At 52.0% G+C, this 134,024-nt stretch overlaps 47 protein-coding genes across 47 annotated transcripts; 18 read left to right on the forward strand and 29 right to left on the reverse strand.

The window, feature by feature from the left end:
- Positions 1-11,157: 11,157 nt before the first annotated feature.
- Positions 11,158-11,477, forward strand: CLAFUR5_01245 (Diphthamide biosynthesis protein 3; the record flags this gene model as incomplete). Its single annotated transcript, XM_047900393.1, has 2 exons — positions 11,158-11,193; positions 11,247-11,477. The coding sequence occupies 2 exons, from the start codon at positions 11,158-11,160 to the stop codon at positions 11,475-11,477; spliced, it is 267 nt and encodes an 88-aa protein (XP_047757046.1).
- A 569-nt stretch (positions 11,478-12,046) lies between these two features.
- CLAFUR5_01246 (Frataxin, mitochondrial) lies at positions 12,047-12,905 on the reverse strand (the record flags this gene model as incomplete). Its single annotated transcript, XM_047900394.1, has 3 exons — positions 12,047-12,328; positions 12,391-12,779; positions 12,839-12,905. 3 exons carry the CDS (start codon positions 12,903-12,905, stop codon positions 12,047-12,049), a joined length of 738 nt encoding a protein of 245 aa, XP_047757045.1.
- Positions 12,906-13,152: 247 nt separating this feature from the next.
- Positions 13,153-14,781, reverse strand: CLAFUR5_01247 (Quinate permease; the record flags this gene model as incomplete). Its single annotated transcript, XM_047900395.1, has 1 exon — positions 13,153-14,781. One exon carries the CDS (start codon positions 14,779-14,781, stop codon positions 13,153-13,155), a length of 1,629 nt encoding a protein of 542 aa, XP_047757044.1.
- A 1,248-nt stretch (positions 14,782-16,029) lies between these two features.
- On the reverse strand, positions 16,030-17,167 carry CLAFUR5_01248 (uncharacterized protein; the record flags this gene model as incomplete). The annotated part of the gene is made up of 2 exons (XM_047900396.1): positions 16,030-16,385; positions 16,444-17,167. 2 exons carry the CDS (start codon positions 17,165-17,167, stop codon positions 16,030-16,032), a joined length of 1,080 nt encoding a protein of 359 aa, XP_047757053.1.
- A 1,038-nt stretch (positions 17,168-18,205) lies between these two features.
- Positions 18,206-20,902, forward strand: CLAFUR5_01249 (uncharacterized protein; the record flags this gene model as incomplete). Its single annotated transcript, XM_047900397.1, has 3 exons — positions 18,206-19,528; positions 19,582-20,704; positions 20,757-20,902. The coding sequence occupies 3 exons, from the start codon at positions 18,206-18,208 to the stop codon at positions 20,900-20,902; spliced, it is 2,592 nt and encodes an 863-aa protein (XP_047757052.1).
- Positions 20,903-21,159: 257 nt separating this feature from the next.
- CLAFUR5_01250 (uncharacterized protein) lies at positions 21,160-21,579 on the reverse strand (the record flags this gene model as incomplete). The annotated part of the gene is made up of 1 exon (XM_047900398.1): positions 21,160-21,579. The coding sequence occupies one exon, from the start codon at positions 21,577-21,579 to the stop codon at positions 21,160-21,162; it is 420 nt and encodes a 139-aa protein (XP_047755894.1).
- Positions 21,580-23,046: 1,467 nt separating this feature from the next.
- On the forward strand, positions 23,047-27,976 carry CLAFUR5_01251 (AP-1 complex subunit gamma-1; the record flags this gene model as incomplete). The annotated part of the gene is made up of 11 exons (XM_047900399.1): positions 23,047-23,118; positions 23,166-23,492; positions 23,547-23,584; positions 23,652-23,789; positions 23,848-23,889; positions 23,944-24,091; positions 24,148-24,346; positions 24,405-24,640; positions 25,341-25,456; positions 25,513-27,826; positions 27,878-27,976. 11 exons carry the CDS (start codon positions 23,047-23,049, stop codon positions 27,974-27,976), a joined length of 3,729 nt encoding a protein of 1,242 aa, XP_047755895.1.
- A 169-nt stretch (positions 27,977-28,145) lies between these two features.
- On the reverse strand, positions 28,146-28,949 carry CLAFUR5_01252 (tRNA 2'-phosphotransferase 1; the record flags this gene model as incomplete). The annotated part of the gene is made up of 1 exon (XM_047900400.1): positions 28,146-28,949. The coding sequence occupies one exon, from the start codon at positions 28,947-28,949 to the stop codon at positions 28,146-28,148; it is 804 nt and encodes a 267-aa protein (XP_047755896.1).
- A 418-nt stretch (positions 28,950-29,367) lies between these two features.
- Positions 29,368-30,039, reverse strand: CLAFUR5_01253 (uncharacterized protein; the record flags this gene model as incomplete). The annotated part of the gene is made up of 2 exons (XM_047900401.1): positions 29,368-29,726; positions 29,781-30,039. 2 exons carry the CDS (start codon positions 30,037-30,039, stop codon positions 29,368-29,370), a joined length of 618 nt encoding a protein of 205 aa, XP_047755897.1.
- Positions 30,040-30,768: 729 nt separating this feature from the next.
- Positions 30,769-33,396, reverse strand: CLAFUR5_01254 (uncharacterized protein; the record flags this gene model as incomplete). The annotated part of the gene is made up of 1 exon (XM_047900402.1): positions 30,769-33,396. The coding sequence occupies one exon, from the start codon at positions 33,394-33,396 to the stop codon at positions 30,769-30,771; it is 2,628 nt and encodes an 875-aa protein (XP_047755898.1).
- Positions 33,397-35,402: 2,006 nt separating this feature from the next.
- CLAFUR5_01255 (Alpha N-terminal protein methyltransferase 1) lies at positions 35,403-36,176 on the reverse strand (the record flags this gene model as incomplete). Its single annotated transcript, XM_047900403.1, has 1 exon — positions 35,403-36,176. The coding sequence occupies one exon, from the start codon at positions 36,174-36,176 to the stop codon at positions 35,403-35,405; it is 774 nt and encodes a 257-aa protein (XP_047755899.1).
- Positions 36,177-36,474: 298 nt separating this feature from the next.
- On the forward strand, positions 36,475-38,713 carry CLAFUR5_01256 (Putative sterigmatocystin biosynthesis monooxygenase stcW; the record flags this gene model as incomplete). The annotated part of the gene is made up of 6 exons (XM_047900404.1): positions 36,475-36,567; positions 36,622-36,720; positions 36,773-37,137; positions 37,245-37,565; positions 37,690-38,542; positions 38,600-38,713. The coding sequence occupies 6 exons, from the start codon at positions 36,475-36,477 to the stop codon at positions 38,711-38,713; spliced, it is 1,845 nt and encodes a 614-aa protein (XP_047755900.1).
- A 237-nt stretch (positions 38,714-38,950) lies between these two features.
- CLAFUR5_01257 (MICOS complex subunit MIC60) lies at positions 38,951-41,090 on the reverse strand (the record flags this gene model as incomplete). Its single annotated transcript, XM_047900405.1, has 3 exons — positions 38,951-38,995; positions 39,052-40,908; positions 40,980-41,090. 3 exons carry the CDS (start codon positions 41,088-41,090, stop codon positions 38,951-38,953), a joined length of 2,013 nt encoding a protein of 670 aa, XP_047755901.1.
- Positions 41,091-41,536: 446 nt separating this feature from the next.
- Positions 41,537-43,362, forward strand: CLAFUR5_01258 (putative polyamine oxidase 4; the record flags this gene model as incomplete). The annotated part of the gene is made up of 4 exons (XM_047900406.1): positions 41,537-41,751; positions 41,815-42,150; positions 42,231-42,570; positions 42,637-43,362. The coding sequence occupies 4 exons, from the start codon at positions 41,537-41,539 to the stop codon at positions 43,360-43,362; spliced, it is 1,617 nt and encodes a 538-aa protein (XP_047755902.1).
- A 35-nt stretch (positions 43,363-43,397) lies between these two features.
- On the reverse strand, positions 43,398-44,661 carry CLAFUR5_01259 (ER-derived vesicles protein 41; the record flags this gene model as incomplete). The annotated part of the gene is made up of 2 exons (XM_047900407.1): positions 43,398-43,945; positions 44,001-44,661. 2 exons carry the CDS (start codon positions 44,659-44,661, stop codon positions 43,398-43,400), a joined length of 1,209 nt encoding a protein of 402 aa, XP_047755903.1.
- A 395-nt stretch (positions 44,662-45,056) lies between these two features.
- Positions 45,057-46,532, reverse strand: CLAFUR5_01260 (uncharacterized protein; the record flags this gene model as incomplete). The annotated part of the gene is made up of 1 exon (XM_047900408.1): positions 45,057-46,532. The coding sequence occupies one exon, from the start codon at positions 46,530-46,532 to the stop codon at positions 45,057-45,059; it is 1,476 nt and encodes a 491-aa protein (XP_047756966.1).
- A 1,425-nt stretch (positions 46,533-47,957) lies between these two features.
- CLAFUR5_01261 (Rho-GTPase-activating protein 5) lies at positions 47,958-50,803 on the reverse strand (the record flags this gene model as incomplete). The annotated part of the gene is made up of 3 exons (XM_047900409.1): positions 47,958-50,248; positions 50,302-50,454; positions 50,650-50,803. 3 exons carry the CDS (start codon positions 50,801-50,803, stop codon positions 47,958-47,960), a joined length of 2,598 nt encoding a protein of 865 aa, XP_047756965.1.
- Positions 50,804-51,657: 854 nt separating this feature from the next.
- CLAFUR5_01262 (Mitochondrial import inner membrane translocase subunit tim9) lies at positions 51,658-52,063 on the forward strand (the record flags this gene model as incomplete). Its single annotated transcript, XM_047900410.1, has 3 exons — positions 51,658-51,674; positions 51,742-51,811; positions 51,866-52,063. 3 exons carry the CDS (start codon positions 51,658-51,660, stop codon positions 52,061-52,063), a joined length of 285 nt encoding a protein of 94 aa, XP_047756968.1.
- A 161-nt stretch (positions 52,064-52,224) lies between these two features.
- Positions 52,225-53,143, reverse strand: CLAFUR5_01263 (Translin-1; the record flags this gene model as incomplete). The annotated part of the gene is made up of 5 exons (XM_047900411.1): positions 52,225-52,523; positions 52,576-52,806; positions 52,859-52,912; positions 52,964-53,000; positions 53,054-53,143. The coding sequence occupies 5 exons, from the start codon at positions 53,141-53,143 to the stop codon at positions 52,225-52,227; spliced, it is 711 nt and encodes a 236-aa protein (XP_047756967.1).
- A 974-nt stretch (positions 53,144-54,117) lies between these two features.
- Positions 54,118-54,902, reverse strand: CLAFUR5_01264 (Glycosylphosphatidylinositol anchor biosynthesis protein 11; the record flags this gene model as incomplete). The annotated part of the gene is made up of 2 exons (XM_047900412.1): positions 54,118-54,519; positions 54,579-54,902. 2 exons carry the CDS (start codon positions 54,900-54,902, stop codon positions 54,118-54,120), a joined length of 726 nt encoding a protein of 241 aa, XP_047756970.1.
- A 287-nt stretch (positions 54,903-55,189) lies between these two features.
- CLAFUR5_01265 (Metapyrocatechase 2) lies at positions 55,190-56,470 on the forward strand (the record flags this gene model as incomplete). Its single annotated transcript, XM_047900413.1, has 2 exons — positions 55,190-56,257; positions 56,315-56,470. The coding sequence occupies 2 exons, from the start codon at positions 55,190-55,192 to the stop codon at positions 56,468-56,470; spliced, it is 1,224 nt and encodes a 407-aa protein (XP_047756969.1).
- A 200-nt stretch (positions 56,471-56,670) lies between these two features.
- On the reverse strand, positions 56,671-57,909 carry CLAFUR5_01266 (uncharacterized protein; the record flags this gene model as incomplete). The annotated part of the gene is made up of 2 exons (XM_047900414.1): positions 56,671-57,473; positions 57,528-57,909. 2 exons carry the CDS (start codon positions 57,907-57,909, stop codon positions 56,671-56,673), a joined length of 1,185 nt encoding a protein of 394 aa, XP_047756972.1.
- A 478-nt stretch (positions 57,910-58,387) lies between these two features.
- Positions 58,388-59,139, forward strand: CLAFUR5_01267 (Peroxiredoxin-like 2C; the record flags this gene model as incomplete). The annotated part of the gene is made up of 2 exons (XM_047900415.1): positions 58,388-58,913; positions 59,030-59,139. The coding sequence occupies 2 exons, from the start codon at positions 58,388-58,390 to the stop codon at positions 59,137-59,139; spliced, it is 636 nt and encodes a 211-aa protein (XP_047756971.1).
- Positions 59,140-59,509: 370 nt separating this feature from the next.
- Positions 59,510-60,851, reverse strand: CLAFUR5_01268 (Actin-related protein 2; the record flags this gene model as incomplete). Its single annotated transcript, XM_047900416.1, has 4 exons — positions 59,510-60,466; positions 60,526-60,672; positions 60,735-60,781; positions 60,833-60,851. The coding sequence occupies 4 exons, from the start codon at positions 60,849-60,851 to the stop codon at positions 59,510-59,512; spliced, it is 1,170 nt and encodes a 389-aa protein (XP_047756964.1).
- Positions 60,852-61,684: 833 nt separating this feature from the next.
- On the reverse strand, positions 61,685-63,048 carry CLAFUR5_01269 (Secreted beta-glucosidase sun1; the record flags this gene model as incomplete). Its single annotated transcript, XM_047900417.1, has 2 exons — positions 61,685-61,735; positions 61,789-63,048. The coding sequence occupies 2 exons, from the start codon at positions 63,046-63,048 to the stop codon at positions 61,685-61,687; spliced, it is 1,311 nt and encodes a 436-aa protein (XP_047756963.1).
- A 4,310-nt stretch (positions 63,049-67,358) lies between these two features.
- Positions 67,359-68,711, forward strand: CLAFUR5_01270 (uncharacterized protein; the record flags this gene model as incomplete). Its single annotated transcript, XM_047900418.1, has 1 exon — positions 67,359-68,711. The coding sequence occupies one exon, from the start codon at positions 67,359-67,361 to the stop codon at positions 68,709-68,711; it is 1,353 nt and encodes a 450-aa protein (XP_047755834.1).
- A 367-nt stretch (positions 68,712-69,078) lies between these two features.
- Positions 69,079-71,061, reverse strand: CLAFUR5_01271 (Putative cryptochrome DASH, mitochondrial; the record flags this gene model as incomplete). Its single annotated transcript, XM_047900419.1, has 3 exons — positions 69,079-69,906; positions 69,956-70,130; positions 70,205-71,061. The coding sequence occupies 3 exons, from the start codon at positions 71,059-71,061 to the stop codon at positions 69,079-69,081; spliced, it is 1,860 nt and encodes a 619-aa protein (XP_047755835.1).
- Positions 71,062-73,057: 1,996 nt separating this feature from the next.
- CLAFUR5_01272 (Aurofusarin biosynthesis cluster protein S) lies at positions 73,058-74,552 on the reverse strand (the record flags this gene model as incomplete). The annotated part of the gene is made up of 2 exons (XM_047900420.1): positions 73,058-73,586; positions 73,651-74,552. The coding sequence occupies 2 exons, from the start codon at positions 74,550-74,552 to the stop codon at positions 73,058-73,060; spliced, it is 1,431 nt and encodes a 476-aa protein (XP_047755832.1).
- A 450-nt stretch (positions 74,553-75,002) lies between these two features.
- On the forward strand, positions 75,003-75,410 carry CLAFUR5_01273 (uncharacterized protein; the record flags this gene model as incomplete). The annotated part of the gene is made up of 1 exon (XM_047900421.1): positions 75,003-75,410. The coding sequence occupies one exon, from the start codon at positions 75,003-75,005 to the stop codon at positions 75,408-75,410; it is 408 nt and encodes a 135-aa protein (XP_047755833.1).
- Positions 75,411-76,142: 732 nt separating this feature from the next.
- CLAFUR5_01274 (DNA replication complex GINS protein PSF1) lies at positions 76,143-76,820 on the reverse strand (the record flags this gene model as incomplete). The annotated part of the gene is made up of 1 exon (XM_047900422.1): positions 76,143-76,820. One exon carries the CDS (start codon positions 76,818-76,820, stop codon positions 76,143-76,145), a length of 678 nt encoding a protein of 225 aa, XP_047755838.1.
- A 300-nt stretch (positions 76,821-77,120) lies between these two features.
- Positions 77,121-79,403, forward strand: CLAFUR5_01275 (DNA polymerase lambda; the record flags this gene model as incomplete). The annotated part of the gene is made up of 3 exons (XM_047900423.1): positions 77,121-78,796; positions 78,868-79,133; positions 79,198-79,403. 3 exons carry the CDS (start codon positions 77,121-77,123, stop codon positions 79,401-79,403), a joined length of 2,148 nt encoding a protein of 715 aa, XP_047755839.1.
- Positions 79,404-79,708: 305 nt separating this feature from the next.
- Positions 79,709-80,019, forward strand: CLAFUR5_01276 (DNA-directed RNA polymerases II, IV and V subunit 12; the record flags this gene model as incomplete). Its single annotated transcript, XM_047900424.1, has 2 exons — positions 79,709-79,938; positions 79,995-80,019. The coding sequence occupies 2 exons, from the start codon at positions 79,709-79,711 to the stop codon at positions 80,017-80,019; spliced, it is 255 nt and encodes an 84-aa protein (XP_047755836.1).
- A 522-nt stretch (positions 80,020-80,541) lies between these two features.
- Positions 80,542-82,705, reverse strand: CLAFUR5_01277 (Serine/threonine-protein kinase cot-1; the record flags this gene model as incomplete). Its single annotated transcript, XM_047900425.1, has 5 exons — positions 80,542-80,842; positions 80,892-81,371; positions 81,421-81,677; positions 81,728-81,971; positions 82,020-82,705. 5 exons carry the CDS (start codon positions 82,703-82,705, stop codon positions 80,542-80,544), a joined length of 1,968 nt encoding a protein of 655 aa, XP_047755837.1.
- A 24-nt stretch (positions 82,706-82,729) lies between these two features.
- CLAFUR5_01278 (uncharacterized protein) lies at positions 82,730-83,226 on the reverse strand (the record flags this gene model as incomplete). Its single annotated transcript, XM_047900426.1, has 2 exons — positions 82,730-82,904; positions 83,129-83,226. 2 exons carry the CDS (start codon positions 83,224-83,226, stop codon positions 82,730-82,732), a joined length of 273 nt encoding a protein of 90 aa, XP_047755830.1.
- A 3,458-nt stretch (positions 83,227-86,684) lies between these two features.
- On the forward strand, positions 86,685-87,466 carry CLAFUR5_01279 (uncharacterized protein; the record flags this gene model as incomplete). The annotated part of the gene is made up of 3 exons (XM_047900427.1): positions 86,685-86,742; positions 86,791-86,856; positions 86,904-87,466. 3 exons carry the CDS (start codon positions 86,685-86,687, stop codon positions 87,464-87,466), a joined length of 687 nt encoding a protein of 228 aa, XP_047755831.1.
- A 588-nt stretch (positions 87,467-88,054) lies between these two features.
- CLAFUR5_01280 (4-hydroxy-2-oxo-heptane-1,7-dioate aldolase) lies at positions 88,055-88,955 on the reverse strand (the record flags this gene model as incomplete). The annotated part of the gene is made up of 3 exons (XM_047900428.1): positions 88,055-88,506; positions 88,556-88,838; positions 88,890-88,955. The coding sequence occupies 3 exons, from the start codon at positions 88,953-88,955 to the stop codon at positions 88,055-88,057; spliced, it is 801 nt and encodes a 266-aa protein (XP_047756528.1).
- Positions 88,956-89,186: 231 nt separating this feature from the next.
- On the reverse strand, positions 89,187-89,589 carry CLAFUR5_01281 (Glutaredoxin-like protein C5orf63; the record flags this gene model as incomplete). Its single annotated transcript, XM_047900429.1, has 2 exons — positions 89,187-89,315; positions 89,368-89,589. 2 exons carry the CDS (start codon positions 89,587-89,589, stop codon positions 89,187-89,189), a joined length of 351 nt encoding a protein of 116 aa, XP_047756527.1.
- A 182-nt stretch (positions 89,590-89,771) lies between these two features.
- CLAFUR5_01282 (Cysteine and histidine-rich domain-containing protein) lies at positions 89,772-90,851 on the forward strand (the record flags this gene model as incomplete). The annotated part of the gene is made up of 3 exons (XM_047900430.1): positions 89,772-89,848; positions 89,907-89,935; positions 89,995-90,851. The coding sequence occupies 3 exons, from the start codon at positions 89,772-89,774 to the stop codon at positions 90,849-90,851; spliced, it is 963 nt and encodes a 320-aa protein (XP_047756526.1).
- A 5,398-nt stretch (positions 90,852-96,249) lies between these two features.
- Positions 96,250-98,263, forward strand: CLAFUR5_01283 (Alcohol oxidase; the record flags this gene model as incomplete). The annotated part of the gene is made up of 6 exons (XM_047900431.1): positions 96,250-96,316; positions 96,366-96,459; positions 96,508-96,764; positions 96,813-97,788; positions 97,819-98,020; positions 98,072-98,263. 6 exons carry the CDS (start codon positions 96,250-96,252, stop codon positions 98,261-98,263), a joined length of 1,788 nt encoding a protein of 595 aa, XP_047756525.1.
- Positions 98,264-101,439: 3,176 nt separating this feature from the next.
- CLAFUR5_01284 (uncharacterized protein) lies at positions 101,440-103,520 on the forward strand (the record flags this gene model as incomplete). The annotated part of the gene is made up of 2 exons (XM_047900432.1): positions 101,440-102,275; positions 102,326-103,520. The coding sequence occupies 2 exons, from the start codon at positions 101,440-101,442 to the stop codon at positions 103,518-103,520; spliced, it is 2,031 nt and encodes a 676-aa protein (XP_047756532.1).
- Positions 103,521-104,346: 826 nt separating this feature from the next.
- Positions 104,347-106,147, reverse strand: CLAFUR5_01285 (uncharacterized protein; the record flags this gene model as incomplete). Its single annotated transcript, XM_047900433.1, has 3 exons — positions 104,347-104,377; positions 104,749-104,813; positions 105,077-106,147. The coding sequence occupies 3 exons, from the start codon at positions 106,145-106,147 to the stop codon at positions 104,347-104,349; spliced, it is 1,167 nt and encodes a 388-aa protein (XP_047756531.1).
- Positions 106,148-106,715: 568 nt separating this feature from the next.
- Positions 106,716-108,169, reverse strand: CLAFUR5_01286 (Zinc finger CCCH domain-containing protein; the record flags this gene model as incomplete). Its single annotated transcript, XM_047900434.1, has 3 exons — positions 106,716-107,281; positions 107,326-107,607; positions 107,659-108,169. 3 exons carry the CDS (start codon positions 108,167-108,169, stop codon positions 106,716-106,718), a joined length of 1,359 nt encoding a protein of 452 aa, XP_047756530.1.
- Positions 108,170-108,601: 432 nt separating this feature from the next.
- Positions 108,602-109,305, forward strand: CLAFUR5_01287 (uncharacterized protein; the record flags this gene model as incomplete). Its single annotated transcript, XM_047900435.1, has 3 exons — positions 108,602-108,720; positions 108,820-109,033; positions 109,105-109,305. The coding sequence occupies 3 exons, from the start codon at positions 108,602-108,604 to the stop codon at positions 109,303-109,305; spliced, it is 534 nt and encodes a 177-aa protein (XP_047756529.1).
- A 134-nt stretch (positions 109,306-109,439) lies between these two features.
- Positions 109,440-110,693, reverse strand: CLAFUR5_01288 (N-acetylglucosamine-6-phosphate deacetylase; the record flags this gene model as incomplete). Its single annotated transcript, XM_047900436.1, has 2 exons — positions 109,440-110,297; positions 110,361-110,693. 2 exons carry the CDS (start codon positions 110,691-110,693, stop codon positions 109,440-109,442), a joined length of 1,191 nt encoding a protein of 396 aa, XP_047756520.1.
- Positions 110,694-111,155: 462 nt separating this feature from the next.
- On the forward strand, positions 111,156-114,682 carry CLAFUR5_01289 (Actin cytoskeleton-regulatory complex protein sla1; the record flags this gene model as incomplete). The annotated part of the gene is made up of 2 exons (XM_047900437.1): positions 111,156-114,603; positions 114,657-114,682. The coding sequence occupies 2 exons, from the start codon at positions 111,156-111,158 to the stop codon at positions 114,680-114,682; spliced, it is 3,474 nt and encodes a 1,157-aa protein (XP_047756519.1).
- A 617-nt stretch (positions 114,683-115,299) lies between these two features.
- CLAFUR5_01290 (Casein kinase II subunit beta-1) lies at positions 115,300-116,622 on the reverse strand (the record flags this gene model as incomplete). The annotated part of the gene is made up of 1 exon (XM_047900438.1): positions 115,300-116,622. One exon carries the CDS (start codon positions 116,620-116,622, stop codon positions 115,300-115,302), a length of 1,323 nt encoding a protein of 440 aa, XP_047755414.1.
- Positions 116,623-117,612: 990 nt separating this feature from the next.
- CLAFUR5_01291 (uncharacterized protein) lies at positions 117,613-120,085 on the reverse strand (the record flags this gene model as incomplete). Its single annotated transcript, XM_047900439.1, has 3 exons — positions 117,613-118,827; positions 118,879-119,842; positions 119,901-120,085. 3 exons carry the CDS (start codon positions 120,083-120,085, stop codon positions 117,613-117,615), a joined length of 2,364 nt encoding a protein of 787 aa, XP_047755415.1.
- Positions 120,086-134,024: the final 13,939 nt, after the last annotated feature.

Consider the following 134,024-nt stretch of genomic DNA (forward strand, 5'->3'; position numbering starts at 1 on the left):
GAAGTAGTAAACCGCTACCGAAGTATTCCTCTAGACTATAAGGTAGGTAATTAGGTGTATCTTAGTACTAAGAACATCCGTACGACTCGACTATCTAAGAAGCTAGACAGGAGATATGCCGGCCCTTACTAGATTACGGAAGTCATACCGGCTAGACTCTCTTATCGACTAAAACTATTAGACGCTCTAGTAGGACTTAATAACTACTTCTATACCTTACTACTATAACGAGCCGACCACCCCGATTTCCTACTACTTAAAGGGTAGTATCTAGCGCCGCTACTACCGATAACTATCGAACCTAATACTACTAAGGCTAATATAGTAGCCGATATAGTAGTAGTACCTACGTATATATACGAGGTAGAAAAGATCCTTAATATATATACCCGTAAGCGGGTAGGCAAGGTGAAGAAAGGGTATAAGCGTAAGGTAGATATATAGATAGATAGATTTGTCATTCCCCTGTTCTAGGACCCTATCCGGCCTATATAGGTATATATCTATTGTTATATACAAAGGGAAACCCGAATAGGTGAGAACCCTTCCCGCCCCCGACTACTCCTTATCTAGTTTAGCTTTCCCTCTGAACGTACGTAGTCTATGTCACTACCCCGTTAGCCCCCGCTCCTAGCTAGTCTCGTCGCGCTACGTCGTGTCCTCTCTTCCTACACTGCTCCTACTAGGCGGTACTATTCTAGCCAGCCCTTCTCTAGTATCTAGTTCGTAATACGCCGTAGGTCCTTAGCGTTGTTAAGAAGTGCCCTAATCGTCCGGTTCCTCGCCTTTGCTATCTACTCCCCCCTTCCTAGCGACCACCTCGGACAGACGAGGAGTGCGTGCCGTACGTTCTAGGAGCGATAGCCGTAGGGGTAGCTAGTATTCGTGTATCCTAGAACCTTCCTCTATAATAGGTACCCCTAGAGGCCGATGTGTTCGCTTCGTAGTTAGGTTGCTATACTACTCTATACCCTCGTAAGGCGGTAGTAGATGAGCTTCGGGGGGTACTTAACCGCGGATTTTGTAGCTGACTATTCCTTAGGTTATCCCGCTAGCTAAGGGCATCCACTATGCCCTACAACCTAGTTGTTCCACCTCTCTTTCTATAGTTGCTCTATAAACGATTTCTTACCTTCCTATTATATTACTAGCTGTTCGTCCCTTACCCGGTAGTTCGGCTCGTTTCCGGGTCGAATGCCCCTATACGCTAGTACTAATTCGCGGGCCCTTACGACTACACTAGCGATGACCTTCTATACTAGGTACTGTGCCGACTTGCCTAAGTAGGAGGTCCGTAGTCCCTAGATATATAGGTCGATCGGCGGTATAGCGGTCTCGTACTTAAGCATCCTCGTCAGTATCGACTTATATACCCCGGTGACCTTCCTTAGGCATTGGTTTTAGATCTTCGCTAGCGGCGCGACGAGTCCCTTCGATAGGCAGGCCCTCTCGCCTAAGGACTACACTTAGCTGCTATAGGTAAGGACTAGCCGTATAATAGCCGTATATAGAAGTCGTGACTACCGGAAGTCCGCCCCCTATATAGACGTAGTGAGCCTCTGGTATGATGCTATATTCTATTTAGCTTTCCGTAATATTGCCTATACGTACTTCCTCTACCGTAGCGCCGGGTCCACCTATAGTCCGAGGATCCTAAGCTGATTTGCCGGATTAGTCGTATGCCCCTATATCTAGATAGAAGCTTGTATATTATAGAACCGTGGCCGGCGCGTAAAGTATATTAGATTGTACTTTTCTAGGGCAAACCGAGCCCCGTGCCTCCTAGCCTAGTCCTCGTAGATCTTGTGCTTCTCTTCTAGTAGCCTATAGTTCTCCTTAGTCGAGGAAGACTACGCTAGGATGTTTATGTCGTCTACGAAGCCGCTCGTAGCGGTATTCTAGGATTCTAGGGCTGGGAGCAGCGTCGCTATAAAGAAGAGGAACAGAATAGGTACTAGCGTTAAGCCTTACGGGATTCTAGTATAGACTGCTTAAAATGGGCTTCTATACTAGCCGACTAGGATCGACGTACTACGGTTTTAGAGGTAGGACCGTACGAAGTTGACAAGCTACTTAGGGAGTCCCTTCGACCTTAGGATATAGAGTAGCCGCGGGTATAACACCTAGTCGAAGGCTCCCGATATATCTAGGCTAAGTAAGGAAGCCACCTTGTCCCTATTCTTATACTAGATAGCCTTTACCTAAGAGGTGATAAGTTCTATTGCGGATAGCGTCGATCGCTATAGGCGCGTACCTATCTAGGTGTCCGGGAGTAGGGAGTATTCCTCTACCGCCTCGGAGAGTCTCGTTACAACTAGCTTCTTAAGCGCCTTCCTAAGAGTGTTAAGGAGCGTAATTAGGCGGTACGACTTCACCTACGTATAGTCTTCCTTCTGCGGCTTACGTAGGACCACTATCGTCGATTGTTTAAAAGCTATCGGGTGGTACCCGGTCTATAGGCAGGCGTTAAAGATCGCTATAACTACTAGGGCTAGTTGATCTCTACACTTCTTTAGTAGCTCGTTTAGGATCCTATCCGGCCCCGGGGCTTTCTTCGCCGGCAACTTCCTTAGTATAGCGGCAACTTCTCCCTCGGACACCTCCTATTAGACCGTAATACTAGGGGCTAGGGGAGTAGAGCTGTTTATATCGCTTAGATCAGCCTCGACTAGGGGCGGGAAGAACTTGCTAGCTAGTAGACGCGCCTTAGCCTCGGGGTCGCTAACCGGGCTACTAGGCGATTGTAGCGCTAGGATAGAGAAGGAGGGGCCCTATATAGGGTCCTGTCGGGCCCATTTCGCTAGCTTCTATATCCTCTCTAGCTTGCCGGCGATTTCTTCTACTATAGCCCTCTAGCCGACTGCTTTCTCCCTTCGTATTATAGCTTTCTTCTGTTAGTATGCCTCCCTATATACGTTCTAGGCCTCCTCGCTATAGCTACTCGTCTATACCCGGCGGGCTCTCCTTGCTTCTCTTACTACCGTAGTGCACTCCGGCATCTAGTATAGTTTAGACTATATCGTTAGTTAGGCAAGCGGAACGTAAAGTGAGGTCGCTTTTCTTATTTCGTCTATTAACCCCTAGACTGCTTCGTCTATCTCGTCTTTACTGTTGTATTACTACTACGCGATCTAGACTAGCCTCTTAGAGTCATTGAGGTACGCCTAGATGTTGGCCTAGTAGGCCTTTCCCTAGTTTAGCTTAGGGATTCTCGCTAGTATACGTTGTATCTATATCGCAATAGAGGTCCTGACTAGTATATAGTCTGACGACGCCTCGAGTTTATGTTCGATCCTATAGTAGGTTACCGTATAGTAGTAGCTATCTAAGATCTAGGAGAGGTCGATCGTGCCTTAGAGTCCCCCTCTCTTCTAGGTGCCTAGGTCCTTCGGGGTATTAAGGGCAATTACGTTACTCGCTATCAAGTCGAGTACTTCGTCGGCTATAGGGTGCGGCTGTATAAGGCTTTCCTAGGAAGGGTAGTGTATATTGAAGTCTCCTACTACGATGTGGCACCCTTGTCTCTTAAGCGCACTGTCTAGGTGTCTATAGACCCCTAGGTCGCGGCTAGACCTCGAGGCTAGCGGTTGTATATATAGGTTGTATATCTAGGTGCTACCTACGTAGAGGGAGGTAATATCACCCCCGCCTTCTTCGTCTACGTAGTACACTACCTCCTAGTCGGATTCTAGTATGTCCTTGCTAATATAGAAGCACGTACGGGGTCTACCGTCGCCTCGTAGGCATGTCGTATAGCCTAGTGACTTGTAGGTCGTTAGTCTCTTATAGTACGGGTTAATCTATAGCTCCTAGATTGTAAGGACGTAGTAGACGCGCGGGTCCGCCTCGTGTAGGAAATGGTTCTAGACTATATCCTTGCTATAGTTGACGTTATACTAGATAATGCTAAGCGTATCGAGGCTAGTTATCGGCATCGACAATCATTTCCTCTATATCGTCCTATGTCCTACTGCCCTATACGTCCTAGTCTACGCCTATCGACTATGTACTAAAGGGGAGCCGGGCCTAGTTAGATTCCCTCGCCGTAGCTAGCAGAGCACGTGGCCTCCCGTACGCCCTAGGTTACGTATCCTTTATATCGTTCTCGGCCCTAGGGCGCTTATGCCCGACCGCCGCTAGTTAGTTCCGGTATAGGCTAGCCTTACGGTCGCCGTAGAATCTTAGGGCGACGGTTCTGTTTGTGATTGCCTTGTTTTTCGCTAGTTTCCGCTATAGGCATTCCGTACTATACGATAGGTAGTGCCCCGGACAGTTCGCGTACCGTCTCGTAGTCGATATATAGTCCCTAGATATATAGTCTCCTATATAGTTCGAGTAGGCCTACTTATTTATGTACGTATAGGTTTGGTGTCTATACTGTTAGCATTTGAAGTATTAGAGGACACGAAAGGATAAGGAGTGCTTTTCTACTATCTTGAGGCTATATTGCTAGACTAGGCCTTATTCTATCGCTAGATCCGCCGCTTTCGCGTCTTATAGCTATACTATTAGCGCCGAGGCCTTCTTACCTTCTAGCCATTTCCTATAGAGCCAAGTCGCCTTCTAGATTAGAGAGTTAAGAGTGACCGGGTTGTCCTCTTAGAGAGCGCGTAGGTGACCCTAGTTAGTTAGGTCAAACTCCTTAGGTATGTCGTAGACTAGGATCGTGAATTGTTTCGTTAAGACCTTCGCTAATACCGCAACCTTAGATGCCTACTATAGCTATGCCTCTAGGTACCTCCTAGTAGTAGCAGAGCTAGTATAGATCTATAGAGTACTATTAGACTGTTAGTTCACTACGACTACCCCTAGTTAGTTAATTCGTTAGGCGAGCTCCTTGTTCGATAGCTTCGCAACTTCGGCCTAGTCTTCCTTTGCTATAATGCGGATCGTAACTATATCGTACGTTAGGCGGGGGCCTAGTATCGATACCGCGACCGATACCTAGCTATAGGGGTATTGATTCCGGGTGGCCTTACTAATCGCCTAGGACGTCGTCCTCATTTCTTGTTGCCCTCGGTAATACGACAGTACAAGCGCCGTGCGTAGCTAAGTGATCATTACCTATAGAGACCGGTAAGGGAGCTGATCGTTAGTTTCTATACTTTTTGTATCCTCTATAAGTTGCTACTAGTTGTCTTAGGGGGGCTTCGCCTATAGGGCCGTAGGCGCCGTTAGTGCCGTAGCCTAGGCTACTATTGCCTAGGAGTTGCCTAATGTAGCTAGGCACCTCCGCGGCGTTTGGAGCTAAAGAAACAGGGTGAAGAGAGCTTCAAGCTGTCCAGATTGAATAAGGTAGAACTCCCTTAGTCCTAGGGGTAGTGGCCTGCTTTGTATATCGTTAGAATGGCCTTGATAAGAGCTTTCGAATGTGTCTTGTTTTGGCGCAGAGATCGATGAGCGTTTTTTCTAAAGGTAGATATATAGTATAAGGTAAAATAGGCTAGATATTAGAACGAGGAGGATAGTAAGACCTAGTAATCTATAGAGGATATACTTTAATATATAGCCGCCGCTATTATAGACTTTTAGTATAACTGGCCGGAGTTGTCTACGCCTATAGGCTTCGTAGCTCTATCTAACTAGTCCCTACTAGCTACTAAGGTGCTCGGGCTTAATACGATTAGGGTTATTCCAAAAGACACCGTTACGAATAAGTCGCCTCGAGCCTTACCTCTAATAGAATCTACTCCGTATATATTCGATACTCGAGTAGAGCCTATAGAGCCTATAATAATACCTAACTTTAGTTATAAGGATTATACGCGAGTACTAGCCGAAGATAGACGTAGGTCTAAGGCAAGCTAGCTAACTAGGCAACATATTTCTCGAAGGAAGCCGGTCGAGGATAGTCTTAATAGAGCGAATGCGATGTTATCGGATGACGATAGGGCACTAGAGGATGATTAGGCGTTCGCGCGATTATAGAGCTCGATAGGTAAGTAGCCTTATAAGGTAGATAACGCTTAGAGGACTAAGGCGTGTTTTAGGAGGGGGGATACTATTACGGGCAGCCCGCGACCCCCTACTATAGCTACGTCGGCCCGGCTAAACCGCGGACCTTCCGTATCGGGTTAGCGCGGCTTAGCTTTACTTTATAACTTTGCCGCGCCTCGCGCTCCTCTTTCGTAGCTTCGTAGAATAATAACTATCTCGTTCGGACCCTATAGCACGCGCGCCCTTATAGTATATTTACGTATAAACTTCTAATTAAGAAAGAGAGAGATAGAGATAGAATCTATAAGGCCGCGAGCCTTTCTATATTATATTATTACGGGTAATACTATATAAGGGTATATAGCTAGTTATTATTTATCTAGTATATATACCAATATCTTAAGCTCCTTACTATAGTCCGTCTCTTATATTCTATATCTCTTAATCTTATACTCTTTCTATCTTAGAAAGTTTAGTTACTAACCGCTAACTACTACGCTTAGGTAGCGGTCGTACTATTTCCCTATTACTATAGGTCGGTAGTAAGGGAGCTAAGGTTCGGGTTAGCGTTCGCGTTATTTCGTAGATGTAGAGGGCGGTAGTCGCCGTCGTAACTATATATCGGGTATTCGGGGCTTATTAATACGTACTATTAAATAGGTACGGGTAGATAGTAGCGGAGTAAAGTAAGAGATCAATCTTCAACTGACTAATAGCACGAGTATATAGCAATATATTAGGAACTAACATATTGATTGTGTTAGATGTCTATCTAAGCTAAAGGGGAGAGAAGGTATCTCCCTACAAGCTGAGTTATCGTAGATACCTTAGGCTACTAGATCACTTCCTTATTATTGACTCCCTTTAAGATACTATATCTTAACACGTACGAGCCTATACGGTAGCGATAGTACTTACCCTACTTCTTAAGGTCCTTACGCTACTTACGGTTTAATAAAGGTAGGTTCTATAAGTAAACCGGTAGGTCCTCCTTCTTCTTTGTACCTACGTATTATAGTAGTTACTCGACGATTATAGCGGTCGTACTAGTAGCTACGGCGCCTACGGTATTACTACCGCCCTATACGCCGTTATTGTTCGAATTAGGGTTACTACGTAGGCGCTCCTTCTATAGATATAGTCGGTCGGTCTCGTAGAAGCTCTTATCTAATACCGTATATCCCTTAATAATATCCTATATGTCGTATAAGCGTCTATCTACTTCCCTATTGCCGAAAGTCTTAATAAAGTACTTACGGTTTAGGCGGTTACGAAATAGTATTAGCTTAGTCTCGTCGGTCTACTCTATCTAAGTACGTAGCTTCGAGTAGTAAGCGTAGAAGGTAATAAAGGTCTCGCCCTACTCCTACTTATAGGTAGCGATGTTAACTATAGCCTTAGTTCCTTTGTTACGGGTACCGTACTAGCGCGTTATCTAATCTAGTAGTTCTTTACTAGTCTTAAACTCGTTAAATAATTGTTGTCTAGATACGGGGATCCTCGGCTTAATACTTCTCTAAGGGTCACTCTATGTCTATCTATATATAAAACATACGCCGTCTACCTCGGAGCGGAAAGTAGTTATAGTTAGCTTAAGAAGTACGCTACTATACTGACTATTGAAGTTAGGGTCGTTATCGTTCTTAAAGTACTTCGGGTTAGGTACGCCCTTACTAACCTCGATACCGCGTATTAGAGTACGGTTAATAGTAAATAGGCGTTCTAAAAGTTCGGTTAGGGGAGTCTATATACGGGTATTACGCGCTCGAGAGTCGCGACCGTTATTATTATTAGGTTATAGACGGTTTCTATTACGTCCTCGGTCGTTATTACTATTACTATTATCATTATTGTTACTACCGCCTCCGCCGCCGCCGCCTCTACTAGTAGCTTTACGATACTTACGTATTAGCTACTCGAGTAAAGTCTCGCGTAGAGGTAAATAGGAGGGTCGGCGACTAGAGCGGCCCCTACCTCTATTCTATATAGTGTCTTTAGTAGCTTAGAGTCGAGTCTTTAGATCGTTAACCTCCTTCTATAGAGCCTAGTTCTTAGCTTCGGTATCCTATACCTTCTTCTTCTCCTTTTCGTAAATCTCGCTAAATTACTTATATAGGTTATTAGCCTCCCTATACTTCTTCTCTACCTCTTATAACTTTACTAGGTTATAATCTTTCTTACTCTTTAGGTCTACGGCTATCTTCTATATTATAGCCTCCTCGCTTCGTAGTATCTTGTAGATACGGTTATACTCGGTATATAGCGTAGTATACTAGGTGTTCTAGAGGTTATTAGCTCGCTCTATTATATCGAGCTGTCTACCTTTAGTAATCGCTATGTTTACTACCTATAGTACGAAGTTATAGGTAGTCTTTGGGTACTAGGATACGAGGGTCGTAAGTTTGTCTAGTATAACATTCTAGTATTTGGATACGAGAATGTGCTCTACCTCGTCGAGTGATAGGTATACCTCGTCTAGGTCGCCGCCTAGGTTCTCTTCGAGCTTAAACTCGAACAGTTCTATAAAGTTAATCTTACTACCTTCTTCTCGCTCGAAGGCCTTCTAGTAAGCTTTATTAATCTCTTATTATAGCGCGATACCGGTGTTTACTATAACCCGCCGGTTATCGTCCTATATCTAACTCTAAGGAAAAGAGGAGAGGTCGGGGAAAAGAGGTATACGCTACTTACCTTTACCCTTAGGCTTTAGTAGCGGTAGTATACCGCCGTTCGTCTATAAAGTTATGTTATCTAGGTTCGGGGGAGGCGTAATGATACCTATTTCCTAACTGTCTACGAGCGCGCGACTACCTACTAATAATATCGCCGCGTTACGTTCTCTAGGTATTTACGCGCTATACGCCTTACCGTATTCTATGTTCTAAAACGACTCTACGCGTTCTTCGAGTTCTATAATTCTATCTATTCCTATTATTACGCGTCCCTTACCTAGATCCGCGATCTAGGTAGGGTAGTAGAATAAACTATAAGGGCGCGCGTACTATAGAGTCCGAATAAGAGAGTTGTTATTCTACGAAGCTACGAAAGAGGAGCGCGAGGCGCGGCGAAGTTATAAAGTAAAGCTAAGCCGCGCTAACCCGATACGGAAGGTCCGCGGTTCAGCCGGGCCGACGTAGCTATAGTAAGGGGTCGCGGGCTACCCGTAATACCGACAACAAAGTTATTAAACACTACTAAGTATACTATAGATAATCGGCTATATAACTCTTCTATAGTTATATAGTCCTCTACTTTCTCCTTCTACTCTACAAATCCTAGTTCATCCTTATAATTAGGTATATTAGCTAAGAATATAGGAATCTTCCTCGAGTTAATCGGGTTATAGGTACTACCGTTACTACGCTAGATAGCGGCGTTAACTAAGACTACCGTAGTGTCGTTATTATTATCGCTAGCTACGGTAGAGGTAGCCTTCTTAGTCTTCGTTATATCTATCTTAATACTAGAGTCCTCGCCGTTAAGTAGCTTCTCGAGGGCGGACTTCTACCTCGTAGGAGGTAGTAGAGGTGTCGGTTCCTTAGGCTTTAGCTAAGCGATACGGTTATCGCGCTCCTTTAGCTAGGCTTATAGATCTGTAATAAACGCGGCGGGACGCTTACCGAAGCTCTACTTAGTAGCTAACTTAGTCTAGGTCGCTTCGAGTTTACTAGCTAGATCTATATTACGACTACGTAAGTTCTTAATCTTAGCGGCCGCCTTCTTACCTAACTTCTTTAGGTAGGTAATCTTAGCCGCTAAGTCCTTATCGTCCCTAAGCTCGTTAAGTATTACTTAGAGTAATACTAACTTATCCTTATACCAATTAGCCTTAGCCTATAGCCGACTCTTCTAAATAGTTAATACCTCCCGTACCTCCTTAAGACCGAGGTAGGCGAGACGGTATTTGTCTAGGATATCTAGCTAGGCTTCTAGGTTCTTAGTAACTAAGTAAGAAAGCTCCTCGGCTATAGTAATCTAGAACTCGGTAGAGTTATACCGTAGCCTATATTCTACCTCTTTGCCCTTCTAGGTAAAGTTAATCGGTATCGTATAGCGGTAGCTAAGATATTCCTCCTTCCGCGTACGTATACCCTATTATAAGGTCTTATCCTCTCTACCTATACGGAGTCAAGTTTCCTTCTTAGACTAACGTCGGTTATACTTATCACGTAGTAGCTCTTAGTGCTTCTAGCGCCGACATTCTTCCTCTTACTAACGAGCCTACTTAGTGTCTCCGCGATCCTAAGTCTCGTTCTATATCTCTTACGCTATATTACGTAGTCGTTCTATACCTACGGTATCGTCGAAATCCGGATCCTACTACGACTCGTCTTCTACCTCTTACTACGCTACGCTAAGTATACCGTTCTACTTTTGTCGGGCTTCTCGGAGGAACGACTTCGTAAGAGGGTTTAGGTTAAGTCTTAGGATAAAGGATAATTCGTCTAGTCTAATAGTCGTATTAGTACCTACGGCTATTCGAGTCTCGGTCGTACGCGGTCGTAGCGGCGATACGTAGTCTATGATCGTACGGCTCGGCGATCTGAGGGCGGTAGAACTTAATAACACGGATAAGGCGTAAGATAGGGCGTAAACGTATTAATACCTTAGAATCGAATAAGTTCTATAAAGAAGAGAAGATAAGAAAGTCGCGAAGCCGCGATAAAGTAAACGTCGAGGTCAGGGTCTAGGGTCCGGGCGCGCTAGCGCACTAGGTCACGTGACACTAAGTGTAGCCTTACGAGGTAAACCGTAATACTTTACCTCCTTATAACCGGCGCCTCTATAGAAGTCTTCTCTATAACGTATACTTTAGAATTAAGGTACGTAATATATACTTCTTTATCTATCTATTGCGTTCTTCGAGTATATAAGCTATAGATAGGCTTATAAGATAGTTATATAGTATCGGTTTTTATCTAACTTATATAGTTTTATATATTACGTACTATCTTAGGAGTAGTATATATCGAGATATTCTATCGTAAGCAATCTTTAGAGGGGGCTTTAATTAAACATTATAGCAGCTAACTAGCTCTAACTAGCCTGAGGCGGATTTTATTTAGCGAGTGCACGTCAAGGGTCAAGATTGATTAGTGCACGTCATGGGGAAGACTTCTACCCCAGATCTCACGAACTCTGATAATTCTTGTCCAGATTCGAACGCCTAGTTGTCCTGCACAGAACTGCATTCGACTCTCAGATACCTTATGTGACAAAATGGCAGACAATATCTACGATGAGATCGAGATTGAGGTGTGTAGTGCTGCATAGCCTATACCCCGTCAGAGCGACTGACTCGCAGCCAGGACATGACCTACGACGAGACGCTCCAGACGTACCACTACCCATGTCCATGCGGCGATCGCTTCGAGATCAACATCGAAGACTTGCGCGACGGCGAGGAGATTGCAGTGTGTCCCAGTTGTAGTCTTCAGATCAGGGTTATCTTTGACGTCGACGATCTGCCCAAGCCTGATGGCGACGCTGCTGCACAGCAGACTCCGGCCCAGCCCCAGCAAGTGGTTGCCGCATCTTGAAGAGCAGGTGGAGAGGTGGCGAGGACACAAAAAGCGACAGAATAAGCAGGATTGACCCGCAGACAGAGCTCCGGCGGTCACAGCAGAGAGCGCGAGCTGCAAGAGCGGAGGTGTCAGTTTCGGCATCAAGAGTGCTGAATAAGGCCTCGCAAGACTACTACACTGTGGGCAGCCTGATAGCGAAGAGGCTGAGCTGCGGCGTAAGATGCATGCGGCAGAAGAGAGTCTCGTTGAGGGCAAGTGATGAAGCATATCGCCACGCCATGACGGCGACAGATGCTTGCAAGGCCTTCGTGCAGCAGAGGGCAAGGCACGGAGAGAAGTGAGAGGAAGACATAGGCCTGGCATCATGAGAAAGGGACTGACAGAACAACGATTGCGAGACTTGTAGCGCGGTTCCGTAAACTTGCCTGCATAAAGTCTCGAGCCTGCCAGCGACTCTGCAATGCATGCACCATTATGCAATAGCCTTAATCTCTGTCGACTCATGCCTCATGCCTCGTGCCTCATGGCAGAGTATCTGCCGCGTCATCTGCGACCTCATAATCAGCCTGTACACACACATCGTATTACTCCACAGGGTCCGTACTCTGTTTGAGTTCTTCCTCATGGTGATCCGGAAGAATGCCTAGTTCCTTGCTGAGGAGATGAGAGAACTTGGTGCCATCGCGCAGATATACCCATTCGCCGCTACCTCCACCCTCTTTCTGGTGCATACTCTCGCCAGTCAGGACCCAGTCGAAGCGCTTCGGTCCAGACAAGGGCGATGATAGCCAGATCTGCTTGTTGGGCGGCTGCTTGTTGATGATGTATGTGCCGTTCGGTGGGAATGTGATCGATAGCACTCCAGCCTACCCGATTGTCAGTCGCGATGCCCGCACACTAAGTACGCCATTGTAGCTCCTGGACATACACTGTATTCCACCTCTACATCGTCCCTTCCCTCCTGAATTTGCTCCGCCTTTTCATGCACAGAGCCCACAAACGCATCGGCGTGCTCATGGTATTCCTCCTCGCTGAGTTCGGTGGGTTCTGTCGGTCGTGGTGTTTCCGGCTTCTCAACTTTCGGTGGCTCTGGCTCCTCTGCATCTGGCATCAAGCCAGCACGGGTGATCGGGCTTGTAGAAAGGCAGCGCGATTGAGAGACCCGCATGGTCGCTATTGAGCCGTATCGAAAGGCAGGCTGATGTTGTTGACGCCGAGCATGGCGAGCAAGCGATGAGGAGACCTTCCTTGTTGCTTGCCGCATCACGTTGCGTGCTGCTGAGGTCGCCGGTGCTGACATGGTCGATTGGAGATGAGCTGTATAGTCCGGTTTCAGTTCAGTTGTTTATCCTGGAACACATGGCAGTGAAACACACAGCTCTGAAGCTGGAGCTGGACGTCCGCTTCCCCACACAATACTGGTGCTACGCTGAACTTCAGCATATATATACCTCGAACTGACAGGAAAGTGAAATAAAACATTGGTGCTCGGGATCGTCAAAACCATACTTCCTACTTCAACAGTATGCTTACCTCGTGGCATACCACCCGTGTTACAAGTGTTGCCAGATGAAATACTACTAGTCACGTGCCTCGAACTCGAAGGCGAAATGGTTCGCATCGCATCGGCGAACTCTACCTCGTTTCCTGTCCTACCTCGCTACTGTATAGCACGGTACATGTCGATTGATCACGCTCTCTGCTCTACCTCCCTAACATTCTCAATCGTCTCCATCTTCTCCTTCATTTCGCCCTGCTCAACAGCACCTCCTATGCCGACAGTGAGGTCCTTGCCCTTGCGGCCGATCAGGTACCACGGCAGCTCGAATACTGCATCCACGGACTCAAGGCTCTTTCCGCTGAGCTCTGGCAAAAAGAACCATGCCCAAACACCGCCGATCAGAGTCACGCATGAAAAGAACATCATGGTCCCTCCCGTGGTCATACCAATGAACATCTCGGGCACGGCCTTGCTATTGCCATACTGATTCACATAATGGATCGTCATCGCAATCGAGCCACCAATCGCACGTAGCCGTAGAGGATATATCTCGGAGTTGATCAGATACTGTATGCTGTTCCAACCCATAGCCCATCCAAAGCCACTCAGGTAGATCATGACGATGGCTCCAGTAGCGGCGCTCTTCTCGCTCGACGTTTGTGATCCAGGATCGTCTACTCCAGTATCGATAAGCAGGAAAATCGCCATGTACAACATTGCGAGAAACTGAAGGGTGATGCCAGTCATCAACGATCGTTTTCGGCCCACGAAGTCGATGAGGAAGAGGGCGCAGATCAGCGCAGATACGAACTTGACCACGCCGAAGATAGCTGTAGCGAATAACTTTTCGTTCTGGCCGCTCTGTCCAACCATGGCGAAGTATTCGGGAGCGTATATGGTGATGCTGTTCGCTCCGCTCCATTGACCCAGTAGCTGCGACATGACGGACAGCATGAGACGGTATCGGTTTGCCGGCGCCATAACGAGCTCCTTCAGCACACCTGTCCATTGTGCACCCAACGTAGCTTCGCGTTCCCTCTCAAGCTGATCGGTAATATCGAGAAGCTCAGACTGGACATACCAGTGTTCTACTGGTAAGTTGCGGAGTTGCGACAAGTTATTTGCTGCCTGCTCTTGCTTGCCAACCTTGCACAGCCAGCGGGGGCTCTCGATGGCGAAGAAGCTCGTCGCTGCGATGATGAAGGCGAAGTAAACATGCAGCAAATTGGGAACAACCCACTGCAGCTGCGATGAGTTCGAGATGTGAATGCTGCTGCCCCAGCTTGCGAAGTACCCGAGCAAGATAGACAGATAGACCGAGCCTGAGAACATGCAAACGCAGAGGCCACGGGTGAACTTTGGAGCGATCTCCGCCAGGTACGAGGGTGCCACGACTGTTGTTTGTCCTATCCCGAGACCCATGATGAAGCGACCCGCGTATACCATACCAATGCTGCCATTCGAAGCTGCCGCGAGGAAGATGGCAACTCCAAGGATCCATACCACGCAAAGCTGTCTGGTCGCCCACAGTCTTCCTATTTTGTCCGTTATGAAGAAGGCAAAGAGTGCTCCTCCGATCGAACCCAGCTGTACCATGGAAGTAATGTTCGAGAGGAGATCTGCTTGTTCGGTCTCGCTTTTGGATGGATCCTTCAAGCCAAACAGTGCAATGAAGCTTTTCTGCGAGGCGGTTGTTCCGATCAGGCCTTCATCCAGACCTCTAGCGGCGCCCATAAGACCGAAGACGAAGACGCCATACCAGAGTCGCCAGTTCAAAATCTCAGGCGGCGCCTCGCTATCCTGTCGCCGAAAGAACATCTTTGCTGTGCCGCTGAAGCTTGGTAGAGGTACCAAAAGCTTGTGTAGTCAGAGTCCAAGACAGGTGAGATCAAGAGTTGCTGAGGAGAAGTCGGAGCTGCTTGGGAGCGCGGCATGCGTCTCAAGTATGCCTCGAAGCTCGAGAGCTACATGTCGGGGGACAACATCCTTTACGCGAAGAGGTGCCGGGAACACCTGCTACACTCCACTACTCCCGTTGCACATGTTGCATTGATACCCCGTTGTGGAGCGCGAGTATGTACGAGGGACTGTCTCAATGCTACCGCCAAGGCTGCCAAGAGCAGCTATTTACGGCCACGGCAGTGAAAACATCACTTGAATGGTAAGCTGCGAGCAGGGCGGGGAGCAGTACAGCGGTGGTATCGTGTCTGTGACCCAATCAGAACAAAGGCCATGAGGTTCTTGGTCACGCGTCTCACAAAGAGCTGAGAGCCGTTAATTGCCATGCCGACGGCGCTGAAGCGCGGGAATCGTGTTTCGCCACGAGAGAAGAGAGCCGGTGAGCGCGGATGTCTAGATCAGGCATTGCGTTTAGACGATATGGTCGGCATCCTGCGAACGTACAGTCCTGGGCATAGTTTTTACAACCCCTGTTCTTCCATCTTTCCTCATTAGGAAGGATGTATCCACTGCTTGGCGTAGCTCACCACCTGGTGTGTCCTCCATTGTTGGCTATTACTGCCTCGCAGCGTTCTCGCATACTCTTGCATATACGTTGTATGTCCTTAGGTGTGAGCTTGGCCCATTCTTGATAGTGAGATTGAAGGTAGCAACACCTTCTGAGATGGACATGGATAGCCGGAAGTGGTTAGCATAAATACAGGGGTTGTAAAAACTATGCCCAGGACGGTAGTGGTCAAAGCCACGTGAAGAGCGGGGCATCAGCCGCGCTGCATTGGCTGTGCCATGGGGAACCATGCAAATATGGTGAGAGCAACTGCTGAGCGAAGCTTGGCGGAAGACTAAGGTGCTTGAGCAGGCTTGTTGGGGCGGTGGTTAAAGGTCCGGTGGACATCCGCCTGCGTCCGGCCCTGGTCTGGCCCGAGAGGGGCGAGAACTGCTGTTCTGCAGAAAGTTGTGCCAGAAACATGCAGCGTTTGTATCGACAGTACCCATGGAGATTGGTTCCGAAGATATGTGCTCTGCTCGAGAAGATCTGGCGATGTCAAAAACTTGCCGTACCTATTCAGACCGTCCTGCGAGCATCGTGCTTGAGCAACTGTGCACTCATTTCCGAGATCTGATATGAATGTGCTCCGAGCCTACGTTATCAGCTTCTGCGTTGAGTGCCTCGACTTCTGCCGAATGGTACGGTATGCCGGATTGTCGTCGGCTCTCCTCCGTTAGCTGCTCTATCTCACCAGGAAAATAAATGCGGTCCACGCCAGCCATCTTATCAGAGTCCTGGACCCGCCTGTAAAGATGGTCCATCCGCTCACGAAAATCGTCCAGAGACATGAAGAGGTCGGGCTTGATTGCTATCAAGAAATGTCCAACATCGGCAGGCTTGCTGGGATCGTATGGATTTGTGACGTGGCCTGCGAATGCGCTGCCAGACAAGACTCCCGAGAAGACGTCCATCACTGCTCAGTATCACAGAGTCAGCGGACAAGATCGCATGCCCAAGACCACGCAACTTACTGATTGCAAGCGCTGAGCCTTTGGGCCCACCCATCGGTAACATCACCCCTTCCAAGGCTGCTGCCGGATCGTCAGTTTGGCGACCTTCAGCGTCGAGCGCCCAGTCTTTCGGTATCTTCTCGCCGCGTCGCTTGGCTTTGTATATCTTGCCACGGGCAGCTACCGAAGGCGCCATGTCCAGTATGAATGGCTTTTCTTCGCCTCCAGGCGCACCGCAAGCAATCGGGCTAACACCCATCAATTTGCTCTTACCGCCCCACACAGGTAGCGCGGGAGAGCTGTTCGTAAACACGAGGCTCATCATGCCCGCATCGATGGCTTGCTGGACGATCCAAGCCGACATCCCAAAATGGTTGCTGTGTTTGATACTCACCATCCCAATCCCGTAGATCTTGGCCATTTCGGTAGCTTTGTCCATACCAAGATGCGCCGCCACGAAGCCGAAGGAGTTGTGTGCATCCACTTGCGCTACCACAGGCGTTATTTCGCTCAGAGTCGGTTGGGCCTTCGCATCAAGTACACCTTGCCTGATCCGCGCCATGTAAGATGGTATGCGATTGACACCGTGGGTGTCGACACCTCTCAGATCGGCGGCGACCAAGCATTTTGCTACAATAGCTGCGTTCTCGGCTGGAACGCCGTTGCCCTTCAGTACACCTTCTGCGAAGGACTGGACGTCAGCTGGTGCCACGTAGATGTGCTGGCTTTCTGCTTCGTCTGTCATGCCGGCTTGTGGCAACGTGTTCGCTGTTGCTAAGAGTGACGTGTCGTTTATATGCTTATAGCAGATTGGGATTGAGTTTTGCGAGCGACGCTAGTCCGTGTCGTCTAAGGTGGGAGGTCACTGTCGTGGCAGAATGTGAGTAGTCGCTGTGAAAGACTTATATACCAAATGCAGTGGTACTTCCGGTCACTGGCCAGGCGACTGTGCTGTTGCATGGCAGCCGCGTCGTTGTCGCTCCGGTGGGTAATGGGTAATTGAAGGCAGCGATCTCGGACCGGGCACTGCACTGCACTGCAGCAAGGACAGCGCGTATCTACCTAGTCTCGTCAGAACGCAAAATAGCTAGCCGTAGAAGTAATACGGCAGCGCTCGAGTATGCGTCCCTTGGATGTAGCGATCCCATTCCAGGATGTCGGTCGGTCAGTCAGTCAGCAACACTTGTCCAAAACAACAGCGCCTCATCTGAGCTGTGCATCAGGTGGCCAGCCCGCCAACAAGGTCGAAGGTGCGTCGGGCTGCAGATGCTCCACGTGCGGACTTGTCTGGTCCTGTTGAGGGGCAAGTTGTTGAAGAGGGTGTGTGTTGTGCTTGGTGTGGCTAAGTCGGAGTCTCGCGCGAGTTTCTGAGCAGTGCTCCGCGCAATGACCAGGTACATGTAGTTCTAGGTTCTCGGGCCACCAATGGCGACACAACGCTTCTCCCTCTTGCCCAGCTCGACCAGAGCTATCGATAGCGCATTTTTGCCGGTACAATCGCCAACTCGAAATCGTGGCCTCGCTGGCTCCAGACACGCGCAACCCACGCTGGGCCCCATCGTCATGGCACAATACATGTAGCCGTGCGAAGACCACGAGGCGCTACACCGGTCCTTCTGCCACACCCCCCTCGCCAGGCCTCGAACTCGCCCTCCTCCCACCGCCCGCGCTTGCCCTCGCGCAAAACAGCCCCGGTCCTCGTGACCGCCTGCGAGAACTTGGACCTGCCTCCCAGGACGCACTCCGGCGCAGGCGCAAGCTCTGCGACCTCGTCGAGCGCGACATGAAGTTCTCCCACAGCATCCAGTTCAATGCCGTGCCGGACTGGTCGTCCAACTACATCTCGTACTCGAACCTCAAGAAGCTCATCTACCAGCTTGAGAAGCAGATCAACCAGCAGAATGGAAAGCCTGCCTCGAGCAGCCAGGACCCCGAAGCCTCCCCACTGCTCGTCACAAGCTCTGTCGACGATTGGGACAAGGTTTTCTCGAGAAAACTCGATGATGAGCTGGAGAAGATCTGCACTTTCTACCAGCTAAAGGAACTCGAGATCTTTGGCGAAGTCGATGCTCTGCTGCGCGACGTTGAAGAGTTCGAGGCCGAGCATGCAGCAGGTGAGGATGGGGAAGATGGTGCGCGACGGCAGAGTGTCTGGGCCAGAGCCAGGCAGCAGAGCATATTCCGCACCTTCACCCAGCCCAAGAGGAGGAAGAGCTCTACGACCGGCAGCGGCAGCAGAAGGCCGAATCTAGAGGAAGAAGACGAGAGCGAGGATGAGGATAACGAACAGACCGCGCTCACCAAGAGCCAGTCAACGCTGGAGAGACGGCCTACTGGTCGTGGCAAAGACTCAACGGTAGGCGATCGCGCAGACGGCTTCGATCTCAATGCAGACTATCGACGGCGGCCTAGCACCGCGTTCAATGATTTTGGCGATGATGCCCTACAAGCACTTTATGACGAAGGCATTACATTGAAGAAGCGCATCACGAACCTCTATGTTAGCATCTGCGAGCTACGATCTTTCATCCAACTTAACGAGACCGGCTTCAGCAAAGTTCTCAAGAAGTACGACAAGATCTTGGACCGTAATCTCAAGCGTCCATACATTGATGCGAATGTAAAGCCAGCATATCCTTTCCAGTCGAGTACAATGGAACGGCTAGCAGAACATCTTCTGAAGGTAGAGGAATCATACGCAAGTATCGTCACCAAGGGCGATGTAGACGCTGCACGACAGGAGCTTCGATTGCACCTACGAGAGCATGTGGTCTGGGAGCGGAACACTGTCTGGCGAGAAATGATCGGCATCGAGCGCAAAGCTCAAGCTGCGAACTTGGGAATCAGAAACACTATGCTTGGTCAAGATAACGACCCCACAAAGGCACGACTGCAGGGAGACCATGAGGACGGCGCCCTTAAGGAAGTCAATCTGCCAATTGGCAATTACAGATGCCCGAAGTTCTTGATCAGCGGGACATTCTGGGTTCTGGTTGCGATAGTCGCTATATTCGCCGTACTGCTTGCAGTCCCAATCATGGAAAGGCCAGAGCAGCAGAACTGTTTAGCTTTGGTCATATTCGTCAGTCTACTGTGGGCCACAGAGGTACGCACGGGGGCCGAAGCACTAAAAGGTCGATCACTGCTAACTGTCAACAGGCCATACCCTTGTTCGTGACCTCGCTCCTGGTGCCTTTCCTCTGCGTCGTGCTGCAAGTCGTGCGCGAGGACAACAAGCCTCATCGTCGCCTTACAAGTAAAGAAGCTGCTGGTTATGTCTTTGCCTCAATGTGGACCCCGGTGATCATGCTTCTTCTTGGTGGCTTCACGATCGCTGCTGCCCTGAGCAAGTACAACATTGCGAAAATGATGGCAACTTTTGTGCTGTCTAAGGCTGGCACGAAACCACGAACCGTTTTACTCACTAGCATGGGTGTCGCGACCTTCGCCAGTATGTGGATCAGTAACGTTGCCGCACCCGTGTTGTGCTTCAGCATCATCCAGCCAATTCTGCGAAATCTGCCGTCAGACAGCGACATGTCCAAGGCGCTATTGCTCGGCATAGCATTGGCATCAAACATCGGCGGAGCGGCTTCACCGATCGCGTCGCCGCAGAACCTCATTGCGTTGGAGAACATGGAGCCTCAGCCCGGATGGGGGACATGGTTCTTCATTGCGCTACCGGTGTGCATCATCAGCATTCTTATGATCTGGGTACTGCTACTGGTGACCTTCAGACCAGGCCGCAACACTACGATCGTACCCATCAGACCTATGAAGGACAAGTTCACCGGCATTCAGTGGTTCATATCAGTAGTCACGCTCGTTACTATTGTGCTGTGGTGTGTCAGCCATGAGCTGGAGGGCACATTCGGGGACATGGGAGTTGTTGCCATCATTCCGATCGTCCTCTTCTTTGGCACTGGAATTCTGACCAAAGAAGATTTCAACAACTTCCTATGGACGATTATCATTCTCGCGGCTGGTGGACTAGCACTTGGCAAGGCTGTCAACAGCTCCGGACTGCTCCGGACTATCGCGATAGCCATCACGAGCGAGGTCTCGAGCCTGTCGTTGTATGGTGTCACCTGCGCTTTCGCTGCGCTGATCGCAGTTGTTGCAACGTTCATCAGTCATACCGTGGCCGCCCTGATCATCCTACCGCTGGTCCGTGAGGTCGGAGCAGGTATGGCTGAGCCGCATCCTAACCTTCTTGTCATGGCTTCCGTGCTGATGGCTTCCGCTGCGATGGGCTTGCCGACTAGCGGCTTCCCCAACATGAGTAAGTTCAATAGTCTTGATTTTTGTGATTGTCCGTACTAATATGATCACAGCTGCTATCATGATGGAAGATCCACAGACGGGCCAGAGATACTTGCAAGTCTGGCACTTCTTGACGAGAGGTGTCCCTGCCAGCATCATGTCGTATGGAGTTATCATAAGCGTTGGATACGGACTAATGGTCGCGGTGGGGTTTTGACGGCAGTAGCATTCTAGAGGATAGAGCTTCACGCAGCATATCAACGCCCGGTGCATGTGTGACCTCGAAATGCCTTCCCATCTGCGGCTCCCGTCCAACATGTCCCGACGGCGCCGAAATGTCGTTCCTGCAGGACGAGCAACGTGCTGACCATGGACCCAATGGCGGTGCACAGGCGTAGCGCTTTCTCCCTGACCTGGCACCCTCCTCCACTTCATGACTGCATAATGAGGCCACCATCGCATTGTGCAAGGCGTTCATCCTGTCTCCTCCGGGTCCTCCTCGCCATACATGTTCTCTTCCCGCTCTTCCATATCTTTGCTCGATTTGCCCCTCGCACTCTCGGCCACCTTGTCTTCGTCCATCTTCTGCGTCAGGTAAACGTTCACTTCGTCTTGCAACTTTGTGGTGTTGGCACGAAGCGCAGCCAGGTAAGCGGTTTTCTGCTGCTCTACATTCGCGCCATCTTCAGGCAGATGCGGCAGTTCTGAAGAGAAGCTCTGGGTCGCGTGCGGCGACTTGTAGTGCGCAACGAGGGACGAAGGGCTCATGGTCTGCTGCGATTGTGCGTTGTGGTCAAGGTGCGGTGGTGAGCGTGATGCAACAACATTGAAGTCTGCAGGCAACAAGTGGAGCCGAAGTTTCGCCTGAGCACCTGAGGTGGTGGCCTGCTGCATTTCCTGGGTGCTCGCTCGCTCCTTTTCCCGCGAGTCACCCTTCGTACAGTCCTCGCATCATGATTCATGAGAGAGCAGAGCAGCAGTCAATGACACGACCTGCCGGGTGTAGAGCGCGATGCCGCCGGATGGAGATGCCTTGAAGGTGCACTACTTGCTGCTCGTCGTGTCCCGCATCAGCGATGTTGAAGAAGTTGCTCTGAACGGCAGGAATATCGGGTGATCGCTGACTGACGCCTTGCTGCCTTGCTGCCCTTGGTTCTACAGGCCGAGCACCTAATACCAGGTTATGCCTCTGGAACGACGCCTTCCGCAGAGTCCGACAACCGCGCTGATCGTTGCAATAGCGTCAGCTTACCACTGCAAGTGAAGTGCCAGCTCTGTCAGGCTTCAACCTGCGAGCTCCGTGCAAGACCATGCACAGGTCCTGGTCCTAGCAGATCGTGGGTTGAGCGTGCTGCGTTGCTGACGGAGGTCACCAGGCCAATGATACCACAAGACAATGCTGTTGGCACAGCACCAACGAGGGAGTCGGTGCCCACTAAATCAGCAATGCATCACGCTTCAGACAACATTTAAAGATCTTGGGCTGCGTACTCTTCAGGTGACGACTGCTTATTCAACATCCACAAATGCAGTCCTGCCCGCAACATCGACTCTAACACCTCGCTTTACCCACACATTTGCATCATGTTCGTCGCTCCCGCCGTGATACCTTACGACCAGCAAGCATACTGGACAGAGCGACAGGGAGGCCAACATGCCTACCGCAAGTTGAGCGGGTCAGTATAGCCAATACGCTCCAAGGTGTAGCGAGGACTGCCACTGACTGGTTATAGTAAACCATTGTCTTCGACAGCGAGAACACTCTCGAAGTCAGCCAGCTCCAAGTCATCGATGAAGTCGACTGGTAGCAGAAGATCAATATTCAGCGGTCTCTCGCGAGTGTTCAGCCGACGTAACAGCTACGACAGCATCCGTCCTTCAACAGGCTGAGCATGCTCCCTGGGTACTTCTCCGACAGCAGAGAAGGGCCTACGTCCCACGGCGCGTTGCACACTAACCCTGGAGAAGAAGCCCTCCTTTGGCAATCCTTCAGCTTGGACTTGAGGAGTGCGGGAAGACTGTGCGGCACAGGCGCGGCTCGTGACAATCACCTAGTTCTGATTATGGACATCACTATGCACTGATATATCGGCACATCATGAATTGCTTGCCTTCTGCATTCTTGTAGCCCCACAGACACATTCCAGCTAATTGTATCCCGCACTTCTCGGCACTATGAACCAAGGTATCGGACTGAAGGGCACCATCGAAGCAACGTGCCGGCACATTTCGTCGCTCGAGGGATGGTGACATTCCTGTCATGCCGTCTGCCCGGCAAAGCACGAAGATAAGGTTTGTCACATCGCGGGCACTTTCTCAGACGTAGACCTACGACCTTCTACGTCTCTATCCGCCAACACGATGCGGATCTCATTGAGTTTTTGCAGCGTGTTCTTCCTGTTGCCAGCCGCCCTCGCGGAAAGCTTCAGATGCGTGAGTGGCCCGATACCTCGATCGTAATGTTCTCTGACATGGAACAGCCTGATGTGGACGGCAGCACGGTGACCGACGACGGTGGTGTGCAATGGATGATCGGCTGTTACGACGACACACAACCACCCAGCTCCTTCAATTATATAATAGTGGAAAACGGCTGGAACGGATGTTTTGCTGCGTGCCGGGCGGACTCGAACTGTGCAGCCTTCACATTTCGTGGAGAACAGCTCGGTGTCAATGGAGCAGGTAGAGGATACTGCTATTTCAAATCTACCAACCGTGCTGCCACCGCCTTCTTCCAGGGTAGGGGAAATGACTTCGTGGGTGCTGTGAAGTTGCAGTACTTGGGGGGCTCACCCGGCACAAGACCGGTAAGTTGACCTGTTCTTATTGTCAACGCACAGTATGGCTGACGTCTTACTAAGTACCTCGACGCCAAATTCCCCAACCCTTCTCAATTCCAGTAGGTCCAGGTCCATACACGAGCCCAAGACAGCAATTTGTTATGGGAACGCTGAGCCTGGGCGCAGATGTCCACGCGACAGTGGCCAAGTCGTGACTGATACATTCGGCACGCAATATGTCATAAGTTGCGGACAAGACACTCTACAAAACAGTGCACAGGCACCCGAAGCGCAGAACAGTTTCCATGAGTGCTTCTACTATTGGTAAGACGCTTCTCGGTCCCCAGTCGAGACACATTGCTTGATACTGATCTGACAACAGCTCGTGGACCTACCCAGGCTGTCTTGCCTTTACCTACTTGGGGTGAGTGTCATACGTGCCGTGTTGACGTAGCATCAACTGAATTCTAGACAACAGTGGCAACAATGGAGTGGGAGCTGGGAACTGTTACCTTAAAACTGCCCTTGCAGCAAACCAATTTTCCGGGGGTGGAAGATCGAATCTCGTTGGCGCTATTCTGTTGTCCAACTACAGAGGCCCTGCAATCACGTACCGTGCCACGACAGTGAGTCGACACCTGTTCAATCTTACAAACAAACCAGTGCCTGACTTGGGAACTAGACTACCACGACAGCTCCTTCTCTTCTTGTTCGGTACGCCTATGCTCAAGCCGTGAACACCATATACTTCACGTCAGTGCAGTGGGTGACGCAGACGGTCATCACAAGCTACCCAGTCACCGCAACTTCAATCACCACTCGATATCAGACCTACACTTCCAGCATCACCGTCACTGCCACCACCGTGACCACTCTTCCGGGTAAGCCTTTCTTGCAAAGTCACATAACATCTCTGATAGCGATCACTGACCATTACAGATGTCACGACTACCCTGCAGCTGACTACGATCATCCCCACGACTGTCGTTACCACGATTGTCTACACGAGCATCATCAGCCAGACTACAACGTTGCAACTCACCACCGTGGTTCCTACCACCGTCGTCACCACGAGATTCAGTACACTTACGCAGACGACCACAATCTCAAATACGGTGACTACCACCATCGTTCCGGTGGTGACGGTCACGCCAACAGTGCTGTGGGCTCAAACGGTGACCGTGACACCTACGTTCGGTTAGGCAGAGAAGCAGGGTGGCAGATCACGGGCGGAAATAGTAGCGGAGCCGATGGCGAGGAACTCGAAGTCTTGCTGTTACTGAGTATCATCATTGGAAGTGCCTTGCGAGCGGGAACAAGGAACGGTTGAAGGTCGGGTTGTCGCTGTGGATAGAACATGGTCAAATCTAGATCAGTGGGAGACTGGAACTCGACCTCTCATCATGTGTCCATTGAGCGCCTCGTGAGCATTCATTTCAATTAATTTCGTGTCATGGTGTAGGAAGGTATGGTGTTGTCAGATGCTGCTTCTCGACGTGGCAGCAGTGATGTTTCGTTCTGGACCCTGAATGCTTGCCTCGACGTGAACTTGGAAGCCAAGACAATGTTCCATTGTCAACCGCTTCACGCCAGGCTGCCACTCGTTCGCCCACCACGCCTGCACTACTTGATCTCGCCATAGTACGACATACGACATGCTGGTCGATCGACGATAGACTGGATCCACCACTGCGACTGAGCTGGGGTCCTCGCGACCGCCACCACAATGAGCTCCCGTATGCCTTGCACCCACCACCGCCCACCACCCACCACTCACCACCCACCACCCTCTCACCCTCTCACCCTCTCACCCTCTCACCCGCCAACTGCTCTGGGCACATTCGCTGACGTTGCTCACACTCCACAGTCAAGCAGTTCATCCGTAATGTGCGCGCCGCCAAAACCATCGCCGACGAGCGGGCCGTCGTGCAGAAGGAGAGCGCGGCCATAAGAGCGAGCTTTAGGGAGGAGTCGCACAACTCAGACTTGCGGTAGGAACACATGCTCGCTGCAAAACTCGCACACATACTCACACCCGGCCCTGCAGACGCAACAATGTCGCCAAGCTTCTCTACCTCTTCACGCTGGGCGAGCGAACACACTTCGGCCAGATCGAGTGCCTCAAGCTGCTGGCTTCACCGCGTTTCGCCGACAAAAGACTGGGCTACTTGGGCACGATGCTGCTGCTGGACGAGAACCAGGAGGTGCTGACCCTCGTCACCAACTCGCTGAAGAACGACCTGAACCACAGCAACCAGTACATCGTCGGACTTGCCCTCTGCACCCTCGGAAACATCGCCTCGATCGAGATGTCCCGTGATCTCTTTCCCGAAGTCGAGACCATCCTGTCCTCGTCGAATCCATACATCAGGCGGAAGGCAGCATTGTGTGCGATGCGCATTTGCAGAAAGGTCCCAGACCTGCAGGAGCACTTCCACGACAAGGCCAACCTCCTGCTGAACGATCGCAACCATGGCGTGCTGCTCAGTGGACTCACGTTGGTCGTGAGCATGTGCGAAGCCGACGAGGAAGAAGGCGGTGAGCAGGGCGTTGTAGAGATGTTCAGGCCCTTGACACCAAGCTTGGTCAAGGTGCTAAAGGCCCTCTCACAGTCCGGATATGCACCCGAGCACGATGTCACTGGAATCACTGACCCTTTCTTGCAAGTGAAGATATTACGATTGTTGAGGGTGCTTGGCAGAGGAGATCCGCAGACCAGCGAGCAGATCAATGACATATTGGCCCAGGTAGCCACCAACACGGAAGCCTCAAAGAACGTGGGCAACTCCATCCTCTACGAAGCCGTGCTGACAATACTGGACATTGAAGCCGATTCTGGCCTGAGAGTGCTCGGCGTTAACATTCTTGGAAAGTTCTTGACCAACAGGGACAACAACATCCGCTACGTCGCTCTAAACACCTTACTCAAGGTTGTTGCCATCGAACCAAATGCTGTGCAACGGCATCGAAACACCATTCTGGATTGTTTGCGAGATCCGGATATCAGCATACGAAGGCGAGCATTGGATTTGAGTTTCACCCTGATCAACGAGTCCAACATTCGAGTCCTCATCAGAGAATTGCTCGCCTTCCTGGAAGTGGCAGACAACGAGTTCAAGCCTGTCATGACTTCTCAGATCGGCATTGCTGCAGATCGCTTCGCACCAAATAAGCGATGGCATGTCGACACTATGCTGCGTGTGCTTAAACTCGCGGGCAACTACGTGAAAGAGCAAATACTGTCGTCCTTTGTCCGCTTGATTGCAACCACGCCGGAACTGCAGACCTATTGCGCACAGAAGCTATATGCGGCTTTGAGAGAAGACATCAGCCAAGAAGGCCTGAATCTCGCTGGTGCCTGGGTCATTGGCGAGTATGGTGACGCACTCCTTAGAGGCGGTTCTTACGAAGAGGAAGAACTCGTTCGCGAGGTCAAAGAGAATGAAATTGTGGAACTTTTCACGACCATCCTCAACTCCAGCTACTCCGGCACAAGCGTGACCGAGTACATCATTACCGCAGCGATCAAGCTGACTACGCGCCTACAAGACCGGGCTCAGGTCGATCGGCTGAGACGATTATTGCTTAGCCGGCAAGCAGATCTGAACGTCGAAGTGCAGCAGCGCTCTGTTGAGTACGGCAACCTGTTCGGCTATGATGAAGTACGTAGAGGCGTCCTGGAACGGATGCCGCCACCAGAGATTCGGGAAGAACAGAGAGTCCTTGGCGAGGCGACCAAGAAACGTCACAGCAAGTTGCCAGCGAAGAAAAAGCCAAGTCAGATCACAGAGCAGGATATGCTTCTCGACCTAATGGGTGGAGACTCGGGCGTCCCAACGGCTGGCACAGGTGCAGTCATGAATGGCTCACAGGCCAACAATGCTGATTTGCTCGCTGATATACTAGGCGGTGGTGACTCCGTTTCGTCACCAGTGCAGCAAAGCGCATCTCCGCCCAACGGATCAGCGCGACCACAGAGTAACATGGATTCGATCATGGACCTTTTCGGCTCTCAACCATCAGCAGCGCCAGCATCATCACCACAGCGTACACATTCCTCCGCTGCCTCGAACGACATCTTAGGTGGGTTTGGAGGCGCCACAGCACAACCCCAACAGCAAGCACATACAGCGTACGACAAGAACGATCTATTCATTGCCTTCAACGTCCAACGCAGCGCGCAAGCTGTGCAGGTCACCGCTCGATTCCAGAACACCAGCGACTTTGTAGCGTTAAGCTCCTTAAATTTGCAAGCGGCGGTGCCTAAAACACAAAAGTTACAGCTGCAGGCCATCAACTCATCTGAGCTTCAGGGTGGACAAGAAGCCACGCAACAAATGCGAATCACTGGGGTCCAAGGAGTAAGATGTAAGCAATACCGCGCGACATATTCGATGCTAATAACCAGCCAGGCCCCTCCAGCAAAGCTACGCTTACGTTTGAAGATCACATATGCTAAAGATGGTGGTGATCCGATCACGGAACAAGTGGATTGGAGCGAGCCGACGTAGAGAGTGGCGGGGGCTTTGATATTGTGCTGAGCGTTCGATGTGTTACGTGCGAGCATCATGATAGCGATCAGTACAGGACAGATCATATCGCCGAACGGGGTCTGATGCACGTTTGAGTGGCCCGTCTTTGATGCCTCATGCCTTCCGTTCCTGTTCTGTCGGGCAGTGCTCATTTCCTACCACTGTTCTTCCCCGTCCACGATGCAGGGGCTTCCTTCACCACGTTGCCATCCTGCACCAGCACCCCTTCTCCAGTTCTGTCCTCCACCAGCTTGAAGTACTCTAACGGCAGAATCCCATCGGCATTCCCTTCACTCAGAATCACCCCGTTGTCGCTCAGCCAGAACTTGATCCCTGCCTCCATCGCTTTCGAGATGTCAAGGTAGACGAGTATGGTCGATGATTTGCGCATGCCAGAGATGACGGGCGCTGCTGCTTCTTCCGTGGTCTCCTTGTCCACGATTGATATGAAGCCTGCCGGTGGTCCTGAAGCAAAATGAACATGGTTCCGGGTCATGGGTTTCAGACCTCCTGATGCGACAATTTGAGGCCATGCTGAATGTGTTGTGCCGTGTATTGCTGCATCTGGCAAATTTTGCGCGGTGATGGGCTGCAGAAGCCCTTCACTTTCGACTTTGAGACTGTGACCCTGGTTCGCTCTGATCAGATAGTCCTTGGGGTTGTTCGATGTGAAGTCAGTCTGTCCGATCGGCTCTGCGTTGCTGTCTAGCGAGGACGCCAGGACCATTGTGAAGCGTTGTTTGTCGTTGTCCTGCACGATTGCTCGGAGTTCGTCAAAGGTTACTTTGAGAGGTTTGAGGTTCCTGTTGGCGAGCACGTCAGATACACCGATGAAGCCTCCGTGGCCGAGTTCGAGGCCTTCTTTTTCGGCGCCGTGACGCAGGAGCCATGCGATCTTTTTGGAGACTTGGACGTCTCGTGCGAGGGGTCCGCGGCCACCTTTGCCTGGCATTTTGAGAAGGTGCGAGTGTGACAGTCGGAAGTACGTTGCTACTCGGAGTGCAGATGAGCAATGTTGCCGTCCGGGATTATGGTGTGCGGGTGGTTGATCTGTTGCTTTGCAGATGTATCGTGCTTTTGGCTTTGGACGTCAAAATTTTAGGTGAAGTGCGGGCTTTGCTTTAGAAGCTTCACATGCAAAGACAAGGCAGGAGTGGCGAGGTCAGTCACTCAACATACAGTATATCTCGATGTAGAACTGGGGTGCATGATGAGAGGTCATATGTGCTTGTTATGAATTGATCGATGAAAAGCATGTACTTGAAGTCGCTGATCCTGCAATCCCGTCCTGTCTCTGGTGTCGTCAAACGCACTGGGCCAACCATTATCGTAACAGTCATCATCATCATCCATCACTCTCAACCCTGCTGCTACTGAGCTTCACCATCCTTCTTACCACCACCCAACATACCACCAACATAGCCGCCAGCGCTCTTAGCTCCCGACAATACCGAGCTTCCGGCACTCTGAGCACCACCAGCAACAGCCTGTCCGCCAGCCTGCACATTGTTGACGACAGGATCAGTCACAGACGAAGCTGCACCCCCATACGAGCCATCGCTGTCCTTCCCTTTGCGCTCAGCTCGATTGATACCTTCCTTCGAGAAAGTGTCGCCCACTGGCTGCAGGATTCCTCCTTTGCCAAATTGCTGACCGACTGCATTGTTGACGCCGTCCTGCAGAGTATCGACCTGCTCGATGCCGGTGATCTTCGATTTGTTAAGAGTGTCTGCGCGGTGATTTGGTCACTACGTGGATTCAAAACAGAGTCAGCGCTTCATACCTTTCGTGGCATAGCTTGCCTTGTTGTCGTTCGTGAACCACTTGAGGTATACGTCCTCGATCCACGGCATCCAATTCTCCTTTTGATGCTGATACCCTTCACTGATCCATTCGTAGTACGACTTTCCATTCTTCTGATCTGCGGGCAGCGAATCGTATGTCTGTTTCTTCTGGTCCTCGGTCATGGCGTTCCACTTCTCTGTGCCTGCTCCGGCAGTGCTCTGCGCCTTGTCGCCGGCTTGTTTAAGTTGATCTGTCATCGTGTAGAAGATTCTGTATTGTATGAAGTCTCTGCTACGTTGTAAGCTGGAGCAACATCTATTTCATCGGCGTTCATCCTCACCTACCTGGTGCGGGTGAGTAGGGATCCAAACCTAGGGGGACAGACTATGGAAGAGGGTGATCTGAGACGTTGTTATCTTGCACCGCACAAGCCGGTTTATGATGCCACCACCACCCCAGGCGCGACGCGTCTGCTGTCCTGCTCATGCCCGCACATGTGCAACAACCCACCCGGGCCCATGATGCTACGTCACAAGGTGCAAATATGAGAGCATTGCTGTGTGTCATGCACCTGGTTGGCTCCCAGCTCCCCTGCCGCAGATCATGCAGAAACCTGTGGCGCAGCCGTTCTTTCCAGCTCTTCCAAGTTTTGCGACTTGGCCTGACGCCTGCGGGCTGACCTGTGTTACCATATTCAACAAGTGAGTTATTCATGTTATATATAAAACGCCTCCTCATGGCACTCGTAACATGTTACGACTGCAAGCAAATGAAAGCTTGGTGTACCGTGAGGTCGCCCACTCTGTAGTGTACATACCGTTATGCATGAAACCATAACCCGTTTCGCCGTGAAAGCATGTATAAATCGCCTTGGAGGTGTATCATCCGACAGTAAAACAATGTCATCTCTCAATGCGCCGTGAGTACGAGTAACGCCTCGCAGATATGCGTGAATCCACCAATAAGTCCATTGACTCCATCGAAACCTATTCGACAATGACATGGCGTCTCTGGTTCAAGCTTGTTGTTCTACCAGGCGCTTCGGATTTTCGAGAACTGTACTGATCGGTGTTGTAGTGACCGAGTGAAGTAATGCGTCGTCTTGGCTGTGAAGGGGTGTGGTATTCTGAAGGGCCAGCTTCTTCCTCCGGGACGGGTGGTGTGGATTCAACATCGAAGAACCTGCGACGGCGCCCTCCAGAACCAGCTGAAGCTATACGTGAGGATTCGCGATTTCGCTCAAATGACGCTGCATTGGTCTTGCTGGCGAGCGCCTCTCGTAGACTGGGTCTTCTCTGTGTCGCTGGTGACCTGTCTTCATCCGTGACGCGGGATTTGCTGCGCATGGCCCCAACGTCCGTCATAGCGCGAGAAGGTGGTCGGAAATTGTTGGCATCCTCGTCACCGCTGACGTCGTCCTGTCTGTGACGGTTGCTGAACACACTACTTGGCGCTCTACTGATACGACGCGGCTGCTGCAAGTACGCAGGATTCTGCACTGGTTCCTGATCCCCGGAAGAGATGTCTCCCACGCTACCACGTGGGCTGATGTTCTCAGCGTATGCGAGCGAATTACCACCGAGGATGCTGCTTTTCCTGGCTTCTAATCGGCTCATTGGACGGCCGACACTGCTGCTTCGCTGGGCCATGGAGCCAGAAGAGTATCTAGTCAGAGGGGAGTTCTGGCTGGGAGTTTCGATAATTGGGGCTGGGGATGCCAGAATGGATGGCGCCTCATGTTTGCCTTCGCACAATGCCAGACATAGTTCGGTAAGGTTGCGACACATGTTGTCGACCTTCCGTCTGACGTGCCGATCAGACACCGTGAGGCCGTTGATGATCGAGGCAGCAGAGTAGTTGGTACCTTGAGGCCCAGCACTGCTAGTGATGGCAGCCAGCTGCAAAGCGTCAGACGCAGTCGCGTCCAGCGTTCGCATTAGGCTCGCGTTCAGCAATAGTCTGGCCTTCTCTAAAGCAGTGTGTAGTGGTGGATGGATGTCAGAAATCGTTTTGGCAGTCGACGCCGTCTCAGGCGGCGTGGGTGTGGCTTTCTTGCTCTCTGATTGGGGCTTCCGCACGTTTTTGGGCGAAGAATCGATGGTGGTAGGAGCTGTGGTGGCAGTCCGTGGTCTCTCGCTAGAGTCTCCAGACGCTGCAGCGCTCGAGGTAGGAGCTTGGCCATTGGACTCCAGACTCTTGATGCGTGATTTCAAGTCGTCCAGCTCGTCCCACACTGTCTCTGCAGGCTGGGACTCGTTGGAGGTGGAATCGGCCTGCTTCTGGTCTGACTCGTCTACTGGAGCCTCCTCTTCGAAGGACTCCATGGTTCTGCTCGGTGCAACGGTGGTGCCGAACGAGGGGCGGCGGCGGCCGTAGCTGGGTAGCTCTGGAGACTGCAGACGCTCGCGCAGTCGCGATGGCGACGCTGGCGACCGGTCGGGAAGCACGGAGTAGCGACGCGAGCGGCCCGAGTTGGACTGGGCAGATACGGAGGCGTTGTCGGCAAAGGCGAAGGTGGTGCAGTTGGTGGGACTCTTGTACTGGTCCATGTGGCGTTGCAGGTCGGTCGAGGGTCTGGTGGTGTGCAGGCGCGAGGAGGGCCGCGAGTAGAGGTGGCCGCTGGTGCTCGGACGGCGGTCGCTCGCGTTGTTTACCAAGATATCGGCAGGCAGAGACCTGCGCTTGCCTGAGTAGGATGCGCGACTGGAGGACCTTAGACGCTGGCCAAGCTCGTCGTCTGAGACCACGTTGTCGTCCGAGTCGTTCTCTGCGGCCACTTGGAGAAACAAATCTCCGTTCCTGCTCCTGCCAATGCGCGACATGGTCGTTATTTTGCGCCTCTCGCGCGACGGTGCGCGAGTCTCCAGCTTCGACAAGGTACGCACGTGCACCTGGGCAATGCGCGTAGCGGGAATCGACGCAGCCCGCTGTTTCTCCGTGATCGCGTGAGATGTGCTATTGCAGACGGCGGGCTTCAGGTTGGGCGTCGCGGAGGGTATCGCATGAGCATTGTTGGCGGTGCTGCTGCTGTTGCTGTTGCTGTTGCTGTTGCTGTCGCTGTTGCTGTTGCTGTTGCTGTTGCGCTTTGCTCGCGTCGTCGTCGTCGTCGAGGTCGTGGTGCTGCTGCTCAACTGTAGTGGTGCTAATGAGAGCGAGGCTCCTGTTCCTATCTCTGCTGCTACTCCTGCTGCTACTCCTGCTGCTGGTGATGTTGACGGGTGTCGTTCAGAGCCCAATGCAGGAGGCGGATTGCTCTCGTCAACATTACCTGCAGCTGCAGCGTGCAGGGGAACACGCGCTTGCGATCCCGCCGACGCAGGCCGTCCAAACCTGCGGTCTTTCAGATACTTGGCTGGGATCGCAGGAGTCGGCGGCACGTCAGTCTGAGGAGGCGAAGTTCGTCTTCGCACCGATACCGTGTCTGCTCGACGCGACCGCGACGCAGAAGGGAGCTGTTGTTGCTGCTGCTGCTGCTCATGCTGATCTCCACCGGCTGCGGGTGATGATTGGCTGTCTTCATGAAACGTGCGTTTAGGCCACTGCCACTCTCCTAACGTCTCGCTCTCCTCATCTCGGGCGTCGAAGAACAGGTCCGCTTCATCGCTTGACGACATCCTCCCGCATCAACCACACAGCGCCTCAAGTGGGGGACGATGGGACGGAGGTGGCCTCGCGCCGAGTGCTCGTACATTCAATCTATATGCTCCTCCAAACTCGCGGACCCTTACTGCACAGGCTCCGCGCCGGATGTCCTTCATTACTTGTACCTTGCATCCAGCTCAAAGTTAGCTGGGCTGGGCTAGCCTCATGATGACTTGGTCAGGGCCACCAGGTACCGCAGATGGCCAGAGTCATGGAAGTGATAGCGAAAGACCGGGTTTGGCTTGCGGGACCATCACAGACCGCGCCAAACATCGTTTGCTCTTCAGCATCCAACTTGCTACCCTTGTCCTTCAGAGCTGAGCAATAGAAAAGTGCAAATCACATCTACGCAATTATTGCAATCATCAAATCATGGCCGTTCTGGCGGCACTTGGAGCGACAGTGCGAGAGGGACCAGCGCCACCATCAGGCCGGCCGGCCGGCAGACCACAGTTCCTCATCGATTCTGCAACGCTGACCGAAGTCTTCCCTCCTTGCGCGTCTGCTGACAATGACATGACGGCCGCTGCGGTCCGGGACATGCCTCTCATTCACAAACGACAGCGATCATGGCAGACTCCTATCACAACCAGAGCGAGGATGCTGACTTTCACACAATTTCGTAGAGTCGTATACGGGAGCCTCACGTAGGCATGTCCCTTCGCCTCGATACTTCCCCGAGCACCACTTGTCAATCAAATCTCAATCAAATTTCAATCAATGTCGACTATCTTGCACGTCGCCGTTGCGCCTCGGGGAGGGCACATCGGCGGGGCCCCTACCCCTGCCTCCTCGTGAGGGCCCCCCCTCCCACTCGTTGCCGGCTGGAAAGATAGATGCTAGAGGTCTTCGAGGTGCAATGTGCATTGAAGTTCAATCAAATTAGTCGGCATATGCTAGGGCTCGGGGCGGCGAAGTGGTGCTCGGGGAAGTATAGAGGGTCCCTTCGATCTCGCTGCAGCATTCTAGCACTCTCCCCTGGAGTTACTACCAGCTCGGCGTGATCGACTCGAGCCTTGCGGACCTTATACCCGCCTGGCATGAAACCTAGATCCGTCCCGCGCGCGCCATGTGCTTGCATCTTCATGGCGTGTTGTGGATCGAACTATCAGCCTCGTCTCATGAAGATTTTCGTCTTGATCCGTGTAAGATGTGCCGGCGCGTCAAGGCCCCAGCTTCATGGTATGTATCACGTTGGTAGATGCGGCGCCACACCTAAAGTTCAGATCACTAGACCGTCCACCGGTACCCTGCAGTCGACAAACTTGACTCCGTGCACGCAGCGAGTTCAGAGTCGACATCGATGAGCGACATCTCAAGTGGCCAGACCGCAGGGCTGTGACAAACATGCAACAGTCGTGCATTGTCCCCGCTGTAAACCGCTGCGCAAATCTTGGGCCCTCTTCGACATGCCTGCAACCAGGTACACTTCGAGCAGCGCAACGGGACGATGGTACGAAAGTGACCTCGTTTTGACCTCAACAGCTCCCGCTCTAGAGCGCACCCGGTAGGTCGGATCTGTGAGAACAGGTGATTATCGACGGCACCGCAACGCTTTGTTTTCTTGCAAGGTCGACCCGGCGAACTGTCCTTGGAGCGTCAGTCCAGCAGCACTGAGTTAGCTTTTCCAACAGGCTCACGACAACGACGCAGTCTTATTCGCAAGATATTCTAGAGGGCGCCGGCGCCATCATCGTTGCTTGGACAGACCCGTGGTGGGACTTGGACGTGCGTACTACGAGAGCACCGTGGGGCTAGTATGGTAGCTCGAATACATACAATGCAGCGTTCTCGTCAACTTGCGCCGGCCTTCTTCTGGCGATGTATGAGCGGCAATACTGATTCGGCTGATAGGCCAACATGGTTCTTTTGCTATAGGTGTCGTGCATTGGTCCAGCATGTCGTTGCGGTAGCAATCGTAAGCTTGTCGGGGCGATCAAGACAATCGCGGTTGATGGTCCAGGGCAAGCAGATGCAATCATTTCGGCTGCAAAGCGTACACTCGGACAGGATAAAGGTCTTTCGGGAATCCTTTCTGAAGCTCGGTGCTGATGAGACGCAGCTTTGCATCCTCGAACAGCTTCCTGAACTTGTCGTCTGTCCTTGTAACGCTGCTGTCGGTCTCATCGTAGACGTCCTCTCCAAGGATGGTGTTGCTCAGGTTCTCTTTAACGATGATCCAGCCCCCTGGTTTGACGTACGACTGTATGTGTTGCAGGTACTCAACCAATTGCGCGTCTGTCAATTGTCCCACGCACCATTGGTTCCATATCACATCGTACTGGTGCTCTGGATGCCACTGCTCCAATCCCACGTTGTATACCTGTCCAACACAAGGCTCATTCTTGACCTGATCTGTGAAGGAGACCACAGGCTCCACAATGTCGACAGTCTCTGCAACCTTGCTCAGGAAGCTTGTTGTGATCCTGCCAATGCCTGCACCGCAGTCGGCTACTCGTTGCAATTTGCCAGCGCTCAATGGGTAGGTCTTTGACTGTCGTCGTAGCTTGGCTAGGAAGTTTGCCGAGCCTTGCAGATCGACGCGACTGACCTGAGGATAGCCGCCCAGCACTCCATCGACAGTGGCAGGTGTGCTTGACCAATACGCGATCGCGGCCGTGTGGTTGATCAACGAATCTGGCGTTGCGCTGGAGTGTGATGGTCCCTCGTTGCCTGCTTCTTCGTTGGTGCGAGACTTCTTACTTGACACGTCTTCGTCGGCGTCGGCCTTGCGTTTTGGAGAGTTCGGCATGGTGTTTGTCCCACTCAATGCACTTAATTTTTGGAGGACAGATCCAGATCCAAGCACACCTGCAGATCCCACATCCCTCGTTTAGTCTACGGTTCAGCGTTCAGCCGAGCGGGCCACATGTAGTCTATCTCACCTCACACACATCAGATCGCAACTTCCTTTTCCTCAAGTCCATCGCAACGACCTGAGTCCATCGCAAGACCAATCCATTGCGTCTCACGTCTTGCGTCTTGCGTCTTGCTCGCTTCAATGGCCACCGAGCTACGAGGCAGTATGAGTGCAAGCTCAGTAGAGGCCGATGACAGCTCGAAGACAACACCCCCTCACCTGCCGGCAACTACAACCCGTCCATCTCTATGGTCCGGCGTGCTGGTCGTTGAACAAGCGAGAGGCATGCTATGTAGTCTCTTATCTGCCAATTTGGCACGCTGATGTGTTCCTCAAGTCCGTTTACCGTTTCTCAATACATTTCTTAGCACTGCAACTACAAGCTGCCTCAGATATGGCCGGCTTTCACAATTCGGCGCCTCGGACGCTGGAGGAGGTCGGTCCGTTCTCTACTCAACTCAAGGCTGCTATGGCTTACAAACAGAAAGATGATGAACAAGGACCCAACCCTGATCGTGAACGGCAATGCTGACGATGCCAACGGGCCGACGCCTCAGCCTCTTGAGCGATATGGCGAGCCGCTGCACAAGAGCTGGATACCGTTGTACAAGAAGCCCATGAGGACACCTACGAGAAAGCTTCGAATAGCATGCATTGGAGCTGGAATTAGTGCTATGAATTTGGCCTACAAGATCTACCACGAGTGGCAGGAGTCTCTAGGCGACTTTACGGAGCTTGTCTTCTATGAAGCGAACGAAGATCTGGGGGGCACTTGGCTTGTCAACACGTATCCAGGAGTTGCTTGTGATGTGCCTGCCCACATCTATACTTTCCCGTTCGAACCGAATCCTTCGTGAGTGAATGTGGAGGGCACAATGCATCGTCCGTCTAGAACATACGTGCAGCATCTTCCGACACTGCCACCTGGTGTTCGAGTATGGCTAACGCCCTTCTGCTTAGGTGGTCAGCTTTTTACGCAAGTGGGGAAGAGATTCTGGAGTACTTCAAGAACGCTGTGGCGAAGTGGGATCTTGCCAGAGACGTCAAGTGTGGCCATAGAGTTTCCGAGGCTCAGTGGAACGAAGACGAGGGCAAGTGGCATCTTACAATGGACACCAAGAACGGACCTGTTGAAGATGCTTGTGACATCTTCGTGTCTGCGGTAGGCTTCCTTTCGAAATGGCGGTGGCCGAGCATACCTGGGGTGGGCACCTTCAGTGGGACTTTAATGCACTCTGCTGCTTGGGATACTGCTTTCGACTCGACGAACAAGAAGATCGGGTGAGTGCTGAAATGCGGGAGGCATTGTCTGATCGGCATGTGCTTGCGCTTGACCTCTTCCCACGCGCTTTCTCCTGGGACATTGACAAATTGATCTCGAGTATGGCTAACATTTCGCCTGCAGAGTGATTGGCAACGGAAGCTCTGCAATTCAAATCATACCGCAAATCGTCGAAAAAGCAACACACCTAACAAACTTTATTCGAAATCCGACATATATTACCGCCGGCCTGGGGTCTGGTATAATAGGCGGCCAAACACAGTACGTTCACAGCGAGGAAGAAAAGCGCAAGTTTCGCGAAGATCCCTCGGCCCTGAAAGAATACCGCAAGAAGATTCAAGCAGGCTCCAATCGTTCCTTCGACATGTTCGTCAAACACTCCGAAGCACAAGAAGCAGGCCGAAAGATAACTACCAACCAAATGAAAGAGAAGCTAGGCAACGACGAGGACCTTGCCGCTAAGCTCACACCAGACTACGAAGTCGGGTGCCGTCGTGCGACTCCAGGCCCCGGATACCTCGAGGCCTTCCAAAGAGACAACGTCTCACTCGTGACAGACCCAATAGACCACATCGAAGTCACAGGAATCCGCACTACGGACGGTACTCTCCATGAAGTCGATGCGATTGTCTGCGCCACTGGCTTCGACGTCTCTCAGCGTCCTCCTTTCCCCTTGATCGGCCGAGATGGCGTTACACTCTCCCAATACTGGGAGAAAGAACCCATGTCATACTTATCACTCTGCGCCCACTCTTTTCCAAACTTCTTCACGTTTAGCGGCCCCAACGCGCCAGTAGGCCACGGTTCTTTGATGGCCGGTCTCAGCTGGAGTGCTGATTACATCTGCCAATGGATCAAGAAGATTGCAGATGAAGATATCAAATCCGTAGATGTAAAGCAGGAGGTACTGGAGGAGTTCAACACGTACAGTGATGAGATTATGCAGACCCTAGCCTGGAGTGGTGGATGCCATAGTGTACGTTGCTCTTACTTTTCCCACTTTCCTGATATGCTCGCTGACATTCGTCCGCAGTGGTACAAGAATCACCGCAAGGATGGGAAGGTGACTGCAGTATGGGCAGGCAGTGTGATCTCCTACCATGACATGATCGAACACATACGACCGGAAGATTTCGAGATAAAGTAGAGGACAAAGAACAGGTTCAGGTTCATGGGTAACGGCAGAACGAAGCGGGAATATGATCCAGAAGCAGATCTGGCATGGTACCTCACAAAGTAGTAGCATAGAGACGTGGAGCTCTCTGTACACTTCGAGACTTGGCTTTTATTCTATTGCTGTACATAGGTCTGGGGTACTACGATGAATATGCTACAAGCTCGGCTACCTAGTGGCCGAGTTCGAAGGCGAGGGACGCCTACCCATTTAGTCGACAAGAAGACTTTGTAGCCGGGCTTCTGTTGACATCACCTGTAAAGTGGTTAGTGAATCTCCTCAAACGGAAGAGGGAAACTGATAGCACTTACATCGACAGCTTGCCTGACCTCCAGTACCCTTCGGCACTCGCTGACCCAGTCACGCGATAGAACGCCAGCCCAGCCCTTGAAACTGTTCATCTCACGCGCAGCAGCGTCTAAATCACCCTCCTCGAGCAAAACCTCGGTCCGGGCAAGTGTGGCCTCGACATCTTCACCCTCTGGTAGCCCACGGTCACTCTTCTTTTGGAACATGAACCTTGAGAGAACAGCGCTGGCAGCGTGGCTTGCAACGCCAGCGTCTTCCGGTAGCAGAGAAGCCTTTCGCACTTCGGTCGCGACTCTCCTGAATCGGTCGATAAGAGCAGCGCCAGACGGAACTCCGCGCTGGTAGGCAGCTGGATTTATTGAAGCAATAGCAGCGCTGACAACATCGTTGTTCTTGCTCACCTCCTTGAGGGCAACCAGCTCGTTGATAAAGGGTGTAGGGTGGTCGGATACCTGAAGTTTAGCCCTCACAGCTTCGAGCGCGACCTGTAGGTGCTGTGTTTGGAGTGTCGCATCAATGACCTCGTTCCATTGCGAAGACAGCTTCTCGAGCTCTTGCACATTCGATGACAGCTCATCGATCTTGGAGAGACGTCCATTGCGCTCCTCCTCTACTTTCGATCGCACGTCATCCATGAACTTCTTTTGTAGCGCAATCTCTTGTTCCAACAAGGCGTTCTTGTTCTTCTGCTCCAGGACCTTCTTGGTGGCATCCACTTCAGCAGAGAGCCTCTGTTGATAGCTCGTGCTGAGCTTCTCACGCTCCTGTTCATACTCCTCACGCCACCTCGTCTCCTGTTCACGCATCTCACCCTCAAGACGCCGGACCAGTTCCTTGGCAGCGTTGTCGAAGTCGGTATGAGCGGATTGGATCTTGCTGTCAGCGTCCTTTGCAATCTGTTCCCTCATGGTCTTGATCTCGGAAATGACCTTGTCCAAGTCCTGCTTGGCCGATGAGATCGTGCTGGCGTACTTGGGAGCTTCGGGAGATGCATTGACAGCAGTTATGATGTTGTTGACGAGCTTGACAACTTCCTGCACTGCATGTTCTTGCCCTTCAGACACGGCCAAGTTGTCCACAAGCGAGGCGGCTGGTAGTGTGGAGGTTGGGTGAGGTGCAGCAGGTGTAGACGGAGCAGCTGTCTTATCGTTCTGCTTTGCTGCAGGTTTGTCCCCCTTCTTCGCTGGCTGGGCAGGCTTCTGCTCCTTCTTTTGTTCTGCCGGGTTGGCCTTGTTATCATCGAGGGCGCTCGTGTGTCTGCCGCGTTGAGCAAGATCTGAGCCAACATTGTCGGTTTCCGACTCGGCGACTCTTGGGTTCACGCCGCTCTGGCGACCTATGGTGATCTTGTTCTCACCGCGCGTCTGCGGCCAGTTCCTGCCCGCAAATTCTCGCTGCGGGAAGCGCTTGCGGAACTCACGATCCTCAAAGTATGCCACTGCATCCTCGCCGAACGGCACGTACTCGGTGAAGAAGTCGTGGAAGTTGTCGTTGACGAGCGAGTAGTATACACCGCCGCCATATCCCAACGCAGAGAGGATCAAGAGGGTGGTGAGGAAGCGTCGGAAGCGGCCCTTCTTCTTGGGAGGTGGAGGAGGCGCGGACGAGGGACCAGTCTTTGCAGTGCCGGTGCCGATGGGTGGGAGATTGCCGGTGTTGGTGGAGGGCGCGGGAGGAGCCGACTTGACCTGGGCGGGCGAGGGCGGCTCCAAGGGAGTGCCAATGGGTGGTATGTCGGTTGCGGCTGGCTTCTCTGTCGCTGGCGGCAGGACGGGTGCTTGAGGGACACCAGCGACGGTGCCGCTCTGGGAGCCAGGCAGGACAGTCTTATCGGGCGATCGTGCATCGACGAATGCTCTCTGCAGCGGTGGGTCAGCGGAGTGCGTCTGTCGCGTGGTGTGTGGTGTCCTCCCAGGTGTAGCAAACATACACTCAGCGGTTGTCGATAGGGCTGTGGTTGCCATTGCCATTGGCGCCGGATGGGCTGTCGGGCGCCTTGCTCGAGGCATGCATTGCTCCGAGCAACGGCTAATCGCAGCATCTTGCGCTGCTGTGCTGTGTGCTGTCCAGGCAAAAGAGAACAGGCGAATGTCGCCAGCCAGCAACCGTCTCAAAAGCTCGAACAAGGGAAGCAGCTCCCGTCGCTGGTCACTGGTCAGGCACTTGTCGGAAGTCATCGGCCCGCTCAGAGACTGGAACCATCCACCTACCTCCTAGACTATTCCACCCACCAACCACACGATCTGGTATCTATCCAAGTCCATTCGTGGGAATTCATCAACCGGCACGTGACCGGGTACTCTGGTCGTCTACGCATAGTAGGAAGACAGCCTCAGGTAGGTCCGAGGCAAGCAAGTCTTTGCTCCTTTTCTGCTCCTGGCCACGGCTCCACGTTCCACTCGCAACACAGCAATTCAGATAATGGACGACTCATTCGACAGCTGATCCTTAAACAGCTCTTGGCCATCATTACAGCGTGTTGTGGTGATGCCCGCGAACGACGCTGCCTCCCAAAATGTGCTACGCGCTGCAAGACTCAAGTCCGGACCGATCAGTATAGGCATCGTGGGCGCTGGATTTGCTGGTCTTCGCGCGGCAGACGTTCTGCTTCAGCATGGTTTCCACGTCACAATGTTTGAGGCTCGAGACAGGCTTGGTGGCAGAGTGGCCCAGAGCGATCGTCTTGGCCACCCAACGGACCTGTGAGCCGCTCCTCAGCCTCTACATGTACTCATCGCGGTGACATCATTGACCGTTCCCATCAGAGGACCTAACTGGATCCATGGGACGAGCGATAATCCGATCATGAAGCTTGCCTCTCAGACGAATACGAAATTACACGCATCTGACGAGGACGAAGTAGCCTTCAGCTCGGACAAAATCGCTTTAGACCCAGCAGAGACAGCGCAATATAGCCAGATCTTGTGGGATGAAGGTCTGATCGCAGAAGCCTTTGCCTACTCTAAAAGTCACGGCGACCTGATCGACAAGGAGAAGAGCCTGTATGACTTCTTCGCGGAGAGAACTGAGAAGTTATTCTCCAACGAGTACCCAGCAATAGCCAAGCGGAAAAGGTTTACCTTTCTGCAGTTCGTGAACACGTAGGTGCCTCCGAAATCACTCGGGACCGCTCGGTATGTCTGTTTGTGGCACAGAAAGGGCGCTGATGGTGGTCTTACAGCTGGGGTTGCTACATCGGAAGCCCCGTCACGAGGCAGTCACTGCGATACTTTTGGCTTGAAGAATGCATCGAAGGCGAGAACCCCTTTGTGGCGGAGACCTACAGCAAAATATGCGATGCTGTGGCAGCGCCGGTGTTGGAGCATGCAGACATATGCTTAAACACTGAAGTGGTCAACATCAGCTCAGGACAGCAGCAAGATCAAAATTACAGCAACTTGAAGCAGGCTGTGGTGGTCACCACTGCGGACGGCAACAGGTCAAGTTTCGATGAGGTCGTCGTTACTGTGCCGCTGGGTTTCCTCAAGCACAGAAAAGATATCTTCGAACCAGAGATCCCGGTACGCGAACTGCAATTGATTGCCTTGTTATCAAGACCTCGAAGACTGACAATGTTCTATATGTAGGCGGCACTCGATCTGGCTTTCGACAGCATCAGTTACGGAACACTGGACAAAGTCTACATAACCTTTCCAGCGGCATTTTGGTCGACCTCGAACACATCGCACGCACACGACCCACCTGAAGACAGCGTCACTGATGCGGAAGGTCCGCCGGTGACAGCCTCAGACGACGAAGTAGGTGCAGAGGCTGACGGTTGGTTCCACTGGCTTCAGCCAGAGTACGCATTATCGACAAATCCAGAACGTTGGAGCCAAGAAGCAATGAATCTGGCTGTCTTACGAGCAGACTGTGCTCACCCAACCCTGCTATTCTACATCCAGGGACCACAATCCAAACACATCGCAAACATGATCGACTTGGCCGAGCACGAGCAGGACAAGGACGCCAAATTGAGAGCTTACTTCGAGCCATATTACTCACTGCTTCCCAATTACAACGACGCGAATCCCGCGTGTACACCCAGCGCTATCCTCGCCACGGCGTGGGCAAACGATCGCTTTGCTGGATACGGCAGCTACTCGAACTTCCAGGTCGGCTTGGAGGACGCCGACCACCATATCGAAGTCATGAGGCATGGCATGCCGGATCGACACATCTGGTTGGCAGGCGAGCACACGGCCCCTTTCGTGGCATTGGGTACCACAACGGGAGCATACTGGAGCGGAGAAGCTGTCGCCAAGCGCATTGCATCGGCATATGGCATGGAGAAGAACGATTCACGATCGTAGCAGTACCATGAACACCACTCAAGGTTCCTGTAAATCTATAGACCTCTTTTCTCATCGTGTTCGCCGTTGAGCATACCGAAGCTATCTTGCCTCCGGCCTTTGCGGCCATAAATCTCTTTTGCCCACTCGCTGATCTGGAAACACCAGCCGCCCGCAACAAGTAGTCCAGATACAACGTTGACCAGCCGTATGAGCAGAGCTGGTATCGAGCTCCATTCCTCGGCGATGGTAAGACCTATTGGCTCGATGTCGAACTTGATGAAAACACCGGGCACGGCATTCTCTGGCACTTTATGAGACTGTTCCGTCACAGCATACTGGTTCGTAAAGACGGTGTTCTTGTTATAACGGTGTGGGTATTGGCTTAGTCCATCTTCGCCCGATGAAGGTGACTCGTGGTGCTTGTCGATCTTGCGGAGTGTCTTCGCATCGGTCGTGTAGATGGTTGGGACCACTGAGAGGTAGTACTGGAATTTGTAAAAGTGATCGGATGTGGTTGCTACCGTGTTGTCGAGAGGGTTGGTCAAGGACGGGTAGAAGGGGCCAAACGAAAGCTCGTTGACCGTATGGCTGAAGTTGAATGCTGCAGGACTTGTTAGCAGTGCTCGTATTCGTCACTCTGTCCTGTCAAGACTTACTACTGTGGTCAAGATGAGCGCCAAACTCCATGTATCCATGCCCTCTGGCAGTGATATGGAAGTCTCCCTGCACCTTGTTCCCATGCATACTGCCGTATATCCTGCAACTGTCCGCCTGCGCTCCCCATGGCAGACCCGGCGTTTTCTTGAACTTCTTCTTCCTCCTTGCTGCGCCAACATAGTTGTGTACGTCCTCCTCGTCATACTCTGCTCCCTTGCCATCATACCCACTCCGAATCCGCTCATCCTTATCCGCGGCAAGAGCATGCGACCTTCCACCCCATTGTCTCCAAGTCGTAGCGTCTTTCTTCAGCGCCGACCCAGCAAGGATGCGATCTCCCGACGAGTCCTGCACATTCACATGCAAGTCACTGCACTGCATCGCAACTACAACATCGAGGTTGATCTGCAGATCATGGCCGACTCCCTGCTCCACCGCAAACGTGTGTGTAGTCTCTCCCACCCACCATCTCGACAGCTCGCTCCATCCCAGGAATAACGATGCGACGATCAGCACCACGGTCCAGACGCCGCCTGATTCTGTGCGTTGTGTATAAGAAGGTTTCGTCTTGGGAAAGGCGTCGAAGGATTTTACGACGCTGGAAGCCTTGCTCTCCCCGAAATTGGAGTCGTCGAGTCCTCTGTCTGAAAAGCCATTCATTGCACCGTGATGGCCACCCGGGCGACGTATGAACAGTGCTATCGGGGGAGCATTGGGTGTGCAAGTGTTGAAGACAAGTTGCACTTCGATCACTGAAGGCCGCGCCAGGGGGAACCCTTGAACGCGGCACGGCCCCTCGGCAGGGTGTATATATAGCTCGTGCGCACGTGAAGCAGAGATCTGAGGATAGAAGAGCAAGACATGAAGATGGTGGAATGATATACTTCATGATTACTGTACCCGATCCATGGTATTCTATGCTCATGCTTGCTCCGTCGCCATGCAATTTTGCTCCCCATATCGACAAGGTGGAATATTCGTTATCTCGTCCATCATGTACATGTACATGCCAGTGGCGGTGTGTCATCAACATGTCGTCTATCTTCCGTCGTGCTCTACAGCACAAGAGCCGCCACACCGATAGCTGCTCCGACCATCACAGCAAATTCGGCAGCATACCAACTCGAAGGGATGGCAGCACCAGATTGAAGACCTGGTCGGTCTGATGGAGACGGATTCGCGCCGCCAGTAGCTCCTGGTGCAGAGTCGCCAGTGGCTTGGCCAACCTCAGCAAAAGAGGTGATGGTCGAACGCATACCGTTTGGTAGTGTCGTGGTCTGGAGACGTAGTCGGCTCACAGTTCCACCGCCAGGTTGATAGGTCACGGTGACAACACGACCTCCAGAGTCACTGGTGGTGTATACACCTCCTGGCGTCGGACTGGACAGCACGACTTCGCTACCATCACCGTCGTTCGTAGTGACAGCTGATGGAACAGAGCTGATGACTCTACCGCCGGACGCGACCGACACTGCTTGAAGAGGCGAGGCAGTGGTGATGGTGCTGCCCTGTTCGTTGACACTAGTGACGACGGCGGCGGGTGCCATGGAAGAGGTAGTCACTGTCTGTCCCTGCTCGTTCGTAGTAGTCACGGTCACAGCCACACTAGTTGGGGCTTCGTTTTGGAACGCCTCTGTTGTTTGGACCACAGTGCCGCCATTGTTGTTCGTGGTAGTCACTTCAACGGGTATCAAAACACCCGTTTGCGTGTTCTCAGCAGATGAGGGTGCTGCTGTAACAGTCGGTTCCGTGATGGATTCATCCGCTGAGACTGTAGAAGAGGCCACGACGGACGTGACAACGGGTATTGTCGTAGCTGGAACAGAAGATGGTGAGCTTTGCGCTTGTAAGGTAGAGCTTGCATCTTCATCATTGGAAGAAGTAGTCGAGGTCGGTCGGTCGCTACTCGTGAGCGTGGGACTGGCTGGTACAGTCACCGGGGTGGAGACAATAATCGTAATCTCTTCGGCTGTCACAGTCGACGCTGACTGGACTACTGTGGAAGGAGAGGTATTACCTGAAGTACTTGTCGGCGCTGCAGCGGAAGACGAGCTTTCGACCGGCGAGGCGTCGACAGAAGACGAAGAGGGAGACTGACCTGAGGTACGCTGCTCGGTCGTTGTCACCACCGTAGTCTGAGTCGTGAACGAGACAGCTGTGGTCGAGGCATCGGTGACAATGACGGGGCTCGTCGTAGTGGCCGTGGAATTGTCATTCTGCCGCCTGCGGAGATGGTCCTTCACGATGGCATCCTGCTTCGCAAGATCGACCAGTTTGGAGGCCAACTCCGGATCATCGCTGCGAACAGCATCGATAGCATCACGTCCGTGTTCGAAAACGCCTTCGCGATATTTAGGCTTCAGATGACCTGCTAGTGCCGCTTTCAGAGACTCTCCGGGTAGTTGTTGAATGATCTCTTCCCACTTGGCGACAGCATCGGCTTCGAAATCGGCCTCATCAGCTTGGTTCCGAGCAATGCCCAGAGTGATGAGAGGCAAGCCGACAAGTAGTATTGATCGTATTGACAGCATTGTCCTTGGATGCCCGCGCTCAACGAATGTAATGTTGCAGAGACCTGCTCGCACGCTGAACGAGTGAAGCGTACTGCAGACAGGGAATGTCAGAGACATACCAAAAAATACTCAAGGCGCTGAGGCAGTAATGACACTCACCAGTAGGATGTCAGCACGGCGCAGGACACGGAAGGTGGCTTGCTAAATATGTGCCGCGGCGAAGAGGTGCTCTCGAGCTTTAAACTTCCTGCGTCGTAATCCTCTTCCTTGAATCTCTTTGGCAGTCCTGTGCTCCTCTATGAACGCGCTTGTTCAGCACAATGAGAAAATGAAGCTATATTTTGAAGACGACAGTGCACAAACAAGGACAGAATGCCTCAAGCACGAGCATCCTCGGACGCTAAGAATTGATGTCGCAGCGCCAAGTGGCACCTCGTCGACGTCGAAGGCGGATCCAATGACGTGAGTGGAGAGGTGACTTCTGGGACATCCTGGCTGCGATACGAGCAAATGCAGGTGGTGTCGTCGCGACGGCAGATCAGCAGCACTTGTACAGAAGGACGGCGCGGCTAGGCCCAAACAGAGCTCGTTTCAGGTGTCGAGTCTCTTCGACGTTGCGTTGCCGACTGTACGCCAGTGGCTTGATATACATGCGGTCTCAAGAAGCTGCACATAGTACTTGCCCTCTCGCTTGCCAAACAACAAGGCTGTATGCAAATGCGGTCTCGTTGCGCAACAAGACCCAAGGTCCCAAGCGGTCGGTCGTCGGAGTTCAGAATAGCAGCTTCAAACCGCGAGGACACCCGCGGACGCCACCCACCGAGAGCTCCTTCTCGGGGCCAGCTCGAGCTATCTAGAGTATCGTGGCATCGAAAGTCGTCCCGTGCACAGCACACACACATCGTACACTCATCCTGCGCAAGGACGGATCTCTGCCGTCTGATGCGGTCCTCGCAACAGACCCGCAGCTTGCTCAGCCAAGATGGCACAAGGAAGCGGTTTGGGTCTTTTCATGTGAAGTTACGCCACGCCTGGACCTGGAGTGTTGGTAGCAGGAACACGAGTGGGACGTTTTGCCACACTGTATGCAAAGCATGCTATTCCAGGTTCAGTCCTGGAAACACTCCAATCAATCGATTGGGTTTTAGCTCCCTTGTTGAACACGGCTACCAGCAAAAGCCGTACTCATCCATGTCGCCTTCGCTGCAGCACGGTCTATAGTCGCGTGCCACCATTCGCTCAAGCCGTAAAGACAATTCATTATACACATATATGTGGTAAGTAGTGACCATGATCACGCCTCGCTGCAATCTACAGGTCCGCGTTCTCACGTCTGAAACCTAGTGCTTGTTGCTATACAGAGTGTTTATGGTTCGCCTGCGCAGCGCGAGGAAGCATTACGAGTGAAGCCGATCTGCATTGCACGCATTTGTCACTCCCCTCTCAGGTGCCTGCACATCTGGCATCCGTGCTAATAGTCGCAGGAAGTCCTGAACCCTCTACGTACCTCTCGCCATTCGTGCTAAGTCGGCCTGCCTGCTGACCAGGTATCACTCCTTCTTGACCCATCGACATCGGTACTGAGGGTGGTGGAGCGCTCTCCATGGCGGATCTTTGTTGCTCAAATGACTTCTCACGAACAGGCATCACTTCAGCTGACTGCAGGTCTTGTTTGCTCCTGGACCTTTCATGTCCACGCTCCGGAGTGCTCGATCGTTTCTCAAAATCCCTCTCTTTGCGATCGAGTTTATTTCTGAGCCAGGACATTGGGCCTTTTCTTTCTCTCTCCGAGTCGGAGAAGACAGTGTCCGAAGTATAAGATGGTTGAATTTGTTGCGCAGGAGTGCCAGGTGCTGGATCGGTGGTGATAGTGCCCATTGGTCTTGGCTCTTGTAAACTTTTCCTAGGCAGGGAACCACCGCTTCCAATCGTAGACCTTGACGTGGCCTGGTCCCGCGCAGTCATGGTACCCAATGGGTTGCCTGGCGTCGATGGTTCTTCAATCTTATTTTGTGACCTAGAAAACCTCCATCGGTGCCTCTTTTTCTTCTCTGGCTGCTCTTCGCTTGGAGCAGGCATATCGTCCCCCACCATATCAGCATCAGACATGTCGGTATGAGACATGTCAGTATGCGAGTGGAACGAATTCGATGGTGATATGGTCGGGCGGAGAGTAGCATCTGTGGGGTTTCGCTGAGGCGTTGTCTGTAAGCCTGTTGGTGTGTTTTGGGCCGTCGCGTAAGCTGAATGCTCGCCGGAGTCCAACGATGCATCCTCGGACGGTACAGTAGCCAGGGTTGTCGGTGCAAACTTTGGCGATATTGGTGACCTTTGTGTGTCTTGCGGCTCATCATGCAGGGAATGGGCAGACGATTGCGCACTAGACAAGGTGGAGCCTGGGATTCTCTTCTTCTGCAGTTTGTTAGGCTTCCGTCCCTCACCTTCGCTTGTCGGCGACTGCTTGAGGATGTCAAGAAACCCCTTGCGTGTAGAAGCTGCAGAAGGTGTGTTGGAAGCAGACCTGTCCGTTGGTCTCTCTGCGTGTCCTGCTGGTGCGAGAAGCGGTGTCGTGTCCTTTTTGGGGGTCTGAAAGTCTCGCGTGACCGTGGAAGAAGTATCGCTGAGAGGCGCGCCCGCGAGTGGTGTAGTAGCCTCACTTGATGAAGCGGACGTGAGTTCGGGTGGTGCCGGGAATGCAGGCGCAGTTGTGGCCACTGGAGTGTTTTGTATTGAGCCTGACCTTTCTGTGGCAGAAGGCCTGTAAACCACGGTTTCGACGGTTGCTGCGGCGTTCACAACCGCTGTGCCAGTTGAGCTGGTAGGCGGGTTCGGCGTGGTTGGATCTGAATGTTTGTCACGCGAGAAACGGGGCGAGTGAGGCGCACTACCTCCTCTTCTCGAGGGCACAGTGTTGCTCCTGTGTACACCACCAGGCGGTGTAGCAGGGGCCGGTGTGCCCGAAGGCGGCTGTCCATTCTCAGATCGCTTGCTGTGCTTACTAGACACAGACACATTGCGGCGAAGACTACCCCATTTCCGCACGCTCTCTGCTGCCACACTAGAGTTCGAGCCCGAGCGGCCAATGACTGTCTTCGACCGACTTGGCGTGGTTGGAGTAGTTGGAGGCTTTGCTGGCGTGCCGCTTTGAACATCACGGACAGTTTCGATTGGAGCCTCGGTACCTTGCATGCCAATAAGGAAGCTGTCTTGGTTCTCGATCAGGAATATCAGCACATCCTGGCTCAGGCGGTATTCCTCAGGGGCCATGTCGTGTCGCGGATGGTTCAAGATGCCAGGTTGAAAGATGGCAGCAAGGTTGGGCGTTGTCATCTTGTTCAAGTCCGATTTGCTTGCGAAGACTGCGAGTAGGTCCAAAATGTACAACAGCAGCTGGCGATTGAGCGGCGGGAGTTCGGTGATCAAGGCCTGGTACGCTCTGATGGCTGCTTCTGGATCGAAGTCGCCCTGGCTTGGACTTTGAGCGTCAATGTGGCCTACCGCTTGGGCTTGATGGTTCCTGAGAGGGTCTCGAAAGCGCTGGTAGAAGTCCAGAGGGATGATTGGCTCCGGCAGTTGGTTGAAATATCTCCGAAGAATGTTGGCAGCATCGTGTACGGTATAGCCTGTCCAGTCTAGGCCCTTGCCATATCTGTCGGGACTGTCAAACGCTATCTTGAGCTCCTTGATGCGCTTCTCACTTCCGGCCAGCCGGAATATGCCCTCAACATCAGTCGCTATGGAGAGACGTCAGTCGGTGCTCGGTACGCCATGGTCCACATGAGCTCACCTTTCTCCTTCAGAAACACACCACACTTGGCCACTACAATAGGAACATAGCCGTAGATGTAGCTTTGTCCCTCATCGTTGAACAAGCTGATGGCCACGTTGGCGTAGCGGATGCTGGCTTGTAGCGGAACACCGAAGATACCCTGCGGGGACGCTGCGTAGTCTGTGTTAGACTTGATCTAGCCGGCGCGAAGCTAACATCCATGAACAGCACAGGGCCCCAAACTGCGGATACAAACACCTTCAGGGCAAGAGCAGCTCACCCCAGCGTCAACTGATAAATGAACGCTGGTGTCTGGGTTGAGGTGCGAGCAGTCCTCCTCATTGTGGGTGCAAGGGTGATGCGTACCTTGGTCATGCGTCTTCTTCTCGCCATCCCTAAACGACTTCCACCACGATCTGAGGTCCTTCTTTTCTTTGACAGCTTCGCTGGGGTGAGGCTGCGGCGCGGATTTAGGACCGCTTGCGCCAGCTGGCGCAGTTGACGGGCCACTGCTCGTCATGCCTGACGATGTTGCGGTCGCGTTTGCGACGCTCGGCTAAAACATGCGCCCGATCGAAGGTGAGTGAAGCGGCGTGGCGTGGCGTGGCGATGCAGAAGCTGGAGGCTGTGAGGCGAGACGACGTGAAAACAAGGCTCACGATCGCGTAGCCCTCTGTGCAGTCACGCGGTGCGGTGCGGTGCGGCTCTACGCGACAGTCTGCTGGTGGTGCTGCTGCTGGTGTTGCTGCTGGTGCTGGCCCAGGGAGGTGTGCGAGACAGCGAGGAGGTGCCAGCGATGCAGTGTGCGCGGCCGTGGTCGTCGTGGTGATGTCGTTATCCAAGATGGGGGTGCTGGGCGTTGGTCGAAGATGGCTTGTGACCTGCCAGAGCGCAGCCCGTGCTGGAGAGATCGAGGTGTCTCGCCAGGCTAGACACGAGACGAGGCCTGGAGTGCACTGGATTGCTGGGGCGGAGGGAGGGTGCTAATGAGACGGGCTATTTTTGGCTTGACAGAAACCTCGCCGGCGGCCGCAACAACAACAACGACACCACCACCACCACCTGCTGCCTCACCTTCGAGCCATGATCTGCTGCTGCAGGAGTGCGTCGCATACACAGTCATGCATGATACCTGGTGGCAGAGCCAATCGTCTGGCGGTGCTGTGCCCTTGATCAACATCCCAACTCCCGCGGCCAATCCCGCTACTTGTTTCGTACCGTAGCTCGACCTTCTACAGAGCTTGTAACACCTTAGACACATGTACATGTAGAGTGCTATCGCGTCCGCACGACATCATACCGCATCTCTGAAACGCACCTAAACGCATCGTCTACCTCACAGCCACCCTATAGCACGCACACACCTAGCCCAAGATGAGCGGAATGGACATGTAAGTCAGCACTCATCGTCATCCTCCGCGCGGATCATGGCGAGAATCGCAGCTGATGTTTGATTAGGCTCAACGCTGCTGAGCAGCGCGAGCTGCAGGGACGAATGGAGAGGAAGCAGATGAAAGACTTCATGAACGTATGCATCACCGAGCTGAACCTCCGCGCATGACTTGAAACTGATGGCGTGAAGATGTATTCGAATCTTGTCCAACGATGCTTCAACGACTGTGTCAGCGACTTCACGTCAAAGAGCCTTCTGGGTAAGGAGGAGGCGTGTGTCATGCGATGCGTCGACAAATTCCTGAAGAGCTCCGAGCGGTTAGGAGAGAGATTCCAAGAGCAGAATGCACAGATGGCACAACAAGGCGGCATGGGCATGGGAAGATAGGTCAGCGCGGACAAGCAAGACACCGCATGTACAAAAATGACACGATATTGGTCGGAACAAGTTTTGCATTGGCATGGCGTTGGGTGCTCATGCAGCTGGCTTGAATCTGCAGACTTCTCTGCTCTCTACATGCGCTAAGCAGAGCGTGATCGAGGAGACCATCAGTCTTTAGGTAGCAAGCCTCGAAGGCTGAGGTCGTAGACAACATCTTCGACTTCTTTGACCCTGTACTTGATCCCGTCGCTTCGCTTGCGAAGACTGTCGTTCTTCAAGTTCAGGATCTGGAACCCAGCGTGGACATCCTTGATGAATTGGCTGATTTGCAGTGGCCGACGATAATCGCCAAGGGTGACCGAGTTGCGTGCAAGACGGGCGAGCTCATCGAGGAGCGTGATGAGTGACAGCAGGTACTCCTCGATAGTGAGGTGGAAGGCGTCACGATCCTTGAGGTTGACGGGGACTGTAACATTGTCAGCATGCCGCAGCCTTGTTGCAAGCTACAAAGTACTGGCCGTTCAGAACCTGGCCAACTTCCTCGATAGTGAGAAGCTTGCCGGTCTCGTTCTTGCCAAAGCCTCCTAGCCAGCCGCAGAGGAGAATGGTGAAGCAAACGCTCTCCATCTGCCGTGACCAAGCATAGTTGAACCGGTAGTACGGATGTTGAGATGCTATCGCGGACAGCTGTTGGATGGTCTGCACTTCGCTGACGATGTTGTTCTGTGCGGCCGTGACTACACTCAGTACTGCAGAGGTGTTAGACGACTTGTTTGTTGCGGGTACTGAGCAAGATCGTACTGTCGTTTGTAGTAGTCGAATGTGCTCGGGACAAAATCGACTGAGTAGCACGATCTATAACGTGTCGGCGCTTGACCTGCTTCGAAGTGCCAGTCGCGGTCGTACCTTGCTTTTCGAGGTTCTGGACAATGTCGCGCAGTGCCTGCTCCATCAATCAAACGCTGTCCATGTCACATATTTGGCTCACGTCCATACATCTTTGACGGCAGAATCTTCATCGATCTTTTGCTGCAAATCCTCGAATATGCCTGGCTGTATGACGCTAGCGCCTCCACCTGTCGCCATGTTGTTGTGTGCCAGGTCTGAAAGTTGTGGTGTTGCAGTCGGGGAAAAACAGACGGGATGCCGTTGAATTCGCGGCGTCACGAAAGCAGAATTGAAGCACGAACTGTGCTTTGCAGATACGGTCACGCTCTTCTCCGAAACCCCGACGTCTACACGATGGGGAAGTCGATGAAAAGAATAGCGTCAGCCAGCGGCAGTGGAAGGCCGGCGACACAGTATCAGCCGGCTTGTAGCAAGCTTCAAGCGCGACAATACAAGGTTGCAAGAATATGGATAAGGACAAGCCTTATGGTGCAAGAGGTTTTACCCATCTTAAGAACAGATACTACGCATGATCAAAGCCAGGTTGGCAAAGCGTGCTGAAAAGGAAAGAAGATGAGGAGAGGGAAGCTGAAGGCGGATTCTTATAGACAGAGCCAAGCAGGCAGCAGAGAGACCTCGTTTGAGTCACGAATATGGTTCATCAACTGATTAATCCGTTGAATCATCTCACACCAACCAGAAGGACACTGTGAACGCCTGCAAATCGTCCGATCCCCCTGCGGCCGAGCTCCAATATCCTTCAGATCGAACAGCTTCCCGCCACTTTCTACCCAACGACGTCCGATGTACCGTACTCACTATTGCTGATAGGGTCGGATGATGGCCGGGTCTGCGCGCACGATAGGCCTGCAGCTGAGCTTGCTACATGGCCATTACCAGAGCTAGCTCGGGCCCACAAGCCAGGTCAACGTCGCAGCATGTCAACTATTGCCCCTGCTTGTAAAGATCAGTAGCGTAGAGCTCCTGTGCACAAGCTTTGGGGAAGTTGTCACCATAAGACGTGAGTAAGAGCCCCTGAATGCGTTCCTCTGCAACGTGTTTCCGCTGTGAGCTTGAATCCTGGGCTACCGTAAGAATATGTAGGAAATCTGCTGCCCAGAGCATCGCCCGACGGGAGAGGTGTAGTATGCTGCGCATCTGGAACTTCCCACTCAGCTCATCTTCATTTTGCTACCTTTCAGTAGTCCTCCCACAACTTTGCCGATCACTGCGCCAGCGTAGAGACCGCAAATAATCGTGATGGGCCACTTCTGCCATTCCCTATCCCAATCCAGCGGTATTGGGATGGTTCCTATCCACGCGCCAACGCAGGCACCCAATGCCATGCCGTAGACCTCGTCCACCGGCTGCTGCAGACTGACAAGTCTTGTCCATGTCGACACTTGGAGGCCGTGAACGTAGAATAAGTGTGGTGTCGTAAGTAGTGCCAGGTGAATTGCTAGGAGAAGGGTATGTAGGTGATGCGAGACCAATGGTGCGCCGAAGAGGATTACGATGATGTAAAGAAGCGGCGCCGACAGGGTGAAGGTAAGGACGAAGGAAAGGAATGCTGGCTGTGAGATGCAAGGTCAGCTGTCCCATCTGTGCGCATTGCTTGCATGTCTACACGTACCACAGCCTTGGCCCATATGTCCTGGGCTGGCTTGCCAGTTGTCGTCTTCAGGCCTGGTTTCGACTTGGGCGATGGTGCCTGGCCACTGGAAGGCAGGCAAAGCACACAGTAGAGCGCCTGAACCAATGCGACCGTCGGCGCCAGACCGAGGAGAGCGCTGACAGGATCTCGCACCAAAGTCGTGAAGGTGACAGGAATGAGGGACAGCAGAAGCACAGGATGCAGATTGGCGTAGAGCCACGACAGCTGGCCCGGGAGGAGATCAACTGCCTTGCCGGGCTTGACTGCCTCTGCGGGCTTCGCCTGGACTGCCGGCGAGCTCATGCTCTGTAGCGTTGGAGTGTGCGACGGCTCACGAAGTCGTGGTGATGTTAATGTTCCGAGCAGTAGTGCATGACGATACGTACATCCATGGATGTGCCAGCAAAAGCAAAGGAGACGCGCCCGCGTCAATGTGTTGCCCCGGCATCCCAGACCGCAATCTCCACAGCGAACCTACAGCAGGCTACAACAGGTGCCGACCGCACTCGTTTGCTGGCAGGAAGTACGACTGCCGTGCTGCAGCATGTGGGGTCCGGCAGGTCCGCTGACGAGGATGACGACGGTAATATATGTCAACAGTGCCTTCGCATGACCAAGAGGATCTGGATCTTCCGATACACCCTTCAACAGGACTTTGCTGTGCGACCATGGCTGAGACCCAATGGATGCCACCAACAGGCAACGCGCCGCAGTTTGGTCAAGACCGACCCGTCACAATCACTGCAAAGCAAGACAACTCGGTCGAAGTCAAGTTCAACAATGGAAGGACCATCCCGGACGTCGAAGCCATAGGACCAGACTCCGAGCCATTGCATTCATGGCAGCAAAGAAACAACATCGATACTGCGAAGCAAGTCAAGCTGGTAAAGCTAGCTCACATGCGATATCAACACCCTGACCTGCAAACCATCACCAAGTTCCTGACCGACTTTGGTATGCACGTCGTCAAGCAACTAGACGATCAAGTCTGGTATCGAGGCTACGGAAGTGATCAATATGTGTACTACGCCCGGAAAGGCGAGAAGAAGTTTCTCGGCGGCACATTCGAAGTAGAATCCATGGCGGAATTACAGAAAGCAGCGAAGATCCCTGGTGCCGGCCAGATCATTGAAATGACTGAAGCTCCAGGTGCCGGCCATATCCTCACACTCCACGACCCAGAAGGCTTTCCCATCAACCTGATCTACGGGCAAACCCCAGCACCCAAAGGCGACCTGCCCGAGAAAGTCATCTACAATTACGAAGGCGACGATAAGCCACGAGTCAGAAAGTTCAACCGCTTTACGCCAGGTCCAGCCGCAGTCCACAAACTAGGGCACTACGGTCTCTGTGTGCAAGACTTCCCAACCTTGCTAGAATGGTACACGAGGAACTTCAATTTCGCACCAACAGACTTTCTACATGTGCCCACTGGCGATGGGAAGACCAAGGACGTAGCCGTGTTTGCCCATATCGATCGTGGAGAAGATCCAGTGGATCATCACACCTTTTTCATGTCTACGAATCCAACCTCGCACGTTCACCACTCTTCATTCGAGGTTCATGATTACGATACACAGCATCTTGGTCACCAGTGGCTGGGCAAGCAGGGTTATACCTCCGTATGGGGCATCGGGCGCCATATCTTGGGTAGCCAGGTGAGCTCATTCGCAAGTCATCGAATTCTTATGTCACGTAGCTGACAGTTTCGCCAGATCTTTGATTATTGGTGGGATACGACAGGTAACATGATTGAGCATTACGCCGATGGCGATCTCGTCAACAAAGACACGCCTGTAGGTTGGGGCCCAGCTGGGGACGAAAGTCTAGCAGTATGGGGTCCCGAAGTACCATCGTGGTTCTTGCACTAGGTGGAGGGATATCATGTGGTGGAGTCTATCACAAAATGGCAGCAGTATCTCCTCCGCCGGGTGATCCGTGCCTCCTGATCAGCAGTTCGCGACTTCCGCCCCCAAAACTCCGTGCTATGCATCTTGATGAATCCAGAATCCTACCGGCTTCCAGAAGGCTCACTGGGCCACGGCAATATTCCGAGGCATATACAGCCCATCTATGCCCTGTCCTGTCTGCGCCGGAGGTTACGTGTTCGCTTCATCAACTTCTTGTACTTGTGCTTCTTCATCTTGAGCTTTCGTTGTCTCTTGACGGAGAGAAGCAACATCTTTGCCCTTCGGGCACTGGGTGCTCGTCGAACGAATGGTTGCGTGCTTGGCTTATCCTGCATCTTCTGCTGCTGTCGAAGCTGATATGCTCGCGTTCGCTCGTTCATGCGTTCGCGGAAAGGATATCTCGATGCGCTCGTCGAACCCTCGATGGTGGCTTGATCCGAAGCACTGGGAATGCGAGTGATTGGGGAGAATGAGCCAGTATATGTACGCTCTCCAGATGCACTCGTGACCTCCGTTAGAATGAAAGTCGTTTCATAGCTTCTCTGTCTTGGCTTCGACGCCTTTTTCTTCATCGATGCCTTGGAATCTTCGGGAAATGGCTGAGGTGGTGGAGGCACTTGGAACGGCTTGAATGCAGCAACCTGCTCATCCAAGCTCTTCAGTCGTGGTGCGCCGTCGAGATGTTTGACACCATCCTGGTTACTTGGGCTCTCTTGAATGACCTCCCATCGTACACTGTCGTCTTGTACTTCGCTTGCACTGCCATCGAGGTTGTCAAAAAGACTGCCGAGGGCGTATACAACATCTTCAGGTCGCCTCTCAGCCGAGTTGCCGTTCTCCCAAGGATCGACCTCTTTCCGCGATTCGAATATGCTCCAGAAGGCTTCCGAGCTCGCTACGGGCGGTATGGTAGTGGAGAGAGACAGTGGCCGGTGGAGGGCGAAGAACGAGGACACGGAGACATCTGGTCAGGAGGTCAGCAAGATTCCAGCATAGTCCACATTGGATGTCTGCTTACCGTTCTTCTCGAGATGTTGCGTACTAGGCACTGAAGGAAGGCCTGCGAACCGGTTCTCTACTTTCTCTGCGGCAGCGGCTCGGGGTGATCGCTTCGTCCGACTGATTCTCTTCGGAGTTCTTTGTTGCGATGTCGGCTCTGCAATGGGCGCCTTCTCCTCGGGCCCGCTGGAGGCCTTGGTGGCGGGCGCAGGCTTCGCACCGCTGGGACTGTTCTCCGGGGGACACGATGCCTTGCTGCTGGAGTGTCGCCGTTGATGAGGTCGACGGGCGGCTATGCACGCGGATGCGGCTGTTCGCTGGGCGGCGGTGGAGGAGGCGGTCGAGATGGATGCATTGCACGTTGCGCGATGGGCCACGCGGGTGAGCTTCGTGGAGAACATCGCGATCGCTCCTCCTGGGCAGCGATGAGGTAGGGCGCTCGTGTGTTGGATAGAGCGCAGGCCAAATACATGTATATGCCCCGGCCGATGTAGGTGAGCAAGAGGCGTGATGCGTGACAGCAGGAGCTGCCGTGACACAAAGCGAAAGGCGGCTGAACTGAACGTCTCGGCGGTCGGATCGGCTCTTTCGACAGGCACCTCACCTCACATGCTCCCAGTCACACCACCGTAGCTCCTCCAAGGATGCATGCAAGTACGTAGCATATCTTGCGACTCTTGTTTCGGTGGCTGTGCCTGCTCGAACTTCAGTACACATTAGGGCTGATCATTGAACGGCGGCATCTCTTGTTTCCGAGCAAAGCGAAGCACATTGCATCTACGGTATAAGTAGATCCTGTCTTCCTCTTTCTTCTCCCTCTCGCCATTAACGACACCAGATTCATCAGAACTCCACAGTACTTCAGTACCGTGCGCAGCAATGGGAGCAATCAATGGCAACGTAAATGCTTCTGAAAAGGCATGGGCCCGTCAGCACCCAGAGCCAAAGTTGCTGGAAGAAGCAGGAGAATTCAAGATTAAAGACGAAAATGGCAAAGACATCCCTCTTCAGTCCCTCTACACCGACAAGGACCCCAACGAGCGCCAGCTGGTAATCTTCATCCGCCACTTCCTCTGCGGCAGCTGCGAAGAATACGTCCGCGCTCTGGGCAAAGACCTCCCACCGTCCACTCTGTCCTCCGCACGCGTCACCCTGACTCTCATCGGCTGCGGCGATCCCAAATGTATTCCCGACTACAAGAAACGCACCAACTGTCCCTGCGAGATCTACGCAGACCCGTCCCGGCAGATATATCAGAAGCTCGGCATGGTCTCGAATCTGAGGAAGAGTGCTCAGAAGCCGCAGTATCTTACCAAGGGATTCGGATCGATCATCTTCAGCTCGTTCGTTAATGCTCTTAAATCCCCCTCCGATGCTCTTGGTGCAGGGCCACCAAGTCAAAATGGTATGTTCACCCTGTCACTCAAAGGTGTTCACCAACAGCAGTCTACGCGGAGGCTGTTCTGCAGCACAGACTCTTATGATATGCGTGGAGTTTGGTCTTCCTCTGACTTGTGATAGGCGGCGAATGGCTTTTCAAGGCTGGCAGTTTGCAGTGGTGCCACAGAATGGAAGATACCACCGGGCATGCGGACACTTCCGAATTGAAAGAAGTGCTAGGCATCGAATGATGCGAGCATCGAGCTGGCTAGGAAAGGACGCATTTCTGCTTACTTTGATTGCTGCTGCATTCTGCTGATACCCTGTTGATGACTCGATATTGTTTGGCTTTTTGCGAGAAGAGCTGCTACTTGTTGCGCATCGAGCGACTTGCTACTGACCTCAGTCTACCTCAATGAGGCGCGCCTTTTTTATGCACGGGACTCCACTGCAGACCTGTACTACTCAAATGCTGCCCAGAGGGCCTCCTGAAGCGCAAATGCGCGCCCTCGTCACGAGCTACTGTCTTGAAGTAGCGCTCTTGGGACGTCTTTTGGGTTCCAGCTTGCGGATCTGTTTGCGTGTGTGCGACAGCGCCATGTTCGACCATTAGTGTCCACGTTACCGCTCGCCGAGCTTCTTCAATGCTTGTGATCCCTGTTCTTCCCACTCCTGCTTCGACACCCACATGCCTTCCTTATCAGCCATGATGTTCGCCAGCACAGCGCCACCCAAGAATACCATGTGCCTCCTCCGCGGCGGATCTTCAATTCGAACCTTGAATTTGTTCAACCGCTCTGGATTTCCACCCAGCACTTTCGTCAGCCACAACTGCTTGATTTCCTTCTCCATGCGCGACGGTAGTCCAGGGTACATGCTGCTGCCTCCAGAGAGGACAATCGCTTTGTATAGTGATGATCTGATGTCGACATCTGCAGCCTGGATCGTGTTGAAGAGGAATTCGGCAATACCAGGTTGTTCGACATCGACGAGGTGTGGTTGAAAGAGACATTCCGGAGCCTCGAATCGCTCGCTCCCTACCCTGATGACTCGGCCGTCGGGAAGGGTGTAAGACTCGACCAGTACTGTTGTGTCTTCACTCAATCGCTGGTCAAGAGCAAGATCATAGGAAACGTAGCAGAGCTTCTCCTTGATGGCGCGGACGGTTTCGAAGTCGGCTGTTCGGTTGAGTGCATAACCTCTTCGAAGCAGTAATGAGATGAGGTTCCGTGTGACGTCTCGGCCGGCGACATCCAGCCTTCGGGTCAGGTGGTTAAGGACTGTGCTCTCGTAGACCGGTACGATATGGGTCACGCCGTCGCCCGAGTCGACCACGACACCAGAAGACAGGCCCTGAGCATATAGTGCCAGCACCGCCTGGATGGCGACATAGACTCCGCCAAAGTTGTATCTTTCAAACATGACTTCGCACATCTGCTCGCGGTTCTTCAGAGGGTTCATTGGTGGTTCCGTTAACAGGATTTTGCGGCCAGCCGGGTCGATGCGCATCTTCTCGAAGAAAGTATAGTCCCAAAGATGTTGCATGTCTTCCCAGCGCTTGACTATGCCGTTCTCCATCTGTTGGACAAATGGTCAGTACCATGTATTCCAGCGACTGTGCTTCTTCATGCGCATACCGGGTACGTTATCTGTAGCATGGATCTTGCCGCAGCTGCCTCATCACCACACATGATATCCTTCAGCTGTATATCTCCTGGTGCCTGCTCTTCGGTTCGCAAGATGGGTCGACCGACGATGGATGGGTATTGGTGATCGGGGAAGTTCTGTTGGTAGAAATCTGTCAGACCGGACTACAGCACAAGCAGGACATGAGAGGCAGACTCACTTGCCCAGCATAGCCAGCCTTGAGGAAGCCGGTACCTCCATCGAGCACTACCAGCAACATCAGCAAGCTTCAGGACAGGCGGTCGAGGCATTGCGTACCGATGGGCGCTTCCGCCATATTCGCACGTCTCCGGTGAGGTTCAGTCCGTTGGTGCGATTCTGATCCGTCTACGAGTTTACGAACGTGCAGTGTGTATGCGCAAATGGTCGAAGGAAGCTATTATGTGTAAGTGCTGCAGGTGCCTGAACTGATGAGACGTCAAGTGAGAGGTAGCGAAGCAGCGGAACGGACCCAGCCCCAGCCCCACGCTGCTCTGCCAAGACTGCTGACGACTGTCAAATCATCAAGACGATGCTCTCCATGTCCTCTTCAAGGCGATGAACTTCGTTGCACCAACATCTAGGGCCGTCGTGGGGAATAGAATCAATCGTGGGACGCAGATCTCGACATTAAGAAAAACGTTATTTACAAGTTGCAATGCCTCATCACTTGCTAGCAGTTTAACCTGGGTCATCGCATAGGCAGACCCATTCTCGGCGTAAGACTTGCTCTTCAGCCTTGCTCTGGTCGCCTGACTGATCGTTAAGTCGGTCGGAAGGTCCGCAGAGCATATAAACATCGCTGGCGCCCGGAACTGCCGTACGGTTCAAGCGAGAGACAGCATCAGCCCCATCCTCTGCGATACAGCGCACTTTCGAACGACACGCGGGCAATAAAACATACACTAAGTTGAAATAGGTCGAACCGTTTGCTCAGCACCGACCCGCAGCGCGAGTTCCAAGACGATTTGGACGAAATGCTGACGTCAATACAGATTCGCTGGGCGGCCTGTGAGCACCATGTTCTCTCTCGCGGAATCTTGCCCGAGAAAAAACATGTACAGCCGCGTCGTTCAGTGTGAGTCCTGCTGCAGCACGCTACGTTGCCTTGAATGATGGCTTGACCGCGCGCTACGAGGAGTCGCTGAACACAAACGTTGCGGTGCCTGAGCTGAGCGAGACCTACAACTTGAGTTAGTCCAAGTACATCACACGGGTTTGAGGTGTAAGCTCACCGTACAGCCGGTCGTGGAGCTGCAGTCGTCGTAGTTAGCACCGCCGCAGTACTGGCCATTGGAGTATTTGCAAGTGCCGGAAACGCCATCGCCGATGATCTCGACACAGTAGTCAAGCTTGGCGTTGGTCGTGGGTGCGTTCTGCATGATGGAGAGCCAGGCAGCACCGTTGCTGTAGCCGACACCCAGGTTGAGAGGAGCGAAGTTGCCCCATGGGTTGCTGGAATCACCCCACTGGCAAGCCTTTTCGACGGGAACACCTGCTGGGTTGACGTAGTACTGGGCGGAAGTTTTGCCACCTTGCCATGTGTAGTAATTGTCCGCATCCGGGCAGGTCAGGTTCGAAACGCCGTTTCCTGGGACATCGACTGGAACAGTCTCACTCTCCGTACCGGGGTAATCAGTACGGCACACGGCAACGTTCTTGGTCATCTTGTTCTGCACCAGAATTTGCACCTTCTCGGAGCCCTTCATACACAGGCTGGCGCACATGCTTGGGTTGGTCAGGTGCAATTTGCCACCTGAGCACTTCAGACCGCCAACGGACTGGCCTGTGGAGCCTTGCGTGGTAGGCCACTGGGACTTCTGGTAGCCAGGTGGGCACGCATATGAGCAGTATGAGCCCTCCGTGCACGAGCCTCCCGAGGTGACCGTCATAATGTTGGAGTAACCGCCAGCAGCGGAAGAGCCAGGCTTCTGGACACCTGTCCATCCACCAAGGCCAGCCCAATCGACCGCAACTGCTCCGTATTTAGATGGGAAGGTGGAGCAGTCAAGCTCGCCGTCGGGGAAGTCTGCGTCGACGCCGGTGGCATCAGAGCCCCAGCCTCCACCTGATCCGCCGCCGTAACTTGGAATAATATTCGACACCGCAGAGTGGACAGCCGCCGCGGCGCTAGAGACCGGGTTGTAAGGCATCGGCGTCGGCTTCGTCTCCTTGGTAGTCGAGCTTGAAGTTGAGGTCGAAGATGATGCAGAAGTCTTCGGTGGGTTATACGAGGGCGGGGCCTTTGACGTGAGCTGCCCGTCGTTGGCAAACACCAGACTTCCGTTTTTGATGCCTTGCTGGACTTCCGATTCGGAGACGGTCTGGCCATTGAGGACGTAGACAACCTCCAATGGTCCAGGGACAGTCACATAGTCTGGCGCGGCATCGGCATTTCGCGCCTTGTGGATGTGTTGGTGCTGGTGATGACCGTGCGGTTGGGCAGCCGAGACGGCGACAGCTGCGCTGAGGAGCGCAAGAGAGATTTTCACCATGGTTGCGGACGCTTCGTATGATGCGCGATGATGCTCGGTAAGTGAGAGGTGGAAGAGGTGCTATCGTTGTCGGCCCGGTAAGAGGTATGTCGTTCGTTCGTTTCGTGCGAGGATGAGCGAAGAGGCTGGGCCTGGCACGGGAGGATGAGGTCGAAGAATGTAAGTCGATGGCGTGGGTGGTGGTGAGCTGGTTTCCAATGAGTGAACACGAGCAAAGGCTCGAGGTGGAATACAATGAACGGGCGGAGGGTGAGCTGCAGCGCTGTCACAGCGTCAGACTGGTTGTCTGGTGTTTCGCGGTGTACTGCAACGAACTGGCAGAGGAAGCAGAGGAGCGCGGGCGATGGAAGCCAGGCGTGCAGGGAGGGAGTCTTGAGATAGCCCTGCTCAATTTCTCGGCTGCCTCCAGCCGAGATTACAAGCGGCAACTTCGGCAACATGCACCTGTGCACGACCCAAGCAGCAGATTCTCGAATTTCTCGTCACAACGGCGTCTAAGCGAAGTCAACCTTGAACCATCACATTATTCTACTACATGAGAGCTACTAGACACTTCTGTAGCGTGACCCTCGCCGCAAATCGTGTACGCCGCCTTCTCATGATCAAGCCTGTCGCATTCACCAGGAAATCCGCATCGCAAGAGCCAAGGACCGAGGGGATACGGCAGGTGCTCTGGCGAGCTCACACAGTTGACCGCTGACGCTGCACACCGTCGCCTCCGCGGTGCGTCGTGAACACATGCATGGCACATTATTGTGTCGGTGTGAATTGGAGCTGGGCACGACAGGCATCATGCCCGGTCTTTGCTGTAGAAAGCGTTATGGGCGGGACGGGGATACTTTCACGAAAGAGGCAAGAGCGATCTTGTGGATGTGGCCCGTGGGGCGTGGCTTGGCCGCTTGGTATCTGCATTTTAGCGGCGAAGTCTCGCTGCGGCTTGGCTGCATTCCTCCAAGTCAGACATATAAACATCGTGCCCACCAACACCCTCGACGAACGATCACCAGTCTTCATTTGATGGCACATTGCGGTGCGGACACACTGCGGATGCGCGGCGACTGCGAGCCACCGAACACCATGGGGTGGCACATTCACGCTGATGCAGCACCGTGTCGCGTGTCACAAGCGCTCTGTGTCTCTTATCTGGAGACTGGTCGTGACCGTGCAACCAAGCTCAATGCTGTGCACGTCCTGATCCAGTAGCTCTTCGACACCATGAACTGTGTGCGAGTCATGCGGCTATTATTCACCATTCCTCTTGCTTACACCAACGAGGATTTGATACGAGACGCCACATCACCAAGACTGGCTTACAATCAGTATTGTCCTGCTCTCTCAAGACCAGCAACAGCCACGGATTCGAAGCCACCGAGGCCGCGATAGCGCTGTGCTCCTAGTACATCTATTTTACAGCCAACGGCAGCGGAAGACCATTGCATTGTGAACTTCAGTGAGACTGATGCAGGTGTCTTGAGCAGTCTTGCGGGTAAAAGTAGCAGGCCCGTCGTCTTGGATATGCCCCGGCGACGCTGAAATCCACTGCATCATGATCCTCCAAGCTCGCTCTCCAGTCGACGACTCCGAATCGAGCGAATCCATAAGCAGTGCGTACCCCTCAAGCATATGTCTGGAGAATCGGTCCATAGGTATCGAACGCTGGTCCATCTTTTGGCTCCAGAGAACATGTAGTCACCCCACCTGTTACACAGTCAGTATAGTACGCTTCGCAGTTTGAAGGCTATTGCGATTACCATGGTCCAGCTCCCCACCATAGGGCACCGCTCCAGACATCACTGTTTGTTTGTACGTAACTAAGCATGTCTTCAACCGCGGCCTCGCAGACATCGTTGACTGCGCCAGCAAACTCTCCAAGAAGCCCAAGTTTTTCGTTTGCCCTGAGCTATTGAGATGCTAGCTCAAGCCTTTCGCTTCCGATTGTTTTGCTAACGCAATCCTCGCTGGTACCACTGCCATCAGAGTCTAGGTACTGATGCATCTGATAGAGCAGCTTGTTCTGGGGATCGGTCAGGTTGCCCATGGTATCAGCGTTTGTCTTGCCGTCCGTGCCGGCGGCGGTAGTCCCTGGAGGATTAGGGGGTCGGTAGTTGCTCAACACCGAGAGAACAGAGTGTTCAGCCGTTACGAGTCTGCAAAGCCCTGTGTAGTTGTGTTGTGTCGAAGGGCAGCGGCATTGCTGTCCAGGACAGCATAGCCAGCTTATAACGTTGCTAGCTTTGCCATGACAGCATATGCACAGTCTAGCCGTGTCGATCCCCATGCACCCGGGAAGCGGGTGTTGGACAACCCAGTGATATTGGACACCTCAACGATATCAATGAGGTGTATTCAACTATCTATTGGCTATATCGTCCATACAGGCAAGCCATATTGGCATAATCTTCCGTCTCTCCACTGGATAAGCAGGTCTGTTGTATGTCCCCTTGATAAAGCTCATAATCTTGCTTATCCGGTGTCTCAATTCACCTGTTCTTGCACGTGCTAGCTGGGCTTCAAGCTGCTTTACTGTGTTCTCTAGACGTTCTTGTATAGCAGCTCTTGCGTTGATAGCCTTCATGACACCTCCACGCTGAAGGTGTTGTCTCTTCTGAGTGTTGCGAGCATTGCGAGCGTTCTAGCGGACCGTGGTGTTGTTCAATTCAGCTACTGCTTCGGCGCCCTCAACGAGAGCAATCTGGGCTCCACGGAAGAGTGGCTCCAGTCGCTGCTTAATAGACTCATCTATCAATGGATCAGCTATAAACGCAGCAGTGTATCGACCGAAGGTCCTCACTGTTGTTGGAAGCTGCTTATCGTTGACAATTGGCTCCGGTGTTGAGACTCGTTTATTCGATCGAAGAGCAGCTAGGTCTTGCCTTGCACGAGCCAATATTGGCTCCGGATTGAAGGGGTAGATACCACACTTCTCGAAGCCGCTTATGATGGTTGTTGGCTTCATTGCTTGCCTTCTGAAGGCCTCGAAGTCATGCAAGAACTAGGTCCAGTATGGTATCGCTTGATGATCGAATTTGCGCTGATCTGGACCATCCGGAGTCGCGCGGATACGCCTATCTTGTCACACCTCCTCAAGTAGGTTGCAAGAACAGCTTCTTGATCGTCTGTCAACACCGTGTGCGTACGCGGCCGTGTGCTGCGTGAGTTGTGACCGAGAAGTCGTCTTCTGAAGCGTTGGTAATCGACACCCCAGTTGGCGGCTACCTGCTTGACAGGACCTGGATTTGACGCGTCGCAGTACCACTGCACGGCCTCACTGATGAGCTCCTCTTCTTCACGATAGATGGAAGCAACCATATTGATGAGATAACGCGTGTTGAATGGAAGATACGCGTGTTGGAAAGCGTGGTTTTATTGAGGTGTCCAATATCACTGGGTTGTCCAACACCCGCTTCGCGGGTGCATGGGGACCGACACGGCTAGAGATGACTCACATGTCCATGCACCAGTGTAGGCATTGCCTTCAACGGTGATATACTGGGTGGTGGCACCAGCACCACGGATTCCATCGATGGCGGCCTGATTGAGCTGAGCGACAAGAGCACCTTCCATGTCATGGAACTGTTCTCGTTAGAGCTTCGCTGGTGGAGATCAAGGTCAATCAATGTTCATACCTCGTTGTTCGTGTCATGTTGCGTGAGATGTGAGATGTCAGCCGCGGCTGCATTTGCTGTCGCCGCCTTGGCGTCAGCATCTTCCCAGGCTGTTGATGAACACTGCCAGATGCGACACCAACATGACCCGGCCGTATCCTACCGCCCTGCCCAGCGACGTGTCCAACTTAGTACTGAGTCTGCACCACGACCGTCCATCACTCGCCGGTGCTCTTCTCGACCATTATGCAGAAAATACATGCCATGCTCTGTTTCGTGCCCGTCAGTCCTGGAACGTGTGCTCGCTGTAGTCCGAAGGTCCGGCACGCTCATTCAGATGCAAATCATACGGCATGGGTCTTTGGATCGGCGGACAGCGGTTGCTAATGTACGCGACAGAAGAAGCGGAAGGTGGGAAGAACAAAGCCCGAGACGACGCCATGGCGTTCACAAATCGCACCCTTCCGAAACACATCTGCAGTCGGATGTGCTCAGCTTTACTCATGCCACTGTCTTGCCGGTGGCTTCCGACTCGCCATAGACCTTGAATTCCTACATCCGTTCCATCACAAGGCTCCGCAAGCATCTTCATCTCTTCATACTACTAGCAGATGTAAGCATCATGTCGTCTTCTCGTCTTCTTACTCTTCGCTTGAGGCAACGGCTTTCTCATGTTCTTGACTGGTCACACTTGCGTTGCTGGCAATGGCGTTGAGCGGGACAGGTAACAGACTGCAACGCAGTCAGAAGCGGAGGACTCGACGTAACGATCAACTATGCCTCAGGATCATGCTATCGAATGGCCGCTTCCCAGTATCTTTGGACTTGGCCCGCCAGCTCTCGAAGGCCGGCCACAAGGTCTTTTGCGTCGATCCTATGAGATACCACGTCTGCAAGTTTTCAGTCGCCACAACCCAATGCAAGCAGGTTCCAGCGCCTCACTCCAACCCGCTTGACTACATCGAAGCCGTCAAGTACTACGCTATCAAATGGGAGATCGACATGATCCTGCCCATACACGAGGAGATCTTCTTCCTCGCCGGGAGCGGAGAACCAGAAATACTGACGAGGTTATTCGCGCCCAGCTTCGAAATGCTGGTTCGACTCCACCACAAGTTCGAATTCTCCAAAATGATGAGAGCCGCTGGGCTCGGAGTTCCCGAGGCATATCTGTGCACGAGCACCAACGATGTTGCCAATCTACCTCTCCACAAGTATGCTCATGGAATGGCACTGAAGCCATGCTTCGGCCGAGCATCTACTGGGCTGCATCATCTCAAGCTTGATGAGCCTATGCCAGATGATTTGATTATTGACGAGCATCATCAGTACGTGGCTCAAGAATGGCTCGTCGGCCAGCGATATTGTAGCTACAGCGTGGTCCGTAATGGTCAAGTCGAGGCAACCGGGCTCTATCCTGTTCTCGAGACCATTGATGGCCACAGTAGCGTTTATTTCCAGCAGAAGTTCCACGCAGGCATCTACGACTATGTCCGAAGTTTCGTCTCCAAAATCCCAGCTTTCAGTGGCCAGATCGCTTTCGACTTCATTGAGGACGCCGATGGGATATGGGCCATCGAAAGTAATCCAAGAGCAGCATCAGGCATCCATCTTTGGAGTGATACCACACATCTGGCTCGCGCGATCACGGGCAGCTTACCGAAAGAAGAGATCGAGCGTCCGATACGGCCTCCAAGGAGAATGCTCGGACACGAACCTCATTTCCAGGTTGCTGCTGGGATGCTCATGTGGAAACATGAGCGAGCAACGTTAAAAGTGTGGGCAAACCACATGCGACGCCTGATGTTCACGAGAGATGTCATCCTAAAGTGGCAAGACCCACTGCCAACTATTGCTCAGCCGTTCTTACTGAGCAATTATTACCGTATGTGCTGGCGAGAACACATGCAGCTACCAGACTGGTTCCAGCAGCAACTTATCTGGGAGCCACAAGATTGGGAATGGAATGCGATGCGAATGATGCTTGCCAAATCTAGTGATGAGGAAGATGAGTATTACGACTGCGTCGATAGCCAGGAAGAACATAGCGAAGTCTAGGCCCTCGCTGCTGACATGGACCATCGCAATATGTCCCTAAGACCGCGTTGCTTGCGTGATTTTAGATCTGCCGCAAGGGATATGCCTCTGTGAGTTAAGTAAGGCACTGTTTTCGATCTGCACAAGCTTGTCGCGACGATCTTGGCTGCTGCGGCCTATCTATTCTACATTCATGATCGAGCACGACATTGCATGATTCCCATCGCTCCTAATTCAGGGGGCTTAAAAGTCCGGCCACCACAACATCGGCGCTTTGGTGTGCTCTGCACCGTCCTGCGCCTGGTATCTCTAGAGAGCGAAGACCCCTCTCCACCAGTCGAGCAAAGTTGCCTCATTACAATGCATTTCTGGAGTCGCCCTTGAACCCTCATCGGTGCTCGCCACGGCCACGGCCTCGTCCACCACGACCGCGATTCCCTCCCCCTCTATCGCCACGGCCGCCCCGACGACCGCCTCCACCACGCCGATTGACAGAATAATCGATATGCACGAGTGGTTTCTCAACCCATTCGACCCCATCCAACCCGAGCCGTTTCTTCTCCTGTGCAGGCAATCGCCAAGCTTGGAAAACACCCATTAGAGAGTCGAGGCTATCTTTCTGGCCCTGGTTCTCATTTGTACCTTTGCCAGCGCCCGCGCCTTCTGTAGACCGTCCCACGTACCTCAGCTCCGGGACCCAGGTACGGACATATTCTCCGTTCGTATCGTAGTCGACAGCTTGCTTGACTGGGTTGAACACTCGCGCAGCACCTCGCGGATCGTTGCCTACGCCTGCAACATATTGCCAGTTTCCCCAGTTACTGGAAAGGTCATAGTCGATCAAATTCATCTCATACCATTCGGCACCGATGCGCCAATCGAGGCCAAGGTGTTTCGACAAATATGATGCAACATTTTGCCGTGCACGATTGGAAGTCCAGCCCGTCATGTACAGCTCTCTCTGAGATGCGTCGATTAGTCCAGTACCAGTTCTCCCAGCCATAAAACGTTCCAGGGTGACACGAGTGTCGTCGTCGTTTGTACCGCCGGTGTTCTTATTCTTGGTGGAGTTGGTGTATGGCGAGCTGATGAACTTCGAGTCCGCTTCCTTATCCCCTTTATATCCCCCAACCCAGAAGAGCCGGGAGCCGAACTTTCGAGTGCAAAGGCGCATATAATCTCTCCAAAGAAGTTCGAAGCGAACTGCTGCAGTACCCTGTCGTAATGCTTAGTATGAGACGGGGATTCACGATTCGAAAACATACCTTATTCTCGCCCTTGCCGTAGCCCTGCGCGTTCTTCCCAACTTCACCCTTCCCGTCCTCAAAATCGATCATGCGCCAATGAATCTGTCTCGACGTAATGCAGCCTAACGCTAGCCAAGCTGAGAGCTTCGTGGAGAAGTCGAGGCCCAGCAGTCTATTTCGGGTGTCCTTGTACCTAAAAGCAAAGGGTTCAAGGTCAGCAGATGTCTCAGACACGCGAAGATGCCTGGCACCCTTCAGTTTGCTTACGCCGACATGGAACCAGTCTCGAGGAGGTGGTTTACTCTCTCGAGCCCAGCTTTTGATCCACCGATGAATGGGTGCGCAGAGCTCGCGCCATTAGGCAACGTCGGGTCCCCAGGAAGATGGTTGTCTTTGTCCAGTGGTTTGGAAAGCCTAGCTATGGTACCTTTGAGAGTCTGTGGGATTTCAAATGGCTTCGCTTGCTCCGGTATAAAGTCGGGCAGTGGTGGAAGTTGCTTCACCTTAGGCAGTTCCTGTCTAGGGGCGGACCTTAGAGGCTCCACCGTCTTTCGGAAGGCTGTGAATACATCGTTCAACTCTCTCGGGTCTTTCAGAGGCAGATCGCGATCGTCCACAAAATACTTCTCATCGGTCCACAGCTTGAATTCCTTCTTCTCTTCTTGCATAAGGTTCCTGGCATTATCTTCTTCAATCTGCTCTTCCCAACCTTCTTCGCTTGTCATCCATAGTCCCTGTACTTCTGCGTCGTCACGCTCGCGGTAGCCATCCAATATAGAGCGAACGACGTCCTTGACGGTACCCACGCGGATTGTGAGTCCACTGTTGATCCTCTCCAGGTCACTCCTCAAGTCGAAGACGCTCTCGGCCAGAAACTTCGCCCTGAGCTTGCCACATCTCCAATATCTTCCTGTCGCACTGCGGGCTTCGGGGTAGGGCGACTTTTCCTGCTCTGAGCTCAGAAATCCGGAAACCTCGACCTGCTGCGCCGGGAAAAGGAAGACAGGAAGAATATGTGTAAAGGGTCGCTTGCTTTGAGAGTTCAATCGAGTTAACTCATGGAAGATGGGGTTGTCGGCAAGTCGTAGATCCCTTCGCAATAGGTAGACCAGCACGCGTTGCATCTTCGACTGATAGACTTATACACAATCCGTCCAAAGGGAGACTGCATTCACTAGTCTGTCAGCGACAGTCGTTGTTCGGTCGAGCCAGGCGAGGACGATAGAACAACTCGTATGTGACTGGTGTTGAATCCGAAGTGGTTTTTCAATGTCTGCGCCGCATGTTCTTGCCACTCCTGGAGGGGAAGAAGTATAACAAACAGAGTTGAAGCAGCAATGCAGGAACGATACTGATATGGCGCTACGGAGTGTTTGTCATGCGGTACTACGATGTAGAATGGTCCTGTGGGCGGATCTAATCTGAGTCGGTGGATAGTGGCAAGGGTGGCATCTTCAACAGCGTCGTTGCGAAGTGTCTCTCGGCCAAACAGATGACGAGACGAGTGCAACGACGGCTGAATGCAGTCAAGTGCCTGAGATCTGGAAGGCCGTGTACCAGATTGCGCACCAGGTACACAGATCGATAGGCGATGAGATCGCGGCTAAGGGATCCTGCGCAGCATGCTTGTTGGTCGACCGCGTGCATGACTACTCTGTGTCGGTGAGCGAGTCCAAGCATGGCGTGGCATGGTGAGATATGCTGCGCACGTTGTGCGTGTTGCATGACAATGCGATCGATCAGCGGCAAGCAAGGGTTCACCTCGCCACTTCCCGGAGCCCCAGTTCGCCGCCCGAGCCCTAGTCACCTAAGCAAATTCTAACCAATCAACATCAATATCAACTTGTCTTGCACGTCGCCGTTGTGCCCTCGGGCCCCCCTCCTACTCGTTGCCGGCTCGAGTGCGCGGGAAACAAAGATGCTAGGGGTCTTTAAGGTGCAGTTTGGAGTTGTAATAGTAAAAAGTTCAATCAAAGTGCCGGCTATTGGTGGGGCTCGAGGGTCTGCCAAGATCAGATCGTCGGCAGATCTCGTAGCTCCGATCGGTCGTGCCGATGCAAGATGGCCATAGAATGTTCATGACACTCTCTCTGATGGCGAGCTCAAGCCGCTGTTGCGAGTCGTGCCCGTGCACGCTCCACACTGACCAAACCGCCCAAAACAACTGGTGGGATTATGTTCATTTCTGAAGGTGTTGTTCTATCTCTCTATTCACATCCACACCACCTTGTTCTTCGTTCTGCTGCGTCTATAGTCACAATGTGTATCTACTGCGTTCTTCTGACCCCTGCTGTGATAGTTCTCAAGCAGCCGTTCACACCGGTCCAAGTCCTCCTTGGATAAGAGCTGATCTGGTCCGGAAGGTGGAGGTTCTGGAAGGTGATATGGCTGTCTTGAGCCTGCAGTGTCCAGAGCATTGCGCACCTGATGCCTTGTGGGTGCGAAGAGCGGTTTGAAGGTCTTAACAAGGTCTCTTTGCGAGCACTTGATGCCCTTAAGTCTGCAGTAGTGATAGGCTCCTACTATCTGATTCTTTTGAGGTGTTGAAAGGTGTTTGGTCATCTTGCAGTAGCTTCTCCAATCCAAGAAACAGGTGAAAAGTTTGCGACGGTAGCATGCGACAACAACACCACATATAGCCAATCCAAGCACGACAATTTGTTCAGTGGTGTATCCAGATACGTATATAAATTTGCTGGTTGCAATGGGCCTCATATTGGATAAAGAAAACACGATTGAAGATGTGGTGTTGTTTTTTGGTGGAGGTGGGCGCTTTGGTCCGTATGACGCGTGCCGTGGTACTGCGACCAACGGATTACATGTAGGTGGGGTGTCTGCATAATGATACTTTGCCACCGAGACTGTTGATGGGCATTCTCCGAGATGTACTAACCTCTGAGACACAGCAAGATTTGTGGTAGTCATGGCTATTACACCCACTAACAATGCTCCATCGGGCGTCAACATGATGGTCTGACAGATGGAAAGGTTCAATGTTCATCATATCGTTTCATGTCATTCTGACACACATGCTGCATACTTGCCAGTGACTAGGTCGGCTACCCGGGCGATCCAGCTCATGGCAGGTGATCCCTGCGACGCCGTTGCTCTGAAGATCATTCAAAGGTACGACTTGGCAACAAAAGGCTCGAGACGCTGCTTCAGGTCCTCGACAGTGAGCTCGCTACCGTCCCAGTGCTCGAGCTCAGCGCCGCCGATCTTTTTGGGTGGAATGAGCACGTCACGCGTAACCTGAATGACACCGTCCTGGGCAATGGCATCCTGCACCGAGACAGTGGCGAAGCCATTGATCTTGATGCTAATGAAGCCACCATAGCGGTCAATGTCCACGGAGAGTGAACGGTCCTTCAGGAATGTCGGGAGGTCGATGTGGAAAAGACCCTTGCGTGGCAGCTCCTGCTCAGCATCGACATTGTCGTGCTTGTGGGCCTGGTAAATGGCATCGGAGTAGAGCGTGGTGCCTGGAACAACGTGGTACTCGAGAAGGGACTTCAAGTACTTCTGTCCGTATTGGGAAAACAAGAACGCGTTGATCTTGGGTCCAAGTTTTTGGAAAGCAAAGTTGGAAGGCGCGAAGAGTGTGCCTCCTGGATGCTCAGTAGTGTTCAACTTCTCGAGGAGACCAGTTCTAGAAACGCGAGTGTTAGCGAATGTCGAATAGAGCATACTGCCTGCCATTCACGAATACTTACTTGCCCAGACCAAGCTCAAGAGTGCTAAACTCTCCTGGAAAAAGGTCGACAATCTCGATCGCATTTGGTGGTGGGAGGATGAGGCTGTCAACGCCGTGGATATAACCATTTGTAGCGGCGATGTTGATAGCCACGATACGGCTGTAGAAGTTAACGGTCAAACCACGCAAGCTGATCTTGAATGCAACCCGCTGCGGCTCTGGCTGGGAGCTCAGGTGCTCGCCCACTAGGAGTGTGGGAGCAGTGTGCATGGCCAGAACATGACCTGCCGGGTAAAGACCTGGCAGAACATGGTACTGCAAGATGGCTTTGAGCTGTTCCTTAGACGGCTTTGGTGCCTTGTCCGGGATCTTCTCGAACGCCGTGTCCGTAGGTGCAAATACAGTAAAGTTTGCTGCAGTAGTGTTCAGGGCGTCGACAAGATCGTCATATTCGGAGATGAGCTTGGCAAGCGTGGTCGTGTACTTGCTACCCGCGATCAACTGGTAAATGGTCTCGTTTGGCTCGTGGTGATGAGGAGGCTTGTGCGGGCGGTGGCCATGATCTTCGACAGCTTCAATGGTATCCTCAAACCAAGATTCGACATCGTCTGAAACTTGGCTCAGCTTATCTCCAAAGAGGCTCGCTGCATCACCCGCTTGCTCAAAAGCGTTGTCCAAGCCGCTCTGGACATCGGTCGACAGCTCTTCCCAAACGTTCTTCGATGTCTCTGTGAATTCGTCGAGGTGCTTCTTGAAGCTTGAAAGAACGTCGTCCTTGGCAGCGCTTGCCTTCTCAACCAAAGAGTCGACTGAGGTGTGGCCATGGTGATCTTCGATAGCGAGTGTGGCAAGAACCTCCTCTTGTGGCAGCACAAAGGCCGAGCTCAATGCCGCGAGCGGCAGAACGTTAGTAATCTTCATCCTGTAATGTTGATGATTAGCAGAACAGATGGCAAAGGAAAGAAAAGCAAGATGTGGTGAGAAACAGGTTGCCTACAAAGAGCAGCACGCAATGTCGATGTCAGCGTGCGTGCAACGAGGCGGCGATTGATGACGAGCAAGACTGACCGGGAGTTTCATCGAGCTTCTCCACGCGTCAGTAGTCACAGGAGGGACCAGGAGCGCGGCATGTTGTTTGTCCGACTCGCGGTCGCGAATCAACACAAAGCTCATATGCACAAGGATCCTGTTCTCCGGATCTTACGGCTGGTCGCCCGGCATTCCTTTGATGATGTTGCAGGGTGTGCAACGTGGGAAGAGAAGTCAGCTAACGAAGCAGCACTCGAAGGTTTCGGTCAGGCCAAATGGTCACACTGAGGTCCATGCATGATGAGCTTATGTAGTCTCATCTGGTGGTACTGTAGTGAACTCATGTGGCCGAACGTTGAGCATCTCGCGCTGGCAACGAACATCCCCGGCCAGGTTCTTGTCGATTTGCTCCGTCAGCATGCTGCCATCTCGAAGTCGCTTGAGCTATCGGACATGCTAGTTCATCATGTCGACAGTGCTATTGAGCAGATACCCAGAGTTGATCGACTGGCCTGTGTGTACATAGAGTGTCTGTGGACAGATGCAGGACAAGGCTCATCGATCGATTTCATCTACATCTTCCCTAGAGGCACATACTGTGATGATTCATATGAGAGAGCAGTCAAAGCACGTCTGCTGGCACAACCCAAAGCATGCCCTCTGATCGAGTGGGATGGTAGCCTGGGAAATGTCGACGACTGGACTGATGATGAACAGGAAAGGGTTTACGCCAGTGAAGAGAAGAGATGATGGACATAGATCATTCTTGTTGACTGGCACTACGTCGAAGTCGTGCCACCGCGGACAGCTTGTTTGGCTTGGACAAAGATTGTCTATCGCTGCTCCTGGGGCATGTGGCTAGGAGCCCAACGGCGAGTTCGATAGTACTCACGGGACCCTGCGCATGTGCGTGTCCAAATTCGCCGCCCAGTACTTGGTTCCAGACGCCCTATCCCGAATCTATACCGCAAGGGAGTGCCTGAGGTACGTCTACAGCTATGCTTGCGTTGCCTGAGGATACTTCAAATGAATTTATCCACGTAAGCGCCACAACAAACCACTTTCTACGCTGATCCAATACCATCATCTTTTCCGTGTGCGTCATGTTGTGTGCGCAGGATACACCAGCTCAGCTGCGAGCTAGAGTTGTGCGATCTCTGGAACCTATCCCGCGATCCAGAAATACTGATGCAGTAAATCCAGGCCGAGCATTGACGGTGAGTATGCTGGCAATATGGTGGGATGATGACAATCTCCCGGGCAACGCCTGTCGCTTGCGTGGGTATCTCAGGGCTTTGAGTGTAGTCATGTAGACACAGGCGGGCTCCATTGGGCCGTTGTCTCTGCTCAGTGCTAGGCAAGTAGCACTTGCGGAGTCGTGGTTCCAATTGGCTCAGTAGTCATGGAGTGGTGCCGTGCAGGGCGCTGGAGACCAGAATCGCATACCCTTCCAAGGCTAGCAGCTTCGCACCAATCGCTCGTTCAGCTCAGGCGTTGCAGATATCCTTGTTGGATGAGGCGCTCAACATCGCCTTGCCGTACGTAGAATTGACTGTTCTTGGTCAGGTTGATTGATCCGTACTCGGTTTGGATCTCGCCAGCATCTTTCAGCACTCTCACGTCGATGAAGATGTCCTTAGGTGGCTCCAAGCTCCCAGTCAGATCGATGTCGGTCCATTGGCCCTTGTACGCTGCAAGCAGATCGCTGTACTGATGAACATACTGCTCCTCCTCAGCACTTAGACTGCTCGTCGCCGCGTTTGATCTTCCAGCGGCGGATGCTCCTACCGACGCTTGCTGCAAGTTCGAGATGTCGTGGCCTTCCCAACACATTTCCTCGAGTTTGTCGGTGCGAGTTTTGTGATATGCCAAGAGGCAACGCTTGTTTCGGCGTATAGACAGCTGGTTCACCAGAAGGGCGCATGCCATTGCTGGATCGTCGGCCGGGTTGAAAGAAGACTTGATCTGGGTGCCATCGCTTCCCTGGGTGCCGCCAGAATTCACGTTGTATGGAGCTAGTAGATTGGTCGCGTCGCGGTCGAGATCGCGGACCTCTTTTGTGACCGTCCGGACCGTTGTAGTGGCGTATGGAGGAAGCTGCGGCAGGCTCTGGATGCGCTTCGCGTCTACGACGAGCTTGTTGGCTTGCTCGCCATACATTGTGTCGATGCAGTCGGACTGAGAGGAAAGACCACCTGCATACAGTAGACGACCGCGTGAGTTACGCGTCTGCGGCTCGGTTTCCGCTTCGGCTGCGCGATCTCCCCAAAGCGACTTCACTGTTGTCGTTCGAACTTGCACTTCTTCTTTCACGACAACTTTGGTCAGACATTGCTTCGCGTTACTCCCAGTGATCACGAGATGAGAGCTGATCCAGGAAGTGAGCGGTCGAGATACTGGCATCCTGCATGATACAAAACACTCAACCAGCGACCTCACCATCATCGATGCACTAGGAACATGAGGGAGGAAGAGCGTCTGCTACGCAAGCAGCAGATGTATGACGACCTCGACACACTTCAAGCCGATGACGACGCTCCAGATACAGGGCGCAAGACATCGAACTCGAAGTGGAAAGTCTCGAAGAATGAGAAGCCCATCGCAGTGGAGCGACCGACTGCAGCGCGGACATTCGCACGGTCACTGTCTGATAGCACGGTAAGCGCAAAGGCGCAGAACAAAGTCATTCCTGACGTGCTGCTTCCACCATCATCGACAGATCCACTGAGACGTACACAAAATCAGCTGGCTAGTCTACCCACGCTCAGAAAGACCGTCTCTGACTTCCCCAAAGCGTCGGCTGCATCCAAACTCAACGGTAAGCGCAAACGCGACAGTTTCATTTTGCAGGTACCCGAGGAACAGCGAGTCTTCAGGAACTTGCACATATTCTTTTTTCCGAATAACGATGTACATCCTGCACGCCGCATGAGGATTGCGAAAGCCGTGGAGCATGGCGCTGTCTGGGAAAAGGACTGGTCTGCAAGAGTCAGTCATGTCGTCTTGGATAATACAATGGACCTGAATCATCTTCATACTTTCCTCGGCTTGGAACAACTACCTGATCGTGTGATCGTGGTCACCGAGCAATACGCCGCGGAGTGTCTGTGCTTCAAGACCTTGCTGGATCCCTTGCAGGCTCGCTTTGCCGTCAAAGGCCACTTGCCGGCAGGGCTGAAGAAAGCGGATTCTACAGACTCCGACGCGTCTCTACAGCTCAAGCCGGCTGGCAAAGACGTTCAGGTCCGTCAGGTGAAGACGCCATCTATGGAGAGGCCAGTGGAAGCTGTGCCAGCAACCATAGTTTCTACAGCGGAAGATGCAGAAGACGATGCAGAAGACGATGCAGAAGAGTCAGACCGAGTGCCAAACACTTCCGGGGTGCCCGTCGACAATGACCTCGACGACGCCATCAAGAAGGCGAGAGAGCTGCAGCATGTGCCACTCGATGACGAAGAAGGAGAAGATGCCAGTGGCAGACCAGCCACTTCCGAAGGCATGGTATCAGGCGACGAGGAGCCCAAGACCGGACTGAAGCTCCTTCCGAAGAAGAAGTCCAAGTATCACCGAGTACAGGACAAGTTCCAATGCATGCAGAAGCATACGGGTGACAGATCTGAAACGGAAAATTCTGCTGTTATCAATATTCTCCAGCAAATGGCGGTCTACTACGGCCAGATGGGCGACGAATGGCGCATCAGAGCTTATCGAAATGCCATATCGAGCTTGCGCAATCACCCAGTGAAAGTCACGACTAGAGAACAGGCTCTGGCTTTGCCGAACATCGGTGAACGCTTGGCCACCAAGATCGAGGAGATTGCTTTCACAAATCGTCTGAGAAGACTGGACAACGCCAAGGCGGAACCGAACGATCAAGTGTTGCAGACATTCATGGGTGTATACGGAGCCGGGTTGGTGCAAGCCAGCCGATGGGTCAGCGAAGGTTACACGACTCTCGACGGACTGCTGCAGAAAGCCAAGCTCACGCAAAATCAGCGCATCGGCATCGAGCACTACACAGACTTTAACTCGCGTATTCCTCGAGAAGAAGTCGCAGAGCATGGTGCCGTGGTACGGAAAGCACTCCAGGAGATTGACCCTGCATTTGAGGTCATCATAGGTGGTTCATACCGCCGGTAAGTACAGCCCCGACCAGAACTCCTTACATCTGAGACATAGCGATACAAGTTCTGACCCTCGCTTTAAGTGGCTCGAAGGACTCTGGAGATATCGACTGCATCATCACCCGGCCGAATACCAATGCTGACCACTTGCGAAACGTGGTTCTCGGGCAAGTGGTGCCGCAACTTACTGCAAGCGGCTTCCTCGTTGCTAGTCTTGCAATCACGTCTCGGGACGATGGGAGCAAATGGCATGGCGCTTCGTGCCTGCATGGCTCAGTTGTATGGAGACGGCTCGATCTGCTGTTAGTGCCGGCCGATGAGCTTGGTGCAGCACTGATTTACTTCACTGGTAAGTTATTGAACCAACACCCCAATCTTGTCGAGTACGACTAATAGTGACCTTCCATCTGCAGGGAACGACATATTCAATCGCAGCCTACGCTTATTGGCAAGCACGAAAGGGATGCGGCTGAACCAACGTGGACTTTACCGCGACGTCATAAGAGGACCGAAGCGTGTAAAGCTCACGGAGGGTACGCTTGTGGAAGGGAAAGACGAGAAGAAGATCTTCGAGGCACTTGGAGTCACTTGGCGCCCACCTAGTCACAGGATTTGTTAGGTGGGACTACAGATACGGCTGAGTATCAGTCAGACTGGATAGCGGACTAACGGCTGGGTATCAGATTAGACTAGTACTCGTATACTTGCCCCGTGAGAACTTCAGATCCTTGTGTGACCCGTTTTTGGTTTCATCTTCACATGCAAGTTTTCAGTCACGTGCTTTGCTTTGTCACCACCGACCTTCACTTCTTCGAAGTTCTCGAAGGCTCAGCTTCACAACACCTGCGCCAACAACCACAACTCACCGCCACAACCTTTCCAGTCCACCTCAGTATCACCAATACAATCCTCTCACCCACAATCATGTCACGCGAACAATACACCCCACCATCCCTCTCGCAAGGCGGCAACAACAACGCCGGCGGCTCAACAGGCGGCGGCTTCGCAATCTCCGGCAACAGCTTCGAGGACACCGGCAAACCAGTCCAGTACCTCTGCGGCGACTGCGATACCAAAGTCGCGCTGAAGAAGGGAGATCCCATCAGATGCAAGGAGTGCGGATACCGTGTGCTGTACAAGGAGAGGACGAACAGGTGAGACAAAGCACAAAGGAGCGGTTCGTGGAATGGGAACTGACAGAGGTTGGTAGGATGATCCAGTTCGAGGCAAGATGAAAATGAACGAGGCTATCGAGCGAGGGAAATACTCGTCACGGAAAATGTAGACTCGGCGCGAGGGCACCCGCCAGTTTGCACCAAATGACTGACACCAGCGGCAAGAGGGTGAATCACGAGCATGGGCATTGAGATATTAGCGCGGCGTTGAGACGGTTTCATGAAAACAGCACAAGGCGCATTCGAAGTTGGGCGTTCACATTTTGACCCGGCCACAGATCTTCTGCGACGTCCAACTGCTAGCTACGTTTTGCGCTGCGACAGCAGCAGCAAAGGTGCTCAGAACCTGCTGCTTTATGCCCAAGAGCTTGTCCAGAGCTCGTTTTCGGGCAGCAGCAGGATTTAGTAGTGGTTCTGCCCTGCAAACTTGCTCCTTCCCAGACACACGATTCTCGTTCGTCTTCCATCATTAACACATCAGTATCGAATTGCGCCGCCCATGCAAAGCTTCGAATGCCTGTCGCAAGCTTGCCTGTTATGCCATGTAGTGTCTCTTCTCAAGTTGCCCAATTTACAGCACATCTAGGTTCCACGGAAAGCATCGAAGCGCTTGTAAGTGTAGCCAATGAAGGGCAAGCTCAGTGTCGAGTCGTCCTGTCCAATCTGGGCCTCAGTCTGAGCACGAAGCTGGGCTGAGTTGTCGACCTGAGGAATTTCGTCGATCGGGAAGTATTGAGTGTCAATGTTGCTCTGCAGCTTCGGCTCGAATGGTGCGCGGATCTTGCGGAGACCATCCCAGTTGACACCATGGAAGAAAGGGTGCTGCTTGAGCTCAGCAGCGCCGTGGGATCGACCTAAGCGATTTTGAGAGTCGCAGATGAGACTGTAGGTCATGTTAGCCAGAAGAAGTATGAGCTGCAGAAAGTGCTTACCTTCGGATGAAGTGCTCTGCCTCTGGTCCGAGCTGTTGATCTGGAGGGAAGTTGAGATGGCGTGGCCAGTCCACGATTTTGCGGTAGGTGTCGTGTGGCTCCTCGGCGCAGAATGGAGGCCAGCCGACCAAGCACTCGAACATGATGGTACCCACGCTCCACCAATCGCATCCGAAGTCGTAGCCCTTGCCGCTGAAGATCTCAGGAGCGATGTAATCTGGTGTGCCGACGGTTGAGTAGGCGAGCTGACGTCTCGACTTGCGCCAGGTGTTGATCTGATTGCGGTTGGAGACGGTGAGCTGGATTTGGTCGATCGACACACTGTTGCGGTTTTGGGAAGCAGACTTGGACTTGCTTGTGGACATGAGCTGCTGGTAGTAAGATGCTTGATGCTCCTTGGAGAAGCCAGTGGAGAGACCGAAGTCGGTAAGCTTGATGTGTCCGCCACGATCTAGGAGGATGTTGTCTGGCTTAATGTCACTAAAGGACCGTTAGCGCATACTATTTGCGTAGGATGACATATACTCACCGATGGATGAAGCCAAGCTTGTGCACTGCTTCGATGGCTAATGTGATCTCTGCCATATAGAAGCGCGTGATGTCCTCCGAGAAGATCTCGTACTTGATGAGCATTGTCATGAGATCACCACCGGGCAGAAACTCCATCAGCATGTACAAGAAGGTTGTATCCTGGAAGGATGTGTGCAGCTTGACCAGCCAAGGGCTGTCTGCGTTGGCGAGGATGTCACGCTCGGCGCGAACGTGGGCGAGCTGATCCTTCTTGTGCTGCGGAAGTGTCAGTGGCGTGCTTCATGTCAAGTGGTACTGCAACTTACCATCTCTTGCTTGATCAACGACTTCAAAGCGTAGACCTTTCCATCGTGCTTCCTCTGCACCAGACGCACTTCACCGAATGCACCCTTTCCGATGATCTTGACGGTGGAGTAGTTTCCTGGCTTCTCGTGTGTCCTCAAGAACCGCAGGAAATTGGCCTCTGCCTTGCGCGTGCTGTTCTTTTTTTGCTCCTTGCGATTGGCCGAAAGATTCTCGTCGGCGAGGATGGCATCAAGCTCCTTTGCTCTGCAACATGTCAGCTGTGTCATGCCAAAACTCCATTCCTCATCCTACCTCTCATTTCGAGCACGTGCTCTCTCGACATTCTCCTTGAAGAACTCCTGGGTGAGCATCTTCTGTACCTTGACACGCTCGGTGATCGCGGTCGAGTACTTCTCGGGATTCTTTGGAGGCGGCTCATCGTCGTAGATGCTGAGCGGTGGTGGCATGGCCGGCATTGGGGCGTTCAAGTAGTTGCCGTAGCTCTGCGGGGTGGCTCCTGCAGTGCGCGGACGTGCATTCGCGGGTGAAGGCTGTCTGCCGTATGGGCTCGCCGAACGTGGTGAGTTTCCTCCAAGGTTCTGGTGCTGGAACTGATGTGCGAGGCCATTGGTCACATCGTTGTAGCCGCCCGCCGGCGAGCGATAGCCGGCATTGGGAGTGGATGTGCCGCTGGTGTACTGCTGTTGGTATGCATTTGGGTTGTTGTAGAAATAGCCCTGGCTGTTGATGCCACTGGTCGCCTGCTGGGTGCCCCAGACCTCTTGTTGTCCGGCGGCATTGGGGAATGGCTGCGGGAAGGTGGACGGAGTGGTAGGGAAGGCACGACCTTGCTCGGCGGCGAAATTGGGCGGGTTGTTGAAGCCGAAGTTGAGCTGGAGGCGATTGGGGTTGCGGCTGTCAGGCTGCGCCTGCGCCTGCTGTTGGTGTTGGTGTTGCTGCGACTGCTGCTGCTGTTGTTGGTGCTGCTGGTACGCCATCTTGAGCGGTGCACTACAGACTGGTCAGACCGGGTCGGAGGTGAAAGGAGGTTGGTGGTGGTTGTTCTTCGTACCTTTGCGGTTGCAGAGCTGTTCGAGTCGGGCGGAGTGTCGTTTCGCTTCAAGGAGGTGCGAGCGTGGACCTGGGCCGTGTTTGAGCCGTAAGGGGGTCTGTCTGTTGGAAGCTCGAGGCGGTGGACTGGACCAAGCGAATGATAAGTTTAGTCGAGCTTGCGCTTGGTACGAATGTGTTGCCTCAGACGTTCGAATACATTCGCAAGACCGGGGTGCGAGAGAGCAGGAACGAGCGAAGAGCTTCACTACTTGACAGGCGTGAGGAGTGTGAGTGCTCCTCCAAGAGGACAGCATGCAATCGGGGTCGAGAATGTGAAACCGCGATGATCCCTGTCCAGGGAAACAAACCCCCGCATCACTTCCGCGCCTGCAAGGGCCGTTCCTTCCCTCCTCCTCTGTCCCATGACTCCCAGCCCATCCCTCACCCTCACCCGGGACGCGCTCATGCACGTGAAGCTTATCTCGCAAGCACGTGTGACGAAGGCATGTGCTGCTCGTGCACGCAATGGCGATTCTTGTGCTACCGTGGTGCTATACCTGCTACATCGACATCTGTGCCTCGCGCGAGGCGGCCCACGCAAGATCACTGGCTTCACCGCAACTTCGTGCCTCAGGAGAACCCCAACGGAGCATCATCGGGATTAATCGTCGAGACTGAGCATCATGCCTCATCGACATCGCGCTGGCGATGCTCTCTTTAGCCTGATGGGCGCACGAAGGCCGGCCCATCTCCTGCTCACCACCCTTCTGCGATGCTCGGTGAAACGAGTCTGCGAAGTCCCATGAACACCTTCGACCAGGTGAACACAGCCAGTACATCTCGCTGATACCTGCAACCGGAGGTCTGCCTCCAAGGCGATACAACACTGGCGCGGTGTCCATGGCTACTGGCACCTGAAGCAACGCCGCCAAGGCGTTGCATTCTGGCCGTTTCTCACTATTTGCACTGGTTTATGCAGCCCCGGAAATCTAGAGCAGGAATTGGTGTATGGATGTCCTCGCATCGCCTTTTCCTGAGTCGTCAGAGCTCATCAGTAGGCTCATCTAAGGGGTTTACACCGTAATCGACCGCTTTTGGCCTAAATACATGCTGGAGCCTACCGCGGGCTAATCACCGGACAGACTCAGCGAATACGTATGAACTGGACACCGTGGCAGCAACTTGAGACTTCTCCCTGTGCTGCGATGTAAGGCAACATCGTTGAACGCCATACGAGAATTCTCGAGGTCGTGCCCAAGAACGCTCTGTCTTCAGAGCGCTATCGAGAAGCGTACACAGGAGAGCGTGGTCTCCACAAACTGTTATCTGCTGTCTAACCTCTGTTCAAGTTGCTGGAGCACCTGGCCCTGTTCGCTATGTTGACGTTTCATCTCCAGAAGAAGGTCTTTCACTTCAATCCTGTTGGAGCCTACAACATCTGACAGCGCAGATCCCAATCGTTCCTCGATCGAGCTTACGGTACCGGGCCTCGCTGACGCCTTTCCACGGCAGGCACAGGAGCAACTTGACGAGGTTGACGAAGACTGTCGTTGTGGATTGGGCTCCATTTCCCGGGCTCTCCTCCCCACGTACGGATGACAGTTTCGGATATGCTGCTGCAAATGGTCCTTGCGCTTGAACCCCTTGGGCTGGTCCTCTCCTCGACACAACATGCACTCGTATGACCTAGGCTGCTTGTGGGTCCGCATGTGCCTCGTATAGAGATCCCTCCGGCAATAGGATCGGCCGCACGAAGCGTCGGTGCATACGTATGTCCGGTGGTTCTCTCCCCTGGCATGTTGTTCCAGCTTAGACGCCGTCTCAAAGGAGCTATAACATATTACGCAGGAGAACTGGCGCTGCACCGAAGGGGGAATACAGTCCGGGAGTATTGATGGGCCAGGCGATAGACTATCTCCTGTGGAAGAGGTGACAGATGGAGAGTATCCCTCCGAAGGCATTCCGGGTACATTGTCCAATCCATGGTGACCTCGATAGCTGTCAGCACGGCCATGCTGCGATCACAGTTCTTGCTGGGCTCTTTACCGGAATAGGGTTTCAAAACTTGCAGATCATCAGCGCAGGGCGACCAAATGTCCGAAGTCCAGACCGAGTTTATATCAAGGTCAAAATGACCCCGTGGCGAACCCCACGAGAGGCTCGGCTCAAAGATGTTATCCGTAACCACATCGTGCAAGATGTAGTTCTGTGCACATACTGGCATAGTAGGTGAGGAAATCGAAAGAATGACATGGGATGCAAGTGCTGCAGCAGGGCGGCTGAGCCATATATGTCTAGAGTCGCGCAGAAGGCATCACAGGGGGCGAGACATCTTCCGGAATCTGATAGCTACATCGCAACGGATGATACAATCAACCTTCCACGACAACCGGTGGAACTTGCTTGGAAGAAATTCCCATGCAGTAAGAGCAATGTGGTACCTGTCGCAAGATGCCTTGCTGCAGTCCAAGCTTACATCCACCAATCAGAGTCATTCACTCGACTTCATGGCAGCAGCCTCCACATCATCAAGGCAAAGGTGTCTTTTGCCCTCAAGTAGACCTCGACAAAGTGGTCACACTACTATGCTGAATCTCCAGCTCTTATATAGCTCCTGGTGCTCAAGATCGCCCTCATTCTTCCGGAGTGTTTACGCTGCGTAGTCGCTGCACGCAGGGACGAGCTCAGGAAACAACGAGCACACTGCCACATCTTTGGACCCCATGACAACTCATGGCCCCCTGGACTATCTGCATTTGGCTGGCCGCAAGCATACGAACATCGGAAGTGTCGGGAGGGCATGATGGCATGTGCTTCCATCAATCAGCAAGGTAGTAGCACGCTGGTATCCAATGGTAATCACTCCTCCATTGTCAGCAGCTCCCTCGCAGCCCGTTCAACAGCTTGAAGTCCATCTTGCAAGCCACAGCGGCAAACGCGACCTTCCAGTTGGCTGAGGACTCGATCACCTGGCCGCCTGGAACGCAGCCAAGGAGAGGCCGCACCTGCACGAGATCGGAAGACGATCATTGAGAGTGGCATGACTACCCGACGACTCGCTTTCAAGAATCTCCCAGCTTTCACGTGCGATGGTTCTGCGAACCTCAGGCAGCGAAGAAGATACAGGATGACGAGGTTGAAAGGCAATTGCACACGGTCTTTTCGGCCCAAACCGCCTGGCGTGACCGAAGGATCAACAACCCATTGATAGGTGATTCGCAGAGCTCGCCCTGGAAGGTGCCTGTTCTACGCGAGCTCGCACATAGCCAGAATTGTAAGACACGCTGAAATGGCTAGAACAGGCTAAGAGGTCATCCTCCTGATGAGTGCACCGCCAAAAGCACCATGCTTATGAATTTGCGGTACCTCCAGGTGCCGTTTCGGTCGGATGCTGGTGTAGCTCAGCTTGCACTCTTGCCGCAGAGTCTGGTGTCAGTCCGGCATTCGGCCACTCGACACGGACTAGATCCCTACAGGTGAAGGTCACGCCAATTTGCTGGAAGTCAGTCTGTACGTTGCGCAGGAGCAGCTCCCTTGACATCGAACTTCTCTCCCACCTTCAAAATCTGTTCGACAACGGCTCAGAGACCCAGAGGTGAATGGACACCGCCCCTTCCGTCGCCCTTTGGCCCCCTCTCGAGCTCGAGAGTTCGCCAGGGTCGAGGGTGTGATCTTTCGTCTGCCGTCGCGTTGCCGATTGTAACGCGCAGCAAGTTTCCGACACTGCTGACCAGACCGCCCCTTTTTGGAAGTCCTAGCTCAGGCGTCGGGTTTAATTCTCCTCTCCTTCAGCATATACCGACAATACATGACAACGCAGCTCCATATTCTCGAGCCAAAGTCGTAGTTGTCCAGAACCACCTCTACAACCCTCCTCATCTACATCCACGGCAAGGTACTGCTCCATCGCAAGCCGTTTCGTTGATGATGAGCCACTCACGCATCAGGAACCGGAGCCGCAGTGCCTGTGACAACGACTACCGTACGCCAATATCGTAGGCAATTTGAACGCATGCTGACTTTGGTTTAGAAGTGGATTTGGCAGCTGTCGCCAACCATTCGGCGCGGGAGCATCGTTGCAATGATCGGTCGCTCGGTAGGTCATCATCCCGCAACTTTTTGCATGTGCTGATGACTCTATAGTCAGTAACGCAACCCAGCGCTCGCGCACATCGCAGTTTATGACGGTCCAGCCGAATCGCACCGCTGAGTGCCCGACCATGGGATCTCGTCAGACCAATGACGAAACGGCGGGATCGATGGACGATGACTTCGATCAAATCTACCGCGACCCGGAACATATGACTTCTTGGATCGGCGACTTCCCAACTGGTGATCAGTACGGCGTGCTCGATGATCAGTACACTCGCCAGCAAGCTAGCCGTCAGGCGGTAAGCTATCATCGTAACGGTGCGCACCTCGGCCGCTCTGCAGATGTCAGCTATACCAACTGTCCTCTCCAGCTCGAGACGCTGAATGGATACAGCCAGGACGTGACGTCCGACAGCCGTATCAACGAAGTACCAGAGACGCCGACCGTCAGCACAATTTATCCTCGAAACGTGATTCCTTTCCCGACCAATGGTGGTCACAGGAGCCAGTCCAGCATGAGAAAGCATGCTATAGCCAGATACATGCATGACGCCGAGGACTACGCTCCTTCACATTTCATCTCGAATGGCGGTCGTCCTCGCGACTCCTACTGACTCGCTTCGCTGGTTCGTTCTGGATCATGGGCTTTGGTATTGGCGTTATTCGTGATTTGGCTGCGAGGTTCTAGTGTTATCACATCGAGAGGAGAAAGATGGCGCACATTTCGCAGTAACGGCAGGCTATCTTCACGAGGAATGTCAGACTTCTTATAATCTACGGCGACCCACCTGCAGCACCGTGTTGCCGTGCCGCAGCGGATCTCAGCTCTAAGCCTCAGCGCCTCTGCTCACCGGCAGCTTGCTTGATCACACAAAACATTTGAGGTCGCCTTCTCAGCCCCCATCGATGCTTCCACCTCCGGCCAGCACAGCCTTCATCGCCTCGAAAGCCGTTTCCCATGTCATGGCAGATTGATCGTGAAGTCGCGCTGTTTCGGAGTTACATTCTTTCCCAGCCATCTTTCAGCTGAAGCTTCGCTTAGTATCTCCATGCAGCGCAAGCGCATTGCGCGGTGTAACGCCAATGCAACTCCAAGTGCAGAGGAAGCTGTTCTTCATGACCACACGACGGACGTTGGTATTACCGTGAGAGAAGCACCGCGGAGCAACATGGCTCAGATGATACGTTGTGGCAGATGTTTCCTAATTCCTCGCTGTCTCAACCGCCTGCCCAAAGGCCGACTTGATCGCAGCAACGTCATTCATTGCATTTACCATGTTGAAGCCCTGTTCGGCATACTTCTTTGCCGATTCCCCTCCTGCGGTGTAGAGCGCGGTGTACTTGCCAGCATCCTTTGTCGCTTGGTGTACAGTCTTCATGGCTTCTTCAAGCTCACGCGAATACTGACCGATCGACTCGGCCGAGTGTCCTATGCTGTTGCCAAGATCAACAGGACCGAGGAATAGAACATCGATCCCATCAACAGCCGCGATCTCCTTGATCTGCTCCAGGGCCGAAGCGGTCTCGATCTGCACGATGACAACAATACCATCATTCGCTTGGCGGTAGTAATCCATCAACGAGAGCTCCTTCCCGTTGACAGTCTGCTCGGCGAACTTCTCCATCGCGAATGGACTGCCCAATCCCCGATTACCTGTTCAATGATCAGACCAAGAGAAGGGCATGGCAGCCTTGAGTCATACCTTGCGGCGGAAATTTGCTAAAACGGACAACGTTCTTCGCGTCTTGGGCAGTCTGCAGCAGCGGTACGATGATACCATGCGCTCCAGCATCCAATGCTCTCTTGATCATCCAATGCTGACCATCTGCCACTCTCACCACAGGGCTGACTCCACAGGCCGCAATTGCTGCTACCGATTCGTGCATCGCGTCGTCTGAGATGTTGCCATGCTCGCAGTCGACGCAGATCCAGTCTAGGTTGGGAGTCCTTGCTATGGTTCTGCTCAGATTGGCACCAGGAAGCATCTATACCGCCAGTCAGAACCATGTACATATCGCCAGATTGCGATTGCGTGCCTGCCATCCTCCGAAGCTTGTCTTGCCACTCTTCAGTGCCTTCTGGAGTCGGTTTGCAGCTTGCATCTTGTTGAGCTCACCGCTGTTGTGTAAGCTGTTTGGGCGTTGGCTAGTATTGCATTGTAGAGATATTACTTCCCCAGTGCATGCAATCAAGTCTCGCTCGGTGAGGTATTTCACCTCGACAGCCTCCGCCGTTACTTGTCCGTACAGTCGCCATTCAGAGCTCGGCATTTCGGGTTGAGCACCCCGCTTCAGCATTGTTCCTGCATCTGCGGTGCGTGTATGGTCACCCACTCAGGACCTCTCAACTTCATCCATGACCTTCTCAAGCTCGCCTGCAGCAAAGCGATGCTTCAGCTTGCGAGCAGCAGCAGTCGTTTCGCCGTTGCTCGAGGCGAGCATAGCAGTTCGATCAACGTGGACCTGCAGATCGTCATTGTCAGCAGAGATCGTAACTCTGCCAGAGCCTCCTCACCACCGGAATCTCGAGCTCATACAGAGACATCCACTGCTTGTTCTCGGGAGCCAAGATATCGACCTCTTTGTACTCGAAATGCCTGCGGTCCCACACCTTGCTCATCACCCCCTTCACGCTGTCGCACAGTGAGCAACGATCGTGGGTGAATAGTGTCAATCGCAGCGAGTGCTGCATCAGACGCAACGTCGAATGCATATTGAAGACGATGTGTCTTCTCATCGTGCTCTGCGTGTCGACGCGCAGAGGAACATTGAAGCTCGGCCACACAGTCCACGCACATGTCCACAAAGCTACGTCAGGTTCTGTGGTATTCTAGATGCATCTTCGTTTGAAGAGCTTCCTCCCGTCTGCTCTGTCCCATCGCGGCACCACAACGACGGCCACTCACCACAACTGCAATCATGGCGCAGAAGTGCGTACACAAAGGCTGCGGCAAGTCCTTCTCTGACCCGGAGGAGCCTTGCGTGTACCATCCTGGGTTCGTTCTACAACCTTAATGACCTCTAGTGTCCGCCTGTGCTAACATTTACTTGCAGCCCACCCGAATTCCACGAAGGCCAAAAGGGTAGGTCTGCCTCACTGTACAATGCTCCTCTCTTACGCATGATACTGATTCGCTTGCAGGCTGGAAATGCTGTAAGCCACGAGTGCTCACATTCGATGAGTTCATGACCATTCCGCCATGCACGACCGGCAAACACAGCATCGTCGACGACAGTCCCAAGGAAGAGCCGAAGCCTGGGTTGAGCGAGGAAGAGGTTGAGGCGAAGATCAAGGCACAGCAAGAGAAGAAGGACTCCTTACCACCGCCAGTCGCTCGAGGTCCTGTAGCCACTGCAGCACCGCGTCCTACGGCAAGCCCAGCACCCCCAGAGGAAGAAGAAGATGATCCTGAGGCTGTGGTGCCAGACGGAGCCAGCTGTAAGCGTCGAGGATGTGGTGCATCGTTCAAATCAGGGCAGGACAGAGACGAGGAACAATGCGTACACCACCCAGGACAAGCGCTCTTCCACGAAGGCAGCAAAGGCTGGACATGCTGTAAGCGCCGAGTGTTGGAGTTTGACGAGTTTATGAAGATTCAGGGCTGCAAGACAAAGTCTCGACATTTGTTCGTGGGCAAGCAGAAGGACCCAGACGAGGAGGAGAAGCTGAGCGAGGTCCGAAACGACTTCTATCAGACGGCCACCACGGTCATCGCGTCGCTGTACCTGAAGAAGATTGACAAGGATCGATCGAAGGTTGAGTTCTCAGCGGATGGCGCGAAAGTGGAATTGGACTTACACACCGGCGACAACAAGCGATACCAGACCTCAATGTCACTCTTCGCTGCCATCAAACCGGACGAGAGCAAGTTCAAGATCATGGGCACCAAGCTGGAGCTTACTCTCGCAAAGGCAGGCGGCTCAGGCTGGCCTGTTTTGAGAGCAGATGATCCTCACACTGGAGAGATCATTCAGGCAGGTCGTGCAGGAAGAGCATAAGTAGCGACCTTGACAATGATAGATGAGGCGTGAAGCATCAGCGAGGCGTTGGCTGAGGGACTGAGAAGATGACCGCATCGTAGCTTGGTTACTCCACAGCCAGCGCAGAAGATGAGACGTTTGCATGATGTGAAGCCATGATCAATGGCTGTCAGCTAATGCAGTGCCCTTCTCTATTGTACCAAAGCCACGCCATGCGGCCAGAGAGTACTTTAGATTGCCAACCGCACCACGGAAAACACCACGATCCTCGTGCAACGATTTCGACATGATGTGATGACGCCGAACAGGCCATGACAGGGATGCTCTGCATAGAGTTTGTCAGCAACCACACCCTAGCTCCACTAGCCTGCTTCTTTGGAATCACGCAAGATCTTGTACCTGGGACGTATATCAGCTCTGCGCAGCACACTTGAACTAACCATAGCTTTCTGCTCACACCATGGCAGAAGTCATGAACAAGATGTTATCGTATTGGGCGTTCATGCCATCTTCTGGACAAATACAAGTCCCGACTCAAGCTCCACCTACAAAGAAGCAAAACCCAAAGCCGACATCAACGCCGAAAGCCCCGGTCACGACAGAGAAGCACTGATCCGGACGACTGTACAACAATGCGATTACACGGGGTTCAAATGAGGTTTCTGCAATGCCACTCTCACCGGCCTTTGCCAAGGCTCTGTTGGAACCACAGTCACGGCCAGGCTCACTGCTATGCACGCATAGCGCACGCCTTTGATCCGCTGTCTATTTAATCTGGTATTTGGGCTGATGACAAGACCTCAATGTATCAAACAGCCTGCCAACGATTTGTACCAGAATTGGCCGCCGCTTTTGACGTTCACTCTGGCTTCGCGGACCCAGTGGCTTCTGGCCATCACAGCACTGGACAATGAGCGTTATCTCGTGCCATTACAATGTTCCCCTCCATCTAGTGGCATACAAGGCTCGAGGAGCTATTCTCTGCTTTAAAATTACAAGAAGAGCTACCCGGCCGCAGGGAACCTCGCTACGTCTGGTCTCACAAGGCGGCAAGGGCACAAGTCTTCACAACGCCAACAAAATCACTGAAGTGTCAGGCTCCGTATACTACGCCAGACAACCCTTCCACGAGACGCAAGAGCGAGCTTGAAGAGAGGTGTCGCGGCGTAGCCGAAAAGTGAAGGGAAAGACGTTACAGAATATCGACAAAGCTAGCATGAAGCTTGTGTTAAGGCTGTTTCTGTCCCGCAGATCGCTCTGATAGCTCAGATACAACATGAGTTGCGCAGTTCCGTTGCGCTACCCACGCAGATTGAACTTCGCGCGTTCATCCTGTGATCCACTTGCAAACTGTGCCAGGTCATAGAGCCTCTGGGCGTTCTTCAACAGCAGCCGACGATGGTGTCCCTATTCCTGTCACGTAGAAGGGTCAGAAGTCACCTGTGGGGGCTGTCAAGTAACTGTGACGCCTCGCCTCATGCACACGACAAGGTCGGATCTGAGATGCAGTCTGGCAGCAGCTTTCGCCTTTGCCGGCATCAACTTCCTTCTTCACGCCCTCACCATCATCCCCGCCATCACAACACCTCAATCGTAAGGCCACACGCTGGAATCTCTGATCCCGCACCACGAAAGTCGGTTCCGATTGTGCAGTCGAATAACACGCAGGATCTTGGCTACAGGATCGGTGAACGTGACCCCATCAGAAGTTGGTGGCGGTACATCTGGCTTTCGGGGACGTTGGAACGCCGCCACAACCCTGGAAGCACCATCTGTCACGATGGAATCAATGCATCCGGGCTTGATGGGGAGATTCCAAAAGTGCTGTACGGTCTCCATTGATGGCGCTGCATGTGATCCTCGGGCAGCACAATTTGGTGGTAGGCGGTCCGGTCTTGGCGCCTCGAACGAAGAACGCCTTGGGATCGCAGTAGGCTTCGTAATCCCATCATGGTCACCGAACACAACCTACACATAGCACCAAGATCACCGTCCGCATGGCTGATTTGGTCCAACGGCAAGATCCTTACTTTCCTGGGCAACTCCCGGCGGTGTGAGGGATGCGGGTTCGAGTCCCGCGCACTTCTGGTGGAAATCAGCTCATCATTGATGGAATCTCTGGAGATTTGTTCGAAGCATAGAATCCGAAAGACTCATGTGGTTCCCACCAAAACTGTTACCATACTCGTCCTCGATTTACTGCCAGCCAAATTTGGTGAAAGGTGGTCAGCCTTGGCATCAGATTCCAACATGCCCTGGAATCACCACATATTGCTGGAACCATGTTCAAATCTCTGGATTCTCTCAAGTGTGGCTCGCCGCGTAGATTCCAAAAGACCTGTGTGGTTTCCATTAGGTGTGCGGCGGCGGTTGTGTGATACATCTAACGCCTGTAAAAATCGAGCCTCTGCAAAACATGCGTCCAAGTTGTCGTACGGATGTTGGTGGAAAGCACATACTACGTTGTGGAACCTCATCTTCATGACAATATTCAGAGACGCCAAAACTGTCATATCGGTTCCACACGCATGGACCTCACTGTTGCCTCCCGATGACCTGCCCGCAAAAGTTGGTGACATACGATCTTCAGCCACTTTCCGGGGCTGCACGATCTCTGGCACATTATACAGCTGGAAACTCATTCAATTGAGTTCATGCACATGTTTCGAGGAATTGGAGAGGTTTCCAGCTGTTTAAATCTCGCTGTCGTGTCTCGACCATTTGTCACCCAACCCCTACCCGGGAGTATCGAGGTCTGTCATACTCGCTCTTCTCGTGGAATGGCCGAGCCGCATCTGGAATCATGATTTCAGGGGTACTGGAAGAGATTCCAATACGACGGGACAGGTTTCCAGCAGTAGACACCTCACTGTCATGACTCGGATCCGGCTTCACCAAATTCCTGCGAAACGACATCGAGCGTCGTCAAAGTCGCTCTTTCCACGGAAAGGAGAAATTAGCCCCGGAATCTCAGCTTCATGAGTGTGAGAAGAGATTCCATAAGGCTCGTCGAAGTTCCTATGAACATGGGCCTCATTATCAACGTCGACGTTTCGGCTACCAAGATCTCCCTACCGAAACATCGCGCAGTGGGACGCGTATTTCCTAGCTGGAAACGGGCCCTATGGTCTGGATCATCGTCTTCCAGGATGGCTTAAGGGATTCCACAATGCACAGAGATACCTCCAGGGACTGCAAGATAACTACCATTCACTGACCATATGTCACCAAAACTCTGTGGGAGATGATCCCACAAGGTCTCGGAGGATGTCACAGTCGCTTTTTGGCTGTCAACCACGCATCAGTTTCGGAACGTCATCTTTATAGGCACGTGAATCAGTTCCGGAAGGACCAAATAGGTCTCCACCACTGTCGAGCTCGCTGTCGTGTTGGACGATCTCGCGCCAAATCTGAAAGGAGCATAATCTTCAAATTTTCCGCCCGGCAGAAAGCTCGCTCCCTTACAGAAGAGGGGTTGTCGCATACGGAATCTCTTCGTCGCAGATGATCTACTCCATTCCGAAAGGCCTGAGAGGATGCCGCCAAGACTCGCCTCGCTGCCCGTGTCCGATAAGTTCTCACCAGATTTGTATGGCACAGGGTCTAGCCAAGACAGCACATGTTACAGGTACGCTTTTCCTGCTAAACTTCCGGGGCTGTCGGAATGTCTTGAAGTACGTATAAAGAACAGATTCTAAGCTTGCTGTTGAATCTCCACCAAAACACAGCTCGCTGTCGGCGCCGGATGCTTCTTCACCAAATTTGTATACAACGCCATCTGGTGACACCTACCGCACGGCCGGATCCTCGCTGTACTAGTGGAAACATCGTACTACTGCTGGAATCTATGCTCTTTGAGTGTATCGAGAGCTTCCGAATGTCTTGTATGGTTTCCACCAATATGCACGTCGCTCTCCACGCTCGATATTATACCCGCCAATTGGTATAGGCGGTCATCGGGCGCAACATCAAGCAGGTGGAACGCGTCCTATATCTGTGGAAATTTCACGGCATTACTGGAATCTATGCTCTACAGGTACTTCGATAGCTTCCAGAAGTCTTATTTGGTTTCCAGCAGTATGCACCTCACTGTTGCCGCCCGATGCTTCTTCTGCCAATTTGTATGGGTTGCCATCCGGCTCAACCTTCAGCAGGTGGAACACGACTTGTGTCTGTGGAAACCTCACAGTTTTCATGGAATCTATGCTCTATGCGTACTGCAATAGATTCCGAGGGCCTCGTAAGGTTTCCATGCCCAAATTGCTCGCTGTCGCCATCCGACGCTTCATTACCTAACTCGGGTGGGCATCCGTCTGGAAAAGATTGCTTAGGCTGTGTTTACGGAAACCATATAGTGCTCTTGGAATCTACGCTTTCCAAGTGTCTCGATAGATTCCAGAAGGCTTGTGTGGTTTCTATCCACGCTGGTCTCACCATTGCCCTCTGACTGCGGGCCACCAAAATCGTGCGCAAGTCCATCCAGCTAGAGATGAATACAATCAAACTGATGCGCCGTAAACGGACTCGATGTGACACGTCCGGAATCTATGCTTGACGACCTCTACTGGAGGTTCCAAAAGCCTCGCGGCGGTCATAGCGTCAGACATCTTGTTGGAGCCAGATGGACGTGCTCACGCAAACTTGATGATGGCTCGTCTGATCGTTCTGAGTATGCTACTTCAGTGCATTGGGCATGGGAACTGTGACCCCAAGCTAGTGCAAATATCCAATTGATGCTGAGCGTTCGAAGAAGGTTCCATTGACGTCCACCTCACTGCCACGACCACTCGGCGTGCCTTCGAAACCTGAGTTTGACTGCTCTGAGTCTGGTCCCCAGTGATTCTCCGCAAGCAGGTACACTCGGTTGAGATCTCATTCGTAGATCCCAACGACATGTATACTACTATCGCCATGCACCTCACTATGGAGGTCTCTAATCCATCTTTTGCACAGGTCGTTCATGATCGCAGCTCTACATCGGTCGCATTTCGAATATATATCCCGGATATGAGAACAGCACGCCGTGAAGCATCAGTCTAGGAGCTATATACATGTCCTCTCCACGTCTGCCACCAGCTTGAACCATGACTGCCACGCCTTCGACCAACGCGCAAATTCGAAACGCGTTCGCTGCCTTCACCAACACTGAACTCTAGCTTGTATCAACGCGGGGTCGATAGAAACCCATGTGGATGCTCGCAAAGGACTGCCTGGTATGATCATTCACTTCACGTCTCCTCACTTTGCTTTGCCTGCCATTGGCACTTGAACCTTGTAATGATGATAATGCTCGAGACTCCCCTCGTTCAGCGTATGACAGTCTCCGCCCCTCCGACAGCATGTAGTCTGTCGATAAGTACGATGCCGCAGATATTGTCGTCGTGATGAACTTACACGCTCCAACGTATAACCCACAATGCCTCTCTACAACTCTCTACCAGATAGCATCCTTACCGATGGCGTCGACGTGATCATTGCTGGAGGTAGACAGTCCGTAGATTGTGTGCGGGATCAGATGCTGACATCATTCAGGCGGTACAGCAGGATGCGTGGTTGCCTCCCGCCTCGCAGAGGCTGATCCGAACCTTTCGATCCTCGTTATCGAGCAAGGTATCAACAACTTCAAGTGCGCACTTATCAAGACGCTGGTCTTCACGGACTGACCTGTTCCTAGCCTCCCACAATGCATCTATCCAGCTCTGTTCCCGAAGAACTTGCTCGTTGACAACGAAACGGCTACAGCTCTGTTTTGGAAAGGCAACAAGTCTGCCTTGCTTGGTGATCGCGAGCCAATCGTGCCGTCTGGCGGGGTTCTAGGGGGTGGGAGCAGCATAAACTGGATGGTATATACGAGAGCACAGCGCAGTGACTTTGACAGCTGGAACACGCCAGGATGGAGTGCGAACGAAGGTTGGCAATATCCGCCAGAGCGCCGACCATGCTGACGTAATATGTACTTCGAGACATACCATGGCAAAGGCGATCGCGAGCATCACGGCGACTCTGGTCCTGTGAACGTCTCATCCGGCACTTTCCGAGCTAGGCATGCTGAGGACGAGTTCATCGATGCAGCTGCCAAGCTTGGTTATCGCGAGCTCAAAGACTTGCAGAATCTCGATGCGAACAACGGCACTGAACGCTGGCTGCGCTACGTCGGGCCCGATGGCAAGAGACAAGATGCTGCTCATCGCTTTCTTCATCCAAAGCTGCAGAGTGGAGGATATCTCAACCTTCACGTTCTGGTCGAGACTCAAGTCGTGCGGGTCATCTTCGATGAAAACAAGCGAGCTGTAGGCATTGAGTACCAGCCGAACCCAAGGTATAGATCCGACGGCAAGCCACAGGTGGTCAAAGCTTCAAGAATGGTCGTCCTCTCCGCTGGTGCGAATGGAACACCACTCATCCTCGAGCGATCTGGCGTAGGTGATCCTGAGATTCTCAAACGTGCTGGCGTCCCCCTTGTGGAGCCTGTTACCAATGTCGGCAAAGAGTATCAAGATCACCACCTCAGTCTCTGGGCATATCGGACAGACCTTGGCCACCGAGACACCATCAACGGATTCTCTGATGGTCGCTTTGATGTTGCAGATGCAATCCGCAAAAACGATGAGCTTCTAGGTTGGAATTCCATGGATGCCTCTGGCAAGTTCCGACCAACGGAGCGTGAAGTTGCCAACCTCGGTCCTGCCTTTCAGAAAGCATGGGAACGAGACTTCAAACACGCCCCAGATCGTCCTCTCATGATAATCGCCATGTACCTCTCCTACTTCGGTGACCATACTACTCTTCCAGACTCGGCCGAGTACGTGTCGATGGCATGCTGGACAGCCTACCCTTACTCGCGCGGCCATATTCACATCACAGGTCGCAGCCTCGATGATCCCATCGACTTCGATACGGGATATCTCAACGACGAGAAGGAAGGGTATGTCGACGTTAAGAAGCATATATGGTCGTACAAGCTGCAGCGCGAGATGTTCTGAAGGACGAAGATCTATCGCGGCGAGCTTGCTTCTTCTCATCCCAAGTTCCCGGCTGGGTCGAAGGCTGCGGTAGTTGAGAGGGCATTAGGACCGGTCCCGGATGATGCGCCGTTCATACAGTATTCGAAGGAAGATGATGCGGCGATCGAGCAGAAGGTGAGGGAGACTGTGTCCACCACGTGGCATAGTCTAGGTACATGCAAGGTTGGAAACCCTCGTTTCCTAGAAAGACAATGGGTGCTGACTTGACTGTAGATGTCTCCTCGTGAAAAGGGTGGTGTTGTCGACAGGACCCTAAGCGTGTACGGCGTTAAAGGCCTCAAGCTTGCTGACTTGAGCATTCCACCGGAGAATGTTGGTGCGAACACTAACAACACTGCTCTTATGATAGGCGAGAAAGCGGCCGACTTGTTTATCAAGGAGCTCGGCATCAAAGCCAGGATATAATCAAATGAATGCATGCGGAAGGATGATCTGAATCCGTTTGCGGTGGGTTGTCTTGAGCCTCGGTCAGCTCCTTAACTTGGTCATTCACGCATGAGTATGTAGTATCGACCATTCGATGTGACGTTGCCAAAGAAAACTGCCATGCTCTGAGCGTTGCCCGATGGCCGGACTTCGTTCGTTTAACCATTGTTAAGCGTAGCGACTGACGAGCGCTAGCCACACTGTAGCGACGTGTGAGCTTGCGAACACTCGAGCGTAGGTAGTGGCGTCAGCGAGGAGGGAGTGGAGCTCTATCACCAGCCTTCAACTAGCCTTAGCGCCGCCTCTTATTGGTCCGTTTTCAAAAGGTACCCTAACTAAGCAATCAAGTTTTGGTGTTACGTGCTAGCCGCGCTGTGGCTGTTGGCGAACTCGCAGTTAATACTACGTATTAATATCGTTCGCAGCCGGAGTAGCAGGTTACGGACAATCGAACGTATAGCGTGCATCGCACGCCTTCGCGACAAGCTAGCAGATGCTAGATAGAGCTCCACACCGCTGCGCTTATTCTTGGAGGTTCACAACCGCCAACAGCACATTTTAAGATATCGCTCCAATCGACATGGCGGCTCAATGTGCCAGAGAGGACTCTCTACTGAGACATTCGCTAGATTGGTAACACGTGAGAATGAGCGAAGGCTTACTTGTTGCATGCAAGCGTATGTTACACATGCTGGACTGCAGCACGTGCCATCTGCATGAGGTCGGATGCTGCATGCAGACCGCGTGCCGCGGCATGATGGCTCATGCTGTGCGCCTCGTTGAGCCCGGTTCCTCCTTCTCGCGTACCCGACGACGGCCCTATGTTTTCCGCGCGCCCTCAGCAGTCGCCGCACAAATCGGCTGGGCAGCTATGCGAAGATGGCGGCCACAAACAAGTATGCTTGCCATGTCTCACGCTATAGCTGGGTGGTAAAGCTGTGAGGAGTTCTGCCTGTCCAATGCATTTCGTGCTGGGATCATTGTAGCACTGCAAACAGGTAATTCCGTTTCGCCCCGCGCAGCTCCGATGCAAAAAGGCCCACTGCGTTCATGCAGCTGCTCAAGGTGCACGAGCGTGACTTGGCGTAGTGCGACAAATGGAGGGCTGTGTCCTGGGTCCGAAGTCCTATTCCTGCTTATGGGATGCTGGCCGCGTAACGCGCAAGAGTGTGTAGGTGAACTCGATGCTCGAGAGTCTAATGTATTTCGACGACATGTCGGATGAAGTCGAAGAGACGGTGAACTTGATGAATCAGAGAGGTACCATGTACGTACAGGAGCATACGGCTCCTAATAAGTTAACTACTAACAAAGGAGACCGGATGCGGTGAGGTATGTAGAGCCCATTGTCCAACAGAACCGACTCGCGGACACTTTGGAGGGCTGGAAAAAGTGCCGACGTGACAAACGTGCCGCTTCCCGTGTGTCAACTATGTCCTCGTCCCTCTCTTCCTAGACACGAGCAAGGCATGCTGGCGTTTACGGCGCCTCCCTGCGATTGCCATGGTATCGACGGCGTTTCGCCAAGGCCGAGCCATTACAATTTACACGGCTTGCTTCCCATTGATCTGTTCACGATGTTGGGAGTCATATCAGCGGTGTATCACATACCGCTCTTCCCTCGTCACGATGAAGCATACATTCTGTTTGACCCTAGCAAGCAAGTCGACCGGACAAATTGGGTTGTCGCTCTAGCCATTCACCCAATTCGCGGGCGGGTAGGGTTGACCAAGCTCCGACGCGTTGCAAGCGTTCTTGGTGTGCGAGCAGGTCGCGGGCTGCAGGTGAGTCAAACGGTGAGGACGAACAATGATGCTGCCGGACATTTCTACACACAGCCGTTGGGTACACACACACATCCATCACCCTGCTTGGGCACGCACCACAATCGTCGACAGCGTTCAGCGTTGTTGACGGTTTGCCGTTTGTGTTTGCGTTTGCGTTTGCGTTTGCGTGTGCATCTTTCCTTCTCCTCTCAGCAGGCAATGAAGATGGCGATGATAACGATGGAGTCCGCGGTTGTGCCTCTTGAAACAACGTCGCGCTCGTCCACTCGATTTGCGACGTCACGCGGCATCTGAAACCAGCCTCGTGCTCACACCCACCTGTTGCTCGGCGCATGCTGCAAAGTGAAAGCTGTGCAGGCTCATCAGGGCAGCAGCTCATCATCACAGAACCGATCGCAGCTATCGGCAGCGTCGCCCAAAGCTTCACGTCCATGCAGGCGTCGGGTAGCATGTAGCATGCAGCATGTAGCATGCAGCATGTAGCATGCAGCATGTAGCATGCAGCACGCACTGGCCCATCCGCCCTCGCGGATACCTCAGTCCTGTACTGTACATGTCTCCATGTCTCCATGTCTTGCCGAGCTGCCGAGCTGAGAGCTGAGAGCTGATGGGGGCGGAGAGTTGCTGGGACTGGGAGAGCTCTCGCGGCAATCCTAGCAAGCAGAGCGAGAGCACGGCGAGTCTGCGACAGGCCCGCCGAGGAGACTGGCTTGGATTGGACGGCTACCAGTTCTACGGTCTACCTCTGCTGCACCCTCCCGCTGCTCACCACCTATCGTTGCTGGCCCTAATGCAGCATCTTCTGCACGACGACCCGATCATTCAGGCTCGACTGGGCACCGAATGAGATGCGCCGCGAGCGTCTTGCCTTCGCGTGCTCTTGGACAGGACCGTCCCGTACCATCCTCCCCTTCCCTTCCCCCACCTGCGCAGCACTAAGGTGGCCTGCCTCCGAAGCACATGTAGGCTGTAGCAAAGCTGCCGTGCTAGCAGTATCTAAAGCAAGCCTTTCCCTGCTCTTTTTGCCACTCTCTACTACACTTTGAGCAATTGATTGTCGCTCGACGCTCGACACCTGTCTGCCACCTCTCACGCCCTTACGGCGATCCTTGTCCCCGTCCCCATCCCCGTTCCTTCGAGCCTTCGTTCGAGCCCTCCCCTCCTGCAGCGCGCTCTCACGCTGCCGCACACCGGGCGCAACACTCGGCGACGCGCTCCCTCGGCAGACCTGGATGTTGTTGAGTCAGTCACGTTGGCACAACGTGGGCAGGCGCCGGCTTCGCGTGAGCGCGCAGCACGCCCGGATTCAGCCGTCCTCACCGCTCATCGCCGACACCCCACCGGTACTTGTATACAAGTAACCCAAACATGGCATACGCCAGCAACCGATTTGGCTACCATCAACCGCAAACAGACACTGCGCTTGACAACAAACGTCCAGCGTTCATCGACGAGGACGACGCTGCTGTGCTGGATCCCTCCATATTGGATGCTGACATCATGCAAAGTCCTAACCACAACGCATTCAGGAAGGACTCCTTCGCCAACAGCAACGGTGTCCTCACGCCAGTGGACTCCCAGGCCTGGGACCACCAGTACGGCGGTGCTTTGTCGGTAGAGCCGGCCTCGGCGGGAGCTACGAATCCATATCACGAAGACGGGCCAGCATACATGCGCCAGAACAACCCTCACCACCCGGCCTTCTCACACCAGCAAGGCGCGCCGCAGTGGGCGTTCGATCAGGCCCCCCGCAACGGCACTCCCACCACCGGCGTCGAGTTCATCCCACCGACAGCACCATTCGATGGCGCGCATTATCAACGCAACGACAGCGTCCACGGGACCTTCACTCACGGGCCACCTCCGCCGCACTTCAACGTGTCGCATCCGGAGCCTGGTTTCATCCCAGCGCCCCAAGTCCAGACGCCAATGTCTCCCCAGACTCACGCAGACTGGATGACCATGGCGCAGCAGGAAATGGAGGGTAGACCATCTTCGCAAAAGCGAATGAGACCCGGCAGTCCACCGCGCACCATGATCGATTTCCAACGGCGGGATGGCATCCGGAAGAAAAACGGTCGCATTGACATCCCTCATGAACGCAATATCCAGACAATAGACGATCTGATCGAGAAGACCACTGACGACGAGCTGCTGAAGGAGCTCAAGCAACAGAAGCGATTACTTCGCAACCGTGAAGCAGCGTGAGTATTGTCGAAAGCACTGGGTCTTTCTGACGCTGACCGCATGACAGTCTGGCCTCTCGTCAGCGCAAGAAGAAGCATACCGAAGATCTCGAAGTGAAAGAGAAGAGCTACGCAACGCAGATCTCCATGCTCGAATCACAGCTCAACGAAGCCAACCGCGACCGTGAGCTGCGGGAGCGGGAACGACATGTCGCGCACGAGCGCATCCAGCAAGCCCAACGAGTCATTGACACAATGCACGAGGAAAAGCGAGAGCTCATCGTGCGCCACAATGAGGAAGCGTCGACTCTCAGGAAACGCGTCCAACTTCTCACCGAGCAACTGGAGCAGATGGAAGTAGGTGGTGCGCCAGCAATGTCAACAGTACCTAGCAGCACTGGCTTTACCGATTTCAACGCCGAGATGGAGGCATTGCATATGGAGCCACATGACTGGGACAGCTTTATCCTCGCAAATGAATTCCAGAACGAGGGCTTGGAAGACTTTGCGCTGATCTCGAAACCAGAAGCTATGAAGTCAGCACCAACGCTCGAGAAGAAGGCGTCAACCGCGACAATTGTGCCGCAATCGAACAAGAAGAACAATGAACATGCGACAGAGCAGCCAATCGCCTCAGGGCTCCTGTTCATGCTCTTGCTTTGCGGCGCTTTCGTGGCATCAAAGCCAGCGAAACTGCAGCCTCCGGAAGTGTCGCGAATGCCACCTGATGTGCGCGCGGCAGCACCAATGGTCCTCAGCAGCTTGCTTTCGGACTCCGGACTGAGCGATGCTCATGACCAAAACCACGCTGATGCAAGGAGAGGTCAGGAAGCGGTGCCATCAAACATCCAACAAAATAACCCTAGGACCAGCCGGATGGACAGGATGCATCGGACAATCACTTCCCCCTCGAAGCAACAGGAAGCAGATCAAGCTTTCTCCTTGACGACCGCACAATATGCCTCAATGGCCAACGTGGACTATCCAGCTTACAGCCAACATCCCACACCAAGTCAGAGTGAGCCTGCGCCACACCCAACGCGTAACCTTGCAGAGGCTCTGGCAAATCTGGAAAACGAGAACTTTGGTAGCAGCAAGGCCGAAGTATACACACGAAGCCTGTTGTGGGATCAGATCCCGGCGGATGTGGTGCGGCAGTTCAAGGAAATAGTGCGCGATCATAACCAGCTGGAGACGAGACAGCAACAGCAGCAGGGACCACGACGGACGAGCCACGACTTCACGTACAAAGCTGAGCAATAGAGACGACGATGGATGAATGCATAGATGACGATGAATACTCACCCTCACGACATCAATGATCACGACAAAACGACCACACCTTTTATCTACACTTTCCTCTTTCCCAGACAACAGCGGCTCTGGCCAGCTGCCAGAACGCCAGTCATTTCGGCATCTGCATCCTACTACACCAAAACTTGGAGATTTCACGGACTTTACGAGGAGACAGGAAGGGACCTCAATGGCGGCGACATTGGTACATGTTCGGCCACCGACTCTTACAAAATGCTTCTTTCTGGCGATACCCGATCTTGAGCGGCCCCCTTTGTTGAAATACTCTTTGGCCGACTCACTCTTGCAACAACATCAAGTAGCAGCATCATTATCTATATTCCTCTTTGTTGGAAACTTTTGTTTGAGACTATGCCCACCAGGAAAAGGAGCTCGGTGTACAAACCTTGAGCAGCACATTGGATGGGCTTCGGAACTATTGGCGCGGAAGCGTCGTGTTTCATCTTGTATCTATGATGAATGAGGCCTCACGGTGACAGAAATGTTGGCACTCGAATGAGCTGTGTGGGTAGATAGTGTAATCATGAACCGGCATTTGCACATTACACTCCGAGACTTGTTCCTTTTTCCTGAACTGTGTCATCTGACAGCTTTTGCTTGCTCTCTCTCCTGCGTTTCCGTCCTTTTCCCAGATTCTGCCTGTTGGAAAAAGTTTCGATTACTGACCCTCTTGCCTGCAAGAAGGCGGTGAGAGTGGCAGCCCTTCCAATTCGACTGATAGCTGTCAAATGAACGATGACAGCGGACATCTCTGCCAACCGGACAGGTTCGGGATTTATTGCGGATTGTACTTGTCCTTCCAGATCCTGCCAAACCCAGCGTTAGCGCCCAGATACCTTGCAGTAGATTATGCACCTCGCCGCGGCGCTAGCCGAGGGTGTGGATGTGGATGGTGTCGTCAGCAGCAGCAGCAGCAGCCGGAACGGCCTAGCAAGTAAGCTGGGAGCCGACTACAATGCAGCAAAAGCGCCAACAGCTCCTCCTGCTGATGTTTACCCGCTCTCGTCTCGCGCATCGTGCAGCCTGTCTGGAGGCAGGTACGATTTGCCGTGTACAGATGCCGCTGCAAGCGCGACTGATCGTGTACACTGCAGGGTACATTGACCTCCGTACTGAGTAGCACAGATGACCATGAAATCAAGGAGGGGTGGAGTGATGAGAAAGGGGTGCACCGTACCATGAGTTGCCCACCGTCTTGCCACCTGTCTGCTCGGCGAGACGCAAGTACTGCGCCGCTTTGAACTAGGGAGAAATCGCGTCAGCGGCTTTCATGTGGTTTATGCTGGTTGTGCATCTGACGTGCATGGATGCCCAAGTTTCGAGGCGTTACCGAGCGGGCTGTTTTGCAGGAGCAGCGAATGCACAAGCGGCGTGTACTATACCCCCCTGCTCACAACCGTCTCCTCTACCAAGCTCACCTGTTCATGCACTTGCGTGCTTGACGTCGCTCACGTGGAATAGACGAGATGGGCAGCGCTCACAAAGGGAACGGGCTCGTAACGTACCTTCTCCTTGCCGCCCCCAAAACCTTCCATGTAGCACCAGGCAGCTTCTTCCATGGCGTCTGTATCGCCCAAGTTGGCCGCCGTCTCGTAATACTGCCGAGCTGCGACTGCATCCTTCTTCACGCCCCAACCGTGTCGGAAACAGTTGGCCAGCTCGAAGATGGCGAGGACCAGCTCGCCTTTCGCTGCACCGCCTTTCTTGAGGCCTGATGCAAGAGCCTGCTCTTCGATCGAGGCTGAGTTGGACGCTGCTAGAGAGAGATAGTGGATGGCTCGTTCTGGCTCGATGGGGATGCCCCAGCCGTGGCGTAGAGCGAGGCCGTAAAGGACTTGTGCGAGAGCGTTGTTAGCACCCTTGGGATTCGCGAGCTGCCCGAACATCTCAGTCGACAGGCGCAGGTCTCCATCCTCGTGTAGCCGAATGGCCTCCTGAATGTTGACGTCACCTTTGGCGTCTGATATGCTCGGACTTCTGCTCCTGCCTTGTGCCGGCGCTTCCTGCTCTGTTTGTAGCTGCCCATCACGTAGCGGGTTGTTCATCGCCAACAGAGTCGCGCGCTTCTCCCATTGTGCTTCCCTGTGCTCTTTCGCGGTCCTGTCTTCCTCATGCTGTGTGGTGCCCGAACTTGATCGCGCCGCGACTGCCTCTCCTTCGGGCGCCTCTGGCAGATTTCTTGGGACGTAGCTGCTTGATTCGGCAGATCCCGATCGCGATCGATCGGTTTTGTGTAGATGGAGCCTCTCTGACAATCGTCGCTCTCCCTTCGGCCTCACGGGGAGTTGCTGGCTCGAGCGCTCTGCTGCATGTGAAAGTGCCGTGGCGGTCGGATCTTTCGTGAATGAAGAGTAGGAGGACTGGCGAAAGCCCAATGCCCGTCTATGCTCCCTCTTCTCGGCGCCTGTCGGTCGGTTGTCCTCGGGGTATGTTGGCGGCTGAATGATCTCCTCGGACTCGGTGGTTGATCTTATGAATGTGAACTCTGGTACACCCAGCTTCTGCTGCTCTGATCGTGCCGCTGTTTCTGGCGCTATCTTCTCCTTCTTCTTCAGCAAGTCCTTGAGTCCAGGCATTGCGACTGCGCTGCTTCACCACGCAACCCGGTGTGAGGGCTTAAGTTTCAGGTTGGAGGTGTTTTGGGGCGTTGGAAGTGTTGACAAAGAAGAGCATGTTCCGCCTACCAAGAAAGTCTTATTGGGCATGCTGTGTAGAGCTCTCTCTACGCCTTCCCGTTCACGGCAGCGAGTGGTCGCCTGTTGGTGTGCTGACTGTCCGCGCTCCAAGCGATTGAGGCGGTGCTTCGATGCTGGATGCAGCGCTGAGCTGCGTCGTACAGGCACCCCATGTGGCTGTTCTGATGAAGAGCTTCTATTTTGGAGTCTACACTGATCAGCACAGACAACAAATGAGATCATTCGGCAGAATGATTTTGGACTACATATATTAACCAACGTGCACGGCGAGTTGATAAAATTGGATATCATTGAAGTGGAAGACTTCGATCAATGGTTCTTCAAATATGTACTGTTGCTTATGTACGCTTCTTTTGTTCGCTGTAAGTAACTCAACGCAACATGGGTATCATGCAAATGCTGGGATCCTCCGCACTCTGCAACGCGTTCTGGGAAAGCATTCATCGCCTTAGACGAATGGAACATAATCTTGCTGCTGAGTGAGCTCATGACTGTCGTCGTCGGAGCCCATAATGATGTCTGAGTCGTGGTCATTGTCTTCTGAACCCGCGTTGTTGTCCTCCTCGTCGCTAGACAAGTCGGATGCATCATCAGAAGCCATCTTGGCCTGTCGGCGGGCAGCCCTGCGGAGTGTGCCTGCATGTTCCATATGCGGCAGTTGGCAAATGCCCTTCTCGTGGTCCGCACAGTACCGCTTCTCAGCATACGCCGGACACTCAAACACATGACGCTTGTCACAATCAGTACCTTTGGCACAGTAGCCAAGGCGTGCAAAAGCATCGCAGACGCGGGTAGGGGAGGGATGAACATCGACGTGAACATAACGGCATGCACTGTTTGTGCAGTTGCCGCGCAGGAAGAATGTGCAGGCTGGCACGCGGTGGTAAGTCTTGTCGTGCGACATGTCACAGGCGTCTTCCGATGGGCACTTTCCATGTTGTAGAAGGTCCTTGCAGTAGGCGACTTTGGCTGGGTCGTGGGAGTATCGGCATGCGAGTCCGTGAAGGCAGGTTCCTGCGAAACGAGTTAGCAACGACAGAGACGCCTTACCGGCATACTTCGCGCGAGCTGGATTCGGGGTTTCTCCGCTTTAGCGTGACCGGGGCATATGTGTTGGTTGGAATAGGTACCATATCGAGTGAACTTCGCGCACTGCTTCTTCGGAGTCGGCCTGCTGAAAGTCAAGGGTGAGTCGTGCCCATGTGGATATGTTCCATGCTCTTGACGATACCTCTGGCTCGGTGTGGTCGCTTTGATTAGATTACCATGCTTGCTGCGGAGGAAGGTGACTGGACCTTGTTCCCACTTCTTTGGCGTTTCCAGATCGACCGTAGTCGGATCTGTGATGGTCAAGTCAGTTTCGGTCCACGTGAGTATTGCATGTGGCTTACCAGAAACGCGCACTAGCTTGCTTCCATCGTGGTTAATCTCGAATTTAATGTTGTCAATGATCAGGGTGCGGGATAATTTGGTGTCCCTTGCGGTGTCCTTATAGTCCTGTCGCTTAGGGGCTGGTGGGTGTGGTTCCTGGTAGTCTGCTTTCTGCCTCTGTTGTCGCTGAAAGGTGTCCTTGGTCATGATTGAGTTCGTGCCAGCTCGCCGATTGGACACGAAGGCAGACGAGTCGCTGCCTGAGTCGTCGCGGGCGTCATCGGCCACAGGATTGCCAGTCCTGCTACCCACGACCAGGGATCGATTCTGGAATCCAGCTCGGTATCCTGCTCTTCCGCCACGGCCATAAGGCGTCCAGTGTGAAGCCTCTCGGGCGTGATGGGATGGACGCGAGGGGTGAGTGTAATATGTTGTGTTCGCCGCCAGCGCAATTTGCTGCTGCCGCTGCTTCGCCTGGTTGATCTGGCTGGCCAGGGCGGCGATTTTCGCCTGTATCTGTTCCTCGTTCATGCTGTCACTGTCACTGTCACTGCCAATATTAGCGCACTTGAATATCGCATACGGATATTGAGTGCATGCGGGTGAGGTTGCGCGCGATGGAGGGGAGGCTTGTCGTTGAGGTGAAGAGAGAGGAAGCGGCGGTCTTGAAAGGACGGTACGGAAGCCGATGCTTAGCGCCAAATGAACATCACGTGAATTGTGTTTGGGATGACTTCCTTGACAGAGCTCCCCCGCGATGCACACGTCTGCGAGGAGAGAGCTCCATCCAGTCAACCACACAACGATCGAAACGGCGCATCTCGTGCAGCTCGTTGTGTCATGTACGTGTAGTTGTACACTTGAGCAGTACTCCTCTCTTCGTCCCCTCTGTTGCATCAACACTTCTCGATCAACATCAGGCAGAATCGAATCACTAATACCAGGCGACTGACTTGGACCACCATGGCACCGCTCTCGCCTCACGCCGGCCATATCGGCCTCGTCCTCCCCCTCTGTACCTCCGCCGCAACAGTCGGTCTAGCGCTCTACCAGTACCCAGTCTTTTTGAGCTTCTTGACACCGTAAGTGAACACGAAGGACAGAAGGTACATGTATCCTCTGCCGAAGACATGCGCACTGTATTTCCAGCTCACAGGCAGTCGCTGAGATGCTTTGTTCAGGGACGAGTCCGGTAAGACCATTGCCGGTCATCCTCTGAGCAAATTCTGGCATTTTATGGTCAAGCCAGGACGAGCCTTGATTGCGGGCCTTGCACTTTCTTCCACTCTTGGGGGCGCTCTGGCCGCGAGATGGTTGAGAACGCATTCGACGCTTGAGACGACGGATGTGAGCTCATGGTATATTGCCGGGACAGTATTAGCCGGGGCGCATTTGGTGAGTAACTCAGTTCGTTGTTCAAATGGAAGGGAAGAGTGTTGGAATCAGGACTGATGTGACTTTATTAGGCCTCGCTGCCTATTATCGCTCAGCCTGTCAACAGGATCTTGGAGGCTGCGAACGCGAGTAGCGAGGATGCTGCAGAGGAGAACAACAAGGAGAACATGAAGACTTGGTTCACGATCCACACGGTTAGGACTTTGTTGGTGGACGTGCCAGCGCTCTGGTGTTTTGCCGAGGGCGCTTCGCTCAGCTTCTGGCTGTCTTAACAGTGGAGCACACAACTCGCATGCAGCGAGACACGCGGAAGGGAGCTATATACACGCTGTTCGTACTACGCTGTGCCTTCGAGGCCGATGTTTGTACTGTTTTCCTACACATCTCTGGATCCACATGATCGTAATCACTCTCCATTGTATACTTGCTGACCGGCAACCCAAGTCTGTAGGATATGACCTTGGTTATTAAGAACTACGAAATCAGCTCTTCGGCCACTCTCCAGCTTTCCCCGAGCTCCATCGCCCATAAGATCGACGATGTTCTCAGTGACGCATCGTACCGCCTCAGCAACTGTGCATCCACTCCACTCGATTAAATTGCTAACACATTCGGAGAGATCTGCGCAGCCCCCTATCAGCGTCTGTGTCGTCTCAATTACGACTCGATTCCCAACCTTGGTCTGGTTGAAGGGAATTTGAGAATGGCCAGGATATGTTCCGTCTTCAAGGCCAGCGAGCTCGGTGCTGTCGGTGATGAGGATGCACTTGGTAGGATTCGAGTGGAAAAGCATTGTCGCCACGCTGGGATGAAGGTGGTTGCCATCGGGGATGATGCTGAAGAATGGCGTGCCGGCCGTGCTAGACGATGCTGTGACAAGGCCTGCTAATCCTGGATCCCGATGGTGTAGCGGCGCCATGGCATTCAGAGTATGGGTGAGACAAGCTGCACCGGCCTTGATGGCAGTCATGCCTGTGTCGTACGAGGCGTTCGAATGGCCCAAAGACACTACAATGCCTTTGCTGGTCAGGCTTCTCACAAGTGCGGCAGAATCGTCCAGTTCCGGCGCGATAGTCACGAGCTTGAGTATGTTGCATGATTCGGCCGCGGGTCCATACACATCGATGGGAGGTGTCGAGGGAACATGGAAGAGGTCTGCATTGTGCGCCCCCTTCTTACTTGGGCAGAGATAAGGTCCTTCCGCGTGAGCACCCAATATAGAAGCTCCTCGTGAGACGTGACGAGGGCTGAGGGAGGGGAGAATCTACAAGACCTACCGTGAGCGATACATCAGAATGTAGGATGGTGATGAATGATCGAAGCCGACCTTCTTGAAATGCTCGCTGGCGACGGTAGGAATCGTCACATAGAAGCTTGTCACTCCCGTGCTTGGGAGGTACTGTGCCACGTTGTTCAATGCATTGGCATATTGCAGTGGATCTTCGAAATGTGTAAAGTGGAAGCCGCGCATGCCGTTCGTCTGCAGTTCGATGAAGCCTGGGGCGATGATGCCGCCTTGGAGGTCGATTGCATCGGTCGAGACATAGCCTATGTTGTCCGCGATCTGGCCTGTGACATTGTTGACGATCAGGTTGTCTCTCACTAGCTGTCCACCTCTGCACAGTCTGCAGTTGATGAAGCAAGTAAAGTCGCCAGCCATATCGTGGTGGAGATGATGGAGAAGAGATGATGAACTTGCCTTAGATGGATGCGGAAGACATGGATGTGGTGATGACGCTGCTGGGCGCTGGCTCCACGGACACTGAAACATGTTCAGATTGCAAGGCCGCAGAGTTGGGCAGCAATAGTTCCTTTCTGCCATCCTCTGCCGTGCATATTGTACTGCACTGCACTGCACTGCACCGCACACGCCTCGCCTCGCACTCGGCCGGCCGACTGTCGCCCCTGGAGAATCTCACGCCGCCCGTCCTGGTCACGGCGCACGTGTTGACGCAGCACCAACGGGTTGCACTGCAGCGACGTACGCAATCTACCGCACCACCACCACCACCACGCTGGCGCTGGAGCTGGAGCTGGACTTGACCGAGGTGCTGCAGTCTGTCTGCCTGCCTTTGCCGCGCATATCCTCTCCTCCACGTCCGCGTCCACGTCCACGTCCACGATGCCTTTCGAGTCAGTCGTGCGTGCCGTCTACGACTACCAGCCGCAAAGTGAGGAAGAGCTCGAGATCCACGAAGGAGACCTGCTGTTCGTGTTGGAGAAGAGCGCCGACGACGACTGGTGGAAGTGCAAGAAGAAGGCGTCCGACGATGACGACGAGGAGCCGGAAGGTCTTGTGCCCAACAACTACGTCGAGGACGTAAAGGCCGTGTATCAAGCCAAGGCGCTGTACGACTACACGAAGCAGACCGACGAGGAACTGAGCTTCAAGGAGGAGGCACGCCTGGATGTCTACGACACCACCGACCCGGACTGGACACTGGTGGGCAGCGATGGCGAGTTTGGCTTTGCGCCCGCCATCTATATCGAGCGTGTAGAGGCGACATCTGCGGTGCCGCCAGCTCGCAGTCTAGCACCAGCACCTCCGCCGATGCCCGCTCGGCCGCCAGCTGCGAACGAACCCATACCTGGCGAGGCTGACTATCCCGATCCTGGAGCTGCACCCACACCTTCTCCTGACCCTTCCGCCCACAACCCGGCTGCTCAGCTCGCAGGAATCATCGCGCAAAGGACGGGCGGCACCCAGCTTTCACCGACGATAGACCGCGGACTGGCGTCGCCTCCACTTCCCAACAGGCCGCAGTATACGCCTGAAGACAGCGACGAAGAAGCAGCTCCATCGCTTCCGCAACGACCGCCCTTGCAGACCATTCCCGTCTCCCCTCCGCCGCCGCCGGTGCAATATTCTTCTCCCCGGGAAGCGCGATCGCCAAGTATACCATCGCCACCCCGTAATAGAGTCGCGACTTCGTACGACGACGAACATGGCGACGACGAGCTACGATCACCTGGCGGCTTCCACCTTTACAATGTGCACGAGATGATACAGCACATGGGCAAGAACAAGAAGATGCCGACGACCTTGGGAATCAACATCGGCAAGGGCATCATCATGATCAGCCCAGAAAAGAGCAGAGATGGTCCGAGCAAAGAGTGGACAGCAGACAAGCTCACACATTACAGTATTGAAGGTAAGCACGTCTTTGTGGAACTCGTGCGACCCAGCAAGAGCATCGACTTTCATGCCGGCGCGAAGGATACTGCACAAGAAATTGTGTCTGCACTAGGTGAGCTGGCTGGTGCGGTCCGACAGGAAGGGCTGAAAGAAGTGTTGGCGGCAGGAGCAGCGGCAGGAGCAGCTGGCAAGAAGAAGGGTCAGATGCTTTATGAGTTCATGGCTCAGAGCGAAGATGAGGTGACGGTGGGCGTTGGAGATGAAGTTATTATATTGGATGACACCAGAAGCGAGGAATGGTGGATGGTTCGCCGTATGAAGAATGGTAAAGAGGGAGTTGTTCCCTCTTCATATGTTGAAGTCACTGGTCGAATCCCCGATGCGCTGGACAGCATCACAGGACTTGACACAGCACGAAGCACCGTTGAGCAGAATAGGCTGGAGGAACAGCGGCTAGCGAAGGAGGCTGCTAAAAGAGACAAGCGTCGCGACGGGGACGTGGTACCTCCGGAACGCCACAGCAGTCTTGCAGGGGACACACGACGAACGTCCATGCGTAGCTCGAAGTCCAAAGACCAGTCTAAGAGTAAGCCGAACTTATTGAAAGTGCGGACATGGACAGACCGGACTGGAAGCTTCAAGGTGGAAGCTGAGTTCATTGGCCTGCGTGACGGCAAGATTCACCTCCACAAGATGAACGGCGTTAAGATTGCTGTGCCTGTATCGAAGATGGCAGTGGAGGACCTCGAATATGTGGAGACAGCTACTGGCGCAAGCTTGGATGAGGATAAACCGCTTTCGGACATCAAACGAAGGAATACTCAGCGATCCAAGGCCACTGGTCAAAATGGCACAGCTGGAGCATCAGTGCAAAAGAAGGATGATTATGATTGGTTCGACTTCTTTTTACAATGCGGTGTGAACCCACAGATCTGCGAGCGTTATGCAGGCGCCTTCTCCAGAGACCAGATGACTCCTGAGGTGTTGCCCGATGTTACCGAACAACTTCTCCGCACGCTTGGCCTTAAGGAGGGCGACATATTGAGGGTGACGAAGTACCTCGACAACAAATACGATCGAAAGAATGGCGCAGGATCAAGTGCAGACGGCGCCAGCGGAGCCGAGGGTGGGCTGTTTTCTGGACCTGGTGGAGCGCTACGGAACAACACACGAAAAGGCAGGCCTGCTCCTGTAGTACAGACCAACGATGTCGTCGACGAAAGCGCGTTCAAGCCAAAGGATGGCAGTCCAACGTCCAGAGGTGTCCCGGGCGATGCCAAAGCTACTCCTCTTACTTCCGCGCCTGCGAGAAAAGCGACGAGTGGTTTCGACGACGATGCATGGGATGTTAAGCCCGCAAGAAGTCAACCACCCACATCTGATACCGCTGTAGCGCCATCGCCTGCCCTCGTCGATCCACCCAAAGCCCCTGGACCAAAGATCAACGAAGATCTGGTTTCACTGTCTATCTCATCGCCAGCGCTTGAACCAACCCCAGCCACGCCAACAGCCCCAGCTCAAGTATTGGTAGCCCAGCCGACTGCACCGCAACAACCACAGGCGCCACCTGTTGCCAATCAGGCCATATTTGATAAGATTGCCTCACTAGCGCCTGCAGCTCGCCGGCAGCAGCCTATGCAGACAGGATACCAGCAGCCAATGCAAGCTCAACAGACAGCTCTGCCAAGGCAACGGCCGACCGCTCCTCAACAGCAGAGCCCTAAAGGTCCTCTGAATATGCCTCCTCCTCCACGAGCAGCTTCTGCGCCAGGCTTCCCACCCCAACAATCACAATTTGGGGCCGCTCCGTTACAACCGCAGTTGACCGGGTATCCTCCCCAGCAATTCCAGCAGCTACAGCCCCAACAGACGTCTTTCCAGGGTGCTCAAGGTTATGGTCAACCTTACCAGCAACCAAATGGCATGCAACCTCAGATGAACTCTATACAAACGATGCAGCAGAACTATCCAAGTTTACAGCCACAGCCAACTGGCTTCCAACCTCAATCGCAGTTCGGGCAACAAGCACAGCAACTTGGCATGGCACCGACAGGCTATCAACAGCAGCTCGTCAACGGAGCGCAGACGGGGTCACCATTCGCCGACCCACCAAGGCAGCAATTCCAGCCGATGCCTTCTGGACTGTCGAGTTCTTTCTCACCACAACAAACTGGTTTCCAGACAGCTTTCAGTGTCTCACAACCTACCGGCATGAACGGATTTGGGGCTCAGCCTACTCAGCCAGTGCCTCAATTACCTCCGCAACAGACTGGCGGTGTGTTTGGTCCCTCGCAGCCTCTGGGATCACAAGCTCCACCTATGCCCCTTGTCCCTCAGAAAACTGGTCCACCGCCGCCTGTACGATTCGGCGTTCAGCCTGGAGTGAAGCCTTTAGCGCCACAGCCGACTGGGAGGGCCAATTTGGCCAAAGCAAGTGAGTACAGTATTTACTCCGGCCCTAAGGCTTTGTTGCTAACATTCCTGCAGCACCCCAAAATCCCTTTGGATTTTAAGCATTTGAGTGTAATTGAATGTATGTAGAATGCCGACATATGCCATCTTGCAATCGGTGGAACCTCTGACAGACAGACCAGAGGCTGCAGAAGATTCTCAGCCAGCTAGGGTTCCAGCCCGAACGAGAAGGGTCACTGGCGCATCTGGGGTAAAAGTCGACCACGGCACGTACGTGAGCATGTCATCTAAACTCGCCTAGGGCCGGGTGCATGGAGGTAACACTTCAACTCGCCAGCCACTGTATCTTACGAGCGGTATGGCTGTAGCTATCGAATAGCCGCCAGCGCAACGCCGTTGCAGGGAGCAGGTCTAACCCTGCACTTCACTGCTCGCCTTCATCTGGACCGGCTGGACAAATGCGCTTCGAAAGCGCTGCGCAAGGATTGCTGCAGCTGCTGTACAGTTTCCGTAGCATCAAGGCATTGCTCACCGCAAGTATAGATAGACTGTCATCATTTCCCCGGCCTTCACTTGCCGATAATTTTGAAGATGAAAGGAGCTGTTCCATTTGCATGCAGGTCCGACCGTGACCGGAGTAATGAAGAAATACGAAGCAGAGAGAAGCCAACGCTGAACCGCCGCTGCTGTACTGTTTGGATTTGCCACCCTCACCATCTCAACCGCCATCTCCGACCCTCACGCTTCTCGTTGAATCACCGTTTACCAGTCCCGTCTGGTGATGCCGCTGTTTTCTCAGGCTACCTCCGCTCGGCTTCCTCCTTTGCGCAACTTCCTGTACTGCCTGGCCGCTACTCCTAACAGCCGTCGCAGACGATGCATCCATGTCCTGATGCTCTACCTCCCCATCATCAATTTCTTCGTTATCGTCAGCCATTTCCGAATCGCCAATTTCCGCTTCTGCCGCCGCCGCGGCTGCTTCATTCATCATTGCTGCCTGGTTCTGCGCCCATGTCGCACACTCATCGAGGTCGTTGACATTCTCAGGCCGCTCTCGTAACCACTTCATTCGAGGTCCTGTCTTGGCTATCTCGCTGACACGAAAGCCGTAGATTCGTGGTTCGTAGATATTGCCCTTTCCCAACCCTGGTGCAAGGTTCCGAGGCGCGACTCCGTTGATCTGGTCTGGTTGCTTGGGCAAAGCAGCATTCTCGCCCAATGGCGGAGGTGGAACACCTGGTTGCTGTGATGTTAGAGAGGATGAAAGGGAGCCGCGTGAAGTCTTGTCTATACTGCTGTTCTGCGCAGTAGTGCTACCAGATAGCGGTGACGATGCCGAGACGGATGGGTCAAGCTGTTGTAATGCAGGTTTCTGCCCGCCGACATCAAGCTCCGGGAAGGTCATGAAGAAGAGACAGCCAAACGTCGTTCCAAAGAATGCTCCGTCTACGGTCTGGAAGCGGCTGTTAGGAGGGCTGTAGACGTCTAGACAGCTCGGGCAGAACAACTTCACAGTCTCCTGGCCGGGTATATCTGAGCAACCCACGGGGAGCACTTTCGCGCCGTGGCAGAAGACTCGCGGGCAGTGTCCGAAGTGGCCCAGCTCGTACTTCTCTGCCATCTGTTGAATCCCAGGCCTACTCGTGATGAACCTCTGATGTATCAGGCCGTAGAGCATCTCTGCTGAGCTTTCAATCACGCTCAGGTCACTTGCCATCCTCAAGTGCCTGCGTTCCGCTGCAGCTGCGGCTGCATCTGCTGCTCTTCTATAGCCACCTCGCACCCCGTCCTGCAGTTCATCTTCGTCCTCATCCTCATCCTCGTCCTCGTCCTCTTCGTCCTCTTCTTCACTTGCATCCTCGGGCTCGACATCCAGGATCATCTCGAGGGCCTCTTTGTACATGGGAACCTGACTTTGCAGACCTGTCAGATTGAAGTCGTCCTCTATAAAGTCCTCCGACACCTCTGCGAAGTACTCATGGCCCACGAGTGAGCAGAAGGCGGAGATCCAGCTTTCGGGTGCTTGACTAGAGGAAGACATATTGCCGAGATCGTCGAGGGCCAGGTGGTGGATGGTGCACGCCTTCTCGAATGCAGCACTGAGGCCGCGGTCGTGGAGGCCTGGGCGTAGCAGCGCCTCGCCGTGAGGTTGAGGGGATGGAGAGCGGAGGCGGTGGCGGTGGCGGTGGCGGCGGCGGGCTTGGATGGGCGGTGGCGAGGAAGACGAATTGCTGCTCGTCTGAAGCGTTTCGTGGTGCAGGTAAGAGTCAGCCAGTTTCGCGGCGGGATGCTACCAGACACGGCAGGCTGCCGTCGCGTTCGGTGCTCGGTGGGGCTGTCTTCGTTCGTAGTGGTGGCCGGCTGCTCCAAGGTGCTTTCTGCTGGCCGCTGGCGGCGTTCTCCGAGTGTATGTGTGCTTCAGGTGGTGCTGGTGCTGGGCGGGCTCGTAAGATCACGTAGAACTAGTCTTCCCTCGCGCGCAGGCGGCAGAGATAGCGCATCTGTCGTGTTATGCTATCGTCATGTACAATACCAAGACGCCCTCACTGGCCAAGCGCATGCTCTGTGTGTCTGCTGGGTGCTGCGGTCGAGTGTGCGCGCAACGTGATCAGGTGGCATATACATGTACACACAATGCAGTTGGCAGTTGCAACTTGCGTCAAATGTGGACCGGCCTTCCTTGCTCGTCGTCCGCGCCCCCACTTTCTCCGTCGTCGTGGTCGTGGTCGTGGTCGTGGTCGTGGTCGTCGTCGTTATGTGCTCTTTCCAACAGACGCCTGCACACGCACATGTAGCTGCAAACGTGTCAACAAGATGCTGTCGGCGTCAATATCAGTACTGTAATCACCAGTAGGGCGGCTGCATCTGCTTCTGCATGTGAATTGTTTCTCGAGCAGACAATCCAACGAGCGGCATAAAGCCACAGAAACCACAGCGGCTGAACGTGAACATGGCAACGGTATACTCAATCACGTGCTGACTTTGACTTGTAACTAAGGTAGATATCAAACGGGCCTACGCAGCTCCAAGACTAGAAGAGCTCTTTCAGGATATTGGTCAGTCCCTCATCGCTCGCAAAGCCATCGATGCTGTCTGCGTTGGCGTAGCTCCCATCTGGCGCGCCGTTGATGGCCATGTTCTGATAGCCTCCAGCCGCCTCAAACAGACTCGTTAGATCGTGTACCATCCTTTCTGGGCTACTGCTTGCGCCAGTCTGGACAGACCACTGGTGCGCTTGGCCATTATACAGCGTCATCTCATCGACGTTGTGACCTGCAAGGCCTGCCATCGCCACAGCCGCACTTCGGTCAAGATCGTCCTTGTTGCGTGGCTGGCCGTCTTTCATAACCAGACCGAGCTTCGGACCTACCTCCTTGAGTACGCGAATCGTCCTCCAGAGTCGCTTGCTGACCCAGCTGCCCTTGCTAAAGCCTCGCACCAGCTCCAGCGCCATGTAAAACTCTTCTCGCACATTTTCGGCGAACAGTGCCGGGGTATGGCTGACAGCGAGGAACAGAACTGCCAGAGCGGACGTCAGGAATGCATTGAACAGTACCTGCTGAGTGTGGTATAAGTCCGAAGTCTGGTTGATATGTGTCAGCACCCGGACGGTATCTTTGGCGACGTCAGTGGCCTTCTGTGCTTGATCGCGGTGCTGCATGATTGACGTGGCCGAGTGAAGCACAGGTCTATGGATGAGGATGCGCATCTGATTGGCGCGGAGGTAGAGCAATATACGTAAGCGGTGTCCAGCGCGAGACGGCGTAGGACCAATGGGTGCGCCAAGACGTCCAGTATTCGATGGATGCTCGAATCGCAGATGGGCTGGGATGTTTTGCAGCCACTGAATAACTTGATAGTCGAGGTAGCCCATCTCATCGATATCGATCGGTGCACCTCCGCGATTTGGCGATTGCGGTGCAGCTACTGAACGCCAAACTTTGCTGCTGATGGCCGAGTACTGGATCATAGCGCTGAGGTACGGTGAACGATCCTCAGGTTTCGGAAGTTGTGGGTCGATGTCAGAATCCTGCAGTGCGAAGGGCATGCCAGTGCCAAAGCTCCATCTGCGGTCCAACACGTATATTGCCCAGAACAAGAGGACAGTGTCAGATCTCCCCGACTCATCTGCGATGGCGTCGTAGGTCTCTTTACGATGCAGACCGAGCTCAATGCATAATCGAGCGGTGAGTCCAATGATGCGCCACGATGTTCCTTCGTTGTCGCGGTGGAACTCGTACATTGCCTGTTGATAAGTCAGTTCAATCCGGACGTACTACTGTCTGCTGCAACTTACCGTCATAGTCAGTAGACGGATGGCTTTGATTCCGACATTGCCTAGCAACATTTGTTCGATCGCTGGCTGCACATACTCACACAGACGCTGCCCAAGCTCGCTACGCCCAGAAGCTTCGACCGTCAAGGCAGTCGCTAGAACCATCTTGAGGATGTTCGTGTCCTCATCGTCAATTGAGTCGGCGCCTGGCATGCCTTGCTGCATCAGCCCGGTGCGATGAGCAGCCTCCATAAACCGGTAGAGCCTCGTAGCATAGTCCACAACTGTGTTGACATCGACCACGGGATACATCAAACCCATTTCATCTTCATACACCCGACAGAGTCGCAGAGCTTCTTCTTGGGAGATGCTCCAGATCGGATCCTTGTCACCGTGAATGCTTTGAACCAGCTGTCCCGAATTTGCTATGATGTCTCTGAATGGCGATCTGTCTGGTGATCCTTCTGCAGCGTTTGTGCCTGCCACACCACTACCATTCACGTTCTCCTCGCCATGACCAGTAATACCCATGGCTTCCAGACTGTTTTTAGCCACTCCGAAGTTGAAAGCGGCGCTAGTAGGGCCGTGGAACCGCGACTGCTTACTGTGCGACTCGCTCCTTGGTCGTGGTATGCTCGGAGACATGGTCGCGGTTGGTGCTGCTGGCGAGGGTTGAGCGCCTGTCAATGAGCCCCTGTGGGCAGGATATGCCCCAGACTGCAGCGATGGGTCAATTGGGGTGTGTGGTTGCACGCTCATGCCCGTGCCATGGGCAACTTGCGCCCGCAGTGTGGTCAGGCCTTCATACAGAGCATTGACCTGATCTTGCAAGACTGCTATGTGGTTTGCCATGTCCTTGTACTCTTGGGTGTCTTTGAAGCCATTGCAGCAATTGGGCGCGTATATGCACTCGAGATTGAGGTTGCCGCATCTCTGGCAGGGTGTCTGGCCATTGCACTTGATCTTACGACGCTTGCATTCGTTGCTGAGTTTACGACATCAGTGGCCTGCTAACAGGTGCTAGCCATCGCCGCAAGACTCACCATGCGATCGAGACGTAGCGATTTCGACGTGCCCGCTGCTGACCTCCGTCATCACCGGCCTTGCGCTTCAGGTTATTACTCTGCCCATCTTGCTCGTGGTTCTCGCGCGATGTCTCAAGTCGACTTGCATCTTCGAGACGTGCTGTCATAGAGGCAATGCTCTGAAGGTCAATGCTGGCACTCATTGGCGGAAGGAAAGCCGCATACAGCGGAATGGTAGAGCTTTTCTGGAGAAGGAATTTAGGAGCGGGGTCGGCTGCTGACCGGGACTAGGTATGCGAGTACAAAGTGACATCTCAGTTTGCCTAACCCGATGAGGCTTAGTGTGACATCATCACTCATACCCAAGGTGATGTCATTTTCACTTTACACCAAATATTGCTTGCCTAGCCTTTAAGATTTAAGTAGACCCTAGTTATACGTAATATTAAAGTAAAAGCTTTTATAACGTAAAGTACTAGTAAGCTAGGAACACTAGTGAGCTAGGAATTTTGTCTTAGTACGACTAACTTCTTGATTATCGTACTATATCTTAATAACACAATATATAATCGTCTAATAAAGAAGGTAGAATTGCTCTTACCCTCTCTATCTATCGTTAGGGCTAATTTCCGAGTCTCCTACGCGTAGCTATAGTATATTACGTACCTTGTTCGACGCTAACTAGCCGGTAATACGGAATCACTCCTCGCGTCGATACTCGCCCTATTATTACGGTTCTGATTTAGGGCCGGAGGTTCCGGCTAATTCGAACTATATAGTTAGCGGACGCTCTCGTAGTAGAAGTACTCTCCTACCTATAGGACAAAAACCTAGGAACCGAGAGAGCATACTTTCGAATAATCTCTCTAATCTCTCTAATATCTATAATCTCTAGAGAGTAGAGGGAATATAGAGAATACGGAGAGTAGACGCTCTATCTCCTTTATATTTAGGAACGCTAAGAATCCCTTATAGCTTCGGCGCGTTTAACTTACTATTTAATATTACTATTTAGAATATACCGTAACCTAACCTCTACCTTACTACTACTTAATCTTTATAAGACAAGACAGCTACTGCTTTATTACTCTCCCTTGACTTCCTATCGGCCCGAGATAAAACCCGATTAAGCTTATCTTCTTAACTTATAATATTATTAGGTTATACTAAACCTAATACCTATCTAGTATTAACTTACGTTAACCGAAGAATAGACAATTATTCGATATATCCTCGACCTCGATTCGCGAGGATTTACGCCTACCCTTAGCAAGGTAGTAGATATAGCGGACAAGCTACTTAGTAAACGCGACGCGGATCGGATCCGGTAGGTAAGAACTAGGTAGAGAGATTCGTTTTACGCTCTACCGAGCTTAAAACGGCCTTTACCTAAGCGAAGGACCGTTAGAGAATACTCTAGGAAGATCTAGAAGTTATAAGCGCCTAGTTCAAGCTTATATAAGAGACGACTACTAAGTATAACGTGCTTTACTACCGAGCGGGCTATACTACCGAGCGGGCTACTTTTACTAACAACTATACTACTTCTATAGATATAGCTATATAACTACTATTATAGTATGTATTATCTTTAAACGCGGCCAAACTGACCTTAGCTATCTAGGCTACGAAACGTAACGCGACAATTATAAATCGACTTGCTATAAAGGTATATAACGCGTCTCGAACTATACTAGGGTATCGATTGAATAGACGACCTCCTCGGGGTGACTACGAGCCTAATTTGAAGAAGCTTATAGAGCTAGAAGAGAGGGTGATACTTGAGTATATACTCGAGCTAGATCTTAGAGGTTTCCCGCTATTAAAGGCTAGTATACGAGTAATGGCCGATTTATTGCTATAAGAGAAGGGTCTTAAGCCCGCTAGTCTTAATTAGACAGACAGGTTTATTAGGCGGCATCGTAAGCTAAAGGTTCGTATAACACGTAGATACGATCGTTAGCGAGCCCTAATAGAAGATCTAGACGTTATCGAGAGGTAGTTCTTACTTATACGTAATATAAAGGAGAAGTATAGCATCCTTAACTAGGACACCTATAACTTCGACGAGATAGGGTTTATAATAGGTATTATTACGTCTTAGAGCGTCGTTACGGGTTCAGAAAGACGTAGTAGAAAGAGGAAGGTCGTTCAGTAGGGTAATAGAGAATAGGCAATAGTAATTAAGACTATCTATATAGACGGAATAGCGCTCCTACCCTACGTTATCCTTATAGGTAAACAGCACATTAGTACCTAGTACTAAGACGGTAACTTGGGTCTAGACTAGACAATCGGGCTAATAGAGAACGGCTAGACTAACAATAAGTTCGGTATACGGTAGCTAGAGCATTTCTAGAAGTATACTATAGCTCGTTCGACTAGGGCATAGAGACTACTTATTATTGATAGCTACGAGAGCTACAACTCGAAGGCATTCTAGAATCTGTACAAGGAATATAAGATCTTAGCCCTATATATACTATCGTACGCCTCGTACTTACTCTAGCTATTAGATATAGGTTGCTATTCGCCTTTAAAGAAGGTAAACGGTACTTAGCTCTCGGGCTTAGTACGCTAGCGTATTACTTATATCGACAAAGTAGAGTTCCTACGCGCCTTCCGGGCAGCCCATAACGCTAATTTTAGACAGGAGAACATCCTATCGAGCTTTAGAGGCGCTAGTTTAGTTCTATTTAATCTATAGGTAGTAATAGACAGGCTTAATGTTAAGCTACGTACGCTAACCCCTCTAGCTCCGGACTCTACCCCTTAGGAGTCGAAGACACTACGAACTACAAAAGAATTCGACTCTTAATCGACACTAGTAACGAAGAAAATGCGTGCCCGGGCAGGTTTATCGCTAAACTCGTTATAGGAAGGGGTATATTAGCTTATAAAAGGGAGTAGAGAGATAGCGTATTAGATAGCTCTTATACGAAGCAAGATTAGTAAGCTACGTAAGTCTAACGAGGCCCTTATATAGCGAAAAGCACGAAAGCGCAAGTATATTCAGTCTAGAGGGTCTCTAACCTTCGATAAGGCGTCGCAATTAATACCTCTAGAGGATACTAGGAGGTAGGAAGTAAGTAGAGAGTCGCTAGATAGTGTTTAGCTAGTACTAAGGCTATAACGCTATAAGCGATATAGCGAGTCGGGGTATAACGTACGTACCTATTAAGTAGACTTACTAGATAGCGAAGAATCTAAAGAGGAATTGTCCTCCTAGTAACGATTCTATAGGATGTCGTCGTATTAAGATACCGTCGTAATCAAAGTAGAAGTAGTATAGTTCTTAGTAAAAGTAGCCCGCTCGGTAGTATAGCCCGCTCGGTAGTAAAGTACGTTAGCGTATATAACGAGAATATCTATAACTTCGATAAGATAGGCTTTTAAATAGGCGTAATTAGCTCTATAAAAGTCGTTACTAGCTTAGAACGACGCTCTCGCCCTACGACTACTTAGCCTAGTAATAGAGAGTAGGTTATAGTTATTTAGAGTATCTATACCGCTAGCTACTCGACCCTACCCTTTATTATCTATAAAGAGCGCGTCTATATTTTAGTATAGTACGAAGAGGTAGATATACCGCGGAATTAGAAGCTTACGGTCTCCGAGAATAGATAGATAAATAACGTACTTAGCCTCGAGTAGTTAAAGCACTTTAACGCGTATATAGAGGCGCGTTCTATAGGTAGCTATAGGTTATATTAAATAGGTACGAGTTACGTAGTAGTAGAAGATAGCGGATTATACGAAAGACGAAGAAGGACCTAATAGGATAGCGTATATCTATATATAGTATCGCTAGTATTAGTATAGGTAGATACTAGGTATCCGGATGTTTGCTAGCCTATAGGCTAGTAAACCCTAGTCACGTGATCTAGCCATATAACATACTTATACCTATATACTTATCCTACGGCCTATATATTCTTAATAGGTTACTTATTTTAGACGGCTATAGCTACTCTATATTAACACGACTATAAACCGCTATACTTAGCTAGGTCTCTATATCCGTAGAAGAGCTACGACGGGATCTATAAGAGTATAGATTATTAATAACCGTAATAAGACATTATAGCGTACGTTAGAAAAAATATACGACTCGGTATAAGCGACTACTACCTTAGGCTAAGTAGTACCTAATATAGTACGCTCTTAAGGACAACGAGGCTTACTACTAGCTATACGACTAGTAGTATAGCGCGAGTCTATATATAATATATAGACTCTAGGATAGATATAGTAGTAGTAGTAAACTACCGACGACGCCTTATAGTATAAACTCGAGAGCTTATAGCGACTAGTTACCGACCTACCGCCTAAGTTTAACCTATACGACCTTCTTTCTAATAACGAGATCTAGAATGTCGATAGTATAGCTACGGCGGTAGTTAACTACGACGACGACGGCACTACCGAAGAAGGCGAAGGAGAGGAAGGTAAGACATAATAATAAGTCGTAAAGACCCTCCGAATCCCCGTTAACGACCTCCTATAACTCGATACCGATCAACTCGTTAAGCTCGTATAGGACCTCGAGAGGGCCGCGGCTATCTACTTTATCCTACGACGTATCGAGTAAGAGTATAGTAATACGGTATAAATAGCGACTATACTCTATAAGTAATTAGGTAAAGTAGAGTAAGAGCTTAGGAGATAGAAGAGTTACAATAAGTAGATACGTAACGAGTACGACATACTAGCTAAGGATCGCGATATATAGAAGATATAGAAGGAGGATACTATTAAGTACCGCGACGCTTTCTAGAAGGACCTAGGTACGGTACGAGGAGAAATAGATTAGGCTAAGCAATAGCTTACTTAGGTCTAGTAGGAACTTAATAACCTAAAGGCCTAACCTAGAGTATCCTTAAGTATAGTAATGACCGCCGAGATTAGCTCGCTTACTATAAAGAACGACACCCTAAAGAAGTAGGCGAAGGAGGCACTTTAGTAGTTATCTAATAACGACTCGAAGATTAAGGCCCTCGAATTCGACCTTAATATATATAAGATAGAAGCCTAGACCTATTAGAGCGATATCGAGTAGCTTAATAAGTCGTAGTAAACTTAGGTAGATAACCTTAAGAAGTAACTCGACGACCGCCGAGACCGCTCTCGAGTACGATCCTTACTATCTCGCGCTATATTATAGCGCCGTGCCCTATAAAACGGCCGAACCCTATCTAAGGATAAGAATGATAATAGTAGAGCTAGTAGAGCTATTAATAAGGACCGCGGTAATAAGTACGAGGATAAGGTAGCTCGCCGTACTACTAGAAAGAAAGCTAAGAAGTCTATACGTAAGCTAGATAATAGTAACGACTCTGATCTATTATCTAATAAGTTAGAGGAGGCCTCGGAGTCGGATAGCAATACTCGTACTTATCGCTAATCTTCTAAGAAGGAGCTAGTCTACGACTTCGAGTCTCTAGTTAAGTACGATCCGGACCTTAGCTAGCCCTTTAAGACTTAGTGTAGTATAGACAAGCCTAAGAAGTTTGTCGGTACTATTAATAGTAAGCTATCTAGACCCTCCCTCGAGAAGTTCTTCTCCGAGTTAGAGACTATTATCGACTATATAGTCTTCCGCGACAAAAAGGTAGTACTTAAGTTCGTATACGACTTACTAGCCTTACTAGGTAACGCCTAGGAGTTAGTTAGACCTAAGATCCCTACTATCTTAGGAAGCCTAACTAGTAGTAAGAAGACGTATAAGGGCCTTAACGTCCTAATTAAGGAACTCGCTAAGCGATATAGAGACCGTAACCTAGTCGGTAGGGCTCGTAACCGCCTAAATAATCTTAAGATAGATAATAAGGATAGCTTCTAGACCTTCTTCCCTAAGTAGCGCTAGAATACTAACATCCTAGGCCTTAAAGGTAAAGATATAATAGATAATCTATAACGTAAGCTAACTGTCCGCTACCTTAATAAGTATCTTAACTTCCGACCCTTATTTATAACTAAGATAATCGATAACCTCTATTAAGTAGACGAAGACTTTAAGATCCTCGACGCCCTATACCCGCGCTCCGAGAAGCTAAAGAACAATAAGAAGGATAATAAGAACAAGGACGATAAGCTAGTAGGCCTAGGCTCGGGCTTAGGCTCTAATAAGCTAACCCGTAAGGCCTAGTCTACCCGTCCTAAATCTTTTAAGAGTAATCTCGGCGAGACTATAGATAAAGCTAAGAATACTCGTTATATACATAAGAACCTCTATAAGAAATGTCGTAAGTATTACGGCCGCTCCGTAAGTAAAGGATTCGAATCTAATTACGTAACCCTAGGTTACGTAACCCGGATAACTAAGCTCGGCCCGATACTAACGCCCGATACCTCGGCCTTTAAGTATAGGCCTCGTACTTAGACTCTCTTCTCTCTTTAGCTATCGACTTCGTTAATACTATACCCTTATACTCTCGTACTATAGTCTCGTAATACTTCGATAGCTTATATTAAGGACGCTACTATATTTAGCGCCGCTTAAGACTCTAGAAATCGCGCTATTACGACTCCTCGAAATCCCCGACTCGTACTAGCGTAAAAGTAGCGTAGTGCTCTCTCTTTCTCCCTAGATCAAGACGCTAAGAAGGCGTATTACTATATTATAGCTAGGCTATAGGGCACCGGTTACCCTAGTAGCGGCGGCGGCGCGAATACTTAACGTATCGAGCGCCGCGCGCGACTAACTCGAAACTTAGAACTTTTTATACGATCCGATTAGTATATCTAGTCCGACGATACCGTCCTACTAGATCCCTTTACTAAGTACGCTAATAAGGAACGCGCGGTTCTCGATAGGCTCCTAGAAGAAGAGGAAGGAGAGGATACCTAACCCGAAATTATAGACACTTTTAACCTCGTAGTATTACTCTACGAGGGCGATATTATAGACCACCTCGATAAGAACAGGTCAACCGATAATACTCGTAAGGACTTTGCTATTAACTATATAGACGACCGCGGTCGTACCGGGATATACCGTATCCTACTCGACTAACTATAGTTACTTAACGCGACTTAGTTTTACGACTACGTCTAGAACTAACTAGAGGCAATTGCCTACGCCCTTCGTAAACTCGAGGCTAATCACCGCTAAGCTATCCTAGATAGGGCGGCGCTATATTAAGCTAACGAGCTAAATAAGAAGAAGTTCGAGGAAGTGTATACCGAACTATAATATATAGAAAAGTATAAGTAGGAATATAAGTAGGACCTAGAACAAGCTAATAAGGACCTTATAAAGGCTAACTAGGACGTCACTAAGTATAGGAAGTAGGCTAATAACTAGTATAGCTCTACTAAGAGAGCCGAAAAGGAGGTCGATATATTTAAAGTTAAAGTCGCTAAACTAGAAATACTCGTACCGGACGACTCCGCTCCTACGGCTACCGACGTAGTAGGGCTATAGTTGACTATCGCTACGCTTAAATAGGATCTCGAGGAGGCTAAGCGTAGCCGTACTACCGAGAAACCTAAGGAGTATAGCGCCCGCTCCCTCTCCGAGTTACGACGTCGACGTAGTAATAGACTAGCTAAAAAGCCCGCCGAATAACCCGCTACGAAGCCTACGCGGAAGCAACGTAAGGCTCGATTCGTAAATAACTCCTCCGACCCCGATTCTTCCGACTCGTCCTTAGACTCTAATTCCGATTTCGAAGAGCGTCCGCGCCGTAAGAGTAAGGGTAAGGACAAGAGATCGAGAAAGAGATAAGAGACCGTTATTATCGACGACGACGACTTCGAGATTATAAATAGTAGCGTAGATATCGTACGCTATAACCTAACTATAGTAGAAGACTTTAAGACGAGTTCCCGTATCGAAGTACCTAAGCCTAAATTCTTAGGAGAGAATATAGGTAGTAAAGACTCGCCGATACTTAATAAGTAGACTACTAAACTCGGTAATAAACTTACCGCTTCTATCTTTAAGGACGTGCTATCCGCCCTACGTTTCGTATAAGAAACTACTATAGGGTTAGTATACTCTATACTCCGTAACTATATTCCCTAGAAGATTGTCTTCTCTAAGGTTCTCTCCGCGAGCCGGCTATTTAAGAGCGTAAAGAAATGCCTACGTTTCCTAGATAAGAACTTCGGCGACTATAATCCCGGGGGCACCGCGCGTAATAATATAGACGCGCTTAAGATAGTAGAGAATAACAAGTTCTCCGAGTTCTATACTAAGTTCTAACGTAAGCGCGCCTAGCTCCTATAAGGCGCGAGCCGTAAGTACGAGGTTATCGAGCTTAAGAAGAAGCTAAGCTTTAAGTACTGTTTTCGACTAGTCGTACTACCTAACGCAAAGTCGTTTAAGGAGCTTACTCGGCAATACTACCGCCTAGAGAGCGAGCTAGCTTAACTTAAACACGACCTACTACGTACTCAGAACGACGAGAAGAAGGACAAGAAGACGACTGTACCTAAGGGTAACGGTACGGTATCGGCACCTCCTATAGTAGGGTAGATTATACTACCGGTACTCCCTTTAGATAACGGTATACCTCTCGGCCGCTCTCCTTATACTAATTAGCCGCTCCTTCCGTAGAAGGACCGCCCTAATTAGTATAAGAACCTTATACAACTTACTTAAGATTAGCGTACTTAGATTATTACTAGCGGTAGCTACCTACGCTACCGGGGTACCGGCTACGTCTTAGGCGCCGCCGGCTACCTACTTGACCTATACAAGCATCCTAAGAAGAAGGCTAATAATAACGGCCTTACGGTTACTAAAGTACCGGCGGGAAATGCCTAAGCTATTATATAAGCGTAATAGATAATAGTCCGCCTTAGAAAGTCTTATACCCTTACGAACCTTATAAATATACCCGTACCGTATAGGCGTTTTACTTATAAGCCCGAGCGAGCACGCCCTCTTCTATAGAAGTAGATAAAGGACCCGAAGTCTCGTATAACTTTATAGTAGAGGGTAGGGCAAATAGAATATATATATATACCTTCCTTAACAATAGTACTAACTCTAAACTCGTAAATACTTCCTTTACGTAAAAACATAAATTCCCGCTCTACGATATTAAGCCCTTTACGCTAGGCCTAGGTAATAGCTCCTAAGCACTAACAATAATTACTAAAGCTATAAACATTAAACTAAACCTTTAAGGCTATGTCGAGACGGTTAAATACCTAGTTACTAATACCTACTATAGGGGCATATAAGTCGACACTAACGAGGATACTTAAGTACGAGACCGCTATACCGCCGATCGACCTATATATCTAGGGACTACGGACCTCCTACTTAGGCAAGTCGGTATAGTACCTAGTATAGAAGGTCATCGCTAGTGTAGTCGCAAGGGCCCGCGAATTAGTACTAGCGTATAGGGGCATTCGACCCGGAAACGAGCCGAACTACCGGGTAAGGGACGAATAGCTAGTAATATAATAGGAAGGTAAGAAATCGTTTGTAGAGCAACTATAGAAAGAGAGGTAGAACAACTAGGTTGTAGGGCATAGTAGACGCCCTTAGCTAGCGGGACAACCTAAGGAATAGTCAGCTACAAAATCCGCGGTCAAGCACCCCCTAAAGCTTATCTACTACCGCCTTACGAGGGTATAGAGTAGTATAGCAACCCAACTACGAAGCGAACATATCGGCCTCTAGGGGTACCTATTATAGAGGAAGGTTCTAGGATACACGAATACTAGCTGCCCCTACGGCTATCGCTCCTAGAACGTACGGCACGCACTCCTCGTCTGTCCGAGGTGGTCGCTAGGAAGGGGGGAGTGGATAGCAAAGGCGAGGAACCGGACGATTAGGGCACTTCTTAACAACGCTAAGGACCTACGGCGCATTACGAACTAGATACTAGAGAAGGGCTAGCTAGAATAGTACCGCCTAGTAGGAACAGTATAGGAAGAGAGGACACGACGTAGCGCGACGAGACCGGCTAGGAGCGGGGGCTAACGGGGTAGTGATATAGACTACGTACGTTCAGAGGGAAAGCTAAACTAGATAAGGAGTAGTCGGGGGCGGGAAGGGTTTTCACCTATTCGGGTTTCCCTTTGTACATAACAATAGATATATACCTATATAGGCCGGATAGGGTCCTAGAACAGGGGAATGACAAATCTATCTATCTAATACCTACTACAATATAGTCCTTAGCCTTAGATAGTACGTAAAGTATAGCCCTTATAAAGACTAGAAGCGAAGCGTACTCACCTTTAACGACGTTAACTATTAGAATCACTCTCTCTATAAGAAAGTTAGCCTACTAGTAACGTTACCTATCCCCCAGTTACTACTAACGCCGGTACCCGACTACGATAGCCTTAAGCGACCCGATATCCGCGACATACCGGTCCCTTAGCCCCTCGAAGTCGGCGCTAAAAGAGTTAGGGCTAGGTATAGAGACGATATTAAGTAGATCAACTTATACGAACTCCGGAGACTCTATTATACGAGAGGTACGGAAGTATATACTATATAGATTAACCTACGCGAAGTATATACGGCTAAGAGCACGGCCGATCTAGTTATAGTATAAGCGTTAGGGCTTTACGCTATAATAGTACGAAAGGTTATAGGCGGTAACGCTATATTCGCGTACGCTATATATATTAAAGATAGCTACTATAGGACGCTCCGTTATCGATAGGAGTACTAGGTAGAGGCCTACGCGATAAACGTAACTAATTATAACGTGTTTATAGAAAAGCTATACCGGAAGTAGAAGGACCCCGACGTACTTAGTAAGCTACCGGCTATATACTATTATCGGTAAGCTCTATTCTCGAAGTTAGAGTTAGATAAGCTACTACCTTATCGCCCTAGCCTAGATTATAAGATTAAGCTAAAGAAGGATACTCGGCTACCGTTTAAGCGGCCCTATCCAATTTCGAATAGAGAGTTAGAAGTAGTAAAAGCTTAGATAGATAACTAACTTTAAAAAGGTAATATCTAACGTAGTTACTTACCTATAGTATTACCGGTAATAATCGTACGTAAACTAGGTAGTAGACTACGCGTCTTTCTCGACTACCGCGCCCTAAACGCTATTACTATAAAATCGAGGTACCCTATCCTACTTATTTAAGATACCCTTAACCGGATTAGTAGTAAGAAGTACTTTACTAAGCTCGATATAATCGCTACCTTTAATCGTTTACGTATTACGGAAGGGGACGAGTAGAAAACGGTATTTACTACGCGCTACGGTCAATTCGAATGTCTAGTAATGCCCTTTAGTCTCTATAATATACCCGGCACCTTCTAGTTATATATTAATAACGCGCTCTAAGAGTACCTAGACGATTTTACCTCCGCGTACCTCGATAACGTACTTATATTTAGCGATATCCTAGAGGAGTATATCGTTTACGTCGAGAAGGTTATAGCGAAGCTATAGGAGGTAGGACTTTAACTCGATATCGATAAGTACGAGTTTCACGTCTAAGAGACGGAGTACCTTAGCTTAATTATAGGCGCGGACGGCATTAAGATAGATAAGGACAAGATCGCCGTAATCTAAGAATAGGAGACCCCTCGTAACCTAATAGATATTCTGTCCTTCCTTAGCTTTTATAACTTCTATAGGCGATTTATTCGTAACTACTTAGGCATCGCCTACCCGATAATATAGCTTACTAAGAAAGATATGCTATAGGTATAGGGTAACGAATATTAGGACGCTTTCGAATACATAAAATAAGCGTTTACTAAGGACGATATTATACTCGTACATTTCGTACCCGGGCGAGAAACGAAGCTCGAAACGGATACGTCGGACTTCGTTACTACTATAGTAATGTCGTAGCGAGGAGAAGACGGTATATAGCGCCTAGTAGCTTTTATATCTAAGAAGATGTCGCCGTAAGAATATAACTACGATATCTATAATAAGGAACTACTCGCTATCGTAAAAGCCTTTAAGAAATAGAAGCTAGAGCTTATATCTAGGGACATTAATAGAGATAAGGCCGACTTCGAAAACCTTACCGACGAAAGCGGTAAGCTAATCCTAGTATACTCTAATTATAAGAACCTTAAATAGTTTACGAGTACTAAGGTCCTAAATAGACGCTAGGTACGTTAGTCCGAGTTCTTATCGTAGTTCTACTTCAAGATTGTCTATATCCCTAGTAAGACGAATATCAAACCTAATACTCTAATACGACGGCTATAGGACGTCCCTATAAACAATAACGACCTACGAAGATAGCATTAAGAACAGACATTACTACCTAAGTACCGATTCCTTAACATCTCGCCGATAAAGATCCGTCTAGGCCGATAGGATAATGAACTTATAACTAAGATCCGCGTTATATACGGAGAAGCGGAGCTATAGTAAGCGTTACGCTAGTTAGACGTAGGAGAGCCTTATACGCTACTACGCTAGTACCGTATAGATAATAGCGAGGCGGTAGCTATAGGCGGCCTTATCTATATCAAGAATAGATACGGCGGCTATAACGTCTTCGTACTAGACGTACCGGGTTTACGCTTTAAGGTCTTCTAAGTATATTATAGCACCCCCTCTACTAGTTACCTAGGTCGTACGAAGACCTACGAGCTTATTACTCGCGACTTCGTCTAGCCCGGCCTTTCGTAGTATATACGTAATAAGATCTTTAAGTACTACGAATACCGCTCGTTAAAACCCTCGTAGACGTAATACCTAGGACTACTAAAACCCCTACTAATCCCGTTTAAACTATAGGACGAAATTGCTATAGATTTCGTAGTAGGACTACCGAAGAGTACTAATTATAATAGCGTTATATATACTAATACCCTTACGATTACTAACCGTACGGGTAAGGGATGCTATATAATCCTAGTAAAAGAGATAACGGCCAAATATATCGCCGAGGTCTTCGTCCGGGACTACTACCGCTTATATAGTACCCCTCTATCTATCGTTATAGATCGAGGTAGTTAGTAGCTATTAGCTTTTTAGTAACGCTTCTACGAACTAGTAGGGATAGTCTATAAGTTATCTATAGCCTTCTATCCTAAGACCGATAGATAGTCTAAGAATACGAATAAGGAGATAGGGAAGTACCTCCGTGTCTTTATCGACTACGTATAAGGAGATTAGGTATAGTAGGTTCCGCTAGCGGAATTCGTAAAGAACAACTATATTAGAGAAGTAATAGGTATGTCGCTATTCTTTACTAAACGAGGTCGTAATCCTCGTACTAGTAACTTTAATAGAGATAGCCTCCCTAAGCGTCTAATACCTACTAAGTAACGCCTATCCGCCGAAAAGGCAGAGCGTTTTACTTAATAGATAAAGGACTTCCGTACGTACCTATACGAATACTTACGTTACGATCAAGCCCTATAAGTAGATAACGCTAATATATACCGTACTATACTACCGTAATATAGCCTAGGCGACCGTATCTATATTAATACTAAGAGCTAGAAGTCATTACGCCTAGCTAAGAAGCTTAATATCAAATAGTTTAGACCGGTAATAATTACTACCGCGCTCGGTAAGAATACGTATAGTATTACCCTACTAGAGACGATCCGCGTATATAACTCCTTCTATTCAAATCTTCTCCGACCGGTAGATCTAGAAGATAACGTACGACCGCCGCTAATCGAGGTTACTAATAAAACTAGTAATACGTTTAAGACCTAGGAGGTTAAACGCGTCCTAGATTCTAAGCCGAAGGGCAGAGGCATTACTATACTAGTGAAATAGAAGGGCTATTTAGATAGTAAGTCTATCTAGGAGCCCGCGAGCGTAGTATATAAGGATATACCGAAGGTAGTCGTAGACTTTAAGTATAATAACCTAACTAAGTCTCTACCGATTAACTTTTATCCGCTAGAAGATTAGATTCCGAATAAGACCTTAGTCGATATAAGGCCGGACGCGAACGTAATAGATCTAGTACCTTAGTTAACCGTAATAGTATAGCCTCTACGTAAAGGTAATAGCCCTATAGCTCTAGCTAAGGATAACTATACGCCTAATACTAACGATAGTATTACGGGTAGCCCGCGACCCCCTACTATAGCTACGTCGACCCGGCTGAACCGCGGACCTTCCGTATCGGGTTAGCGCGGCTTAGCTTTGCTTTATAACTTCGCCGCGCCTCGCGCTCCTCTTTCGTAGCTTCGTAGAACAACAACTATCTCGTTCG

Source organism: Fulvia fulva, chromosome 1, assembly GCF_020509005.1.
Source record: "Fulvia fulva chromosome 1, complete sequence".
NCBI classification, from domain to species: Eukaryota; Fungi; Ascomycota; class Dothideomycetes; order Mycosphaerellales; family Mycosphaerellaceae; genus Fulvia; species Fulvia fulva.